A 144,179-nucleotide genomic window follows, 5' to 3' on the forward strand; every position below is an offset into this window, starting at 1 on the left:
GGGGCCCGCCACCCGTGTGTGTAGGCTGCCAGCAGATACTAACTTATTCATGCTGCAGCGGCAGCACCGCATACCAGAGAACCATTGTGCTACCGCATCGCTTGTCTTCTACGTGGCCGCGTCACTGTTGTCTTCCGCGGGTGGCGCCGCCTCTGTGTGCCAAGCCAACTCAGCACTGCCCCCTTCAGTTGGTACTGCACTGATCTCCTGGACCTGGCTCCTCCCCTCTTCCTCGAGTGAGCTGCAGAGTGCAGCCCGGAGACAGCGCATGCCAATGCCGCCCATGTACATGTGATGTGCCTGCTGACTGGCCTGCTACGTGGTGGAGTGGATTTGCCTAATTGCCTGGCTTGCTGTGTTGTCACCTGGGCTTGCCTGTGCCCTCCAGTTCCTTGGTCTATCTGGCATAGAGAGATACAAGACAGCCATTGCGTGAGTATCTGCCTTTCCCCTTTTACTTGTTGCACTGCCACCCCACCCCGCACACACACACACACTTTCTCTCACTCTAAATAGTGGTACTACTCCCTGACCCTTGAAGTGTATCTCCAGACACACACACGCACGCACGCACACACACACTGAATAATGGTTCTACTCTCTGACCATTAAAGTGTATCTCCAGCCTAAATTTAAAAGCCAACAGCCTTCCTGTAAAAGAAAGTTATAGCTACTTGCGCTGCCTTGTCACTCAAAGCTGTCCCAAAGACCCCACATCACTCGACTACTGGCACGTGGCCCCGCCTCCCAGAATAAAAATGCCAAGAGGTCGGTGCCCAGAGGTCTGTAGCTACACCACTGTGTACAACAATCCCCGTTCGCTTGTGATGCGCTGGCAGATGTTCTGCCATAGCAGTTCAACTAGGCAGAGGGTATTTTTTTTCTTTTCCATCATACACCTCTCTGTCATCCCTCCTCCCCCCTCCATAGCAACAGAACGTGGTTCTAGCCTGCAGGCTAGTGACTTGTCTGTACAGAACTCGCCGTGAACCGCCACCCAAAAATCAAGATCCGATCCCTGCCGGGCAACATTCATCATATGTGTACCCAGATTAAGTCTGCTAATTGTAATAAAAGTCCAAAAATTCAGAATGAAGCTGCACTTACCTATAACTAGCCTACACAAACTTCTGACAGAGCAGAAAATTCATACAATATCATATTTATTTTCCTCAGTTAAAATAGTTATCAATGAGCCAATCATGCAGTCTGCCTCACAGTGAGTTGCTGGTAGTAAGAAAAATCCTAAATCACTGTTCCTGCAACATTTTTAAGGGAACCTGAGAAGGGGCATTAAAAAAAAATATACATAGCTGTGACTTCCTCCAGCTCCCTCTGGCCTGATTGCTCCCTTGTCGCCCTCCTCCGCCTACTCATTCTTCAGCATTTGGCCTTGGAAAGTCTTCTGGTCTGGGGAAAACTGTGCATGCATGGCGCACGGTCGTGCGTGTGCTCCCGTCACGCTCCCATTGCCTGGTGCATTCTGCGCCTGCGCAGTACTACTTGCACCTGTGCCGACTGGATGACTTATCAGGGACAGTTGCGCACAAACCAGGCAGCGACTGAGAATGAAGAGGGAGCTATCAGGCCGAGGGGGCTGGAGGAAGCCCCAGGTATGTATATTTTCTTTTTAAAGAGACTCTGTAACAAAATTGAGCCTTATTTCTTCTATCCTATATGTTCCTATAGCTGTTCTAATGTGCTCTGTCTTACTGCAGCCTTTCCTATTTGCACAGTGGCTGTATTATCTCTGTTATATGATCTAATCTTCTTTCCTCTGTCTGCTCTGTCGGGCTGAGGCAGTCAGGCTGGAATGTGCTGTGCTGCTTGTGATTGGATAGCAGCTATACACACCCTCTCCAGGCCCCCTGCACACTCTGTATGACTCACACACTGAGCTACTCTCAGCGTATCACTTGCTATGTCTTTTGTTTGTAAACACTGCATAAAAATGGCAATTACAAGCCAGGATTGCAGCAGGGGGAGGCAGAAACAGCACAGAGGGGCGCAGGAGAACATAATGAATAGAATGGTATGCTTTTTATTGTAAGAATTTTACAGTACAGATTCTCTTTAAGGCCCCATCTCAGGTACACTTTAAAGCTGAATAATAAACATTACCCCGTTCATACTTTTCATTGACTGTATGCTATACTGTACCCGACACAACACTAATATAACTTGCGGCACCACTAACCCGATCTGTTGATCTGCTGTTACAGGGAGCGCAACAGGCACTGTGAACATGGCCTAAAATAAATGTGTTCAATTATGTTTAATAAAATGTTTAAAGCAGATTCCAGGACAACTAATCAAACCCAAACAGTGGTTGAATGATTTGTTTGTAAAAAAAACTACTGACTGAAAGGCCTGAAGATTGAAAAGTAAACAAAAGTTTCAATGTGCCAAGAAGAAAAACAACAACAACCATTCCTGTAATGTTCTTTATAGAGAACTAGTCTACCTAAGCCCGTTTAAAAACGGGCTCTATGTAGTGATATTACCGAGTCACCCCCGCCGCCAGTCAGTGTGCACGCCTGTTCCCGCCATAGGTCTTGTACCTTAGTAAATACGTATTGGTTGCAAATCATCAAATTCCTGATCACATGGGATGCCCATAAGTATGTGATGCTAAAACATGTCTTGTTAACCTATTTGCTAACACTGTTATGGATAAATAGAACAGACTATTTGTGATTGAAGTATTACATATACTGTAGCGAGAAAGTTACTTACTAAACATTGGATCACTGCAATAATTCCTTCTTGTACGGAATAGATACGGGCAGTTAATGCTGTTTTACCCCTTAGAAAGGCCATCTATCAAAATAGAGGTACTTTACCTAAATTCAATAGGGTATGGTCATCATGGCTAGAATCTGTTCATACACAAATGAGGTAAATTATTGGTTTTGGTGGTACTGGGATACAATGGGTGGGGGTTTGTACGGGTTCCTCTACAGATCTAGAGGATGATTTGTTCTCTAAGGATCTATAATACGTTACAGCACTGTCTTGTTCTGTTACTGTTAGGAGCTGTTTGTTATTCAGCAAGTCAAGTTCTGTGAATGTTGTATATAACTGAGAGATTCCAACGTTGTCAAACAGATCCTGTAAACGTGCCTATGGCTATCATTTTTGTATTATTTCGTAACCTTGGCTGTTTCTTCACTGTGATGCAGCTTAATGTAACATAACTGAGGATGAACACTGTAAATTCTCTATTTATCCTCTTTGATATTCTGACTGTACCTGCAATTTTTGTATTATATCTATATATCTGTATTGAAATTCACAATAATCTTGACTTGTTAAGTTAAAAAACACATACATAATGTAGATGCAGTGAGTGCTGATTGTAAGTTCTCACTGAAAATGAAAACATAGTATGCCTGGAGTCATGAGTGGGAATAACTATGGTATTACCAAAGGGTCAAAAGTATTGATTAACCTTGGTGATGCTAGCTTGCAAATAGTAGCTGCCACTGGAAAGCTGCTTGGGGGGGGGGGGGGGGGGGGGCAACAGTGTAACTTGAAACCACTGCCTTGAATGACACTCCCATACAAAGAAATTACTAAGAAAACTGTCCTGTCATCATGCTTTAATCAGAAGCTGGCTAGGAATGTCATCGTTTTCTGGCGCTCAGTCCAGGTGCTGAAAATGAATAACAAAGACTCCAGCTCTAGGTAGCTAATTATTCCTGTATCGAAGAGAAAGTTTCTAGACTTTTTCATGGAATCAGGAATCCTATAGCATGTATGGCTACTGTGATCCCCTCTTCTCCAAAAGAGTGCAGCTCCAATGACTCTCTCCACCTACAACAAGTGTGGCCACAACTGCTCTAAAGAGATAGCCCCCATATGGGAAGAGAATGAACTCTACCACCACCACAAGCCCCCATATGGGAAGAGAATGAACTCCACCACCACCACAAGCCCCCATATGGGAAGAGAATGAACTCCACCACCACCACAAGCCCCCATATGGGAAGAGAAAGAACTCTACCACCACCACAAGCCCCCATATGGGAAGAGAATGAACTCCACCACCACCACAAGCCCCCATATGGGAAGAGAATGAACTCCACCACCACCACAAGCCCCCATATGGGAAGAGAATGAACTCTACCACCACCACAAGCCCCCATATGGGAAGAGAATGAACTCCACCACCACCACAAGCCCCCATATGGGAAGAGAATGAACTCCACCACCACCACAAGCCCCCATTTGGGAAGAGAATGAACTCTACCACCACCACCACAACCCTGGGTTCCCTGTGACTGTAGGGTCTGCTCCACCTATTGTTATGCCTCAGTTTGGAAGCAAGAGTAACCTTTCAGAAGAATCATCAGTCATTCTTACATACACTGAGGAAGTCAAGTTGAGACAGCAGACTTACTGTACCCATCAGAGATGGATACCAGAGTATTTACAGTAATACCATGTTAACCATTGAACAAGGAAGTTTAGGTTTAGGTTGATGTAGGCAGGAATCCAAGATAATCCTTCAAACAGTCGTTGCTTACAATAACTAAGAGATCATGGAGTGACCTGCATACATCTACTGCTCAACAAGCCAATGGGATGACCATCACCAGATGGTTATAATAAAAGGGAATACATGGCAGTGACTGCAAGCCAGCTAACTAGAGATTAAGTGTATAAGCAGATAGAGGCGCCAAAAGGATAAAATATTTAAAATGAGAGAAGGCAGAGGTGGACTTACCTCCTCCAAGTAGACACACACGAGTGCTGTGTATATTCAAAACAACAAAAATGTCTTTATATACTCCAGAAAGTGCAATGCGTTTTGCGGACATCTCTCTCTCATCAGGCAATAGAGATGAGCATAAAACTCAAATAGGTCTGGTGCAAAGCTGGTGAAGACCCCTGCTCACTTAGACTCCAAGCACTAATAACTGGTGCCAAGATCAACAGGACCTTGACAAAAGTGCTTTTTGGGATCATCGGCGATGCTGAAAATGCTCAAGTGGGTCCCAGGCCTTAGAACTGTATTTTCCTGTTTACAAACACTTTTTTGCAGCTCTTCTTGCCTGAAGCTGTGCACCTATCCATACAGGCTTAATACCTCTCCACGCTCTACCTTCCTATTGCTAAACTGAGGTCTTTCAATTGCTGAACATCTACTTTCTGTGGCAACAGAACCCACCCCTCCTGCATACAAAGGATTTTTCCTGTAATGTAGGGAGTCTGGGAAATGTAGCCTAGCATCTTTTGCTCTTCCTACTTTGAGTGTTACATGATCAAATTTGACTGACCCACACACCCAACCACCAGTGAATCTAAACAGTTAAGAAAGCAAAGTGTTGTGCAGCGGGAAATCACATTTGGCGGGGAAAAGGTATTCTGTTCATCACTTGGCTTCTACACATTGTTTACATTCCTTATTAACCTAATAAAATACTGTATGCCTTGTTCCGTTGTGAGTTTAGCTGGGCTTTAAGCCAGGGTAAAAGGGAGTAGTGTGGTTCATATTTGCTTCCAGTGTGAGATGCAGGTGTGGGAGCTGGAGAAGGGATGAAGGAGTGCTCATAAAGTCATTCGGTAGCATGTAAGTGTCAGTCACACCAGTTTACTTCCCTGAACCTTGGCTAGCTGTGCCAAACAATATCCAAGCATTTCACGTACACTGACTCACATGACTCCTCTCAAGTAAACAGTGACTCGTAATGTGCTCTCTAAACCTGCAGCTTCTACTAAGGTCTGCTATTTGTATGTGTTCTGAGTCTAATATAGGCAAACACTAAATGGTTTGTAGTAGATAATAAATCATTAAAGAGAGTCTGAAGCGAGAATAAATCTCGCTTCAGAGCTCATAGTTAGCAGGGGCATGCGTGCCCCTGCTAAACCGCCGCTATCGCGCCGCTAAACGGGGGTCCCTTCACCCCCAAATCCCCTCGGTGCAGCGGGGGAGCGCTTCCTGGTTGGGGCAGGGCTAACCGCCGCAGCCCTGCCCCACGCGCGTCTGTCAGCGCGTATCTCCGCCTCTCCCCCGCCCCTCTCAGTCTTCCTTCACTGAGAGGGGCGGGGGAGAGGCGGCGATGCGCCGCTGATAGACGCGACTGGAGGCAGGGCTGCAGCCGTTAGCCCTGCCTCCAGGAACGACCAAGTCTTGCGGGGGTGGGTTTGGGGGTGAAGGGACCCCCGTTTAGCGGCGCGATAGCGGCGGTTTAGCAGGGGCACACATGCCCCTGCTAACTATGAGCTCTGAAGCGAGATTTATTCTCGCTTCAAAGTCTCTTTAAATTTAATGAATACATTGGGTCCGATCCAATTCACTTTTTCTCCTAAATTTTCTCCTGGGAGATAATTTCTAATCTTTAGTTTAAAAAAGAGTCTGAAGCCATTCAAAATTATTTTTTTTTAGTGTTCATTTATCTTCAGCAATATGAGCATAGGTGAAACGCTGCATTCCCGCAGCAGAACAATGTATTTAAACTCATCAAACAACCGGAGCAAAATTCAGGGATCGCTTCCTGTTAAAGGCAGAGCTTTGTGCTGTAGCTCTGCCTCTGCTGGAGTCAATTGCCGCCTCTCCCTGCCCCTCTCAGTCTTCTTTTCACAGAGAGGGGTGGGGAGAGGCGGAGATCAGCGCAGATTGACTCCAGCAGAGGCAGAGCTATAGCACACAGCTGTGCCTCCAAATAAGGCCCATTAACTCTAATGCAAATGTATTACAAACAAATGACTATGTTTATATGTTTAACTGTTTTATAATGGTTGGAAATTGATAGGACAAATCCATTTTTAATCACATTTAGGCCCGCATGCAATTAACGTTTTCTCCTAGGAGCTATGTTCACACCTCATCAATAAAATGCCTTTCAAACCACCTGCAAGCATTAACCTCCTGGGCGATACAATAATATCGCCAGGGGGCGGCGCAGCACATTTTTTTTTTAAATTATTATTTTTTTTAATCATGTAGCTAGCCTAGCGCAGCGGCATCCCCCCTCCCCCTCCGATCGCCTCCGCCAATCAAAGCAAACAGGAAATCCCGTTCAGAACGGGATTTCCTGTTTGGCTTCCCCCGTCGCCATGGCGACGATCAGGATGACGTCATCGACGTCAACGACGTCGTGACGTCAGAGGGAGTCCCGATCCACCCCTCAGCGCTGCCTGGCACTGATTGGCCAGGCTGCGCACGGGGTCTTGGGGGGGGGGGAGCGGCGCGGCGGGTAGCGGCGAATCAGCGCAGAGCGGCAGCGATCGGTATATACACGCAGCTAGTAAAGTGCTAGCTGCGTGCAACAAACAAAAAATTATGCAAATCGGCCCACCAGGGCCTGAGAAATCCTCTGTGGCGGCGTACCCCGAGCTCAGCTCGGTATTATCCCCCAGAGGGTTTTATATATTTAAAATAATTTTGAGTACAATAGTAGAACTTTTTTACTTTTGAGTACTTTTTAATAGAAAGTGCTTAAAAGTTATTTTAAACAGAAGATGAAGAAAAATTATCTCCTAGGAGCAGATGAATAAACAAGAAGAAAAATTTACTTTATAAACAGTTTTACTTCTACCTAAATATTTTATACAATGGACTTTGTGCTGCAGATGGACTGATATAGTGTCTTTCCTCTGACTGAAAAGTAAATAAACTTTTAATTTAATACTTAATAGTCCTTACTGGGTGGTGCTGGCCATAAATACATCCTGTTCCCTGTATACTGGTGTCTCTATTCTTTTCACACATGTCACCTGTCAGTACTTATCTCTTCATATGTTAACAAGGGTGTGTGCATCATCATCCCTGCATCTTAAGCTGTATTTGCCTAGTCCTATGGTTAAATACACCTCACTCTCCATTTATGTACACACAGACGACTCTATCTATACATCTACATATTGACGGAGCTCCGTCTATCATTCACTGTACAGGTTAGGTGTTATAGAAAGTCTGCCAAGTGAAGACCTCACTGAGGAACACTTTCACATAGCAGGTTGCTGTGAATGACCTCAGTAAACTGCCAGCCTCCTGTGGGTGTGAGACCTCCCTCCCTCCTTCTGGATATAAGCCTCTCTGGAGAGATATAACAGTGCTGTGCTTTGAACACCTCCAGGACCTGTCTTCAGAAAGGTACAGTAGGTTCCCATTCCTGGATGTGCTCTTCTGTCTGGTTTGCTTATGGCACTGTGCCCAAATCAACTAACTGACAGGTTCTCCTGGGACTTCACACATTTCTTGTGGTATTTTATGATATGGTATTTACCTTGCATTACAGCATTGCATTGTATTGGTGTTTCTCACTGATGTAGCTAGCGAGGAGCTGTTGCAGCAAACGTTTTGAGCTTTTTTAACAGAAAAGAAAAAAACTTTGATAGTTTAAAAACATGTTTAAGGATGTATTTTATCATTGACATTTTTATGATGTTACAGCTTCAAATGATTTTGTTTGTTGAGCAAGTAGTTGTTTTTTTTACTTTAGACACCAGGGTCCATATGTAATTATATTTTTTCACCTGAGTTATCTCCTAGAAGATCATTTTCTTATTCACTTTAAACTAAATTTTCAGCATTTTACAATTTAAAAAGTACCCAAATGTTGGTGGAAAAGTACTATCAAGTTGTGAAAATATCACCTAGGAGAAAACTGAGGAGAAAAAGGGAATTGCGTATAGCCCAGGGCCCATATGCAATTCACTTTTTCACCTGACTTTTCTCCCAGGAGATAATTTTTCATCTTCGATTTAAAATAACTTTCAGCACTTTTCAACTAAAAAGTACCAAAAAGGCACTATCAAAATTATTGTCAGTATTTTCTTGCTTTCTGGCGGCCTAAAAGGCATTTTATTGACAAGTTTAAAAATATCATCTTGGAGAAAACTCAGGTGAAAAAGCCCAGGGCCCATATGCAATTATTTTTTTCTCTTAAATTTTCTCCTAAAATATATTTTTTTTTATCTTCGGTTTAAAATCACTTTTCAGCATTTTGCAATTGAATAAGTACAAAACGTAGGTGTACTATAAAAATTATTTTGAGTATGTTTTTATTTGTAAGTTGTAAGTGGTTTAAAAGGCATATTATTGACAAGGTGTAAATATATCACCTAGGAGAAAACACAGGGAAAAAAAAGTTAAATTCATACGGGCCAAGGAACGATGTGCAATTATCTTTTTCTCCCAAGTTTTTTTCGGGGTGAGAAAACTTGTCAATAAAATGCATTTTACACTAACAGCAAGCAAAAAATTTGTCAGAATAATATTTATAGTACTTTTTTACTTACTTTTTGGCACTTTTTCCATTGCAAAGTGCTGAAAAAATATTTTAAATCTAAGATAAACACATATCTCCTAGGAGAAAACTCAGGAGAAAAAGTTAATTGCATACGGGCTGGATCTCAACAGTAGTACTTGTTTCCCAAGTGGTACTTCTGATGGGTTTAGGTGGATACTTGGGCTTGATAAATTTAATAAGTAGAACAAGGTTTGAATTTCAGAAACATAAACAAAGCTGAATTACCTAAATTAATGTTCAGCGCTGCGTAATATGTTGGCGCTTTATAAATTCAATAAATAATAATAAGTATTTTTTGAGGAATAGCACTGCTTTTAAATCACTTATGCACAATAAGTGTATACAGTACTAGTAATAAATGAATGTGTTAAGGGATACTTTAATGGTGCGATTTTTAGTGATCATCTTTATTTTTTGATAAGATTATTCAGATTAAAATAAAAGATCCGCAACATTAAAGAATCCAATTTGTGATCATATCTAAACCAGTTGCGATTGTATCTAAGATAATTCAGCCACACCGTAAACAATCAATAATGTGACAATTCAGGATCGATTGGACCCACTTAGCGTCTCTGTTTTTCATACAACACAATCTGATTAATCTGATCGAAAATATGACTGTGCACTAAAAATATTACCATCAATAGGCACCTTAAGGTAATGTTACCTACACCAGGTGTTAGTTGTCAAGAGGAGGTTTTCATAAGGGGGCACATACTAAATTGTATTCCCTAGTGGCCTTGCGCTCCTCCCTACAGTCAGAATCCAAAAATGATCTCTGAGATAAACAATAAGATGAATAATAAAGGCTTAGGTGCACAATACAATCAGGGGGTACACCCTTAATTGAATATTAAATGCACTATAGTCTGCGCTCATCTAAGGTAGGTAATGTACTTATTCAAGGTCACAGTATCCACAACACTTCATATATGTCAGTTGACACAATAAACTTTTCACTGAAAATTCTTCCAAATATGTGGTCCCCAGTTTACACAATAAACTTTGACTCAGTGTTCTTTAAATGTATAGTCTCTTCGGATAATCCATCATTTTATGCAAAAAAGCCACGTCTTCACAACATCAGCATCATATAAAACAGTCTGCGCACACCAGAAAACTTGGCTTACCATATTCACAGATCAGCAAAAACGCTTGTTTGGGGTCCTTCCTGGTTCCCCCTGCACACAGATACTCTGCAGCCTTCACCAGAGCTGGGACAAGGTCCTCCAGCACCCAAGGCTGAGACAGCAAAGTGCGCCCCTCCATCCCTCCCACCTCAGCTGTCACACACGGATTGCTATTAGACTAAGAGGGCCACAGGGCCCACAACCTCCCCAACACCTTAATATCTAGTTATCAGGCTTGCAGTCACTGCTATGTATCCCCTTTTCTTATTTATTTCTGCTTCATACACAATTGTGAATGACAGCTGAATGAATTGTGCGCCCCCTCCTACACTGCGCCCTGAGGCTGGAGCCTCTCCAGCCTATGCCTCGGGCCGGCCCTGGCCTTCACTCCTCATATAGGAAGAAAGCATAAGAATCTCCACATAGCGTAATACTGTTTATAAATCACCTCTTGTGCGCACACATGCAAATCGGTGATAGTGATCCTCCACCATATACTGTAGAATATGAGCCGCTCACCAGATCCAATGGCTGACCCTCTTGGAACCAGCAAACAGCGCTTGACCCTTCCGGGTAATTTGTACAGTCTCCAGTACCTTAAACTCAAACAAATGCTTCCATAGCGTAATAACGGTTTTATTTAAAAATGTAGTTAAAATAACACTCACAAGACAGCTGTAAAAATACGCATTGATTAAAATCCACGTGGTGACAGCGTCTCACACTGCATTCCAGGCTCCGCCCAACCGGTTTCGTCACTGCTGACTCGTCAGAGGCTTGGCTAGTGACAGTGTGAGAACGCCTCGTATAGACCATTACATCCAATCGCTAGTTGCCAGTTTCCCCAGCGTGTAACCCCTTCGCACTTAATATTATATAGTATCCTGCAAAGTGAAAATTCCACAGGGCATACTTTTATGCCATACCTTAAATCACTCTTAGATTATTTATTGTTTAAACTGGGGACCACATATTTGGAAGAATATTCAGTGAAAAGTTTATTGTGTCAACTGACATATATGTAGTGTTGTGGATACTGTGACCTTGAATAAGTACATTACCTACCTTAGATGAGCGCAGACTATAGTGCATTTAATACACATGCTAAATTAATGCTAAGAAACACTGCTTTAGACTTCACTAATTGTTGATCATCAATAATGCAGTCTGGCACATTTATCCCACAGCTGAAAGAGGATCTGTCCACTTGCCTACAGCATCCAAATTCTCCTTATTGACTTATGCTGGTTGTACTGTTCCTTTCAGCACAAGAAGAGTGCACAGGGTGTATTTACGTTTCAGCTACATACAGTCCTTAGACTTTCATTGCCCAAAACAACCATTTATGATCATTTTGGTTGGAAATCTAGCGTGTGTACAGGGGTCAGCCATGTAAGTGGCCTCCCCTTCAGCAACTGGCCAAAGTGGACTTTTTTTGATTCAGCACTCACCTGCAAGATCGTGAACAGTCTTTTTGAATGACAGGGGCGTTGCTAGAATCCTAAGAGTTCCGGGCACTTTTGGGCACTCCAGCTGGAAAATGGGTGTGGCCACACACCAGAATGTGGGTGTGGCCATGGGTGGAGTGAAATTTACATGAATCTAACAGAAGTCTAAGTAGGTCTGCCCAGCAAACTGTTGGATGAAGCCCCCTTTCCAAAAAAATGCAGCATATCACATAAATAGTGTCACTTAAACATAACTAGGCAGAGTTACTTGGCTTTTGTGCTGGCTAGTATGGATTTCTGCTGGGTGGGCTGGCCTGCTGCCAGGTTACCTGGCAGTTCCCCCATAGCATTCCCTGACCTTCTAGTGGACCCCCTCCCATGCTCCCATGGGCCTCCCATTGAGGCACCACAACTCCTAGCACGCCCCATAGAACTACAGCTCCCTGCATGCCCCCATAAAGGCGTCACAGCATCCAGCATGCCCACACAAAGGCACCACAGCATCCAGCATAACCCTGATTGATGCACCACAGCTCCCAGCATGGCCGCCATTGAGCACGTGCCACTGATCTTTGGGGGTAGCAACGCCCCTGTTGGGTGACAAAAATGTAAAATGTGTGCATAGCTTTAGGATAAATCTTTGTTCAAACATTGGAGGATAATCCTACATACAAAGTGTCATCCAAGTAGCATTTTTCTTCCAGGCTAATGAAACACATTAGTATGTTTTCCTTGGCCAAGCATAAAAGTTCCTTCCTACAGGGAGGGAGCTCAGGAATGGCAGCCTCCTGATGTGGGGGCATTGCACTTGCGTATATTAACGACGTGATCATAACATAAATGTGCTGTTCTGTCAATGATTGTCTTCTGTCTGTACACAGTTTAAGGCCTGATATGTGTGTTGGTGTTATTGTCACGTGGCTGAGAATCTAGCGGGTGTACTGCCCCTTTCCTAATGACATTTAGCGATCTGGCTTATGCTCCGCCCTGTCGTGCTTCCTCCCCCCTCTCTCTTAAGTAGTATGTGCTGCAATGCTTCTGAATTGGCATCGTTCCCTGCAGCCTCATCCTAATGATCAGGGGCATAACTAGAAATCAATGAGCCCCCCTACAAGACTTTGGATGCCCCCCACCACCACCACTTTCTGCACAGTTAAACTGAAAACCAACTTTAATCAATTGGCTAGTGCACAATTAAATGTATTTTCTCCATGCAGATAAAAACTAATAGCAGTGAAGCAGTTTTCTCTATTAATTACATTAGCTTCTGTGATGAATGTGCATGTTTTAACACATGCAGAGACACATGGGGCTTGATTCACTAAACCGTGATAGCTCATATCACGGCCACGCTAGTGTTTTCGCATGCGTTTTCGCATTTTTTGTACATTTTCGCACGCAATCGCACACTTTTGTGCACACAGAAAACGCATACAGAAAACGGACAGAGGCTTGTGCTCCCAGCCTTAGCTTATTACACTCAATCTGTCCATCTCTGACGGTGCATAACTGATTCCTTATCGGTGGGTGAGCAGATGCAGTCATTAAAACAATTGTGCAGAAAGAGGAAAGTTTTTTTCTCTCTGTGCCCTTAGTTGTCAGTCTCTCAGGACAGGGAAAATAATCTTCTCCCCCTACTTGTTCCCCTTGTAGCTTCTGGGTCCCCCTGTGGCTGCATCCCTTGCAGGGTCTTTTATTCGCCCCTGCTAATGATCAGTCGATAATCATTAAAGCGGGATTATCAGCCATAAAATCTAATTCTATTTACCCACTGCTCTGTGTTTATTATGCAGTCTGCATTTCAAGCATTCAAATATAATCATAAATGTGTCTGCTGTAACAAATCTTATCTCAGTCAGCCTGGCTCTATTCTGGTACATTGCCGGGGAGAGGGAAGCATGTTATCTCCCCACCCACATTCCTGTTCTTGACTGATTGGCTGAGGGTAGTTCAACGTGACACAAGGCTGAGGAGGAAAATACACCTAACCCCTCTGCAGAAGCTGCTGAAATACGATCTAGGCTGTGTTCACATGTGTTTACAATGCAACACATTGTAAACACAGAGCTCAGTGGGGAGGAGGGTTGGCAATGTATACACTATTTATGGCAGGAGAAAAAAAAAGAGTAAGGGTCGAAATGACATCAGTATTGGCTTCAGTCAGAGGCAGTAGAGATGGAAAATGCAGGGAACAGTTTTCTCTTTGTTTACTATATAAAATTATCTGAAATTAAAACATGGACAGTACAATATATACTGTATGTTGTGTGAGTAGAAGAAGCATTTGTCTACTTATATATGTGTGTTTTTTTTTTGTTTCCTGGGATAATATGGCTGTCCCTGCTGCTTTAAGGGTGACACAATTCTATCACCTGCATGCACCTTTACTTCATTTAATTTGTATATATTTTGGGTATTTTTTGTTTGGATTCAGACTGCATTCCCCTGTTGTGTACAGATTGTCTTATCTGTGTGTCAAGAAGTAATGTCCTGGCTTCTTTATCCTGAGATTTCCCAGCTGTTAGAAATGAACTAATATGAGAACTTTTATCCAAACATGATCATATTATTTCCACACAACCACTAGCTAACGGGTGCAATAGAACTTAGTCCTGGGCAGGGTCTTAAGCTGCTCAGAGAAGGTCACACTTCCCTTGTATACTGTTGGAGCATGAGGCAGGATTTTCTCCAATCACACTTATTGAGAAGAAAATACAGTAACCTGTAGCTTGTTATAAGACAGGTCTGTTAATGTGTGACCTAGCAATTGTGTGAGGATTGGTTATTTCACTGAGTACAGGAGGATTCACCGCCGGGAGACTTGGGGGCAGCATACAGCCGGTATGGCTTATCCTGCTGCTGCACAAGTTCCCGGTGACGTTAATTACTATTCCCCCTCTAGGTCCACGTGAATGGTGGGGAATGATATAATTCGGCTTCTAGGTATTGCTGGAGGCCGAATTACAGTGTTTTAAAAGTAACTTCAGCTCTTTCTTCTGACGGCGCTGAAGTTACTCTGTGCACCGCTATAGTCGTAATTCCTATTATGGTCTATGGTGGCGCCGTCTGCACCCAAGTCTCCTGCGCTGGATTGCGAGTGTTCGTTTTGACTGAAGTCTGTTTATTTACTTTATTTTTCTGTGAAAGCACAGTTAATGACTTACACAAAAAGCAGTAATATTTACAGGTAAAAATGTATTTTTACCAAAAAACAAAACGTACAACCTTAGCCACTGCCCATTTTCCTCAGCAGCTGTTTCATAATATTAAAGTGAACCAAGCACCATTTTTAGCACCCATGGCATCTCAATAGCACATGTAATATGCATGCCAACAATGTGGCTCATTAATTAAAAGATTAGAAGATGGTTTTATTACCCTACTTCTGAGGCCTGCCTGACACCAGAACTTTCAGGCAGATAAGCACGGATGTAATTATTTTATTGCACACATTAGCAGAAAGCAAACAAAAGCTTTCATCAGCGTGGGGGTGGGGTATATTGGACACTGTTCTTCAAAAAGTCATCATCACATCTTCCCTTGGATAAATGATGGGCAGCTACAAGGGGAGGGGGGTGACATGGCAGCTCCTAAATCTAGAAACTAGGGGAAAAAAGTGGTACTTGGTTCCCTCTGACTACAGACCCAACTGAGGAATATAAATAAACAGTGAAATGTTTGAGTGTTCAGCGCCACAATAAGATGAGCTGGAAAAAAAAAATCTGCTAACACAGTTGTAACTTAAGAATGATTTTATTACTATTGTTGGTCCAAATTTTACTAAAATGTTGGTTCAAAAACACTTTTATTTCTTTTAGCCTGTCTTTAATGCTTAAAAGGTACCTCAACTCAGGTACAAAAAATTTAAAAATCAAAGAAATAAAAAATACAGTAAGGCTGTCTTAGCCAACTAATGATCTTCATGCTAGATACTTAAAGTGTATCAGAGATGTCAGCTATGAAGACTTTTTACTTACCCGGGGCTTCCTCCAGCCCCATAACCATGGATGCTTCCCTTGTCGTGCTCCCGCGGGCCTCCGCTACGCCGCGATCAGCTCTGGTATTCAGCTCAGTGTCAGCAGGGGGCCTTCTGCACATGCGCGGATCTTCTGTGCAAGCGCTGAAGACGCTGGCTGACTTCACTGAGTCAGACTGGGCCCGACTGAGCAGAATACCGGAGCTGATTGCCGCTTAACAGAGGACTGCAGGAGCGGTGGAGGATGCATCCGTCATTTTTGGGCTGGAGGAAGCCCCGGGTAAGTAAAAAATCGTTAATAGCTGACATCTCTGGGTCTCTTTAAAAAGATATGTCAGATGTGACTGCAGCGGGTCAACATTAATGAAGTGATTTGGAAAAGGTCATGACGATCTGGCTCTAGCCATGACCTGCAAATGAGTGCTCTTCAGTCTTCGCAGTAGGGAGTGGTGGCTTGCAGCCTGCTGATTTTAAAAGTCAGCTTGTAAGTTGGGCAGGGATCATTAAAAATAGTCCAAGCCGATGCTCTGGTCTAAAAGGAAATACTTATCAAAGAAGAAGGAATCCTATAGAGGCTTCCTGGGTCCTCCTTGCTTTTGCTGCTGATTGCTGGGACCCTCCTTAACATCAGGACCAACCATGCTCCTCTCCTGCCACAAGCATGGCCGTGCTACTATCACGCAAGCTCGGCTTGCATACTTGTACAGGCATGGTCGTGTCTGAAGAGGAGCACAGCCCTAATGTTCCTAGCAATAAGCAATTGTCCATTATCTTCGGGGGTCTGTGCTCAGCAACGGGGGACTCAAGGACAGCTAGGGAAGCCTCTGTAGGATCCAAGAGGATTCCCTCTTTTTAAGTATGCACTTTTATACCTGAGGTTTGCCTAACGCACACTTTATGACTGCACTAATGCAGCATTACTGTTGGTTAGGTTTTTTTTTTCTTCACAGACTTCAAGTATGCTTAATCCTGACTACAGACACCCAATCTAATTGTTTTAAACCAGTCTGGGCTGTAATATCATATTTGTGAATCAAACGAAATCTTGCCAATTGCACTCCTTAACCTCTTGAGGACCAGAAGTTTATAACCTCCTAGTGACCTGGCCATTTTTTTACAATTCGACACTTCACAACTTTAACGGTTTATTGCTCGGTCATACAACTTAGTACCTAAATTAATTTTACCCCCCTTTTCTTCTCACAAATAGAGCTTTCTTTTGGTGCTATTTGATTGCTGCTGCGATTTTTAGTCTTTTTTATTAAAAAAAGAAGAGCAAAATGTTTGTATTTTTTTTTTATCCCCACCTCCCTCCCCTCCATAAATTGGCCCTACACTATATTACATACACTACACTATTCATATATTGGCATATGGTTATGGTAGGGGTTAGATTGTGAGCCCCTCTGAGGGACAGTTACAAGTGACAGTTGCAGTGACAAGACAATTATCTGTGCATCGCTGCGTTAGATTTCAGCACTGCATAAATTATACTTTGTTGATAAATAAACAGCCTGCCAGCGCAGTTCCAGTTGCCAGGCAGGCTGATCGCTGTGCTCCGCTGTGTTTATTGACATGAGAGCATGCTCGTGCGAGTATGAGCTCCCGTCAAATCTTGCTCCTCACAGGATGATGCCATATGGCGGCGCGGGGTAACAACAGAGCCTGTCTACCACCGCCATATGGCATTAGACGGCCGGTAAGAGGTTAAAGCAAACCTGAAGTGAAAAAATACTTATAAGATAATGAATTGTATGTGTAGCACAGATTACATAGTTACATAGTTATTTTGGTTGAAAAAAAACATACGTCCATCGAGTTCAACCAGTATAAAGTACAACACCAGCCTGCTCCCTCACATATCCCTGTTGATCCAGAGGAAGGCGAAAAAACCCTTACAAGGCCTGGTCCAATTAGCCCCTAAAGGGAAAAATTCCTTCCCGACTCCAGATGGCAATCAGATAAAATCCGATAAGATAACGAATAGAACACGAGCAGCAATGAAAAGAGCCTCATATTTTTATTTCCAGCAATATAGATTTATTTATAAGACCAGACAAGACAAATAACATTTATATCCTGGTGGACTCAAAGCGCCAGAGCTGCAGACACTAGGACGCGCTCTATAGGCAGTAGTAGTGTTAGGGAAACTTGCCTAAGGTCTCCTACTGAATAGGTGCTGGCTTACTGAACAGACAGAGCCGACATTTGAACCCTGGTCTCCTGTGTCAGAGGCAGAGCCCTTAACCATTACACCATCCAGACATTGCATCATTGTCTTATTTGCGGTTTAGACACCATATTCAGTCATTTAAGAAATAAAACAAAACAGAAATAATGACCCTTTGACTTTCCTGAAGTAAAACCTTATATTAAGCTGTCTCTCAATGTTTCTTGGCTGTTTAAGTACTTCAGAAAATAGGACTGTATTCTACCCAGTGGATTGAAGAGCTCAGAGAAGTTCTTTTGCATAGATAACAACTTGAGTTTTTGTTTTAGTTAACTCTTCCTCAACTGGAAAACAACATGAGACTTTTTTCTTTGATGCTAATGTTCTCTTTCTTAGCTGTACTAAACATACAACTAATTATCTCACAAGTTTATTTTTTTTTTCAGGATTACTTTATGTAAGAACTTCAGTGCCTTCACCACACCCAATTGCACAACACACCCACCAGCTACTTGGATCATACAAAATGATCATACGTGCTTGTGTTCCCTGCCCGTCTGGTCTGTATAGACTCCCACGGCATTACTCCATCGGGCAATGATACCCTCATGCATAAAAGTACAATAGACTCCAATAGTGTGATAACATCTAAAAAAGTTTAATATCACCATTAAAATAGACAGATAAGTGCAGGTATAGAGCGCAGGCAGAGTTGTTCCCAAGCGCAACCGGAAACAGTAAATTCGGGCGCATGAGGCAAGTGGACAAAAAGGGCGCCTCCATAGACTGCCATATTAATTATCGTTTGACGGGCGCCCACCGGGAAAAAAGGGCGCCCGCGTAAAATAAGGTTTTATCATTACATTTTTGCTAATTTATGTTTTCCACATTTCGCCACGATCATTGTCGTTAACATATTACAATTGTATCCCTTACTGTTTGTAAAACATTATTATTCACAACATAAAGTGATCAGTATGTAACGTAAATTGTAATATATTTTATCCTTTACTGTTTTTAAAACATTATTCTCCACACAATAAAGCGATCACAAAGGGGGGTCTTAGTAAAATTTTAGTAATACTTACTAATTCTTTACAAAACATTATTATACGTTTAACTTTTGAAACAGGGAAGATTAACGTTTTCACAATTGCCGAATTCTTACACATTATTTAATGATTGAAAACTTTATAAAACATTATTTTTTAATGAAATAAAGCACAATATTTTTTGTAAACGTTATTCATGCTTATCGTATAAACCCCGCGCCCTTTTTTCACGACGCCCTTTTTTGACATACGCAGCGCAACCACTCCATGGGATATCAGCTGACAGGCCTGCTCCTCCATTCCCTGCCCGTCGCAATAGTGATATCCCCGACCGGTTTCGTCCACGTTACTTTCTAATGGGGTTAGATGTCACGTGACTCATTATCAGACTAAGATAAAAACCCGGAACTAGCACCACTCCCAATCTCATCTGTTTACAAATATTACTTTGAAAAACAATGTGCCTCTCATCATAACATTAAAAACATTTTCTCTCCAATATGAATATCAAACTCCACATCACTATGCCATCATTGTGACCTTTAGCGCCAGTGGTAAGGAGCTGTGGGCCCTGATGTGTTACATTGGGGCCCCCCAAGCACGCTATACATAACAATACACATACGGTGCGCCAAAACCTGCCAATGGCAGCTACAGTGTCAGAGTTGCAAGAAGGCAATTGGGAGCACTTTGTTAATGATTACCACCATGCAAAGTATCTACAGAAGAGATTATTATGAGCATAGGACCAATAGAGAGCTAATATTGAAGTTGAGGGAGGGCCCCTCTGGCCCAAGGGCCCAGATGCGGTCGCAACCTCTGCACCCCCTATTGCTACGCACCTGTTTAGCGCTGTGAGAGATATCCCGGAACACTCCCAGTCTTTCCTCATCCTCCATATACACTCCCCTGTGAGGGAAGTGAATGAGGGAAGATTGAAAAGATCTTTATTCAAAGTATCAAACTGCACTACTCCTGTTAAAATTTTTAGGGTGACTGCTTTTGTTATTTTCTGTGAAAGAAAACATATCCCCAATCCACATTCAATTCAAATGTTAAAAAAAAAGAAATAGGCAGGAGTTCCACCCAAACCAGCCACACTGTCACTGACACCGACTATCTATGGAGACAAGCTTTCTAACCATACCATGTAGTCAGCCTGAAGCAAAAGAGCATGGGAACAGTATAGTAAGACACACGCATGCACATTCAGTCATAGAAGAATAAAAGATACAGTTACAGTTGATACTATGAACAGGTGGTTGCCCTAGGGAAAAAAGCAAAACACTCTAAAAGTATACAGAGTATATGCCTTATTACAATGGCTATTGTAAGTAATACAACCATAGCCAAACACCTTGAGAAAACTCATACCTTGGACCTGGTTTAAAAATAAATGTTTCCTTATAGATCATATTTTTGTATTCTGATACATGAATTTCAGAATAACCATATATATTTCTGGAGCGAAGTGGGTGGTTGCAGTGCAGTTTCTAGGCTAAAATGCACCCAGGGCGAGGGTGTAAAAATTGCGCCCCCCCCCCCTAGGTTAGATAGGTAGGTGCCTCTCAGTATAGGTTAGATTAGGTAGGTGCCCCCTAGTATAGGCTAGATTAGACAGGTGCCCCCCAGAATAGGTTAGATTAGGTAGCTGCCCCCCAGTATAGGTTAGATAAGGTAGCTGCCCCCCCAGTATAGGTTAGGTAGGTGCCCCCCAGTATAGGTTAGGTAGGTGCCCCCCAGTATAGGTTAGATAGGTAGCTGCCCCCCAGCGTAGGTTAGATTAGGTAGCTGCCCCCAGTATAGGTTAGATAGGTAGCTGCCCCCCAGTGTAGGTTAGATTAGGTAGGTGCCCCCCAGTGTAGGTTAGATAGGTAGGTGCCCCCCAGCGTAGGTTAGATTAGCAGCTGCCCCCCAGCGTAGGTTAGATTAGGTAGATGCCCCCAGAATAGGTTAGATAGGTAGATGCCCCCAATAATGGAGGGGGGAGCCGCAGGGAGGGCAGCCCGACCTCTCCCTCCCTCTCCTCTCCCGGGCGCCCTCCGTGCTCCCCCCTCAGATGCAGAGTCCGTGAGCAGCAGGGAAGCGCTGTTTACAACTCACCGGCTGCCTGGCTCCAAGCGCTGCTCTCTCGCCGCTGGTCTCCTCTCTCTCTCTGTATACGTACTGATACACGCTGCTTCCTGTAGCCGGAAGCAGCGTGTATCAGTATGTATACAGAGAGAGGAGACAGACCAGCGGCGAGAGAGCAGCGCTTGGAGCCAGGCAGCCGGTGAGTTGTAAACAGCGCTTCCCTGCTGCTCACGAACTCTGCATCTGAGGGGGAGCACGGAGGGCGCCCGGGAGAGGAGAGGGAGGGAGAGGTCGGGCTGCCCTCCCCGCGGCTCCGGCTCCCCCCTCCATTATAGCGCCCCCCTCCCAACAGCGCCCCGGGCGGCGGCACGCTCCGCACGGGGCAAGAAACGGGGCTGGGTGGTTGCACCGCACAATACCGTAACATGGAGGTGCACCTGGTGCAAAGTGGTATTGGCAGGCCCGGATTTACCTCACAGGAGCCTATAGGCACAGATGTCCTGGCACTTTAGACCCTGCCCTCCAAGAACCTACAAACACCTGCCAAACCGCACCGCATTTGTACTGGCTATCCCAGCTGTCACTCCTCCCTTATTTCCCTTGCCTGCCATAGGTAGCTACAAGTGCCCCTTAGGTAAGGTATTAGGTAGCTAGAGGAACCTCAATATTAAGTAGCTAGTGGTGCTCCCAAGTATTAGGTAGCTAGAGGAACCTCAGTTGCTAGAGGTACCCCTGACTAAAGGGAGTGGAATGCCGAGAGCAGGATGAGTAACCTCTCATTTACACTCTCATTGGGATACTGCATAGGAAAGAAGGGAGGGGGCACTCGGGGAGGGGAGTGAGCAGCCTTTCCATCATCAGGCGCCTGTAGGCATGGGCCCACAGTGCCTTATGGTAAATCCGGCCCTGGTTATTGGTAGGTATTGGCAAGGCTTGGGCACCACATTATCTGAATGCCACCACGTCATCGCCAGGCATCTGTGTAAAAAGGGCGCTACAATAGACTTTATTTGCTGCATAGCTCAGCTATAGGGTGGTAATAAGGGTGTCCAAGTTGTTGGTTTTTTTTCCGGCAATAAAAGGAGGGGGGGAGGGGCTATAAAAGGGCACTGGATATATCCAAGCTTTTTTCGGCTATAAGTGCTGGATATAGCTGAAATATTTGTTTCAGCTATGAAACAGTGCTGGATATAGCCAAGATTTTTTGCAGCTACAAGATCGGTTATATCAGTAGGTGACTAAATTCCGTTATATCAGTTAATTTGGATATATCAGTTCAAAATAACATATATGTTTGATATGAAATGCAGCAATGAAAGGGCACCACTATGACTATCTCCTCTGTAACACAACCCAGCCTGAAACCCTGTATTAATCTGAGACACAGCTATGCGCTTTGAGTCCTATGGGAGAAAAGCGCTTTACAAATGTTATTGTATTGTATTATTGTATTGTATTATGTGGGATTAAGGTTTGGCATCACCAGGGAGGGTTAGGATTAGGCATTACAAGGAAGGGGGGGTCTTAGGGTTAGGCACCACCGAGTGGGGTCTTAAAGGGAGCCTAAACCTAGAGGGAACCTAAATTGAGAAGGATATGGATTTTTCCTTTTAAAATAATACCAGCTGCCTGACTCTCCTACTGATCCTGTGTCTCTAATACTTTTAGCCACAGCCCCTCAACAAGCATGCAGATCAGGTGCTCTAACTGAAGTCAGACTGGTTTAGCTGCATGCTTGTTTCAGGTGTGTGGCTGCAATAGTGGGTGAATCAAAGAGATCAGCAGGACTGACAAGCAACTGGTATTGTTTAAAAGGAAACATCCATATCCCTCTCAGTTAAGGTTCCCTTTAAGGTTAGGCGCCATCAAGGGAAGGGGGTCTTAGGGTTAGGGTCCACCAGGGGGATCTTAAAAAGAACCTGAACTGAAAATAAAAAGTCAAAATAATCATACACAGGTCATGCTTTCCTCCTGTGTAGTCTACTCCTCAATCCCTTTCTGCTCTCCTGCGTCCCATTTGTCCACTGTGATCAATGGAATACTCAAAAAAATGGCCATTACCCCATAATAGCTACCTGGTCAGCACACTGTTAAACTGTAATATTGTATTGTATGTATACACTTGAGCCATAGGGAAACATGGACATTACCTTACACATTCCATTGTAAATGACAGCTGCTGATATATAACTGACACTGGTATATTTCAGTTCTGACAAAATATTGTCAGAACTGAAAGGGATCACTGCAAGAAGAAAATTGTGAGCTTCTGAGAGGAACTGACAGTGAGGTTAGTATGTAATATTCATTTGCAGCTACGTCATGTGTTTATTTTAAATAATTGCTTGCTTCAGGTTCCCTTTAAAGAGACACTGAAGCGAGACTAAATCTCGCTTCAGGTCCTATATATAGCAGGGGCACGTGTGCCCCTGCTAAAACGCCGCTATCCCGCGGCTTAACGGGGGTCCCTTCACCCCCAACCCACCCCCCGCAAAAGTTGGTCGTAAAATGGTCGTAGGGAAAACTCTTCCTGGAGGCAGGGCTAAGGGCTGCAGCCCTGCCTCCCAGCGCGTCTATCAGACGCGCATCGCCGCCTCTCCCCCGCCCCTCTCAGTGAAGGAAGACTGAGAGGGGCGGGGGAGAGGCGGAGATACGCGTCTGACAGACGCGCATGGGGCAGGGCTGCGGCGGTTAGCCCTGCCCCAACCAGGAAGCGCTCCCCCGCTGCACGGAGGGGGTTTGGGGGGACAGGGACCCCCGTTAAGCCGCGCTATAGCGGCGTTTTAGCAGGGGCACGCATGCCCCTGCTAGCTATGAGGTCTGAAGCGAGATCTATTCTCGCTTCAGACTCTCTTTAAGGTAAGACACAAGGTGGGATCTTAGGGTTAGGCATCACCAGGGAGGGTTCTTCCGCTCGATCGATTCCCTGCTCGATTCTGCAGGCGTTTCTCTTATCTTCCGCTTGTTTTTCTTATCTTTTTCCGTTGTCCTCCATGCAGAATCGAGCGGCGAAACGATCGAGCAGGAGATCGGACATGTCGGAAATGATCTATCGAGCCATCTAAATGACTCAGAATCGAGCCGTGTATTCCCAGCATAAGAGTTAGGTAGAACCAGGGGGGTCTTAGGATTAGGCACCATCAGGGGAGGGTTCTGTGTGAGAATAGGGAGAAGTTAAAGCGGACCCAAACCAAACATTTTTTTAATTAAAAATATTTTGTTGCACCACTCTGACACATGCAAAGATAAATGAACACTCCTTCAAACCTATGATAATTTCAGTGCATGCTTTTCACCCTTCTCTTTTCATAGCTAGGGTTATACTGGGGGCAGCCATTAGCAATTCCTCCATTGCCGGACACCATCTACTCCACCAGTTTGCCGGAAAAATGCCGCCAATTTGAAAGGAAGGGGAGGGGTTCCTCCAATAAATGTAAAATTTTATATTTGTCATCATGCAGCTGAAAAAAGGCTGCTATTTATTATTATAATTTAGAAAATAGATTTTATTTCTGAAATCTTGTATTTTTAATTTGGGTCCATTTTAAGTCATAGTAATCATTTTTCTTGGCTATATCACTTTTCTCAGCTATATTCTGTGCCGTTTTATAACCCAAAAAATAAAAAATCTTGGCCATATCAGGTGCCCTTTTATAGCCGAAAAAGAAATCTTGGCTATATCCAGCACCCTTTTATAGCCGGAAAAAAATCTCGCCTATATCCAGCACCCTTTTACAGGTGCACTTTTCAAATGAATGCGTTAAGGTTTGGCGCCCACCACAGGGGTTCTGTATGAGAACAGAGAGAGGTTAGGTCATAGTAAAATATTGGTAAGTATTACTGATATTTTACTATATAAATGACAATAGTAGAATATCTGTAAATTTACCGATATTCTACTACCGAGCCCGGCTATCTCCTGCGCCCTTTTCAATGGGTGTCTTTATCAAATGTATGCATATACCCTCTTCCCTGTGACTCCTCCAGTCCTGAGAACCATCAAGAGTTTATAAGCAAAATGAAATGTTTTTTACATCCACAGATCACAAAAGAAAAACACACTGCAGTGCAAAATAAGAGATGCAAGAAGTTAAAAGTCTCTTGTAAAGTAAAACCATTTTTATGTACAGACCATATGTGTAAATCCTTTAAAATGAGAAATTGAGAAGCAGATTGAGATTTGATTTAGAAATAAAGGCAGTACTTCCAAAAAAGAGAGAAAGGGCTCACTCACACTAGGCATCGCAAAACGCTATCAAAATCGCTTGCGTTTTGCGGCAGCGGGTTTGTTTTTTTTTGCAATTTGCACATGTTTCATTGTACATTTTTGTGACTTTTGAGCAATCAGGAATCGTGTTTTTTAACATTGCAATGACTTTAAAATTGCGGGAAAAAATCGCTGCTAGCACCATGTTGGCGTGTACTGCAAATCACGAATCACCAGCGATCTCTGGCCATTCGACGATCAGCGGTAAACAGCCACTAATCGCCCCATTGTGAATGGGCCCAGAAGGTTGCATTGCTTGGCAGACTACCATTTACAGATGAAAGTTGCAGATGTATGGTTACACTATCAGTGATTTGTACCAGCTACATACAGTATTTCTGCTATAAAGCACTGTTGTGACAAATCTAGCAGTTGAGGACTAGACATGTTGGGGACATTGGTTTCAGTGGCCTGCTTTTCACTGGATCAGCTGGCAACCTGCAAAGTGCAGGTACAGGGATTTCAGAGGTGGCAGAGTGGACATCAGTCTAAATAACAAAAGTATTCTTATGATTATTAATAGCATAAGGCTGGCATGTGCTCTATAGCGTTTAAGTAACTTTGCCTGGAGTACACTTCACAGCGCTTTACAAAGCTGCATTTAGGGTTTGGACCATATAGTTACCTAATTTGTTGGTGACTTTGAGACTCCTTATAAATGCCCTTGGAATGTAAACCGTTCTCTGTGAAGGGACACCTGATCTCCCCTCCTCCCTTTCAAATTTTTTTTATTGTTTTTTCCCACCCGCTGACCAGGCTACTCATTACTGAAAAGCTGTCAGGTCACAGAATGCTTAATTCTTTGCCTTTCTTTCTTCCTTGTGCACGAGTTTCTGTTATGACAAAGGCTGGGGTTTTATTACAGGAAGAGGGGTCATAAACAGATGGGCCTGGCTGCTGTGAGCTGGTTCAAGTCGCGAAGAAAGCAGCCATAGTAACGTTATGCCTTTAATACTAGAACTGCATGTATGAAATGAAAGCAAACTCTGGTCTCCTTTTATGGCTCTTTTCCATGGATGTCTGCTTGTTTGTCGAGCAGTTCAGCATCCCGCCTGATGCCCACTATTGCCAATAAATGCAATTAAAATGCAGCCGAATGGCAACGGTTGTAACACCACATGTTTCAAGCACTGTCACGCGGTGGTGTTACCCGTCAGCGAAAAAATATCTCACGTCACGTCTGAGCATGGCAAGATTCAACTCCATGGGGGACGCGCCTATCCACGCCCATGCAAAACACTAACAGTTGCCCAACCAGTGGACGGGAGCAGCTAACAGGTGGGGAATTCACTGCCTGTCAGCTGCTTGTGGAAAAGAGGCCTAAGGGCTGGTTCATACTGTGAGCGATTGCGCTTCTTCGCCAAAAGAGATAGAGCAGTGTCACCCTATGAGGCTATTCTTACGGCAGCATTTTGATTTTGAGAAAATTGAAAATGTGCTGCTTGTACCATTTTTAAAGCGATTTTTCTTGAAGGACTATGCAAAAATGCACATTCCTTTACAAATTGCTCTGAAAATCGCTTTGCAAAAATCACAATTGCTAAGCGATTGTGTTTTGTAGTGTGAACTAAGCCTGAGAGAAAATTTGAGCAGATTTGGTTGAAGCCTAAGTTCAGACACAGTTTTTATTTACATGTAATAGAACCTTGTCCCATATGAATAATGTGTACTGTAATATAAAATACGTTTGGTTAAATCCTAAGAAAAGTAAGAAAGAAAAACCATGCTGTATTTAATACACAGTTTCTGACTTCATCCTCAGCCACTTCTAGCTGCCTGCTTACTTCCCTCTACCATTCAGTCTGATGGTAAGAAATCTTGTCAGTCAGCAGGCAGGCGGGGCCTAAGCTGTCAGAGCAATCACTTGCTCACCTTCGTATTCATGTAACAATGGCTATTTTTACACTATGCACATTGCGTTGCCCACCGTTGTGGAAAATAAATGTGGTATTGTGTTAACTGCCTCATGCATTCGCGTTCCGTCGTTTTCACTTGAGCAATGTTCACCTCCCATTCATTAGCCTATAACTTTATCACTACTTATCACAATGAACTGATCTATATCTTGTTTTTTCCGCCACCAATTAGGCTTTCTTTGAGGGGTACATTTTGCTAAGAGCCACTTTACCGTAAATGCATTTTAACAGGAAGAATAAGAAAAAAATGGAAAAAAATCATTATTTCTCAGTTTTCAGCCATTATAGTTTTACAATAATACATGCCTCCATAATTAAAACTCACGTATTGTATTTGCCCATATGTCCCGGTTATTACACCGTTAAAATTATGCCCCTATCACAATGTATGGCGACAATAGTTTATTTGGAAACAAAGGTGCATTTTTGCATCTATCATTATTTACAAGTTTAAAATAAAAAAAATATAGAAATATTTCAGCTTTACATTGATATTTAAAAAGTTTAGACCCTTAGGTAAATATTTACATGTTTTTTTTTTTCATTGTAATGTTTTTTGTTTTTTTTTATATTAAACATTTTATTTTGGTAGTTTTGGGAGGGTGGGATGTAAACAATAGTTTTATAATGTAAATGTGTGTTAAGTGTTATTTTTTTTTACTTTTAGTTGTAGCTTTACTTTTTGGCCACAAAATGGCGGCCATGAGTTTGTTTACATGACGTCACTCTAAGCGTAACATACGCTTAGAAAGGCGCATGGGGGACGCTACAGCCAGAAAAAGCGAAGCTTCCGAGAGAAGCTGTCGCTTTTTCAGCGGGGGAGAGTAATCAGTGATCGGGCACCATAGCCAGCATAGGTGGCTAACGAACCGCGAGCCGGGAGTGCACGTGATCGGTCGCGGGAGCGCGCATGGTTCCTGGACGTAGTTTCTACGTCCAGGAACTAAAATAGGTTAAAGTATACAGTCCATTATGTATGCTTTCACTGCAGTGGTTAGCATGCACATCATCCAGTAAGGCTTTGTTCACGTCATAAATCGCCAGAGCTATCACAAGTGCTGAGTGATTTATTGGGTTTTATTCTGCGCTTTTTGCGCTTCAAAAAGTGCTTTTCTAAGTGCTTTTGCAGAGCTGTTTGTTTTTTCACTTCCTCAGTCAGGAAGTGAACTCTTTCACCCGGAAATGAATAAATAGAATATATTTATTCAAGAAAGTGCTGGGGAAATCGCTATACAAATCGCTTTTTCAAGCGCATTGCAATTATACCTTCTATTGAGCCAAAACGCTCAGAAAATGGTACAGGCAGTGCCGTGCTGAGTGGATCGGAACACTCCGCTCAGCATGTGAACACTCTCATAGGGAATCATTACACAAGTGCTTTTAGGGCGAATTTTTGAAATCGCCAGCGCTTAAAAAATCCCCAAACACCCTAGGTGTGAACAAGCCCTAATACTCAGCTTGCGCGCTGTTCTGGCCTATCGCACCACTAACATGCAAATGTGAATGTACCATAATGGTTTAATTGCATCGTGCAGTAGTATGCTCACCTCAGCATGTCAGTGGTGCAGTGCAGAGTATTCTGATGTAATAACACGCAGCATACTGAGTGCTACCACACGACATACGCTTACAGTTGTGATGTAAGCGTATATAATGGACTGTATGCTTTACTGCATGTGACGTTTCCACACCGCTGTGTTGTGACCATTTTTCAGGCTGTGTGCTAAGCAATTTTCTTTCCATGTTTCAGGGTCCATTTGTAGTAGTGCGATGTGATAGTGGTACCTTTCGGAAAATTCAGACCGCAGCCGAAAGGTAACGAAGAAAAAACTAAAAAAATGAACAGGCGACTTGCAGTGCACCTCTGGGAGCTGCAGGGTAACGCACTGCAGCTTGTGTGTAAGGGCTGGTTCACACTTGGGTGCTTTTCAGTGCTTTGCTTATTACCAGCTATCAGCAAAGTGCTGCTAATGTATCCCTATGGGATCATTCTCACTGCAGTGTTTGCGATTTTCATAAATCGTAACGGCACTGCCTGCGGAGCTTTAGGGGCTATTGCGTTGCAGTTCTTGTTCTGTTGAATGAGAATCAAAACGCAAATCGCAGCAAATTTGCAATGCAAAATCGTGATTTGCGTTCCGAGTATAAACCGGCCCTTACGTCTGCAGCACCTGGAGCACTTCCATCACATCGCATACCGCAAACAGTGCGGCATGTCTCACAAGACTTTAATGGCCTCTGTGATATGGTGCGGCAAGTGTACAAGGGGCCTCAATGCAACTTCCCTAGCCAATCCCATTGCAAAAAAAAAAAAAAAAATATATATATATATACATGAAACAAGTTGCACAATAAAACACAAGTTTAAAATAAGTCGTAATTGCATTGCAGTGTGTTTTCATTTGTGATTGTAATTGAGTAGAAACAGGCCCTTACAGGATAAAATCCCTAACTGCAGAGACAAGTGGGAGGAGGAGGAGGAGAGTAAGTACATTTCTGCCTAACCCCTAATAAAGAATTCATTAACTGAGAGAGAGAATGAGGTAATTATGGGTCTTTTGTGGTTAATTGTGAAGGAACTTCTTCCCAACCTCACCCACATTCTTCCACAAAGCAGCAAGTGGCACAGTTTTATTCATACCAATTATTGGCCAGTGTGATCACCTCTAAGTAATATGAGAGCCAGCAGACAATACTATAAACAGATTGTGTAGGTAAGCTCTCATACTACATGGAAGTGGTACAATAGGCCAATCATTGGGCAATCAAAACTGGATGTGCGTAAGCACCCTTAAAAAGAACCTGAAGTGAGAGGTATATGGAGGCTGCCATATTTATTTCCTTTTAAACAAAACCAGTTGCCTTCCTGTCTTTCTGATCTCTTTGGCTGCAGTAGTGTTTGAATCATCCACCTGAAACAAGCATGCAGCTAATCTTGTAAGATTGTTGTCAGAAACATCTAATTTGGATGCTTGTTCGGGGTCTATGGCTAAAAGTATTAAAGGCAGAGGATCAGCAGGAATACAAAGTAGCTGGTATTGTTTAAAAGGAAATAACTACATTAGCCTCCATATCCCTCTCAAGTCAGGTTGTCTTTAAAGAGACTCAGAGATGAGACAAAGAGCAGCTCTGATACTTACCTGGGGCTCCCTCCTGCCCCATAAACACATCTAAGTCCCACGCCGTCCTCCCGTGGTCTGCCATTCAGCCGCGGTGATCTCCGTTACCAGCCTCAGTCGATGCCAGTCAAGGTCTACTTCGCATGCGCAGACCTCTCGCGCATGTGCAGTAGACCCGGACAGGTAAGTATCGGAGCTGCTCTTTACCTCGTCTCTGAGCCTAGTACACTCTTTAAAGTAGAGTGACCACGGCGAAAAGTAGGGAGGACTGAGGAGCGCGCAGCGACGAAGACTGGGGGGGGGGGGCTGCGGTGCGCGCGGGGGCATGGCCATGACATTGTATGGGCGGAGCTAACGTAATGATGTAACAGCGAGGCATAAGAAAGCAGTGTTTATGCCATGATGTGGACAAACAAGACTTTGCATCATGGGTGTGCAGAAACTGTGTGATGCTAATAGTATACCGTAACCACAAAGCAGCAAACATAGCCATCTATGACCATTAAATAATAAATGCAGTAACAGTTACCCCGGACACCAGAAAATAAACGCAATGGGCAACATGTCAGCACAAAATAAACGCAATGCGGGTAACATGTCAGTATAAAATAAATGCAATGTGGGCAGCATGTCAGTACAAAATAAACGCAATGCAGGCAAACATGTCAGTACAAAATAAACGCAATGCAGGCAAACATGTCAGTACAAAATAAACGCAATGCGGGCAACATGTCAGTACAAAATTAACGCAATGCGGGCAAACATTTCACCAGAAAATAAACGCAATGCGGGCAGACATGTCAGTACAAGATAAACGCAATGCGGGCAAACATGTCAGTACAAAATAAACGCAATGCGGGCAACATGTCAGTACAAAATAAACGCAATGCGGGCAAACATTTCACCAGAAAATAAACGCAATGCGGGCAGACATGTCAGTACAAGATAAACGCAATGCGGGCAAACATGTCAGTACAAAATAAACGCAATGCGGGCAACATGTCAGTACAAAATAAACGCAATGCGGGCAAACATTTCACCAGAAAATAAACGCAATGCGGGCAAACATTTTACCAGAAAATTAACGCAATGCGGGCAAACATTTCACCAGAAAATAAACGCAATGCGGGCAAACATTTCACCAGAAAATAAATGCAATGCGGGCAAACATTTCACCAGAAAAGAAACACAATGTGGGCAAACATTTCACCAGAAAAGAAACGCAATGCGGGCAAACATTTCACCTGGAAAAGAGAGCATTTACTCACCTGGCAGAACTCTCCGGCCTCTGGCGCGCTGCTCCCGGGACCACCTTCCTCCTGCTCGTCTCCCGCGCTGACAGGGCTACGGCAAGATGGCGCCCGAAGCCCTGTACTGGAGACACAAATAGTCTCCAGTACAGGGCTTTCGGCAGCCATCTTGCCGTAGCCCTGCTCGCCTGCCGGTGTCAGAACACCGGAAGACGGAGGAGGCTGGAGCGGGGCTGCAGGCAATGAACTGGCATGGCATCTATAAACGCCGCTGCCAGTTCATGAGGATAGAGTGGCCAGAGTCCCGAGGCCGGGACGTCCCACTGCTGAAGCGGGACGTTTCCCAGGACCTCGTGCTGCCTGGGACAGCGGACCCCGAATCCGGGACGCGTCCCGGATTGTCTGGTCACTCTATTTAAAGCCTGGTACTCACCTTCAATTCAATGAAGGTGTTAAAATTGATCAGTAATTGGGCAATAAAAAATGAAGCTATATACAAGTCTTAAAGAGGAGCTGTTAGGTATAAGGTCTCAGAGAAAATAAACACATATATCAGTAGCTAAAGATTGGCTGTACTTACATTACATATGCATTTCACTGTCCACGTTTGGCTTTCACAGAATTTGTATATAGTATATGCAGAGATAGATGCTCCTGACAGCTCATGGCAGGCTCCATGTTTTTCTGTCAAATGTGTCGTCATGTCCTGCCTGCTTCCTGATCACAGAAAAGCTGGTACTAAATAACACAGTGTGCAGTGAATATTAATGAGCCATGTGGCTAGGAACAATAGCTGACTCCTGCAGTGTACTCTGCCCGAGATTTATCAGTGCTACGCGCTGGACTGATTACACAAGCTGCTGTAACGTCTCATTAGCAGCCGAGGGGAGGGCCCCAGAATGCTTTGCAGTTTAGTATGCGGCTTGCGTCCTTATGGGTCTATAACAGCCTTTAAGATAAGCACACATCAAAGGTAACTGAGATTTTTATCTTCACTAATTGCTTTTGGGCTTCCTTCTAAACTGTTTAACACAGGAGAATAGAGGTTTAAATTAGCTTCTGCAGCCTGACAGTTACTCTTTAAGCCACTATGGAGAATATAGTTGCATCGTAACACTATGCAATTATATTCTTTTGGTGCTTTTACACTGATGTATGCATGTTGTGATGAGTTAAGACTGAGTAACAAACAACATGCAGTGAGTTTTGGGCCTAAGCACATGGTACAAGCATAAAGCCATAGACTTAGGTCGCATCGATGAGACTTATCAAGAACGTTGCAGTACAATCCTTGTTGTTTTAGGATGCAAACTGCAATTTTTAAAGTGTGAAGGGGGCCTTACATATTGTGCCACAATCCTATCCATCATAGCTCCCAACTGTACCTCTTTTGGAGGGACCAGGCCTGGATGTACCTAACAGGAGCGTACAGGGACAGATGTCCAGGCACCCTAGATTTTGCCCTCCATGAACCTACAAAGCCCCACTGAACCGCCCTGCAAGGGTGCTGGCTGGCCCAACTGTCACTTCTCCCTTACCCGTCATAGGTAGTTACAGGTGCCCCTTAGCATTAGGTAGCCAGAGGTGTCCTCAGTATTAAGTAACTAGAGGTGCCCCCAACTGAAGGGAGATCTGGTCAGTAGAATGCCTAGAGCCGGGTGAGTAACCTCTCATTTACACTCTGCTCAGCACTCTGAATAGGGAAGGAGGGTGGGAGGCACTTGGGGAGGGTAGTGAGCCGCCTTTCCATCATCAGGTGCCTGTAGGCAAGTGCCTACAGTGCGTTATGGTAAATCCGGCCTTGGGAGGGACTATCCCTCTTTGGAAACCCTGTCCCTCTGTGCCTCTTTCTTCCACATGTGTCCCTCTTTCAGGACTCATGTACAGATCTTTGTAAATATATCTATTTTTCTATTGAAAGATGTGTTTAACCCTTTGCCTTCCAAGCAGGTACCTAATACATTATGGCAGGCAAAGGTTTCAACTGCCAGAAACATAGCTAGTAAGTTTTTAGCATTTTTTCCTCTGGGAGACGTAGGGAGGGGGGCCAACATCATTCCTACCTCCTTCACCATGGGCCCCCCTCCTGTTCCCCCCTGCAGAGCTGGAGCAGTGGTTGGTGTGTAATTAACTCACCCAATCGCTTGCTCCATGCGGTTTCCCCTCTGGCAGCCATCTCCTCTCTACCTTTTTCCCTGGATGACGAGTGACTACTACGCATCATACAGAGATCAGGCGGCCAGAGAGGAGCCTGCTGCCAGAGGAGACACTGCATGGAGCAAACAATCGGGTGAGTTAATTGCACACCACACCGCTTCTCCAGCTCTACAGGGGGGAACAGGAGGCGGGCCCAGGGAGAGGGAGAGAGGATGATGTTGGACCCTCTCCCACAGTGTCTCCTATTTCTGGCTACCTATACTGGCTGCACTTATACCTGGCTACCTATATTGGGAGGACCTATGCCTGGCTACCTATACTGGCTGCACCTCTAACTGGCTACCTGTACTGGCGGCACCTATACCTGGCTACCTATACATATCTTATATTGTTGAATTCAGCAGAATCAGGGCTCTTACAAACTAACATTTTTGTCAGTAAATGTAACTTTTCTTTGAAAAAAAAAAAACACAACAGATAAATATTGTATTTTTTTATTTCACTTTTTTTAACATATATCACAAAATGTTTTTGGAATATCTCAGAAAAGTACAAAATGTAACATCAGTGTTCAAGCCCAATTAATTACGGAAAAAACAATATATAATATGTCCTATTTCATGTAGGTTTTCTTGTTGAAAATCCTAAGTAAACCTAATGAGTGCAAAAGCTCTAAAACTGCCAGGCAGTAGATGACATTACTGTTATTTTTGCAAATAAGGGCTTGTAATTAGAGACAAACGCAAAACTGAAAAAATACACCTCTATTCTCAAATAAAATATTGTCACCATACATTGTTATAGGGACATAATTTAAATGGTGTAATAACTGGGACAAATGGTAAAATATGTGAGTTTTGACAGTAGCATTGTGAGGAAACGCGGAAGAGCCGCCGCCATGAGCCAGCGGCGGGCGGCTCTTTCCGCAGCACACGGAGAGGCAGCCACCTCTTCACATCATGAGGCGGCTACCTCCATGCAGCAGGTGGGGCAACGCGGCGAAACCGCCGCGTTGGACGCGGCGGTTCGCGCACATGTCCCCGCAGCGGAGACACCGCTGAGCGGAGCTGCGGTGGCTGGGACTCGTAGTCCCACAGGGTTTAGAGTGACGCGCGCGCGCGCACTCAAACAGGCCTTATGACACCCGGGAGAGAGTCAGCTGATCAGGCAGGTCAGCTGACTCTTACGCCGCTCCTCATTGGTCCAGCAATCTGGGAGGTGCTGGGGGATGCATAGGGGCATATATACTGCCGGCTGTTCACTCTTGCTTTGTCTGGCGTTGCGATCACATATTTGGGAGCACCCAGATCCGTAGTCAGATCCTTAAGTGTGCCGGGACCGGCTGGAGCCGTAATCCTACACTTAGCTAGATATTGATAGCTAAAGTACTAGTTTGATTGTGATTATCTGTTATGACAATTTGCCTGCTCGACTACTCTCTTGAACTCTGACCTTGTACCTCGATATTTCTGATACTCTGTTGCCGAACCTCGGCTCGTTCCTAGACTCTGTTTCTGCCTCCTGATTTTGTACCCCGATATATCTGATACCCCGTTGCCGAACCCTGCCTGTACTTTGACTCCGCCTTTGCCTACTGTATTGTACTTTATCTGTCCGTGTGTGTACGACCTGGCTAGTCCGACCTCGAGAACCGACCTCACTCTTGGAGGCGGTTCCTTGTTCTGTTAGTGACCCTTCCGCCTGAGGGTTACTTCCAGAAGATCCTTCCTGCTGGCAGCCTGACTCCTCCCGTCTTGGAGAGCTCACGGTTGCGGAGGGAATCTGTACAGTACGTCTTGCTGTACTGAGGCCTAGTCCTCTAAGTGTTACTGTTACACCTAACACTACACTCTACTCAGGTGAACGGAGGTTAGCTAGTATATTGGATTATCGGTGATACTGCAGATCACATATAATCTGGTATACGTCTGTATTCCCCGTGACGCTGCAGGTCACCGGTAATCAGACCTCTCTGTGCTTCACCGATCGTTACAGAACGCCAGACCAAAACAACTGATGGAACGCACTGATCCTCTGACTGTGCTTGCCACTTCGGTGGATAGCATTCACCAAGCACTAGGCCAGCACAAAGCCTTAATTGATGCCTTATCCGGCTCCGTGAGAACCCTCCAGACATCAGTTGATTCAGTGCGATCCCCTCCTAGTGATGACATACGTATGCCTGTCCCTGAGAAGTTTTCCGGCCACAAGTCTGACTTCCGGAATTTCAGGAGTAGAGTGTTATCATATTTTGAATTAAGACCCCGATCCTCGGGGACTGAGACCCAACGGGTCATCTTTATTAAAAAGTTGTTGACTGGGGACTCCCAATCCTGGGCATATAACCTGTCTCCCACCGATACCGCCCTGACCTCGGTAGAGGAATTCTTTAAGGCCATGGCCATAATCTATGACGACCCTGACCTTGCTGCATCCTCAGAGCGGAAGCTCAAACTTTTGCGGCAAGGCAGGGGTTCGGTCGAGGATTATGCGGCGGAGTTCCGCAGGTGGTCAGTCACCTCCAGATTTGATAACTTCGCACTAATGGATTATTTTTTGTCTGGGTTGACGGAGGAGGTCTCCGATTTAATGTTAACGGTACCCGAGCCCAAGACTCTTGATGAGGCCATATCATCGGCCATTCGAGTAGATCGCAGACTACGCCATCAGAGGCAGGCTAGGGGTAGTCACCGTGTCAGGGCGACTTCGTATGCGGCACCGGTTGCTGCATCCTCTGTAACAGCATCTCCGCCTGTCTCGCCCGCTCCGGCCTTGCCTCCACCAGAGCCGATGCAGATTGGTCGATCAAAACTGACCCAGGTGGAGCGAAGGCGGAGGATGACGGAACAACTGTGCTTATACTGTGCAGAGGCAGGGCACAGGGTGCGAAATTGCCCCAACAGGGCGGGAAACGGGTCTGCCTAGGAGTAGTGGGGGGTGACACCCTAGGCACACAACCTTCACCCCTTAAAGAGAAAAAATTACTTCTCCCTTGTACTATCACATGGGATGATAAGTCTGTTGCCACTGAGGCTTTCATTGACTCCGGCTCAGCGGCTAACTTTATGAATTTTGAGTTTGCTCAGGAGTTGGGTCTACTACTCACTCCCGTGAGACCCCCCATTCAGGTTACGGCTGTTGACGATTCCCCTTTGCAGCGGAATTGTCCCCTGTCACAGACTCCGGTTGTGAAGCTCACCATAGGGGTATTGCACGAGGAGCAGTTACAATTTTTTGTTTTACACATGTCCACCTCCACTATAATCCTAGGCATGCCTTGGTTGCAGGTTCACTCCCCACAAATAGACTGGGCCACAGGACAGTTGACAGCTTGGTCACCTCATTGTTTCCAGCAGTGTTTGGGGAGACTAACATTAGGTCTAACTAAGGTACAGGTGGAAGGTATACCGGAACAGTATTCAGATTATGCCGATGTGTTTTGTCCCAAGGCCGCGGATAAATTACCCCCGCATCGCCCATTTGACTGTCCCATTGACCTTCGTTCTGGTTGTATGCCTCCTCGAGGCCATTTATATAATTTATCTGGTCCCGAGAAACTCGCCATGCAGGAGTACATCCGTGAGAATTTGTCAAAGGGGTTTATTAGGCCATCCCGGTCACCCGCTGGGGCAGGCTTCTTTTTTGTTAAAAAGAAAGACGGGGGTTTACGGCCTTGCATTGATTATCGTGGCCTCAATAAAATCACGGTGAAGAATCGTTACCCGTTACCACTTATAGACGATTTGTTCACACAGGTCACTGAGGCTAGGATATTTTCAAAACTGGATTTACGGGGGGCATACAACCTGGTGCGTATAAGAAAGGGCGATGAATGGAAGACGGCCTTCAATACCCCTGATGGGCACTACGAATATAGGGTGATGCCTTTTGGCTTGTGTAATGCCCCGGCCGTCTTCCAGGAACTCATCAATGAGGTTTTTCGGGAGGTCTTGGGGAAGTTCGTCCTAGTCTATCTTGACGACATTCTCATTTTTTCTAACAACCTCCCGGAACACAGAACCCATGTCAGGATGGTTTTAGACAAACTGAGGCAGAATCGGTTATACGCCAAACTCGAGAAATGTATTTTTGAGGTCACGTCGGTGGCTTTTCTGGGGTATATAATCTCCACCTCAGGTCTGTCTATGGACCCTGCCAAGGTTTCCGCAGTCCTGGAATGGCCACAGCCGGTAGGGTTAAAATCATTGCAACGGTTCTTGGGGTTTGCGAATTATTATAGAAGGTTTATAAAGGGGTACTCCACAGTTGTCGCCCCTCTCACTAGCCTTACTAAAAAAGGGGCAGACACCACTCATTGGTCTCCCGCGGCCTTACAGGCTTTTTCTAAGTTAAAGGGGTTGTTCTGCTCAGCCCCCATACTCAGACATGTGGACACTTCGTTTCCGTTTATTGTTGAGGTAGACGCCTCGGAGATCGGGGTGGGGGCTGTGCTGTCCCAGCGTTCTGGTCTTCAGGGTAGACTACACCCGTGTGCCTATTTTTCTCGAAGGTTCTCTCCGGCAGAGAGAAACTACGACATAGGCAACAGGGAGCTCCTAGCCATCAAATTGGCCTTTGAAGAGTGGCGTCATTGGCTAGAGGGAGCTGAGCACACGATCACGGTTTATACCGACCACAAAAACCTAGAATACATCGAGGGGGCTAAAAGGTTAAGCCCGAGACAGGCTCGGTGGTCGCTATTTTTCTCGAGATTTACATTTTTGATCACGTATACGCCAGGTAGTAAGAATACCAAGGCGGACGCACTTTCTAGGTGTTTTGAGCCAGAGACAGCACAGCCCTCTGTTCCCGAGACCATTGTCCCACGAAGTATGGTGTTAGCCGCCACCGAGACTTGGGAGGACTGGAAAGAGACTTTGAGTCCTTTTCAGCAGGATATCCCAGAAGGGAAACCGGACGGGGTATTATTTGTTCCGTTACCACTCCGTTTCCAGATCTTGGAGATGGTTCATTCCCATAAGAACGCGGGGCATCCGGGAGCGTCTAGAACGCAAGATCTCGTGGCCAGATGTGTATGGTGGCCTTCGCTGGCCGCCGACTGTAAGGAGTTTGTCAGGGAATGTGCGGTGTGCGCAAAAAGCAAGCCCTCCCGCCTGGCACCTGTAGGTACTTTACAGCCTTTGCCCACCCCGAGTGAACCATGGACCCATTTGTCCATGGATTTTGTGGGAGAGCTTCCGAGATCTGAGGGCATGTCAGTTATTTGGGTGGTGGTCGACCGTTTTAGTAAGATGGCCCACTTCGTGCCTCTGAAAGGACTTCCCTCGGCCCAGGAACTGGCCGATTTATTTATCATCCATGTCTTCAGACTGCATGGCATTCCAGAAAACATAGTATCCGATCGGGGAGTCCAGTTCGTTTCGAAATTTTGGAAGGCATTTTGTCACCAAATGGGCATGAAATTGTCATTTTCCTCGGGGTACCACCCGCAGACAAACGGCCAGACGGAGAGGGTTAACCAATCCTTAGAGCAATTTTTGAGGTGCTATGTTGCCGAGACACAGAGCGATTGGGTTAAATATATACCTTATGCAGAATTTGCCCACAATAACTTGAAGAGCTCTTCCTCAGGTTTCTGTCCATTTCAGATTGTGACAGGTAAACTTCCTAAATTCTCTCCTTTGCCAGTTGCATCCACTCCGTTCCCAGCTTTGGAGGCCTGGCAAAGATCATTTAAAGACATGTGGCGGACCATCAAGAATAATCTCGTTAAAGCTTTTCAGAGTCAGAAAGGTCAGGCTGATAAGAGACGCTCGGTAGAGTGGAAATTTCAACCAGGAGATTTGGTTTGGGTTTCAACCCGTCACCTGACCCTGAAACAACCCTCTGACAAACTTGGTCCCAGGTTCGTGGGTCCATTCCCAGTTACTAGGAAGATCAACGATGTCACGTATACCGTTGATCTTCCCGCCAGCATGCGTGGAGTGAGGTCTTTCCACGTATCACTTCTCAAACCCGCAGCCCAGGTGGGTCCCACTCCTCCTCCTCCTGTCTTAATCGATGCCCAACCCGAGTATGAGGTGGAGAAGATCATAGACTCACGTACTGTACAGAACTCGGTACAGAACTCGGGCGGCTCTTTCCGCAGCACACGGAGAGGCAGCCGCCTCTTCACATCATGAGGCGGCTACCTCCATGCAGCAGGTGGGGCAACGCGGCGAAACCGCCGCGTTGGACGCGGCGGTTCGCGCACATGTCCCCGCAGCGGAGACACCGCTGAGCGGAGCTGCGGTGGCTGGGACTCGTAGTCCCACAGGGTTTAGAGTGACGCGCGCGCGCACACTCAAACAGGCCTTATGACACCCGGGAGAGAGTCAGCTGATCAGGCAGGTCAGCTGACTCTTACGCCGCTCCTCATTGGTCCAGCAATCTGGGAGGTGCTGGGGGATGCATAGGGGCATATATACTGCCGGCTGTTCACTCTTGCTTTGTCTGGCGTTGCGATCACATATGTGGGAGCACCCAGATCCGTAGTCAGATCCTTAAGTGTGCCGGGACCGGCTGGAGCCGTAATCCTACACTTAGCTAGATATTGATAGCTAAAGTACTAGTTTGATTGTGATTATCTGTTATGACAATTTGCCTGCTCGACTACTCTCTTGAACTCTGACCTTGTACCTCGATATTTCTGATACTCTGTTGCCGAACCTCGGCTCGTTCCTAGACTCTGTTTCTGCCTCCTGATTTTGTACCCCGATATATCTGATACCCCGTTGCCGAACCCTGCCTGTACTTTGACTCCGCCTTTGCCTACTGTATTGTACTTTATCTGTCCGTGTGTGTACGACCTGGCTAGTCCGACCTCGAGAACCGACCTCACTCTTGGAGGCGGTTCCTTGTTCTGTTAGTGACCCTTCCGCCTGAGGGTTACTTCCAGAAGATCCTTCCTGCTGGCAGCCTGACTCCTCCCGTCTTGGAGAGCTCACGATTGCGGAGGGAATCTGTACAGTACGTCTTGCTGTACTGAGGCCTAGTCCTCTAAGTGTTACTGTTACACCTAACACTACACTCTACTCAGGTGAACGGAGGTTAGCTAGTATATTGGATTATCGGTGATACTGCAGATCACATATAATCTGGTATACGTCTGTATTCCCCGTGACGCTGCAGGTCACCGGTAATCAGACCTCTCTGTGCTTCACCGATCGTTACAAGCATGTATTATTTTAAAACTATAATGGCTGAAATCTGAGAAATAATGAATTTTTACCATTTTTTTTCTTACTATTCCCAAAGAAAGCCTAATTGGTGGCAAAAAAAACAAGATATAGATCATGTCACTGTGATAAATAGTGATAAAGTTACAGGCGAATGGAAGGGAGAAGCACCAAAATGTGAAAATTGCTCTGGTCAATAAGGGTAAAAAATCCCTTAGTGGTGAAGTGGTTAAATACGTATTTGTGATCATTTGTTGTAGAAGTGTTTGTCAGTTCCTGTAGTCAATTGTGGTTCTCAAGTGCTACATGAAGCATCTATCAGCCAGTTCAGCTGCTAAACTGCCATGATAGACTTGGACAGGAAAAGTGAGGGAACATAGGCCATGAGTCACCATGCACCACTAAGATTGCCATGCGCAGGCAAGGCAGCATACAGCAATTTCACTGGGAGAGCACTCCGTTAACCTATTAGCTGTACATGCATGACCATGTAAATGTGCAACTTAATGTCTGTTACCAAAGCAACATGCACGTTACACGGGTAGTGCATGTGGCACTTATGGTTTAATTGGCAGTGCTCTTCCAGCATTGGTACCGATAAAATGCCATGTGCTCCTTGTGCAAAGCAATGCTGCCGGTACATGGTGAATCAGGGCCATAGTATGAATGCCTGTGAACGTGGCTGTATATGGTTGCAACGTGGTTAATGGGTACTTGTGTGCAGGAAAATATACCCTACCGCCTCATCTCCAACACACACACATATTTATATAGCTCTTCACAAATTATTACAGTGAACCTGAAGCAAGAAGCTCTGGATACTATAGAGCTTTCCCATTCCTCCATACTTGCGCTTGCGCAGTACGGCTCTGGGCATTATAGAGCCTTTCCAGGCTTGCACATGCGCAGTACGAATGCACTTCTCTCTGAAAGTATTTGGAAACACAAGTACTGCCAAAGGTTTCCTGAAGACTAACGAATCGCTAGCAGATCAAATAAATGTTATCGGGCATGGCACATGGAACGATGGCCAGCATAGAGGAACGAGAAGGCTTTATAGTATGCAGATCCTCCCTCTTCTTAGGTAAGTATCAAAGGCAGTTTCTTCACTTCAGGTTTGTTTTAACCACCTGTTATAAAACATGCACAATTGTGTACAGTATGTGGAAGTTGGCGGTCGCTGTCCAGGTGGTGTTGGTAGTGGAAAGTGACTAGTGAGCAAAAGCAGCCCTGGTCAAAATAAATGATTGTTTGCGCAGGGAGATACTCATCTTGAATGTCTTCAGCGCACCACCAATAAATGTGATGTAAATCCGGGCCTGGTGGTAGAGCAGTGTGCAGCTTTGTAGCTGTTGTTACTGACTTATTATTGTGACTTAAAGTGTACCTGAGGTGACGTGATAATGAGATAAACATGTGTATGTACAGTGCAAAATATATTAATCTGTTTTACTTGTTTTAATTTGCTGCCTGAAAGAGTTAATTTTTAGGCATGGAAGTGACAGCTTCTGTCTTGTCTGTACCTTGTCAGGCAATATAGACAGGGCCGGTTTAAGCAACAATTGGGCCCCAGGGCAAAATAAACCTGGGGGGCCCCCCAACATATACCCCGGAACAAAAATCGGCATTTTTTGCAGCTGGTATAGTCAGGGTGTGAAGTCCCAATCGGTCAGAGCTCCACATTCTGGCTATCCCAGCCTGCATGGGAGACAAGGGGTAAAAAAGTTTCAGGAGGGGGGACCCCACATAATTTATTTATTTTTTTTTAATTCCCACACTCTAAACAGAAAAAAAAATTGGGAAAATAGGAAAAAATGCCAGGGATCTTCATACAGCCATATTGCGTCTGTATAGCGATCCCTGGTCAAAGCGCTGCGGCTGCGTATAGACCCCCTGGAAACCCCGTCAGGAAATTTATTGCGCTTTCGTTTGATGCATGTAAAATTACACTACCGTTAGGTTTGCTACTAAAAGTTACATTTACCGCATTTAAAACTATACTTTTTTCCTTCTAAACTTTAAAATCGATTTTCTCAAAAACTATAAAGTCTTTTTTAAAAATTGTTTTTTCCTCTTATTCCTAATGATCTCCTTGCCATATCCTGCAAATTTAGGATTTCTAGCATTTAAGGTGGATTTGCTATTAACCATTAAAGTCGGCAGGTTTTTAAATGTGTTTTTTTTTCCTTTGAAACTTTAAAATCGATTTTCTCAAAAACTATAAGGCCGATTTGAAAAATTTTTTTTTCCTCTTGTAGCCACTGGGGGCCCCTACAAGCTCTGGGGCCCTGGGGCAGCTGCCTCCTTTGCCTTAATGGTAGCACCGGCCCTGAATATAGAACACATCACTGATAAGCAAATCATGTCATGTCATTTAGGGACAGCTAATAGACTGCCACTGAGCTGAGACAACAAAACATTCATTCTACTTTGTAAATGTTTAAATATAAAATAAAATCATGGGATATCTACAAAAAAGTTATTTTTAGGAGTAGGAGGATAAATACAATTGATTATCTCATCACTTTATTTTCACCTCAGGTTCACTTTAATGAGGTGCAGGCTGTTGAAACTGAATCTTTATTTTCTCTGCTGACATATATGAAATGTATTGTGTACTGCAGACTGTAGATTGTGTTTATTGTCAAAATAATTTGACTGTCACTGCTCTAGACTGGTATATGCACTGTGCCCTTTAGATAATTGTAACTAAGCTAATCCACCTTTGCAGCAACTGTCTTTGATTAGCCCAATTCCAAGCTTCATGCAGTTTGCACTAAATGTGTATCCAAGTCAGAAAAAGTTACATCTAATTGATCATGATCATCTACAGTATGATTGAATATAGATTAGGAGGGCAGTGAACTGAGCAACTAAATAGAAAAATGTGCAACCTATTTGCATGCTCCACTCTTATCACTGTAATGCTGAGAAACAGTGGTGTAGCAATAGGGGTAGCAGAGGTTGCGACCGCACCACCAGGGCCCTTTGGCCAGAGGGGCCTCTTAGGGCCCTCCCTCAACTGCAGTTTTAGCACTTTATTGGTCCTGTGCTTGTAATATAATCACTTACGGTATATAGATGCTTTATATTGTAGTAATCATTAACAAACTGTTCCCCATTCCCTTCTCGTACTTCTGACATTGTGATTGTCCTTGGCAGGTTTTGGTGCGTCGTATCATTTGTTATGTATAGAGTGCTTGGGTGGTCCCAGTGTAAAGCTTGCACTGGGGCCCATAGCTCCTTAGCTACGCCACTGCTGGGAAATGTAGTCTGACCTCTGTTGTGCTTTCTACTTTGGGTGTCATGTGGTCACTGATTGATTCACCCAAGGATAAATCTACAGAGTGCAGAAAGATTTTTCATGTTCTGCTTAAATAACTTTTCAGCACCCTGCAACTGAAAAAGTACCAAAAAGTAAATGAAAAGTACTGTCAAAATATTCTGAGAATTTGCATCATCCCAAATCTGTCCAGCACTTTGCTTCCATACAGTGAAATACTAAAGATGCTCTATTCACGTACACATTTAATGTTATTTAAATATTATTAATTTGTGCTGAAGGAACAGTCCTGTAAGCCACTACAGTATCTTATGGGGTACTGTATCAGTGACCTGCCGTTCAGTGCTCCTCCTACAGTGCAGGGGGGAGGAACCAGGAAAACCCCAGTGGTGGTCACATGACTGCAGGCTAATTTTTCTTTAAGGGAACCTGAAGTAAGAAATATATGGAGGCTGCCATATGTATTTCCTTTTAAACAATACCAGTTGCCTGGCAGCCCTGCTGATCTATTTGACTGCAGTAGTGTCTGAACCACACACCTGAAACAAGCATGCAGCCCGTGGCGTAGCAATAGGGGTTGCAGAGGTAGCAACCGCATTGGGGCCCTTGGGTCAGAGGGGCCCTCCCTCAAACACTATATTAGCTCTCTATTGGCCCTGTGCTGGTAATAATCATTTCTATAGATGCTTTAAATAGTGGTGATCATTAACCAGCTGTTCCCCATCCCTTTCTTGCACCTCTGACACTGTGAAAATCCTTGACAGGTTTTGGTGCGCCGTATCAATTGTTATGTATAGAGTGCTTGGGGGGCCCCATGTAAAACGTGCTCCGGGGCCCATAGCTCCTTAGCTACGCTAAGCTAATCTTGTAAGATATGACAGAAATGTTACAAACACCTAATCTGCTGCATGCTTATTCAGGGAGTCTATGGCTAAAAGTATTAGAGGCAGAGGATCAGAGAGGATGGCCAGGCAACTGGTATTGCTTAACCCCCTTGTCGTTATGATTCTTTTCAGATTTTAGGGTCCAAAAGTGTTGCAATTTTTTTGCATGCTTTTAGATCCTAAAACCTGGACAAAATCATGCTGCTAGGGAGTTCTGCAGCAGCCCAGACCTCTCACCTTTCTGGGATTAGAGATGTGGCGAACATCTCTGAATCCCTGGGGGGTTTACTACTTCCGGGTCGCTCTGACCCGGAGTAGTACGCCTGCGCTGCCCGGCGGAGCGCGTCCTAAACCGCGCTCCTGTTGGCGGACACTTTCTGCGCACGTGCGTGTCGTCATTAACCTCCTTGCCGGTTATCCCGAGCTCAGCTCGGGGGAACCTGCGCAGGAGGATTTCTTAGGCCCCGCTGGGCCGATTTGCATAATTTTTGTTGTTGTTACAAGCAGCTAGCACTTTGCTAGCTGCTTGTAACTTCCAATCACCGCCGATCCACCGCAATCCGCTGCGCCGAGCCACCTCCCCCCCCCCCCAGACCCCTGCGCAGCCTGGCCAATCAGGGCCAGGCAGCGCTGAGGGGTGGATCAGGATTCCCTATGACGTCATGACGTCGGTGACGTCATCCCGCCCCGTCGCCATGGCGACCGGGGAAGCCCAGCAGGAAATTCCGCTCTGAACGGGATTTCCTGCTTACTCCGATCGCCGGAAGCGATTGGAGTGGCTGCAGAGCTGGCGCTGCTCAGCGGCTATGATTTTAAAAAAATAAATAAATAAAAAGTGCTGCGCTGCCTCCTTGCCGGGGTAATTAGACCGGCAAGGAGGTTAACGGCGTCACGCTCATGCGCAGAGAGTGCACGGCAACAGGAGCGCAATCTAGGACGCGCTCCGCCGGGCAGCGCAGGCGTACTACTCCGGGTCAGAGCGACCCGGAAATAGTAAACCCCCCAGAGATGTTCGCCGGGCGAACCGTTCACCACATCTCTACCTGGGATCCAGGACTGCAGTTTTCCCTCCGTCCTCCAGGTGGCGCCTGTGTAACCCTGTAGTAAGATTGCCGGCTATCGTCACGACAAAAGACGGGATCTCACCAAATGGAAGCAGAGCCTTGGAGGAGAAAAAGAATGTCAGCCAATGTCAAGATTGGGGTGAGTTAAAACGCCCATTGGGCGCATTGCTCTGCATAGACCTCCCAGCCGCTACCACGAGTTCAGCTCGGGGTTACCGCTCCTGGCTTGTTTTTTCTACCCCGAGCTGAACTCGTGATTACTGCTAAGGAGGTTAAAAGAAAATAAATATGGCAGCCTCTATATACGTACCTCTCACTTCAGGTTCCTTTTAACTAAGGTATTTATAGATTATATTTTTAACAGCTGCTTTTCTTTGGATATTTGGATGATGGTGGCTGGGTTGTTCAAAAGTCCTGGAGATGTTCCTTAATTAACCCATAATCAAACCACTGAATTTAAATATTTTGCTATAACTCAGATGTAGTATAGGCAGTATGTCACGATCGGCGCAGCAGAGAGGGTCTGATTCTCGGCGATCTGCAGCATCACTGGGAATACAGATATACATCCGACCATTGATGATCTGCAGCATCAACGATAATCCGACATAACGCCAACCTCTGAACACCTGAGCAGTGTGAGTGCTTGGTGCAACAGAAACAACGTGAGGACTAAGCCTCAGAAACAAGTGCCGTACAGTATGAAGTACTGCAGCAATACAGATTCCTTCCGAAGGCCTGGACTCTCCCGGGGGAGGAGTCAGGCGGAGCGCAGGAAGGACAGAACGTGAGTGACACCTAGGAGAGAGTGTCACCAACAGATCTGGGAACCGCCTCCAATAGTAAGGTCAGTTCTCGAAGTCGGGCAAGCCAGGTCGTAACACACGGACAGATATAGTACAGATACAAAAAGCAGAGGCGGGGCCTAATAAACAAGCAGGGTTCGGCAACAGGGTATCAGAAATATCGGGGTACAGAATCAGGAATCAGACGCAGAGTCTAAGAGCGAGCCGAGGCTCGGCAACAGGGTATCAGAATGACAAGGTACAAGATCAGAATACAGAAGAACAGTAACAAGCTTGGGGAACCTGAGGAGCGAGTTCCCAATGAATACAGGATGGGCCCTGAGGCAGCAAATACAGAGCTGGCCCTGTGGAGCAGGTGCCCAACAAATACAGAGCTGGCCCTATGGGGCAGGTGCCCAGCAAATATAGAGCTGGCCCTGGGGAGCAGGTGCCCAGCAAATACAGAGCTGGCCCTGTGGAGCAGGTGCCCAGCACATACAGAGCTGGCCCTGTGGAGCAGGTGCCCAGAACATACAAGGCATGAACTATCTGCTAGCGATAGAGACAGTTCTCAGGGTCGGGAAGGCCCTGGGGAGCAGGTGCCCAGCGAATACAGAGCTGGCCCTGTGGAGCAGGTGCCCAGCGAATACAAAGCTGGCCCTGTGGAGCAGGTGCCCAGCACATACAGAGCTGGCCCTGTGAAGCAGGTGCCCAGCACATACAAGGCATGAACTATCTCCTAGTGATAGAGATAGTTCTCAGGGTCGGGAAGGCCAGGTCGGCAACTCACAGACAAACAAAGTACAGGATCAGAAGACAGAGGCAGAGTCAGGGGCCAGCGGAGGCTGGCAACGGAGAATCAGAAAGGCAAGGCACAGAGTCAGATACCAGGAGAGCAGCCAGACAAGCAGGAAGCCACAACAGACAATCACAATCAAACCAGCACTCCAAGCCACCAACAGAATCCAGCCAAGTGCAGGATCACAGCTCCAGCTGGTCCCGGCACACTTAAGGATCTGACTACAGGTCTGAGTGCTCCCACGTATGTGTTCGCAACGACAGGCAACCAGCAACCGACCAAGCAGCAGAACACATAGTTGCTGGACACTGCCGCCCCGCCCGAACCATTCAGCCAATCATGAGTCCTGCAGGAATCAGCTGACCTTCCTGATCAGCTGACACTTCCCCTGCTGGTATAAAGGTCCTGAATTCAGGCCCGCGCACGCATAGCTCTCCATCTGCCTAGGTGCACAAACAGACCCAGCCACACCAAGCACATGCTGCTGCATGCAAACAGCCGCTTTGCTGTCAGGACATGCGGTGGCTTTTCCGCGATCCACCACACAACCAGACGCGTGCAAACCGCCGCGTAGGACGAGGAGTCAGCCGCCTAGCTCTTGGCACACGCGGCGGCTTTCCGCGTTTCCTCACAGTACCCCCCTCTGAGGCGTGGACTCCGGACACGCCCCAGACAGATCCCCAGGAGACAATGATAGCGACGTCCTCATCTCATACCCACACTCTTCACCTGATCAGATACCAAAGTCGATGGACCGTCCTGTGTCAGATTCAGGATTTTGGAACAAGGTATAAATGTGATAGTCACTAATTTTCTCGCATTCAGAACATAAATACAACCTCTCACAGGTGCGAGATTTCTCATGAGTGACAACCGGTGGATCAGGCGAAAAACATTTCCCACACTCAGAACATTAATGTGATTTCTCATCAGTGTGAGACTTCCCATGACTGAGAAGTTCTTCCTCGCATACAGAACACCAGTACAGCTTCTCACCGGTGTGAGATCTCCCATGGGCTACAGGCGGTAGTTCGGGTACAAAAGGGACCCCACACTCAAAACATGAATACGTTTTCTCATTGGTGTGAGACTTCCCATGACTGAGAAGTTTCTCCTCACATACAGGACACACGTATAATTTCTCACCTGTGTGAGATTTCCCATTAGTCACAGGTCGTCCCTCAGGTACAAAAGAGTCCCCACACTTAGAACATGAATATGTGTATCCCTTAAAGTGGGGCCTACTATGATTAACAAGATCTAAATTATGCTCAGAACATGAATGTGGTTTCTTGTTACTTAGAATCTGGTCAGATGATGGAGCTGAAGACTGTACGGTTTCAGACTCCTGAACTCGATTTGCTGCAATAAGCAAGCTTGACTCTTGCGCAGCAGATTCATGACTATAGATAGAGCCATCACTCTCATAAAGTTCGGAAATGTTATCCGCATAGTAGCTCTCTATCTGTTGTTCTTCAAAACTATTTTCCGCTCCCAGTATGGTAATACTTCCCCTATATGAGTTCTCACCAGAACGCGATTTCTCAGGAATAATAGGTTGTGCAGGATGTACGTGGGACTTTCTATGATTGAGGAGATCCGCATAATATACAAAATCCTCTTTACACTGTGAACATGGAAAAGATTTATCAGACGGACGGGAGGTATCTAAATTGGGGCAATATTTGAGCGACAGATTTCCCACCATAAGTTCAGTTACACCAGCCCATGGTTTCTGGAGGCCGGGATCTGAACTAGCACCAGATCCCGTATTTCCCGGGGATGGCGCAGCAGACTCCTTAGAACTCGGGCCTCTCACCATCCCCCCAAAAAATTTTCTTGACTTTTTCCTGCAATTTCGTACCCAATGGTCATGTTGTCCGCAATGGAAGCAAAGACCCTCTAGGCGTCTTCGCGTCCTCTCTGATTCAGATAACCTAGAGTGGTGCCCTACGAATTTCCCAGGTGAGGGTACTTTAGATTGTATTACAGAGGGGGGTGACAATGGTGCAACAGAGTTTAAAATACACTTAATTGACTCAGTCAGTTGGTTAACCTGAGTCTGCAATGTATCAACCGTTTTCTTAACCTCCTTAAGAGTAGCGGTTAACACATCGATCCGTTCATCAAGTGTCACCATGTTTTTTTAGGCCTGTCGTTCTGTCACGATCGGCGCAGCAGAGAGGGTCTGATTCTCGGCGATCTGCAGCATCACTGGGAATACAGATATACATCCGACCATTGACTATCTGCAGCATCACCGAAAATCCGACATAACGCCAACCTCTGAACACCTGAGCAGTGTGAGTGCTTGGTGCAACAGCAACACCGTGAGGACTAAGCCTCAGAAACAAGTGCCGTACAGTATGAAGTACTGCAGCAATACAGATTCCTTCCGAAGGCCTGGACTCTCCCTGGGGAGGAGTCAGGCGGAGCGCAGGAAGGACAGAACGTGAGTGACACCTAGGAGAGAGTGTCACCAACAGATCTAGGAACCGCCTCCAATAGTAAGGTCAGTTCTCGAAGTCGGGCAAGCCAGGTCGTAACACACGGACAGATACAGTACAGATACAGAAAGCAGAGGCGGGGCCTAATAAACAAGCAGGGTTCGGCAACAGGGTATCAGAAATATCGGGGTACAGAATCAGGAATCAGACGCAGAGTCTAAGAGCGAGCCGAGGCTCGGAAACAGGGTATCAGAATGACAAGGTACAAGATCAGAATACAGAAGAACAGTAACAAGCTTGGGGAACCTGAGGAGCGAGTTCCCAATGAACACAGGATGGGCCCTGAGGCAGCAAATACAGAGCTGGCCCTGTGGAGCAGGTGCCCAACAAATACAGAGCTGGCTCTATGGGGCAGGTGCCCAGCAAATATAGAGCTGGCCCTGGGGAGCAGGTGCCCAGCACATACAGAGCTGGCCCTGTGGAGCAGGTGCCCAGCACATACAGAGCTGGCCCTGTGGAGCAGGTGCCCAGAACATACAAGGCATGAACTATCTCCTAGCGATAGAGACAGTTCTCAGGGTCGGGAAGGCCCTGGGGAGCAGGTGCCCATCACATACAGAGCTGGCCCTGTGGAGCAGGTGCCCAGCACATACAGAGCTGGCCCTGTGGAGCAGGTGCCCAGAACATACAAGGCATGAACTATCTCCTAGCGATAGAGATAGTTCTCAGGGTCGAGAAGGCCCTGGGGAGCAGGTGCCCAGCGAATACAGAGCTGGCCCTGTGGAGCAGGTTCCCAGCGAATACAGAGCTGGCCCTGTGGAGCAGGTGCCCAGCACATACAGAGCTGGCCCTGTGAAGCAGGTGCCCAGCACATACAAGGCATGAACTATCTCCTAGTGATAGAGATAGTTCTCAGGGTCGGGAAGGCCAGGTCGGCAACTCACAGACAAACAAAGTACAGGATCAGAAGACAGAGGCAGAGTCAGGGGCCAGCGGAGGCTGGCAACGGAGAATCAGAAAGGCAAGGCACAGAGTCAGATACCAGGAGAGCAGCCAGACAAGCAGGAAGCCACAACAGACAATCACAATCAAACCAGCACTCCAAGCCACCAACAGTATCCAGCCAAGTGCAGGATCACAGCTCCAGCTGGTCCCGGCACACTTAAGGATCTGACTACAGGTCTGAGTGCTCCCACGTATGTGTTCGCAACGACAGGCAACCAGCAACCGACCAAGCAGCAGAACACATAGTTGCTGGACACTGCCACCCCGCCCGAACCATTCAGCCAATCATGAGTCCTGCAGGAATCAGCTGACCTTCCTGATCAGCTGACACTTCCCCTGCTGGTATAAAGGTCCTGAATTCAGGCCCGCGCGCGCATAGCTCTCCATCTGCCTAGGTGCACAAACAGACCCAGCCACACCAAGCACATGCTGCTGCATGCAAACAGCCGCTTTGATGTCAGGACATGCGGTGGCTTTTCCGCGATCCACCACACAACCAGACGCGTGCAAACCGCCGCGTAGGGCGCGGAGTCAGCCGCCTAGCTCTTGGCACACGTGGCAGCTTTCCGCGTTTCCTCACACAGTAGAAGTGACTGAACAACAATTTGTATTCCAAACAGCTGGTAAATTTGCCATGATAACATTTCATGTCAGATCTGCTTTTCCAAATAAATGTTTGATGAAACAATAGATATATTAATAGTTTGTTATTACTATCACTCTTATTTTAGTAAGTTAATCTTATTTTAGGGCTGGTTCACATTGGTGGCGCTTGTGATGTGTTTGCCAATCCGCAAAGCGCTAGTGCAGTGCTAACCTGCGAGGGTGTTCCCACTGCAGAGTTGCGATTTAAACTACAGTTGTGCTACCTGCAGCATTTTTTAAAACAATTGTTAGATTTTTCTTTTGCTATAAAAAAAGTTGTAAAAGACTCAGAAATATGGGGCTTGTTTCACAGGGCTTGTCTATCCAGATAAATCTGGCTCTGAATGGCCATCAGAAAATAGATGGAAAGGTGACCACAGAGTGACCAACAGCTCTCAATGATAAATGTACATGTCATCACCACTGTAGTTGTTGTCCTATTAATCCCCTGTCAACATTTTCATCTACCTCAGGCAGTATTTTTTGTGTAAGCACTCACTGAGGTAATTACCTCTTTTTCTAAGGAAAAACGGGATTACCCACTATAATCTGAAGTGATTTATTGTTGCCAACACGTTGGAAAAACTCAGCTAATTTGCACAAACAGGTCTGCTGTCTCTGCAAGCTTGTTAATGTGTTTAGGTCAACTATTTAACTGCTCCATTGTCCCAAACAATGTTTTATGATTTCCAAAGATCTCTGACTCTCTATGCATCTGTTTTTTTATTGTGTTTGACCTTAACCCATTCCCTACCATTAGTAAAATACCAACCCTGACCTTTCACCTAAGCCTAACCTGAACCCTTTAAATCATTTATAATACTAGCCTATATGCTAAACTTGTTAAACTATTGCTTACTTTACATTTAATAACTAAACTCAGATAGATTGTGAGCCCCTCTGAGGAAGTTAGTGACAAGACAATATAGCGCTGCGTAATATGTCGGCACTATGTAAATACTTAAAGAAAACCTGAACTGAAAATTAAAAGTCAAAATAAACATACACAAGTCATACTTACCCCTGTGTAGTCTACTCCTCAACCTCTTCATCCTTTCCCGCGTCCTGTTTGTCCACTGTGATCCAGGGAATTCTCCGTCCTCCATTTTGAAAATGACCATTACCCCATAACAGCTTCCTGGTCAGCACACTGTTAAACTGTAACATCGCCCACATGAGCCATAGGGAAACATAGACATTACTTGGCACATCAGTTGTCCTCTCAGCTATAACTGACAGCAACTGATAAATAACTGACAGCAACTGATATATTTCAGTTCTGACAGAATGTTTTCAGAACTGGAAGAGATCATTTTCAGAAGAAAATGGTGCTCTTCTGAAAGGAACTGATGGCAAGGTAACTATGTAATGTTCATTTGAAGTTACCTCATGTGTTTTTTTTTTAAATAATTTTACTCAGTACAGGTTTCCTTTAAATAAATAAAAACACATTAGCCCTAGTATAACTGTAATAACACCAATTTCAGCTAACCTTCCCTGAATTTCCTAACTTCCATAGCGTTAAGTCTTAACAGTTCTGGGCGTTGCAGCAATGCAGCAGGCAAAGAATCTCATTGTCTCAGAAAATGCGGTACCAGTTCATGAAACTGGATATAAATGTAAAGGACTGCCTAAAGCTCTGTACTGTACCCACCCGACGGGTCCAGCAACTTCCCCTTGACAACGGTTGTTCGGTGACGCCTCTTCCTGCTGGCGGGTATGCACGACGTCGCGCAATGTTACACATCGGGCACGAACGAGACTTCAAGCAATTGCGGTACTTTGCGTGGGACTCGTTGGAGCTCTTATAGATCCAATCCATCGCGACGGGGGTTATTGGGGAGGGACGCTAAGAGACGTTCGCATGGTCGTGTGCCTGTACCCAGGCCGCTATATCGTGGAAACGAACACTCGGCACTCAAAAAGTCGTTGGGAAAATTGCGACTTGGGTACATAGCTTTATGCTGGGAACACACTATGAGTTTTTTGGGGCAAATTTACTGACTGATCGATTTTCCATTCATTTTCCTAATCGATTTCCATTCACTTCCATGAGAAAATTCATCAGAAAAACAATCAAAATCAGATCAGACCTGTTGGAAATTATCTATCCAGCCATTTATCTGCCCAGAAAACTCATTGTGTATTCCCAGCATTATAGGCACCAGATTACATGAATGGGGAGGACTGCGAGGAGCAGCTAGTTCACATTCCTCACATAATTGGTTATTTTAAAGAGAACCAGAGGTGGGGTTCTAAGAATGAAATCTGCGCTCAGAGGCTGGGTCTGATTAAATTGCCCAGCCTCTGTTGCTATTTCAATCCTCCCAAAGTTTCCCCTGCGCTACGCTCTCCCCATAAATCATCAGCCACGCTGCCGACACGCAGCGTGTCACAGCGGGCTGTGTTTACTTTTGTCCTGTCACTCTCGCCGCTCCCCCCGCCTCCTGCATAGCGCCGGTCCCTGCCCGCGTCCCTTCCCTCCAATCAGCGGGGAGGGAAGGGACGCAGGCGGGGACCGGAGCTATGGAGGAGGCAGGGGAGCAGCAGAGAGGGACAGTACAGATGTAAACACAACCCACACAGCGCGGCTGTGATTTATGGGTGATTGCAGAGCGCAGGGGGAACTTAGGGGGGATTGAAATAGCAACAGAGGCTGGGCTGTATAAGCAGACCCAGCCACTGAGCGCAGATTTCGTTCTTAGTACCCCACCCCGGGGTCTCTTTAATGCTAAAAGTAGGTACTTTAATTTTATCAGGGTATCATAGTATTGCCTTGGGGTAATTGTGTTTGTTGTTGTGCCTATTATGTGCAGAGCTGGGTTTTAATTAATAAGAGCTTTACTATCCCAAAGCATATTGTAAATACAAGAGCTCTCCTAGTATGAGGACAGCATTTGCATTTAGCTTACAACAGGGCCATTCATAGTGAATGCCTCCAGCTGCTTTGCACCGAACACCGAACACATGCAAAAATAACTCAAATGAACTTTCCTCCTCCTTTAAAGAAAAAAAAAAACCGCTGTAATCAAGTTTGTCTATACTAGAAGACTAAAGGATCTGTTATTTAAGGGTATGACAGACCAGTCATGCAAATATGAGAAGAGGGAGATTTGTCAAGCATTTGTGGAGCTGTGGTGATTTTCCTCAACCATTGTGACCGTGGGAACAGAAATGTACACATCTGAAATAGGTTTTCAACAAATACGAGACAATATATAATCATGCTTAATAAGCGGCAGACCAGGTTTGCAGGAGTCATGTTCTCCAATGTACTACAGCTCAGCAGAAGCTTAGTAAGGTTTTGTACTGCGTTAGCCATCAGTAAAAAGCAGGAAGTAAATGAGGCGCATGGCCAATAAATGGTATCATCCTGATTCCAAACTTCCTGCTTGTTTTTTACGAATCACCAGGCATCATTAATGTCCTACAGAATTTAACGTGTGCACAAGGAACAGCTATTTGTTAATATTTAAATCATGTAAGTTTGCCTGTTAATTGTGTCAAAAATCAAGAAGTGTAATTAGTAGCTTTTTCTTTGTTTCTTAGTCTGCCATGGCTTCCTTGTGCTCTCCCCGAGGAAATCCCTCCAAGCTGAGGTTCTCCTCTTCCAGTGTCTCTTATGATGGCAAACCCTGGGCTTTGTCTTCAGGACCAGTGCTCAGTGCAGCACTATCTACAGCACCAAACGACAAGGAGGTGATGCAGAACCTTAACAATCGGCTTGCCAGTTACCTGGAGAAGGTGGTTACCCTGGAGAAGTCAAACAAGCAACTGGAGATCCAGATTCGAGAGAAATTAGCAGCAAGCAATGTTGAACGGAAAGACTATTCCGACCAGTACAACCTGATCAATTCCCTAAGAAAGCAGGTGAGAAAGAAGGGTTCTCCTATATCCTTAAATATTGTTAAGTGGCACTAAAGCAAAAAAACAAAACAAAACAAAACTTATGATATAATTAATTGTAAGTGTAGTACAAATAATTAATAGAACATTAGTAGCAAAGAAAAGTCTCATATTTTTATTTTCAATTATATAGCTTTATTTTTATAACATTGCATCATTCTCTAATCATGAACTAATTAGCAGTTTACAAACTACACTCTGTATTTTAAACTATGAAACAGAGCAACGCTAATGACACTTTAAACTTTTCTGCAGTAAAACAGACAAGAAACAGTGAGAGACAGGTTGAGATAAGTGCTTCAGAAAACAGTACTGTAGCTGACCAAACTGCGTACGTTAAAAAGGGGCGCTGGGAAAAAAGGGCGCCGGGTTTTTAACGATAAGCATGGATAACGTTTAAAAATGTATTGTACTGTATTTCGTTTCAAATTAATGTTTTTTAAAGTTATAAATCATTAAATAATGTGCATTAAATCGGCAATTGTAAAAACGTTAATCTTTCGTTTAAATACTGAAACGTATAATAACGTTAAAAAAAAAAAATTAGTAAGTAACCCTCCCTGTACCTACCCCTAACCCCTAGACCCCCCTGTTGATGCCTAAACCTAAGACCCCCTCTGTTGGTGCCTAAGTAACCCTCCCTGTACCTACCCCTAACCCCCCCTGTTAGTGCCTAAACCTAAGACCCCCCTGTTGGTGCCTAAACCTAAGACCCCCCTGTTGGTGCCTAAACCTAAGACCCCCCTGTTGGTGCCTAAACCTAAGACCCCCCTGTTGGTGCCTAAACCTAAGACCCCCCTGTTGGTGCCTAAACCTAAGACCCCCCTGTTGGTGCCTAAACCTAAGACCCCCCCTGTTGGCGCCTAAACCTAAGACCCCCCTGTTGGTGCCTAAACCTAAGACCCCCCTGTTGGTGCCTAAACCTAAGACCCCCCTGTTGGTTTTTTCGTTTAAAAATAATGTTAAAAAAAATGTACTGTTTTTCGTTTAAAAATAATGTTTGAAAAAAAATATTGTACTGTTTTTCGTTTAAAAATAATATTTAAAAATGTATAAATCATTAAATAATGTGTAATCATGAGAAGCAGTAATAAAACATTAAGTCTCCGGGCGCCGCTTTTAAAACGTTATTTTTCACCGGCGCCCTTTTTTCCTATCGGGCGCCCATTAAACGATATTTATTATAGGAGTGAATGGCGGCGCCCGATTTGTCCACTAGCCTCAGGCGCCCGAATTTACTGTTTCCGACCAAACTTGGTCAGAGAGCTCAGAGAAGCTCGTCTGCATAGATAACAACTGAAGTTTCTTAATCATTTATGTACTGGAAAGAATATGAGACATATCTATGCTACTAATGTGCTATTTCTTAGCTGTACTACACATACAATTCATAATCTCATAAGTTAATTTTCACTTCAGATTCCCTTTTTATAGTGTATAATGGGCCAGTGAGGGGTTCTCATCAAAGGGTATTATATGCAGTAGTAGGAGATAAAGCTACACGTGCTAGATGTATGTGATTAGAGGTAATTGTCTGGGATGAAAACCTAGGCCCCTATTCAATTACTGTTTCTCAAGAATGTTCTCCGAGGAGATAATTACCAACAAAATAACTTATCAGCACCTAACAAATGATAAAATACAAAAAGAAAGTTTAAGAAAATCTGTATGAAAAAAAAACCCTGGGTGAGACTTACCTAGGGAGGGGGAAGACTCTGGATCCTAATGTGGCTTTCCCTGTCCTCTTCACCCTCCGAGATCCAGTGCCGGCAGCCCCCGAACAGCGGCGATATAAATATTTACCTTCCCGGCTCCAACACAGGTGCAGTAGCAGCCTTCCAATGGGCGAACGTAGCCAAGCCTGATCGGGTCCGCTCTTTTGTGCAGGAAGGTAAATATTGCAGGCGTCAGTGCCACAGCGACAGGCTTGTCAGCTGTATTTTCAGCGCTGGATCCCGGAGGGTGAAAAGGACAGGGAGAGCCTCATTAGGATACAGAGGCTTCCCCCTCCCCAGGTAAGTATCCCCAGGGGATGTTTTTATCGCTACAGATACTCTTTAAAAAAAAAAAGTTGTAGCCTCACACCATACCATTTTTTAAATATATTTTTAATTCAAGAATTGCAATAAATTTTTCTGGCTGACTGTAACATTTAAAAAATCTGACCTATGTACCACACACACGTTACATTTTTTTCCTCAATTATGATTAAAATGATTGAAAACTCATGGGTTTTCAAATGCTTGGGTTTGTACATCAAGAAATTGTCAACCTACCAAACACTATTCAATTTTCATATAAATTGATCAGAAAAATCCAATACTCCTGATCTTCTTTTATCGAATAAAAACAATTCAATCACATTTCTTGAATGAATGAAAGAAACCTTTGGAGTTTTCGGAAAAACTGATCATATTTATCAAATTGGTTTAAAATTGGATCTTTGAATTGTTTGGTGTATAGCCACCTTTAGAGATCAGTACTGATCATTCTGAACAACTGTAATGGGGCATCCGTATGGGCCTTAACTTGAAGGGGTTGATTTAGAAAGGCAAGTGCTGAAAATATTGGAGCATAAGTTAAAGGACACATCCGAGCTCATTGAAAATAAAAAAAGATCTACTTACCTGGGGCTTCCTCCAGCCCCTTCCAGCTGTCATGTGCCCTCGCCGCAGCTCCGCTTACTGCTGGTGGACAGTAGGTGCAGTGGACAGTAGTTCTGCGCCTGCGCAGTACAGTCTGGATGATGTCGGCGCGACCTGTGAGCCGCAAGCTGGAGCGCCGGAGAAGTTGACCCGGAAGCCGACCTGGCGAGGTCGGCATTTCCACCGGAGGGGACCAGGAACCACCGGAGCTGCACAGGACGGATGCAGGGGGCTGGAGGAAGCCCCAGGTAAGTGGATTTTTTTTAAGTGCTCGGACCTTCCCTTTAAGCAGTTATACAGATCAACCTGTCAGAATCCTTGTTTAGTTCAAAGTGTGAAACTTGATTGGTTGTTCTGGCCAACTGCTTTTTTCCTGTGAATGTAATTTATGAATCGGTAAAGTGGACACTGGACACCCAATTTTAGTGAACGGCCAACAAACTGATTTGGAAAGTCTAAGTACATTCCATATTGATTTACATTCTAATGAGGAGTTCCACAATTTTAATTCATCCCATACATATAAAGATCCACTCAAATAATTGTAGTTGTAGAAATGTGATCTGTGATTGCTATGGGTTACCACCTTAGTTACCACCTTCGTTCGGCACCATATTACAGGAAGTGCGATAACTTGACATTCGCCACAACAGCAGCAGGCACCGAGGGAAATCACAGACATCTTCAAACTTTTAAGTTTCTCTCTGCCAGAGAGAGACAGAGAGATCGCACTGCGCTTGCGCAGACTGGCAGCGGCTGGCCGAAGTTACGAGACCCGGTACAGAAGACCAAGAAGACTGAGGACGGCGGCATGGGAGCAATCTGTGCGGATAGGGCTGGAGGAAGCCCCAGGTATGTATAAATCTTTTAATACCGTTTATCTCTGGTTTCCTTTAAGAAGTTTATTTGACAAGATAGTATACAGCAGAAATGCAGTCATATCTCTTTAAGGATGACTCAGCAAAGCAGGAATATGAACTTCATCTTAAGCGTTTCATGGCATCTTGAAAAATCCTAGCGAATGGCTCAAGTTCACCTTAAGAACAGTCTCTATTACCTCACCCTTAGGCCGTAGCATATATACAAAGATACAATTGAAGTGAAGCAGACAGAGGAAGTAGCAGGAAGTTAAGGTAGTTACAAGTGATTAGAAGTGAGCCCTGCAGCTCAGGTAAGGTTTGGCTTTATATACCAGCCTCTAAAGAGTTAGCTTTGACATCACCCGGCAGGGGTGGACCAGTCACACATCGCATGCTGGGCCTGCAATTGACTGATAAGAGCATGTTATGTATGACGTACAGATAGCTATTCGCATCTGCGCACTATGGTCAGAGCCAAATATGGATTTTCCTCCCTTGCTACCATGAAAATGAGGTAATATGTCCCCCGGTGAATATGTTAACGGGCAGGGGCGTCGCTAGCCCTATTTTGGGGGGGCCCGTGCCCCCAATCTGTCCTGGGGTGCCACGGATCTCCCGGCCGCCGCTGCCCCGCTCTGCCCTGCTGTCCCCGCTGCGCTGCCATTCAGACCTCGATCAGCGCCGGGCGACCAGATAGAGCGGGCTCTAGGACCTAGCGGACACCGCTGATATGCGGAAGTGACATCACTTCCGCATATTTGTGCCCGGCGCCCGCTGTATCTGGTCGGGTCGCCCGCTGATACTGAGGTCTGAAGCGGCAAGGTAGGTGGGGTGGGGAGCGCGCCTGCCACTCACTACCTAACGGGGGTCCCTGTTACTCACTCACTACCTAACGGGGGTCCCTGCTGTCACTCACTACCTAACGGGGGTCCCTGCTGTCACTCACTATCTAAACGGGGGTCCCTGCTGTCACTCACTATCTAAACGGGGGTCCCTGCTGTCACTCACTATCTAAATGGGGTCCCTGCTATCACTCACTACCTAACGGGGATCCCTGCTGTCACTCACTAACTAACGGGGGTCCCTGCTGTCACTCACTACCTAACGGGGTCTCTGCTGTCACTCACTACCTAACGGGGGTCCCTGCTGTCACTCACTATCTAAACGGGGGTCCCTGCTGTCACTCACTATCTAAACAGGGGTCCCTGCTGTCACTCACTACCTAACGGGGGTCCCTGCTGTCACTCACTATCTAAACAGGGGTCCCTGTTACTCACTCACTACCTAACGGGGGTCCCTGCTGTCACTCACTACCTAACGGGGGTCCCTGCTGTCACTCACTATCTAAACGGGGGTCCCTGCTGTCACTCACTATCTAAACGGGGGTCCCTGCTGTCACTCACTATCTAAATGGGGTCCCTGCTATCACTCACTACCTAACGGGGGTCCCTGCTGTCACTCACTAACTAACGGGGGTCCCTGCTGTCACTCACTACCTAACGGGGTCTCTGCTGTCACTCACTACCTAACGGGGGTCCCTGCTGTCACTCACTATCTAAACGGGGGTCCCTGCTGTCACTCACTATCTAAACAGGGGTCCCTGCTGTCACTCACTACCTAACGGGGTCCCTGCTGTCACTCACTATTTAACTGGGGGTCCCTGCTGTCACTCACTATTTAACTGGGGGTCCCTGCTGTCACTCACTATTTAACTGGGGTCCCTGCTGTCACTCACTACCTAACGGGGGTCCCTGCTGTCACTCACTACCCAACTGGGGGTCCCTGTCACTCACTGCCTAATTGGGGGGTCCCTGACACTGCCTAACTGGGGGGTGCCTGTCACTGCCTACACTGGGGGGCTCCTGTCACTAACTGAACTGGGGGGCTCCTGTCACTACCTAAACTGGGGTACTCTTGGCGCTACCTTAACTAGGGGGCACCTGTCGCTACCTAAACTATCCAAGCCAGCCAGCCCAGCATCACCACCAGCCAACCAGCCCAGAATCACTATCAAAAAGGCCACAGCATCACCACCAGTCAAGCCAGCATTTTCTTCAACCAGCCAAGCACAGACCAGCATCACTGCCAGCCAACCCAGCCACAACATCGGCCACAGCATCACCGCCAGCCAGGCCACAGCATCACTTCCAGGCCTTTCAGCTCACACATCATCCCCAATCCAGCCAAAAACAGTATTGTCAGGTACAGCAGCCAGTAGAGGAGAATTCAGAAGCCAGGTGAGAGGTGTCTACCATATTAAGGGGGCATTCTGCCTATTTATGTGAAATGCTGTCTATTTATGTGCCTCATGACTGCTGAATTTGTCTTGTTGGGGGCCTCATGATTGCTGAATTTGTCTTGTTGAGGGCCTCAAGGTTGCTGAATTTGTCTTGTTGGGTGCCTCATGATTTGTTGGGGGCCTCATGATTGCTAAATTTGTCTTGTTGGGGGCCTCACGCTTGCTGACTTTGTCTTGTTGGGGGCCTCATGATTGCTGAATTTGTCTTGTTGGGGGCCTCATGATTTCTGAATTTGTCTTGATAGGGGCCTCATGATTGCTGAATTTGTCTTGTTGAGGGTCACATGATTGCTAACTGCGAGACTATTGGAAAAAAATGAATCATCATCATATGAGACAATAGCATTAAAGCTACTTTTTTAGCTTTTTAAAACAGAAAATAAAACTGGGAGGTTCTAAAAAAATGAATATATTTTTTCAGGAGAAGGATGGATGAAATTGTTTATCTTTTCAGTTTTTCAACTTGGATTTTCCATAATGTTCATGTATGTGTTAAAACGTTTGTATAGTATTTAGTTTAAATTGCTGTTGCCACTTTGCGATAGATAAGTGACTTGTGGGTTGCAGTTTGGGCCTCCAAAAAGTTCGCCACCACTGTCCTAATCTAATGTACGATTGGCCCCACCCATGGCCATGCCCACTCACTGCATGACCACGCCCATTTTTTTGCCGCACATAGCCCCCACCTAGTGCCCCCAGGTGCCACTGATCTCCAAGGACCCTAGGAACGCCCCTGTTAACGGGTCTTGCTGACCATGTTTCTGTTGTCTTAGGAACTGTTTATACCTCCCTAGACTGAATGTCTATACCTAGACCTGATAAATTGTTCTGTACCCTTTGTGAAATATGATCAACTGTTACCAAAACCCTTCAATGTTGTTACTAGAAATGTAATTTAAAGAGATACTCTGCATAGCCAGTCTCCATACTAAAACAGTGGCTCTTTAATGCAAATCAGGGTTATATACTGCAAGAATCTAGCACCTAAGTTCTTACAGTAGTGACTACTGCTTATGACTGGACCTGAATAAGGCATCTTTGAGAAGCTGAACTGAACACTTGTTGGGCCGTACAGCATCCCATCTGCCGGTCAATGAGTGCCTGCTAGCTGCAGTTTAATACAGCTGAATAGCAGCATTTGTAGCTCCGCACGTGTCAGCATCTGACACGCAGTGCGGTTAACCGGCAGCAAAAAAATGCACCACGTCGCATCTAAATGTGGCCACAATCAAATGTAACTAAATGCGACGGATACCTCTGCACTGCTCGTGCTGAGTAATAACAAATTCCCTGATTGGTGCACAAAAGAAGCTGATGCCTTCAGCCTCCCATGTTTACTATGTCTTCTTTAATAACACTGCATCCTACCTAATAAAAGCCCTGGAATCTGCGTCCATGGGCTGCGTCCGTGTCAGGCGCTGAGTGCGCAGAGTTGCTTCCAGCAAGAGGCCTAATTTCTTAGTTTATTATAGGACTTAGGCTAGGTTAACAGTGGTCAGTTACATAATTGAATCAGAAACACAGAGGCATCAACAATGTTCGAAATAAAAATTGAGGGAGAGGTGCTCACCTCCTCATATAAGATTCCACAAAATAAACCTTTCAAAAATATTCTTTAATAATGTACTACAATAATTGCGTTTTGTGGGACACAGCCTCCGGCCACACACACGCTTAGAAAATGAATCAGCTGCTCCTGTTCCACTGCCTGAGGAAGTGGGCTGTGTTCCACAAAACCCCCTGCAATTATTGGAGTACGTTATTAAAGAATATTTTTGAAATGTTTATGTTGTGGAATCTTCTATGGGGAGGTGAGTACCTCTTCCCCTATTTTTAATTTGAACATTGTTTTATCCTTTTGGCGCCAACAAGTATCACTAGTCCACCTTTGATGAAAGGGTCTACTCCCATTCTTCCTGCCTACAGAGAGCGACATTTTAATCTACCTTGAGGGGACGGGTCAAGTTCACCTAACGACGTGACAGTGGTTGCTTGCCAGCAACCTACCTTTGTGAATATATCTTATATTGTTTTCTTTCTACCATATTGGACGAAAATACTACACTATAATGGGCACTCTATTTCTCTGTTGTTATTGCAAGTTACCTAATGCACGCGTTCAGGGACGGATCAAGATCAAGTTGCGCCTGGGGCAAGGTCAGGTTTTGGCGCCTAAAGGTAAGGTTTTGGCGCCTAAACTGCCATTCATTTTGCCGCCTTTTTAAGAATTCAACAAACTGCGCCTGGGGCAAGATACCCGCTTGCCCCCCCCCTAGATCCGTCCCTGCACGAGTTATAATGTGTTATGAGTGTGAACTGCAATGGAGACTGGCCATAGACTTTACTACTAAGTCTGCATGCAATGACTTAGAATAACACGATCAGTTACAATGCAGTGATGTGAACAGGTCCATAAAACTATATTAGCGGTGAGTTGACATGCAGAATTATTCTGCAATGCAACTGAGCACTGTAAACTAGGCATTAAAGTATGATGACTTCAGGTTATTAATTAGTAGCATTTGCATAAACTGAAGTACACTGCAAAGTTAGGACTCTTTTCCACAGGCAGTTGATAGGCAGTGAAATGCCTCTAAAACTCTCATAACTGCTCACGACTACCTGATAACTGTTTACTGAGCACACAGTTCAACTGCTCGTGGAAAAGAGGCCTTAAAGTGGATCTAAGATGAAAAACTAACTATAACAAGTAACTTGTCTATATATCTTATCTAAAGTTTAGATAGTTTACACAGCATATCTAGCTGCAAAAGTTTGATTATTTATTCTTGTGATACAATGAGGGCAGCCATGTTCTGTTTGTGACATTTTCAGAGGCTAAGGGCTGGAGATGATATCAGCTTGCCTGTGTGTAAATTCAGTTTCCTCTCCTTCTCCCCTCTGCCTCTGAAATCAATGGCTAGTAACCCCTCCCCCTCCTCCTGCCCAGACTGAGCTCCTGAAAGCCCTTGCTACTGTCTGAAAATGCCAAGGCACTCTGAAAAGCTGTGGACGAGGCTTGTTTAGTTTATAGGGAATTAGAGTATTGAAACAAAAACAAAAAAGTATTTGGCTTGAGGAATGCCCCATAAACTATATGAAAGGAACACAATTATGCAATGAGTAAAAGTTTATCTTAGATCCACTTTAATCAGTTTATCAACTGCAGTAGGCTAACAATTCTCTGTGCTCCATTTGTTCTTTGGTATTCCCTTACCACAAAGGTAACCACTGTTTATTCTTCCGGTCTTGGCTTAACTAGGTCTGTTTTAGCTGTAGTGATGTCATTAAACACCTGAAGTAAAAAACTAACAATACAGCAGAGCAATACTCGGGTCTGGAGGCAAATATTTAACAGAAACCTTTCTTTTCTTTATCTTTTAAATACAAATGGAAAGTCATCATTCTTTAGTTGCTAAGGTGAGAAAGCAAACAGTCAGCTCCTCTAAAAGGAGATTTTATCTAAGTTTACAGAGGATTATGAACACTGCTAGAAATTAAGCCACAGTAGACTAAAATATTGCATAGTCATTAGAAATCCAACTGCAAAGAGTAAAGGTCAGATAGGTAGGTAAGGTTAAAGCGGATCCGAGATGAAAAACTAACTATAACAAGTAACTTGTCTATATATCTTATGTACAGTTTAGATCAGGGGTCTCAAACTCAATTTACCCGGGGGCCGCAGGAGGCAAAGTCAGGATGAGGCTGGGCCGCATAAGGGATTTCACGTGTCCCCGCCGCAAAACGAGGGCTGCAGAGCCCCCAAATCGCCCCGGGGGGCAATCCGCCGGCATTTCCTGGAAGGGGCAGAGCTTTCAGCTTCAGCTGACCCCACATAATTCAAAAAAAAAATTCCCACACTCTAAACATAAAATTTTTTGGGGGGAAAATAGGAAAAAATGCCAGGAATCTTCATACAGCCATATTGCGGCTGTATAGCGATCCCTGGCCAAAGCGCTGCGGCTGCGTATGGACCCCCTGGAAACCCTGTCAGGAAATGTATTGCTCTTTCTTTTGATACATGTAAAATGACACTACTGTTAGGCTTGCTACTAAAAGTGACATTTACCGCATTTAAAAGTATACTATTTTCCTTTGAAACTTTAAAATCGATTTTCTCAAAAACTATAAGGTCTTTTTGAAAAATTGTTTTTTCCTCTTATTCCTAATGATCTCCTTAACATATCCTGCAAATGTAGGGTTTCTAGCATTTAAGGTGGATTTGCTATAAACCATTAAAGTCGGCGGGTTTTTAAATGTGTATTTTTTTCCTTTGCAACTTTAAAATCGATTTTCTCAAAAACTATAAGGCCGATTTGAAAAAAAATGTTTTCCTCTTGTAGCCACTGGGGGCCCCTACAAGCTCTGGGGCCCTGGGGCCACAAAATATTGTATCGAGGGCCGCAAATGGCCCGCGGGCCGCGAGTTTGAGACCCCTGGTTTAGATGGTTTAAACAGCAAATCTGTCTGCATACTGCTTTATTAGAATATGTTTATTTCTCCCTGTGATACAATGACAGCAGCCATGTTGTTTGTAAACATTACACAGAGGCAGGCTTATCTCCACAATCAGCACTCAGACTGAAAAAAACCTAATCCCCCCTCCTCCTCCCTCCGCCCCTCTGCCTCTGAAATCTCTGGCTAGTAACACCTCCCCCTCCTCCTGCCCAGACTGAGCTCCCATGAGACATTGCTACTGCCAAGGCTCTCTGAAAACTGTGGGTGGGGCTTATTTCGTTTATAGGGAATTAGAGTATTAAAACAAAAACAAAGTATTTGGCTTGAGGAATGCCCTATAAACCATAGGAAAGGAACACAATTATGCAATGAGTAAAAGTTCATCTCAGATCCACTTTAAGATACATGTAGCGATTCTGATTCTATTGACAAAGCGAACGACTTTATTGGGGAATTGACTTCAGTATAATTATTATTATTATTATTATTGATTTATAAAGCGCCAACATATTCGGTGGTGCTGTACAAAGTAAGAAACAAACATGGGGTGCATAATAATGCAGACAATGGTGTACACTAATATACAAGATACATAATTAGTGACAAAATACAAAAAATAACACAGAATACAAAAATAGAATTGGTAATGACAGTGATAAAAGTAACATGATGAATAAAATGTATAATGATTTCCAAGACACAAAAGGGGGAGAGAGCCCTGCCCTTGCGAGCTTACAATCTAAAGGGAATGGAAGGAAACAAGAGGAGGGGTAGTATACGATAAAATATATAAAGGCAGTGTGTTTTAAGATACCTAGTAGGAGTGCAATTTGGTCTTAGGACAAAGGGAAGTGGCCTAAGGTTTTTAGAGAGTGTTTAAAGGTTACAAAGGTTGGCGAGTGACGGATGTGTTGTGGGTTGATCAAAAGTCGATCAGCTAGTGACCCACACACTATAAACGATATCTCATGCAATTCACCCTCACTAATCCATCTGAACGATGTTGTGTCTCCATAATCTGAATGCAAAAAGTCGATCGAATGATACGTAAACAGTAGCCAATTCCTCTGCAATTGACCAATATCTTGCATCCTACTCGATCGACTAAGCTAGTCAATTCAACATGATATCAGCCACTTTTCATCGATTGGGCATACTGGAACACACTTGATTCTCTCTCGATTCGATAAAATTATTGAATCAAATAGTCGATAATACAGCAAAATCGCTAGATGTATGGGCACCTTTTAGGTAGCCATACATCTAGCAAGGATGGGCAGATTTGACCAAGAGACAAATCTCTCTCCGATTAAATCTGATTAGAGAGAGATCTGTCGGCTGCCCAATCAATACAGGCTGATTCCCGATCGATTTCAGCATGAAATCTCTTGGGAATCGTCCAAGTCCCCTGCATCCACTGTAACACCACTGTTCTCCTAGTGTATAAATGTATATGTGTACATTTATACATTACCTGTCCTGTGTCGCGGTGCCAACCCGTCTTCCAAATCTGCCACTCTTCCATTAGCCCTATACATCCCCACAACACACACGACATGTGCTCTGCATCAGTGCTGTGTATAGGGCTAATGGAAGAGTGGCGGATTCGAAAAATGGATGGGCACCATGACACAGGACAGGTAATGTATAATTGCACACATGTACATTTATACATGGGGGAACAGTGCCAGGGGTTGCCCCGCGTTTATTACTCGTCCCGATATCTCTTGCCATTACTGCCGCACACCCAATTGACTACGACGGCCCCAACATGCAGCATGTCCGATCGGCATGCTCGCCCTGAGATTGGTTGCATCGTCAATCCGGCATGCACTTGTTGGCACCGATTTTCATTAATAATTATTGAATCGGATGGTCGATCGGCAGGTAAGTCGCTAGATGGGTATCTTTGGGCATCAGAAACAGTATTTAACCACTTAAAGACAACTGGATGAATATATTTGTCCAGTGTAGTTGTGGAGAGTGCACCACCATTTTGTTATTAAATGAGGCACGTGGTATCAATTCAACTGTGACAAGTTGTAGAATACATTTTGGTATGTTTTAAAGCTTGGACCCACATCACATAAAAAATAGGTAGGGACAAACTCAATAAAACATAAAAAAGTCATTTTCAAAATTATGATCAAACTTGGGAAAGTTTTAGCAAAACAACAAGAGACATATATGGTATCATTTTAACCATGATAGCGTTTAAAGAGTTTTGGGGTTGAGGCCTATGTATTGTATACTCTTTTTTTTAGTCACAAACTGAATCAAAAGAAATTAAATGTTTGCATATTCTGTAACAAAATAAAAGACTTGTAAAATGAAAACAAAGCAACAGAATGTAAAAAAAAAAAACATATATTGTTTTAGGAACCTGGCTTTTTAAATATGTATGTCATGGGGGTATATTACTATCATTTTGCAAATAAGGTCTTGTAATCATTGATAGTGTACAATGAGAAAGCAAGAAACAAAAAACAGAAAAAAGACACCTTTATTTTCCAAATACAATATTGTCACCACACATTGTACTAGGAACATAATGTAAATGTTGTGATAACCAGGATGGATAAACAAATAAAATTTGTGGGTTTAACTTATAGTTGGCACTGTTAATTGTAAAGCTATAATTGCTGTAAATGGAGAAATAGTGTGTTTTTTCAATTTTTTCACTCATTTTCCCTTTAAAATGCATAGAATATAAGGTAATTACTAAACAAAATTATCACACATTTGAAGCCTATTTTGTCCTGAAAAAAACAATATATCGATCATTTAGGTGTTATAAGACGTAATAAAGTTATTGGGGAATGAATGGGAGAAGCGCTGATAAGTGAAAATTGCTCTCGTCCTTAAAGAGACTCTGAAGTCTCTTAAAAATCCTGTTTTTATTACAAAATCCTGATTATCATGTCAGCCCTACCTAAACCCAAGCTGCCATGATAAACAGGATTTTGTAATTAAAACAGGATTTTTAAGAGACTTCAGTGTCTCTTTAAGTGATTAACCTTAAGGTGATTTGTTAGGGTTAAGCGAATGAAGGGACTGGCACTGAAACTCCATTGAAAACCAAGTTATGCAGCCAATGCAGGAGAGAGTATTAGGTGTGCTGTTCCAGATAGTCTAAGCCAGTGTTTAAACCGACCAATGCCGGCTGTATACCTATCAGCATCCCACAAACTAAAGGCTGTTACACTGGAGCAGCAGACAGGCAGTGAACCCACCACTGTCAACTGTTCAGGCGACTGTATTTATATTAACAGTAGCACTTCTGGTTGAAGATCTGAAACAAAACAACACAAAAAAACAAACCTGTTCCTGTGCAGTTTTCACAGGGAGTCATTGTTAGACCCTGTACTTGGGTGCATCTATTGCCATTGCTATAATGGTAAGATTATACTCTAATAGTTTATTGTCATCCTCTGATATGTCTCGGTAGTTGGGATGTTATTTTGGTCCGTAATTAATATGTCTACTGTGTATTGATTTTCTAGATTGCAGATACAGTAACTGAGAACACAAGGCTACTGTTGGCTATTGATAACACCAAACTGGCTTCTGATGACTTCCAGGAAAAGTGAGTATCCGAGGTAAAAAATGGATCCATAAAATATCCATAAAATGCACTTAAACCTCATCTGCAGAATGCTGAACTCTTGGTGCAGGTGATAAGGACAGAACAATCTTCTCCGGAAACAGTAAATTCGGGCGCCTGAGGCTAGTGGACAAATCGGGCGCCGCCATTCACTCCTATAATAAATATCGTTTAATGGGCGCCCGATAGGAAAAAAGGGCGCCGGTGAAAAATAACGTTTTAAAAGCGGCGCCCGGAGACTTAATGTTTTATTACTGCTTCTCATGATTACACATTATTTAATGATTTATACATTTTTAAATATTATTTTTAAACGAAAAACAGTACAATATTTTTTTCAAACATTATTTTTAAACGAAAAACAGTACTTTTTTTTTTTTACATTATTTTTAAACGAAAAAACCAACAGGGGGGTCTTAGGTTTAGGCACCAACAGGGGGGTCTTAGGTTTAGGCATCAACAGGGGGGGTCTTAGGTTTAGGCACCAACAGGGGGGTCTTAGGTTTAGGCACCAACAGGGGGGTCTTAGGTTTAGGCACCAACAGGGGGGTCTTAGGTTTAGGCACCAACAGGGGGGTCTTAGGTTTAGGCACCAACAGGGGGGTCTTAGGTTTAGGCACTAACAGGGGGGTCTAGGGGTTAGGGGTAGGTACAGGGAGGGTTACTTAGGCACCAACAGGGGGGGTCTTAGGTTTAGGCATCAACAGGGGGGTCTAGGGGTTAGGGGTAGGTACAGGGAGGGTTACTTAGTAATTTTTTTTTTTTTTTACGTTATTATACGTTTCAGTATTTAAACGAAAGATTAACGTTTTTACAATTGCCGATTTAATGCACATTATTTAATGATTTATAACTTTAAAAAACATTAATTTTAAACAAAATATAGTACAATACATTTTTAAACGTTATCCATGCTTATCGTTAAAAACCCGGCGCCCTTTTTTCCCAGCGCCCCTTTTTAACGTACGCATCTTCTCCCTTCCTTCCTCTGCAGACACATAAACCACTGCTGACCAAAAAAGTAATCTAGTTAAATTGAACGAAAATGTCACTCGGTTAAAAGAAAAAAAGCCTGAAAATACAATGTTATTGCTCCAGGGTTGTCTTGCAGGTCTGTGACCCCCCTCATCTTCACCACCAATCCATTGGCCATGTCCCAATCGGCTCGATTCACAAAGTCAGCACGCCTAAAATACTTTAGGTGGGATAACCATTGCACCACGCTGGTCAAAAGCCAGTTTAGGCGTGATAAGTTTAGATAAGTTTAGATCGCGCGAAAAGCAGTGCCATTAAACTCTATGCGAAGTGCACCAGACTTTGCTAGTGCAAAACTTTTGATCAGCTGTGCACTGCGGTGCTATCCTAGTTGGTTCTTAAACTTATCACGCCTAAACTTATCATGCCTAAACTTATCATGCCTAAACTTATCACGCCTAAACTGAGTTTAGGCGTGATAAGGGGCTTTTCACCAGGGTGCTAACTGTTAGCGCCGCTTTGTGAATCAAGCCTATTGTGTCTGCTCAGATGTGAAAGAGAAGGCCCCCTTTCTATTTTTTGGTATTGCGAGTGTTAAAGCGACCACACATCTAGCGATGCATGGGCAGATCAACCAAGAGACAGATCTCTCCCTGGTGCCAATGTGATGTAAGATCTCACCTGTCTTGCTGCTGCTACCACCAGCCTCCTTCGCTATTACCCTCATGTCTGCCATTGCACCGAACATGTACCACAGGGGCCATGTGTGACGTCACACAAGTGTCTGGTGCCACACAGGGAGGAGGCAGGGGGTCCCGGAAGCGGACCTAGTGAGATTTTACACTGCACAGGCACAGACTAATCTTAAAGGCACCAGTACCCTCAGAAGACCATGCTAATTCCATTTTTACAGGTTACATTTAGAATTACATTAGCCCTAACCTCTCTAAAATTAGATTTAAAAAATATATATGATTAAATATGAGGACAATATCCCTAATCCTCACTCATATTGTTTGCATTATATGCTATATAGTGATAGCACTAATAATGAAGCTAAGCCTCTCTTAAGAGAATTAATATGTGAAAAGCAACATTGAGTTATGCAGGCAATCATGTAAGCAGAGTTGCTTTCATAAAATAAATTCCTCAGATAATCCCCAATGAGTATGCCTTGAACTAATGATAATCTGCACTGCTATGCAGTCTACCTGCACACTGGATGAAAACATGTTGTTTTTTTTCCTTTAGGTGGAGCACAGAATCTGTGCTGCGTCAATCTGTGGAAAGGGACATGAATTCTCTGAGAAAATCAAAGGAAAGCAATGAAGCCATTAATGATAGTCTGAGAGCCGATTTAGACGACCTACAGAATGAGCTGTTGACTTTAAAGGCTGACCATAAGAAGGTACCATTAATGAGTAACTTTCAATAGGCCGCACAATAATTAACCAGCTGTGGAACCTTTTGACATATTTTTTGACTAATGAAGTGGTGCAGACTTGAAAGCTGAAATGTTTCTTGATAAACAGCTTATTGTTGTGGCTTTGAGCCTCATCTAAGTAATGATTCTCTGTATTCATGATGCTAAAGACCTGCGTCTTTCCAATGTTATTTTGAAGGTTGTTACCTAGCAATCTAGTCTCTGGGTTTATAAGAAGCCAGTAAACCAGCAAACTCTGAGGCAGGGGTCACACTTGCAGGGCCGTTTTCCCCTGCGTTTCCCAGGATTCCGTCGGGTTTTGCGGTCGCGTCTAACGCGTGCGCTTTTCCGTGTGTGTTTCCGCGTTTATGCGTTTGCATGGCATGTACTGCCATGCAACGTGCGGGAAAAAGCAGAAAACTGTGCGTTTAGAAAACGCGGAAAAAACGCGGAAAAAAACGCGCACAAACGCATGCGGTACAGCGTTTCCTGCCCTAGGCTATTAATTTCAATAGCCTCTAAAATCGTGCGCGTTTTGCCGTTCGCGGCAAAACGCGCAAAAATGCATGTAGTGTGTTCCCTGCCACTCTTCTGTCCAATGAAATTCATTAGTGTTTGCTAGGAAACTGGGGTTCACAGGTTATCAGGTGACCGGCTATTTATAATGCTACAGGACTGCATTGGTTAAACTGCTAAATTCACCCAGTGTTCTCGGTTGAGTGGTTTCATCTTTGCTGCCTGGGGAATTATATCTTAACATATACCTGTCAATAATGATGTAGACCAATGCATTTCTTGTTCATTACAGCATCCACCAACACTGATGAGGAAACTAACAGCAACGTTTTAAGGGAGGGATCACCCTTGCAGAGCCATTTTCCCATGCAATTCCCAGGTTTTCATCAGCTTTTGTGATCACGTTTTCCATGAACGTTTTGCCGTGATCGTTCCGTGATTTTTTGTTTGTGGCAGCATAACCTGCAATTTAAAAATCAGGGGGGGAAGGCAGAACACTTTGCAATTTAGAAACGCATAGAAAATCACAAATGCACAACACAAAAGACCGGTCACGTCAAGAATTTCCTGAGCGAGGCTATTGACTTCAATAGAATGTGGAATCATGCGCGTTTTGGCGTCCGTGGCAAAACACGCACAAATGCAGCTAGCTAGTGTGTTTCCTGCTTAAGAAGCCTACCCTAAAGAAAAAAAATAATAAAATTAATAAATGATTAAAATGTCTAAAAGCTGGAGAAGTAATCCCCCCCCACTCCCCACGGAATAAATATACACTTATATTAATACCATGATTATTTAAGACTCTGATGAGGGTAAATTGTTTCCAGTAGGGATCTCTATCTATTTCATGTTTTGTTTTTAAATATACAGTTATTATTTTTTTCTTTATGATACGCCCTCTAATAAAACTTGATTATGGTATGTTATTTTCATATGTCTTGGTGCACTTTATGTCCTTGGATTAAACTGGATTTTTATGTTTTTTATGTCACGCTGGGTTTAAATGAAGACAAAAAAAAATTGGCACATTTATGAAGAGCAAAAATGGAACACATATACAGAGCAACCAATCAGCCTTCAACTACTGAGTTAAAGAAAGATTCCGATTGGTTGCTCTGTGCAACTGCTCCACATTTTCTCGTTACCTGTATTGATTATCCACTTGAGGACCAACATCTAAACCCCCCCTAAAGGACCAGAGCAGTTTGAAAAATGTATAGGTCCCCCATTTAGATAGCCAGCCATAGGTATCCCCAGTATGGATAGCTAGACATGAGTGTCCACAGTATAGATAGGTGTCCCCAATATAGGCAGCGGGCATTATTCAGCTCCAGCGACGAGCAACTCTCCCCGCCTCCACTCTGCCTGGCAACCAGCCGTGCACTGCTGCTAAGTTCTGGGTCCCAGTTTGATGATGTCATCAAGCCAGTGCAAAGCTGGATGCCCGGGCAGAGTAGAGGGGAAGCGACAATCGCTGGAGGAACTTCAGGAAAGGGAGTCCCGGTCCTCTTCCTTCCTTCTGCTGCCACCGCTGCTTCAGTGATCACTATGATCATCGGGGAACATAGTGATCACGTGATCAGGAGCCGATCACCATGGCTCCTGATCAGTGAGGGGAGATGTCAGCTGTCACATGACAGCCTAATCTTCCCTCTTGGGTGTATGCGATCGCAGCGGGACTTCAAGGACGTTACAGTTATGTCCTGTCAGCAGCAGGCAGCTACACAGAGGACGTAACTGTAACGTCCTTGGTCCCAAAGAGGTTAATCTGCCACAAAGTCTCATGATGAATACTGTTAATATAGAGTATTGGTTTACTGCTCACTTGTTCACTTTACTGCTCACAATTGTTCACTTACTCAAGCCAAGGAAGGTACATACACAGAGGCATTTTAATGTTCAGGGTGGCGTAAGATTTAAGTATGCTAATGTAAAAAAATGTACTTATACAGGATCTTGCAGCTGTGGAAAAATCATTGGCTCGTGGAAAGGTGGAAGTTGCTGTGGATGCTGTCCAGGGGCCCGATCTGCAGTCTATTTTATCTGAAATTCGTTCACAGTACGAAGACATCATAAAGAAAAACAAGGAGGATGCAGATGCTCTATTTCAGGCACAGGTACATTTACAGAACAACATTTTTACATTCATTAGACTAGTGAACTATAAGGTAAGTTACTTTAAATGGATGATGATATCTGAAAAGATTTGTTGTCTTTAATTCATAAAGGCTATTATGCTAGATCAGACTGGTATGATTCTTGGTAGTCAAAATCACCTCCAAGTATCTATGTGAGAAAGACCAGGAGCCCAATGGTGCAGTATCGTATATATCGTATAGAGTTGGTATATGATAGAAAAATGTAAGAGCTCACAAAGGTGGGTGGCAACAATCTGCAACCACCATTCAAGCCTACAAGAAAATAACCGTCCTCGCACATATTTCAGGTCCTCTCGGAAGGCTCTGATCGGTCGCACTTTATTGCTTACATTAATGCTTACAATGTAAGACCCCTAACAGAGTACTTACGATCGATCACACACTTAGCTTGGTCCATTTTATAGTGTATTTAAAAAAAATTCCAACAAAAAACACTGAACGTAGTCAATGAACAATACACCAATAAGCAACAACATAAAAAACACTGACAGGTGGTGTGAATAACATGGACTAACTTGTTATAATAGCACTTGCCACAAGGTGGAATATATTAGGCAAGAAGTGTATGGATAAGAAGGAGGCACGCAGTAGGCTTTTATAGTTGCATTTATCAAATCTCAGCAGTGACACAACATGTTTCTGAGTGACGCAAAACATGTTGTGTAACTGATGAGATTTCATAAACGCAAGGCTGAGTCATAAACGCTAGGCTGAGTCATAGACCCTTGTTGCTGTATGTTCCATCCCATATTGCCTGATGAAGCCGGGCCACACCAGTGAAACGCGTTGCTTTGCCCCTTTGGAGTGTATATATAAATACAATTGCTTGTTGATATAATATCAACCTGTTTTTGTGTCTGCTTGGAGGAGGTTAGTCCACCACTGCCAGCCCTTTTTTCTGCTTAAGTTTTAGCTACTTTTATCCTTTTGGCGCCTCTGTTCATTTACACATTGTTCAAGTCCACCCCTGGTGGAAGGGTGTCAACCCCTTGTTTCCAGATCTACAGATAGCGAATTCTTAATCCTGAGCGGGGACAGGTCTAATATCCCCACCTACATCTACAGTGGTTGCCTTAGTGGTAACCTATGTATGTGAGTATAACTTTACATACTTGCCTCTCATTACCCACATCAGTCCAGTACATACTGCACTATATTGGGCTCTCGGTGTTCTCTCTTGTTTTCTTGTTGATATGTAGTTGTGTCACTAGTAGGAATGGTCAATGTGATGCAAATAATTCTGCGTTGATGCAGGTTTATGCAAATGTCGTATGCAAATATATGTTGATATGTTGTTAAATTTGGGGTTGGTGATTGCAAATTAAGTTACATGGTAGTACTATACTCTACATATATACTCCCTGCAGAGCTGTTGTGAATCCACTAAAAAATATTTTGCACATTGAATTCAGAGGTGTTGTCTATCACCTGTGAACCTGCATCAGATCATGCATGAAGAATATGTAATAGAGGAAGAATCCCCTCATTCTCCTGCAGAGTACCTACGCTACACCTAACAGCAATATTCTAAGTTTAGTTATAGTGCATAAAAACACAGAGGTACACAAATGCTTAAAACTTAGAATGCCCCAACACACTGTCTGTTTAATAAAATTCACTGGAACCCTGATCAGCTGGGTTCCAGTGTATAGCTCCACTCTCTATATCATACATATCAGATACAGAAAAAGTAGAGGCCTTTTTCTGCAAGGTGGCAGAACTACGCACTGGAACCCGGATGTGGGGCTCTGGTGAATCTTATTATGCAGAGACATACTGGGGCATTCACGTTGGCCGGGATGGCTGACAAGGTAGAATGTTAGCTTCCTGATCAGGATCTTTTTGTTCCCAAAAGCAGAAGCCAGCTCATTATAGCTTTAAAATTCCTAAGCTTTGGCAGTGATGAATTGTTACATACTCTCAATCAACAAAATTGTAATAGGCAAATTAGAGGAGTCGGAGTCGAGGAGTCAGTGGAATCATAAACTGAGGAGTCGGCATCAAGTGATTTTTGTAGTGACTCCACAGCCCTGGAAAATATGCCTTAGAGGAGATCTAATTAAAATGTATAAATACATCAGAGGGCAATATAAAAGCTTGGCAGATAAGCTTTCAGTGCCTAGGCTTGTGCAAAGACCTGTGCATGGAGGAAAAAAGTTTTAGCCATTTATTTAGAAAAGGGTTCTTTACAGTTAAGGTGACCATACATCAAGCGACTTGGCGTCCAATTGACCATCCAATTCACTTATTATAATCGGATCAGATGAAAATCGGTGCCTCCAACTGCATGCCCAAGCAATGATTTGACCAATTTTGTGCCAAAATTAGTCACATGAATCCAGGGCCGGCCCTAGACTTTTTGTCGCCTGAGGCAAAAAAAAAATTTTCATGAGCGGGCCGGCCCTGCATGAATCAGTCGGACATGCTGCAAGATGTAGGGAAGACATGATAGATAGGATGCACGGCGGTAAAAGCAAGCGATATTGGGAGGAACAATGAACTTGACGAAACCCACAGCGCTGTTCTGGCAGTGTATAAATGTGCATGTATATGTGCATTTATACATTACCTGTCCTGTGTTGCGATGCCCTTCCGTCTTCCAAATCCACAGCACTTTATTAGCCCCATATACGCTGGAAGCGCACAGCACACGCACGCCACGCCGGCAGCATGTACGAGGCTAATAAAAAGTGGCGGATTCAGAAGACAGACAGCACCGCGACACAGGACAGGTAATGTATAAATGCACACATGTACATTTATACACTACTAGTATAGGAGACTCGGTGGCACATTTACTGCAGCCAACGGGCTTGTCAATCTGCCGTGTCGGGCGAGTGTTTCCTGATGCCGCTGCCGCCTTCTTCCTGGACCTTCATGCGGAAAGAGCAGATCTGTGGACTGTGGTGAAGTACTTTGCTTTTCCCTGTAGTTGTTGGGGAGGGGAGGGTGTTTTAGAGTGTGTGCATGTGTATTACTTTGTACTGGATCGCGTGTGTGTGATCTTGCACTGAATCTTGTGTGTCTGCTGTGTGTCTTAACTTTGCACTGGATTGAGTGGTGTGTGTGTGTGTGTGTGTGTACAGTGTGTATGGCCCAGTGCACACCAAAACCGCTAGCACATCCGCAATACGCTAGCGGTTTTGGGAGCTGATTTCAGAGCGATTCTAGGTATGTTTAGAGAGGTTTTCTAAACATACCTAGTGGTTTTGGGTGCGTTTTTGTGTAGCAGATTACACATATTGTTACAGTAAAAGCTGTTACTGAACAGCTTCTGTAACAAAAATGCCTGGCAAACCGCTCTGAAGTAGCGTTTTTCAGAGCGGTTTGCGTTTTTCCTATACTTTACATTGAGGACGAAACGCTTCCGAAAACCGCAAACGCGCAGCAGGAGGCGCGTTTGCGGCTTTGCAAAAACCTCAAACCGCTGGTGTGCACCATCCCATTGCAATACATTAGCCAAGCGTTTTTCCAGGCGGATGCGGCCGGCGGATCGCTCCAAAAACCGCTCGGTGTGCACTAGGCCTATGTGTGTGTTACTTTGTACTGAGTCCTGTGTGTGGTGTGTGTGTGTTACTTTGTACTGAATCCTCTGTGTGTGTGGTGTGTGTGTGTTAACTTTGCACTGGATCCTGTGTGTTTGTGTTACTTTGTACTGGAGCATGTGTGTTAACTTGCGCTGTATCCTGTGTGTGTGCGCGCGTTTGTGTGCTACTTTGTACTGGAGTGTGTGTGTGTGTGTGTGTGAACTTGCACTGAATCCTGTGTGTTTGTGTGTGTGTGTGTGTGTGTGTGTGTGTGTTTGTGTGTGTGTGTGTGTGTGTGTGTGTGTTAAAGTGTACTGGACTCTGGACTTTTTTTTGTTTAATTCTCCCCATGAGGGAGGTTTGTAACGCAGTGTGCCGTTGAGGGAAGCACCATTGCTTATGGGGGGCTGTCCTCTAGCCCTTCCATCCATGTGGAGTGTGACATGAGAGTCCAGAGCGATTATTTGGAGTTCAAAGATTCCACGCATGGAGCATGCTTCCAGCTGTCCCTATGCATGTCGGGAGATGTACTCGCATCTACAAACTACAGCTCCCAGCATGCATTGCAACAGCCAAAAGCACATTCTACAGGTGGAATCTTTAAACTCCTGGTCACAGCGGACTCCCATTACGCAGTCCACATAGATGGGAGGCAAGAGAAGCAGCCTCCCATAGTTAACCTCCGATCGCTGCCGCTACCCGCCGATTCGCCGCTATACCCGTCGCCGCAGCCGCCCCCCCCCCCCCCAGACCCCGTGCGCTGCCTGGCTAATCAGTGCCCCTTTGACGTCACAACGTAGATGACGTCGGTGACGTCATCCCGCCCCGTCGCCAAAGGCGATCGGAGGGGCTGGGGGGATGCCGCTCAGCAGCGGCTATCATGACATTGTCTCGCTACATGAAAAAAAAAAAATTTAAAAAAGGTATTTGCTGCCCCCTGGCAAGTTTTAACAAACCGCCAGGGAGGTTAAATGTGGAATGTATTGCCACAGAAAGTAGTTATGGCATATTTTATATCTGCCTTTGAGGAGGGCTTAGATGCTTTTCTTGTGTTGAAAGACATTCAAGGCTAAAATTAGTAGGTCATTCCCAGTGGTGTTGATCCAAAGATTTTATTTGATTGCCATCTGGAGTGGGGAAGGAATTATTTCCCCTGTTGGGGCTAATTAGACCATACCTTGTAAGGAATTTTCATCCTTCTCTGGATCAACAGGGATATGTGAGGGTGTAGGTTAGTGTTGTACTTTATTTTCTGGTTTAACGTCTTTTTTTTTCAACCTAAATAACTACAGTGTTTCCCCTAATTTAAGACATCCCCTGAGATTAAGCCCTAGCAGGAATTCCTAGCATGCTTGAAATATAAGACATCCACGAATGTAAGCCCTCCCCGAATATAAGCCATAGCAGCAGCCCACATGACACCAGCAAGTCACGCTCAATACAAAGCCTGGATACAGGATAGCAGCAGGATAATGGGAGTTGTACAGTCCTGTATATGTGTCAATTTGTGTGTTTGTTGGAGCCAGCCTTCCTGATGTGTCGTGATAAGCATCATCAGCACTTCACCTCTTCACCTTTTCCCAGGACACACAGCTTATCCTATCATAGCTCTGGGGAGCCTGACAGAGTTCTCTGTCTGCAAGAAATAGACTTAAGGTGCGTACACACGCACTACCACCAGCAACGACAGGTCCGCAGCGCGTACACACGTGCTACTGTCGGCTGAACGTTCGCCAAATGGGAGGGGCCGGCAGACCCGTCGTTGCCGGCAGTAGTGCGTGTGTATGCACCTTTACCCACATGATCAGCAGAATCAATTTCTTGTAAGAAATCATAATTTTATGACTGATCTGCAACTGTTGTTTCTGAATGTTAACAGTATTAACTAAATTCAACAATATCATTTGTTTTTTAGTATGAGGATGTGTCATTACAACTGGCAAAGGAAGATGAAGATGTCCGAAGGACACAAGATGAACTCAGGGAGAAAAAATCTGTGTTACACAGTCTACAGCTGGAATTGGACACCGCAGGAAACCAGGTAAGAATACATGAGTGCTTCATAGACTATACTGCTATCAATGGACAACCTGAAGCTAATAAAGCCAGCATTTACATGTTAGCATATTCTGCAAATATTCTCATGAGTTCCACCCAAGAGGGAAAAGCTAAGATTTGCAAACACATTTTGTAGAAGCTGATTCAGTTAAACAGCAGTTATCTGTGAACTGTTTAGTGGTTTGTCAATGTCCTGAGACACAAGGCGGCTGAGATGAGTAAACTGCTCGGGTGAGCCGTTACAGGAGTTGGAGGAATCCTCTCTTGAAACATCAAAGGAGGGATTAACAGCAGCTCAAACAGCTGATAAGCTGCCTCCTACTGCACAATGGTATGTGCTGATTTGGCGTCAGATAATTTCCTCTGCTGACGCCACTCATCTCTAACTAAGGGTAATGTAATATTGAAATAGACTTTTTTTCTGCTACAATATATGTGTTAAACATTGCCACACTTGCACATATTTTATATTAAATGACATTATAACCAGTTATTTAACCATAGTGCCCCTTTAACTGTACTTCCTAGAAAAAAGTAATGTATTAGAATATATTTAGCTCATCATATACAGTACAAAGGTTCAATGTGGTGCCCACTCACCGCACTGTAGAACTGTCAGCTATTTGGGAAATTCTGCAGATGGCAGTATGCACTGTTGCGTACAGGGCATGCATGAATGGACTGTGAAGTGAGCACAATGGTGCTAAAGGCAGCTAACACAATTGAAAGGAGGTGCAAATTTGGATGACAGTAAGTAATAACTAATTCCTGGTCGCTAGGAAACTGCTTTGCTACATATCTTGTTCACTTGAATACCTCAGTACTACCAGAAGGCTTGGATCTCACAAGTTACTGTATTTTTTGGATTATAAGACTCACTTCCCAAAACTGGGGAAAAAGTCACTGCGTCTTATAGTCCAAATGCAGGGAGTTCTGGACTTGTGAATGCCTGCCAATACAAACCTTTAACCCACTGAAATGTCAGGGGCTTCCTGTACTGTGCCCATGCAGAGTAGGACACAGGTGGACAAACGGAGGACACAACGGGGCATAGAGGTGGACACAAGGGGGACATGAAAGGGCATAGAGTAGGACACAAGAAAGACAGGGACACATGGTGGGCACAGAAGGGCACAAGGGGGACAAAGAAGGACACAGGGAGACACAAGTGGTACAAGGGGGCATGAGGAACAAAGGGGGCATAATCCACAAGATGCCCCTTCACCATGGATCCACCAGGTTTAGTATATATTTTTTTCCTCTGGCTTTTGTCCTCTAAACCTAGGTGCATCTTATAGTCCAAAAAATACAGTAATTAAGTCAAAAAAAATACAGTAATTAGGGTTATTGACTGTGCAATTATACATAACTGTGACCTCCTCCAGGGTTGAGGAGGTGGACTTAAAGAATAAGCTTACATATAAATATATTTAATCAGATGCTGGATGATGTGGAAACAACCTGGCAGCCTTTTATTTAGAAACCTTTCTTCTGTATGTGACCCCCGCCCCCAACCACCCCCTCAGCCCCTCCTCCCCCCCCCCCCCCGATGCGCCTGGGGGGAGCTCCGCCCTGCCCACTCCTAAAAGTGGCATGGGTCAGAAATACTTCTAAGGGCTGGAGGAAGCCCCAGGTAAGTGAAGCTTAACTTTTTGTAGTTATTACAGCGAAAGGGAGTGCAAGCCTGTTTCAAGCACAGAAAACACATAGCATAATAATGAGAAAAGGTCAATTATAAACAAAGAGTAGAAAAAAGTCACTAAATAAAAATAAACTGTAATAAAAAGTTTAACTTTTTGTGTTTTACAGATTAATGCCCTGAGGAGAGACCTTGAAGAAACAGAACTCCGGTACAAGAAAGAACTGGAAAAAATACAGGGCAATATAGGCTTAGTAGAGCAGGAACTGTCTGAGGTGCTGCGCGCTGTACAGAACAACAAGCTGGAATATGAAGCACTGTGGAAGATTAAAGAGACTCTGGAGGCTGAAATTGCAGAGTATAGACGTCTACTGGAGGGAGAGCCACAGTAAGTTTGTCCTCTACACAAGCGCCAATGGAATGCAGTTATTTCACAACTGAGTGATTAACTGCTGTGCCTTGAGAATGTCACAGGCCAGTGTGATATGTAGCCCCCTCTTTATAAACACAGGCCTTGAATTCCTGAGCTGTCCTTGGTGTGTGGGAGATTTAGGTTAATATTCATGCGTGTACGTGACATGTTCAACACAAACTTCTCATACTCATCTCACATTGTCAACACATTTCACAGCTAAAGTGCTAGCAGAACAGCTTAATTAACAGGAAATAATGTTGGCAAGTCACATATTATTACTGTACTTAAAAGAGATAGCAGGAAACCGCCCCCATCAGTCCCTGCCCATAATGGAGCTTTAATATTATTATTTTTGATTTATAAAGCGCCAACATATTCTGTGACGCTGTACAAAGTAAGAAATAAACATGGGGTACATCATAATACAGACAATGGTATACACTAACATACAAAATACACACTTGGTAAAATACAGAATGGATACAAAATACAGAAATAACATGATGAATAAAATGTATAATGAATTCCAAGGCACAAAAGGCTGAGAGCGTGAGAGAGCCCTGCCCTTACAAGCTTACAATCTAAAGATATCAGCATGCACTCACATACATATAAAAATGTTGTGGTTTTTTTTTTTTTATTCAAAATTACATTTTTTGCCTAATTACTGGGGTCTCTCTTTAGGCCAAGGGCCATATCGCCGCTCTTGAGTGTGCTAGGGTGCCAAACTAACAAAATTAAACACAATATTTGCTGATTGCATTTAGGTACACTATGCCTGTGATATTCTGCCAAAATATTTTAAATAACACATATACCGTGTGCAGCTAGCACAGTAGCAGCTGCTAGTCAGTGGCTGTTACTGCTGCTGGCATAGTAGCAGCTGCAAATCAGTGGCTGTTACTGATGCTGGCATAGTGGTAGCTGCTAATCAGTGGCTGTTACTGCTGCTGGCATAGTAGCAGCTGCAAATCAGTGGCTGTTACTGCTGCTGGCATAGTGGCAGCTGCTAATCAGTGGCTGTTACTGCTGCTGGCACAGTGGCAGCTGCTAGTCAGTGGCTGTTACTGCTGCTGGCATAGTGGCAGCTGCTAGTCAGTGGCTGTTCCTGCTGCTGGCATAGTGGTAGCTGCTAATCAGTGGCTGTTACTGCTGCTGGCATAGTAGCAGCTGCTAATCAGTGGCTGTTACTGCTGCTGGCATAGTGGCAGCTGCTAATCAGTGGCTGTTACTGCTGCTGGCACAGTGGCAGCTGCTAGTCAGTGGCTGTTCCTGCTGCTGGCATAGTGGCAGCTGCTAGTCAGTGGCTGTTCCTGCTGCTGGCACAGTGGCAGCTGCTAGTCAGTGGCTGTTCCTGCTGCTGGCACAGTGGCAGCTGCTAGTCAGTGGCTGTTCCTGCTTCTGGCATAGTGACAGCTGCTTGTCAGTGGCTGTTACTGCTGCTGGCATAGTGGCATCTGCTAGTCAGTGGCTGTTCCTGCTGCTGGCACAGTGGCAGCTGCTAGTCAGTGGCTGTTCCTGCTGCTGGCACAGTGGCAGCTGCTAGTCAGTGGCTGTTCCTGCTGCTGGCACAGTGGCAGCTGCTAGTCAGTGGCTGTTCCTGCTGCTGGCATAGTGACAGCTGCTAGTCAGTGGCTGTTCCTGCTGCTGGCATAGTGACAGCTGCTAGTCAGTGGTTGTTACTGCTGCTGGCATAGTGGCAACTGCTAGTCAGTGGCTGTTAATGCTGCTGACATAGTGGCAGCTGCTAGTCAGAGGCTGTTACTGCTGCTGGCATAGTGGCATCTGCTAGTCAGTGGCTGTTAATGCTGCTGACATAGTGGCAGCTGCTAGTCAGAGGCTGTTACTGCTGCTGGCATAGTGACAGCTGCTAGTCAGTGGCTGTTCCTGCTGCTGACATAGTGGCAGCTGCTAGTCAGAGGCTTTTACTGCTGCTGGCATAGTGACAGCTGCTAGTCATAGTCAGTGGCTGTTCCTGCTGCTGGCATAGTGGCATCTGCTAGTCAGTGGTTGTTACTGCTATTGTGGTGGCTGATAACCTACAGGTGAACAAAGGGGGAGGCAGAGCAGCAACATAAGGTGCCCCGGCATGTGGCACCACAGCTATGGCCTGCAGGCCCCATGGAATAAATAACTGCCCCCCCCCCTCCCCCGGGGGGTTAGGCCACAGCGATGCAGGCAGAGGTTTCCAAAGATTTTTTTCAGTCTTCGGAAACATGGCCACAGCTGCACAGCGGAGGGGGCAGAGCATCACCTATGGCCTGAAGATGTTAGGACAGGTGAATATGTACTTGTATCACTAGTTGCCCTGATTGTAAAGTATGTTGAACCGCCACTGTATCTATGCTTTCCATTATGTTATTGTACATTGCTACAGAAGATGTTGGTGCTGTAAACAGTGAATAAAAAAACCCCCCATCCTCTTTATTACAGAGCCCGTCAATTTAAGCTTAGGTAGTCTTTAAATATATTTTAGAACCCACTCTTCATTGCCCTCCTGCATGAAAAAAGAGTGCTTATAGGCTCTTTAATTTCAGTCACCAGAGACAAGGTTAGGTACCTACTGTCACCTACTTTATAGGTGAGGTGGAAATTATGAAAATGTTCCTCCAGTGGCTGAATTCTGGTGGGGGGAAGGAAAGGTGAGAAATGATTAGCCTGGGAGGTCATTTAGGAAGGCTAGTTTTAGGATCCAGGAAGGGGAGGTTAGCCTGAGATGTTAGAAGGTCAAGGTTAGACATCAGGAAGAAGGTAATGTGTAGGTTAGACATTAGAAAGGGGGGTACAGTTAGGCATCAGTAAACGGGTAACTTTCATGGGGTTAGATTTAGGTTGCAGGAAGTGGTTAACAATGGGGGGGCAGAGGGAGCTTTGGGGACATAAGGTCAGGCTTCAGGAACTGTTTGAAGAGAACCCGAGGCGGCATTTTTTCAGTCTTAATAGGACACAGAGGCATGTTCTGTGCATAATCACATTTCTCTGTGCCCTTGTGCTGGCGCAGTCAGCCTCCCCGCCCCCCCCCCCCCCCCCCTTCCCCTGCTCTGCTGTCTTCCCAGTAAAATACCGTCAGGCTAGCAACAATCTGCTTGTCGCCCAGCCTTTTCATTTACCTGCAGATTGTCACTCCATTACAGGCTCCCCCACCACTTCCTGCCTCCGCTAGCTTCCTCCAATTGTAAACTAAGCCGTGACCCAACAAGTAATTCCTGGGTCGTGGCTTAAATTTAAGAATGCTGCCTTGGGTTCTCTTTAAGGCCAGGCCCAGGAAATGGAAAACATTAGTGGGGAAGTTAAGGTCCAGCCTCAGGAAAGAGTTAATATTATGAAGTAAAGTTAGTGTTAGGCTTTAGAAAGGGGTTAATGTTGGGGGTAAGCTTGGTTTAGGAAGGGATTTTTTCTTAATGTCAATAAAAACTGAGCATTCCCTGGCAGCAATGCTCTCATAGCCCAATGACTCTCTAGAAGACACAAGAAACAGCCAGCTTCACAAACGCCAGATAAAGAAAATACTAGTTTTCACCTTCATATGCATTAACATAAGTGTATGGGCCACAATCTGAGGCCAAACTGCTATTCTCTGTGTCAGTACATTCACACTAATGCAGAGAAAAAGGGCGGGAGATAAATATCACAACAGATTAAGGTAAGTATAGATTACTCGTTCACTTTGAAAAAATGTTCTGCTTCAATACATCCATTGATGACGAAGAAATTGACCTGTTTTTATAATGTGTACTGAGTAATCAGTCCCCTAGACTTAATTTATCAAAACAAAAAACTCATTAGTTATAGAGTCATAAATGATATCAGACTGTCTTCCTTGGGTTGATGTACTAAGTATAATATTAATGCAATTTGAAATGCCTCATCATATAAGCCTACACTTAAATCAAAGCCACAATGAGTGATTATGAAAGATACCGTTACTGTCTTTGTTCTAAATAATGCAAGTTGTTTTCTGGTTGTCGTGGTGATTCATTGAATTGTAGGTGTGACTGTATGGCAGCCAGACAACGAATCTCATAAGTGTTATGTTAGTGGTATGGGTTCAGCTCTGAAACAAAGGTAGAGAACTCAGTGGCCAATTTATAAAAATCAGAAACTCAAGAAGACCTCATCATTTTTTATTTATTTTTTTGGTTCTCAGCATTCTAAAATCATATTGCCACTTTTATACATGTCAGATTAATAAAAGGGTGATCAGATTTTACTGTATGATGGATCCCCGGGCACAAGTGTTACTTCTGCGTACGTTAAAAAGGGGCGCTGGGAAAAAAGGGCGCCGGGTTTTTAACGATAAGCATGGATAACGTTTAAAAATGTATTGTACTGTATTTCGTTTAAAATTAATGTTTTTTAAAGTTATAAATCATTAAATAATGTGCATTAAATCGGCAATTGTAAAAACGTTAATCTTTCGTTTAAATACTGAAACGTATAATAACGTTAAAAAAAAAAAATTACTAAGTAACCCTCCCTGTACCTACCCCTAACCCCTAGACCCCCCTGTTGATGCCTAAACCTAAGACCCCCCCTGTTGGTGCCTAAGTAACCCTCCCTGTACCTACCCCTAACCCCTAGACCCCCCTGTTAGTGCCTAAACCTAAGACCCCCCTGTTGGTGCCTAAACCTAAGACCCCTCTGTTGGTGCCTAAACCTAAGACCCCCCTGTTGGTGCCTAAACCTAAGACCCCCCTGTTGGTGCCTAAACCTAAGACGCCCCTGTTGGTGCCTAAACCTAAGACCCCCCTTTTGGTGCCTAAACCTAAGACCCCCTGTTGGTGCCTAAACCTAAGACCCCCCCTGTTGGTGCCTAAACCTAAGACCCCCCTGTTGGTGCCTAAACCTAAGACCCCCCTGTTGGTTTTTTCGTTTAAAAATAATGTAAAAAAAAAAAATGTACTGTTTTTCGTTTAAAAATAATGTTTGAAAAAAAATATTGTACTGTTTTTCGTTTAAAAATAATATTTAAAAATGTATAAATCATTAAATAATGTGTAATCATGAGAAGCAGTAATAAAACATTAAGTCTCCGGGCGCCGCTTTTAAAACGTTATTTTTCACCGGCGCCCTTTTTTCCTATCGGGCGCCCATTAAACGATATTTATTATAGGAGTAAATGGCGGCGCCCGATTTGTCCACTAGCCTCAGGCGCCCGAATTTACTGTTTCCGTTACTTCTTGCTAGAAAACACAGCAGTGTGTGGCCAAGCAGTAAGGAAAGTTCACAAACGCTCTAAACCCCCAGGCATCATACCAGTCGGTGCAAGATCAGGCCAGCCACGCCATAACAAATTACTTTTGTTACTGGCTATAGCCTGGAGTTTAATAAGATTACTAGTATTGTTAGGAAGTATATTCCAGTGCTACATCCGGACACAAAACTTAAGACAATTTTGGACAGAGGATGTCGTTTTTTCTGCCAGAAGGGCCCGAACTTTAGGGTCCATTCTTTCACCCAGTCTTTTTTGGTCTCCTTATGCCTCTCGCACTCACGCAAATTTACCATGAGTACGGACCCGGTTAAAATAGATTACTTGGATCTCACGGGGGATCCATTATCACAGTCAGTTTCCACACGCACCTTTTGAAAATCCACAGCAGGCAATGCCATTCTGCTTGCTAGTTCGTGTCACCCCAGACATACAATAAATGCTATTCCCACAGGAGAATTCACTAGGGCTGTTCGCAACTGCTCGAACCCAAGGGATCTTGAGCAGGAGTGCGATTTGGTAGAGTCTAGACTCAAACAAAGGGGTTACACCCATAAACAGTTGTCTGTAGGACGCCAGAAAGGCACCAGAAGACCACGTTCGGATTTGTTGAAAGGTAGAGCTTATAGTGAAACCGAACATGACCAGGTTACTTTTGTTACTGGCTATAGCTTGGAGTTCAATAAGATTACTAGTATTGTTAGGAAGTATATTCCAGTGCTACATCCGGACACAAAACTTAAGACAATTTTGGACAGAGGATGTTGTTTTTCTGCCAGAAGGGCCCGAACTTTAGGGTTCATTCTTTCACCCAGTCTTTTTCGGTCTCCTTCTGCCTCTCGCACTCCGACATGGTTGTCCACAGTGGGTTCATACCCCTGTGGTTTTTCTACATGTAATTACTGTCAGTGTCACAGGAGGAGTAACTCCATTTTCATAATAAGAATTTCCCTATCAAACAATATGTAAACTGTGATACTAAAAACACAATTTATGTCATATCCTGCATCTCATGTTGTATCCAATATGTGGGGTGCATTACTCGCCATTTAAGAGCACGCATAGCGGAACACTTATGTGAAACCAATTGGAACACTTTTCGTAAGTCCGCTGTTTCAAAACATTTTGAAACTGTACATAGGGGGGATTTATCTTCTTTCAGGTTTCAGGGGGTGGAGCGGGTGGTTCGTCCAATTAGAGGGTGCGACATTCAAAGACTGTTGTTGAAACGTGAAGCCTTTTGGATTCACAGATTGGCTACCCGCATACCGCAGGGTCTAAACAAAAAGTGGGACCTAAGCTTGGTTTACACATATTGAGAGTAGGGGTGTATTTATTCCAGCACCAATCAAGTTATGTCTATTATTCTCATTGTATCTTTCCTTCTTGCTTGTACATTGATAGTGTTAAACTCAGTGGTAACTTTTTATACATCTTTTTTTGTTATTTCCATGTTATTATAGCTATATTCTTGTATGGCGTTATTAGAGGATGTATGTCCCCTTAAGGAGTAATCTGTGTGCTTCCGGGGGTGGAGTTTCACCTCCCTGGTCTCACATAAATTCCTCCCTGTTCAGGTTCATTTTTAACTACGATTAAGGGCAGATTGCAAGCCCGATACGCGTCAGTTGATCCTGTGATTTTATTGCACTGTTTGTGGATTTTTTCAAATAAAATATTTCAAGCCTTTTATACCTCACTCCGGTCTGGTCTGCGGATCCATCTTTTATTCATCTGGTGTGTGGCCAACCCGCTGACTAGCTTTGGGAATGTGTGCAAGCGGTGATCTGAAGAAAAGTGGTGGCTTATTTGTCACTAAAATGCCATTAACTATTTATGCCACCTGGACTTGATTGTCACCTCCAGGCGGCTGCTGTAGCGCTGCCCGCACGCCCACGTGTTGTCCCCCATTAGCCCGGAGATAAATGAATAAGTTCCCATTCATTGATCTAAGTCCCCGGTAGAAAGACCGACGGCTTCTTATCAAAAAACGCCGTCTTTCTGATAAAAAAAAAGTTTCCATCCGCCTTATGCTTAATGGCAACGAAAGTGTTTGCTTCCAGGACTGAAAAAAATGTTTTTGACTGTGGCCATCTTGTGGCCAATAGTAAAACTACATCTACATACATTTTGTAATGAAATAAACACACATTATTACATTTAAAATTAACTGTTTACCTACTACACCAAAAATTACCCAAATAAAATTTTTAATGAAAAAAAAGATTACAATACAAAACAAAAACAAAACATAGATAGTTACCTAACGGGCTGAACTTTTTTAATATGCATGTGAAGATGGTATATTACGAACATTTTTTAAATTATGAGCTTGTAAATAGTGATAGACGCAATAATGAAAAAATGCACCTTTATTTCCAAATAAAAAATTGGCGCCATACATTGTGATAGGGACATAATTTAATGATGTAGTAACCGGGACAAATGGGCAAATAAAATACATAGGTTTTAATTATGGTAGTATGTATTATTTTAAAGCTATAATGCCGAAAACTGTTTTATTCAATTAATTTCAATTTTTTTTATTCCTGTGAAAATGCATTTAGAAAAAAATAATTCTTAGCAAAATGTACCACCCAAAGAAAGCCTAATTGGTGGCAGAAAAAACACAACATAGATCAATTCATTGTGGTAATTAGTGATAAAGTTATTTGGCAAATGAATGGGAGGTGAAAAATGCTCGGATTCATAAGGTGAAAAATACCCGTGGGCTGAAATGGTTAAGTAACAACAAAAGGTGATCTGTATAAGACCTCTTTCACACCAAGACGTTGCGTTTTAGGGGATGTTAAGGTCGCATAACGTGCCCCTAACGCAACGCATGGTGGTGTTGAAGTTGGACGTCAGATTGAGCCGCGTTATGCGGCTCTTGGTGCGCCGTTTTCTTTCTATACTGGGAAGTCCGGATCTTTTCAATGATTCGGATGATTCGAATCGGATCATTGAAAAGGTCCGGATCTTTGACCCGAATCTTTGAATCATTTTACTAGGGAAGCAGGAAGCAGGGGTGCTGCAGAGTGAGAGGTGCAGGAGAATGAGGGCACATTGAGGGTGCTAATGGGGAAGGGAGAGATGCATCAGGAAGATTGTGCTTGTGCACAGAAGCTGCAGTTTCTGTTTCTTCCAGACATCCACTGTTAACCAAATAATTAATTGTGATGATCCGGATGATTCGACTCACAAAAAAGATCCGGATCAAAGATCGGAATCGTTCATGATCTGGACAATACTACAGTGCAGTGAATATTAATTAGCCATGTGGCTAGACACAATAGCGGACTCTCCCCTCCCCTACAGGCTGCTGTAACCTGGGACTTTAACGTCCCACTGTGAAAGCAGCTTAAAAGTGACGCTGTTTATGCTTATCATCACTTTCAGAAACCTGGCCATCTTCAACATTCTGTAATTATGGCGCTTTTCTGTTAAAGGGACTCCGAGCAGTGCAGAAACTATGGAAAGATGCATATCATTTTAAAGCTCTCTTTCTCCTCTTTCCAATGATATATAAACCACCACCCTACGTCTTTTAGTTTTCGCTATTTTCGCGATTGAAATTGCCGCAGCCGCGATTTCGATCGCGAAAATAAAGAAAACTAAAAGGCGTAGGGCAACGATTTAGGTGTCGTCAGAAAGAGGATAAAGAGAGCTTTAAAATGATATCCATCAAGCCATAGTTATATTGTATTACACAGGACGACACTTTCCCCAGTGTCAGCAGCTCCATTCTGCTGAATGCAGCTGCTGACTTTGACAAAAAGTCGCCCTGTGTAATACAATATAACTATGGCTTGATGGATATCATTTTAAAGCTCTCTTTCTCCTCTTTCTGACGACACCTAAATCGTTGCCCTACGCCTTTTAGTTTTCTCTATTTTCGCGATCGAAATTGCGGCCGCGGCAATTTCAATCGCGAAAATAGCGAAAACTAAAAGGCGTAGGGTGGTGGTTTATATATCATTGGAAAGAGGAGAAAGAGAGCTTTAAAATGATGTGCATCGTTCCATAGTTTCTGCACTGCTCGGAGTCCCTTTAAACAGTCTGGAAGAAGATTAAGGCATGGGAGAAAGCTCAAAGCCACTCTCTGCAGTCTGCTCGGGACCAGATTTCTGTAAAGGCCACAAAGCCTTGGGTGGCTGCAGACCAATGGGGCACCTGAACATGAAAGAGGGGTATAAAGGTGAACAGAAGCGCCAAAAGGATAAAAGATAATAAAACGTTTAAAACATGGAAGTGGCGGAGGTGGACTCTTGCCCACTCTAAAGGACACGACAAAAGGAACGTGTTAACGTGTATCAAAAGTTGTATTCATACACTCCACAATTTTTGCAACAGGTTTCATGGGCGTGACCCCGTGAATAAAACTTTTGTTAACCCATTCCTTTTGTCGTGTCCTTTGGAATGGGTAAGATTCCACCTCCGCCACTTCCATGTTTTAAACGTTTTATTATCTTTTATCCTTTTGGCGCCTCTGTTCACCTTTATACGTTACCAGTCCACCCTTAGTTTAAGGGCAGAAATCCTTACGTTTCTTCCTTTCTACAGAGAGAGACTTCTTAACCTCCCTGGCGGTAAGCCCGACCTCAGGTCGGGCTATGCCGCGCAGGAGGATTTCTCAGACCCTGCTGGGCCGATTTGTATAATTTTTTTTTTTTGGTACACGCAGCTAGCACTTTGCTAGCTGTGTGTACTTCCCGATCACCTCCGCGCCGATTCGCCGCTACCTGTCGCGCCCCCCCCCAGATCCCTTGCGCAGCCTGGCCTATCAGCACCAGGTAGCGCTGAGGGGTGGATCGGGACTCCTGATGACGTCACGACGTCGATGACGATCATCGCCATGGCGACGGGGAAGCCAAACAGGAAATCCCGTTCTGAACAGGATTTCCTGTTTGCGCTGATCGCCTGGAGGTGATCGGAGGGGGTGGGCTAGGCTAGCTACATGATTAAAAAAAAATTATTAAAGTGCTGTCCTGCCCCCTGGCGGTTTTAATAGACCGCCAGGGAGGTTAATCCTGAGTGGGGACAGGCTTGTTCTCCCCACTTGCCATTACAATGGTTGCCTATGTGGTAACCCTGGTGTGTGAGTATTACTATACTTACCTTTATACTTCCTCTCCATTCCAATACATACTACACCATATTGGGATCCCAGTGTCCCTGTGTTTTCTCATGAAAGAGGCGTAGCTACATATAAAAAGAAAAAGGTAGGCTGAAAATGGGGGGAAAACACACGAAAAAGGGACCCCATTTTGGGTCACGTGATCGCGAGTCGGCGAATGGCAGCAGAGAGTTTTCTGCTGTGAATCAGTGCTTGGCAGGGCCGGCCCGTCACTTTTTGCCGCCTGAGGCAAATTTGGCAGAGCTGCTGCTGCCGCCCCCCCCCCCCCCCGTCCGGGGGGGGGGGGGGGGCGGCCGCCGAGCCGGAGGGGTAGCGGGCAGGTCGGGGGTATTGTGCCTAGCGGTGGGGAGGGGGGTCGGACTCCCCCCTCCCTCGCCTGGGTCCCCCGATCTGCGCTCCCCTCCAGCCTGTAATTAGTAAGCTGCTGCCAGATCGTAAGAGGCACGGGCGGGGAGGACTCACCTTTTCCGCGTTCCATCGTGCGCTCCATTGACGTCACCTCCTGCATCGCCGTCCACTTACAATACAGTGGGCGGCGATGCAGGAAGTGACGTCAGTGGAGCGCTCGCTGGAACGCGGAAAAGGTGAGTCCTCCCCGCCCGTGCCTCTTCTGGCAGCAGCTTACTAATTACAGGCTGGAGGGGAGCGCAGATCGGGGGACCCAGGCGAGGGAGGGGGGGGTCCGACCCCCCTCCCCACCGCTAGGCACAATACCCCCGACCTGCCCGCTACCCCTCCGGCTCGGCGGGTGCCGCCCTTTGAAGTTTGCCGCCTGAGGCAAATGTTTCACCCCGCCTCATGAGCGGGCCGGCCCTGGTGCTTGGAAGCAGGAAAACAATTCACACATTTTCCTGCACACGGTTTTTGTGGGCAAACAGGGAGTTTTTTTGCTAATTGGCTTCACTTGCGGTCGGGGAGAAGGAAGAGGAGGGGCCCCAAAGCCTCTGGGCCCCCCTGCAATGGCAGAGGTCACAGGGGTGATTGCTACACCCATGCAAACTAATGTCCAAATGTGCTGTTCATGAAAGAGAGGGGCTACAGTACAAGGAAGATACACATGATAGAATGGTGTTGTGTTCAAGGAGATCCAAAGACCTTCCAAGTAGGACAGAATAAAACACAGCGGTACCTAAACAGCATTGTGACTGTGCCTGCCAGCTGATCTCTGCTACCTCCAGTATGAACAGTATAAGATGTTACCCTGTGCCTGTACTGATAGTAAACTAGCTGCAGCATGCGCGGATCTCTGCTGCCTCCAGTATGTACAGTATAAGCTGTTACTCTGTGCCTGTTCTGATAGTAAACCAGCTGCAGCGTGTACTGATCTCTGCTACCCCCAGTATGTACATTATAAGCTGTTACTCTGTGCCTGTACTGATAGCAAATTAGCTGCAGTGGATCTCTTAGGATCCTAGCAACGCCCCTGGTGTGTGAATAGGGAGATCTACATTACAGCAGCGCAATAGTAATATGGCAGACACATTTTCCAATTAATGAGAATTATAATCAAGATGTGTTTATGCAGATTATAAAAGTCTGGTTACACAATGCCAGACAATACCAGTATTTATACATCTACAGAATTAGATCAAAATCTATATCTGGGTATAAGTTTAGTTGCTACACTGCTGTACATACTCATAAAGAATGCCTTCTTGAGGAGATAAGGGACAACCTCAAACCTGAAGCGAAAAAAAATGAATGATATCATGAATTGTATGTGTAGTGCAGATAAGGAATAGAATGTTAGTAGCAAAGAAAAGTCTCATATTTTATCTATTTTATTTATTTAAGTATTTATATAGCTCCAACATTTTACGCAGCGCTGTACAGAGTATATTGTCTTGTCACTAACTGTCCCTCAGAGGGGCTCACAATCTAGTCCCTACCATACTCATATGTATGTATCGTGTAGTGCATGTATGGTCTAGGGCCAATTTTTTGGGGGGAAGCCAATTAACTTATCTGTATGTTTTGGGGATGTTGGAGGAAACCGGAGTGCCCGGAGGAAACCCACACAGACACGTGGAGAACATACAAACTCCTTGCAGATGTTGACCTGGCTGGGATTCGAACCGGGGACCCAGCGCTTGCAAGGCGAGAGCACTAACCACCATGCCACCATGCTGCCCGTAGCTTTTTTAATAACATTGCATCATTTTGTCACAGTTGCAGTTTTAAAAGCACACGCTGTCTTTTAACCACTTGCCGACCGCGCGCTTATACCGTGCGTCGGCAAAGTGGCAGCTGCAGGACCAGCGACGCAGTACTGCGTCGCCAGCTGCAGGCTGATTAATTAGGAAGCAGCCGCTCGCGCGAGCGGCTGCTTCCTGTCAAATCACGGCGGGGGGCTCCGTGAATAGCCTGCGGGCCGCCGATGGCGGCTCGCAGGCTAAATGTAAACACAAGCGGAAATAATCAGCTTTGTTTACATTGTACGGCGCTGCTGCGCAGCAGCGCCGTAAGGCAGATCGGCGATCCCCGGCCAATCAGCGGCCGGGGATCGCCTCCATGTGACAGGGGACGTCCTGTCACTGGCTGCACAGGACGGATAGCGTCCTGTGCAGCCCGGATCACCGGGAGGGAGAGGTAGGAGAGGGAGGGGGGTGAATGTCGCCGCGGAGGGGGGCTTTGAGGTGCCCCCCCCCGCAACTAGCCTGCACGCAGGAGCGATCAGACCCCCCCTGCACATCATCCCCATAGGGGGGAAAAAAGGGGGGCGATCTGATCGCTCTGCCTGCACCCTGATCTGTGCTGGGGGCTGTAGAGCCCACCCAGCACAGATCCCTTCAAACAGCGCTGGTCCTTAAGGGGGGGTAAAGGGTGGGTCCTCAAGTGGTTAAACTATAAAACAAAGCTGAAATAATGACCCGTTGAACTTTCCTCCTCAAACCTTATCTCAAGATGTCTCTCGCTGTTTCTTGGCTGTTTGAGTGATTCAGAAAACAAAACTGTATTTTACCCCAGTGGATCGAGAGCTCAGAGAAACCCTTTTGCATAGATAACAACTGAAGTTTTTAAGCTCTTTTTGTACTGGAAAACAACATGAGACTCTCTTCTTTGCTACTAATGTTCTATTTCTTAGCTGTACTTCACATACAATTCATGATATCATATGTTTAGTTTCACTTCAGGTTTGCTTTAAAGGGACTCCGAGCAGTGCAGAAACTATGGAAAGATGCATATCATTTTAAAGGTCTCTTTCTCCTCTTTCCAATGATATATAAACCGCCACCCTATGCCTTTTAGTTTTCGATATGTTCGCGATTGAAATTGCCGCGGCCGCGATTTCAATCGCGAAAATAGAGAAAACTAAAAGGCGTAGGGCGACGATTTAGATGTCACCAGAAAGAGGAGAAAGAGAGCTTTAAAATGATATCCATCTTTCCATAGTTACATTGTATTACACAGGGCGACTTTTTCCTAAAGCCAGCAGCTCTATTCTGCTGAATGGAGCTGCTGACACTGGGGAAAGTGTCGTCCTGTGTAATACAAGTAACTATGGAAAGATGGATATCATTTTAAAGCTCTCTTTCTCCTCTTTCTGGCAACACCTAAATCATCGCCCTACGCCTTTTCGTTTTCTCTATTTTCGCTATTGAAATCGTGGCCGCGGCAATTTCAATCGTGAAAATAGCGAAAACTAAAAGGCGCAGGGCGGCGGTTTATATATCATTGGAAAGAGGAGAAAGAGAGCTTTAAAATGCTATGCATCTTTCCATAGTTTCTGCACTGCTCGGAGTCCCTTTAAAAGATAATATGGAGTTTCTTCCTCTGTGTCCCACTAGAATCTTTGATGAATGGTTTGATTTGAACCTGAACCTGTTGCCGACCGCGACATGGGCGTGACCGCGGCAGCAGCCCCAGGACCGCCTAACGTCGATTGGCGTAAGGTCCTTGGGGCCTGTTTTGCAGGAGATTGCCGTATCTCCGCTTGGTAGGCAGAGCTCCGTGCCGCCTTCAGCGATTGCCGCTAGGAGACTGTTAGACGGTGAAACGGCCGTTTAATAACACCGTACAGCGCTGCAATCTAAGGCAGCGCTGAACTATGGACAGCCATGTGACACGGCTGCCCCCTCCAGTGGCTCAGGCGTGATCGGCTGTCATAAACTGACGGGGGGAGGGAGGGACTAGAAGGAAAAAAAATAGGAAAATAGGAAATGTATTAGTAAAAAAATAGATATAAATATTCACAAAAAAATAAATAAACATTGGGGAAAAAAGGGGGAGGGGGGATCACTTGTGTGCTGACATATGCGGCCCTGCAGCGAGCCCTTAAAGCTGCAGTGGCCAATTTATTGAAAAATGGCCTGGTCTTTAGGGGGGTTTAACACTGTAGTCCTCAAGTGGTTAAATACCTTAGAAATTGTGTAGATATATCATTACACACTATTTTATCCCAGGAGCAGTTACTATCAAAATACCCATTTGTGACATCACATGTCTTGGCAAATAATCAAATGAGGGCGTATATCAATAGAGTACTTTGGGAAGACTGGTGATAATGTTACTAAGTAGAAGTCACACTTTCCACATCTTGATGAACAAGCATTACTGAACTTACACATGGAAGCTTTTACCTTTGTCTCTAGCTATAGAGAGATGGTTTTTAAACAATTTCATTATTCATATATATCCCCTAAACAAGCTTATAAGATGAAGATATCTGAGACTCATATGTGTCCCAAATGTGGTAGTGAACAGGCAGACTTAGCACATGTTTTTGACGGTGCCAAGCAATAAAATCTCTTTGGCGTAGAGTGGCACACTTCACCATTGAACATTTATTAAACTATATACCCTATACCCCAGATTGGGCGAATAATAGAGAGTAAAACACAAAATCACAAGCCAGAAGAGCACAGGATTAAACAAAATTCTGAAATGGGTCCTTCTGCTTATATACAGGTGAAACTCGAAAAATCTGAATATCCAGCAAAGATCCATTTATTTCAGTAATTCAACTTAAAAGGTGACACTAATACATGAAGTAGACTCATCACATGCAAAGCAAGATATTTCTGGCCTTTTAGTGTTATACATTTTGATGATTATGACTTACAGCTTATGAAAACCCCAAAATAAAAATCTCAGACCATTAGACTATTGTGAAAATGTTCAATATTCTAGGCTCAAAGTGTCAGACTCTAATCAGCCAATTAATCCAAAACACCTGAAAAGGGTTCCTATTTCCCATATTAATTTCACCTTTTTAAGTTTATTTTTCGAGTTTCACCTGTATGGCAGTGTTTTTGGATTGCTGTCAATCACTGGTGATTACAAAAAGTGTATGAAAGTTTATGGCGTGAGACCTACAGGGGCGATTGCGATTAGGGCATAATCACAATCGTGGGTCCTGCAGCATTTTGGAAGGAATTGCACTCCACTACAAAGTATACAGGCACAGAGGCAATGCAAAATTGCATTTGAAGCACTTTTCAATTGTGTTTAAATAAAGTGCAGTAGGACAGGTGACTCCTCCGTATACAGGAGAGTGATTTGGGTTGCTATGTGGCTACAAAAGGTTCTGTAGGGTGGGCAGCAGGTAGAGTTGGTGCAGCTCTATGGGTTCCACTGTGTAGTGGTCTAGCTAATCTGTAGGGATAGGAGAGGGGGAGAGCACACTCAGCCGGACGTGGAATAATCTCTCCTTAGATCATACATGTCAAATTCCGGCCCATGGGCCAAATATGGCCCTCAGAGCCATTCAATTTGGCCCTCAAGTGGTTACCCCACTTTGCATTATGTTTGTCCCACTCTAAATCACCAGGGAACCTATATTTTAGGTGAAGCCCTAGAATAGCAGTGGAGTCATATGGGGAGGTGGGGGGAATGCACTAAACACTAAGGAACTGTATAGGGGAGGGTGGGGGCCTCTAGACACCAGGGAACTGTATAGGGGCCTGGAGGGGGGCCATTAGACACCTGGGAACTTTATAATGGAGGATGGTGGCCAGTAGACATTGAGGTTGGCCCTCGACTTGGTCCCAGTGTGCAATTTTGGCCCACTTTGTATTTGAGTTTGACACCCCTGCCTTAGATGCTGATCATCCCGTACGGGTCTATCAGCTATCAGGCAGGTGTCCCTCTACAGCCGGCGACAGGGCTCAGTGGCAGGGATGTCCTCTTCCTGGTGTAACTGGCTGTCATTACTTCCGCGGAGGCAAGAAAACTATCTTGCAAGATTGGGTTGCATCGGCTTCACCTAGATTGTCTCAATTCCGTAAAAAACTGCACAATGTGTTCTTGATGGACTGGATAGAAACATCATTACAGGTAGAGAAAAGAACTAAAAAGTTATTTGAAATATGTGAGTTTCATAGGTATTTTGGAACCACGGACTAAACAAAAGATTCCTAATACTTTTCAGCTAAGACAATGGTATCTGTAATGAGTGTTAGGGGGTGACCCTCTTGTCACAATACGAACATAGACATTAATGTTTTAAGCCTTCAGCCCGCATGTGTTTTCACCTTAAGGACGGAAGCAATTTTCCTCTGTCAGTGCTCCACCCATTCATTCACCAATAACTTTATCACTACTTATCACACCTAAATAGAAAAGGTGGTCATTGTGGGGATACCATGGTTACCTGTATGACAAGGAGAGACCAGGAGCCAAATGGTGCAGTAATGTTGGAGTATTAGATGTTTGATTGTAGTATAAGAGTATTTATACTCACAAAGGTGGGTTACAGTTTACTGTATTTGCCCATTTGTCTTGGTCATTGCAACGTATAAAATATTTCCCTTATACAATGTATGGTGCCAATATTTTATTTAGAAATAAAGCAGAATTTTTTCAGTTTTGAGTCCATCACTTATTACAAGCCAAATAGGCAAAAAAATAACAGTAATATACCCTCACAAAATACATATTAAAGTTCTGTCCCTAAGGTAACTACTTATGTATTTTTTTAACTGTTACCAGACCGTCACAGTTGAAATCTACGTCCTGCATGTGGCAGCGCGGATCTGACAGGATATAGATTTCAACAATCATCGACGTGCAGTCCCGCCACTCCTGCCGATCGCGCCGTTCTCTCCCCACCGCAATACACTCTCCCTGCCGTCTCTATGATGGCAGAGCTCTGTGAGCCGGTCAGGAGCTGTTTTAATTGACTCCTGACTGTGTCATCACTGTAAGCCAATCCCATTGGCTTACATTGATTGACAGGGTCAGGAACCTATAAAAGAGGCTCCTGATCGGTGCACAGCGCTCTGGTGTCATAGAGACTGCAGAGAGAGAAACCTGCGGCAATAGGCAAGCAGTGTGACCGGTGAGAGCGGCGGGACTGTGCGTAGATTTGTCGGTAAGCGCCGCTTTGCTGTACCCAGCAGTCTCTGGTGCTTAAGGGGGCCAGAGACAGCTGGTACAGAACAGGTTAAACTGTCATTTTTATTTATTTATTTTTTTGCTTGTGTTTGTTTTGCTGCTACGAGGTAGGGGGGATTTAATAGTGTTTTAATACATTTTAACTGTAATAAAAGTATTTATTTTTATTTTTCAAACTTTAATATTACTTTTTGGCCACTGGATGGCGCAGTACACTCTCCTGGAAGTTACCAGGAAGTGTACAATCTTCTATTTTTTTTGTACATTTTTTTACTTTTGGTTTTATGAATCAACATGCCATGTGATTCGAGGCATGTTGATTCATTCACAGGGAATCGGTTGGCTTTGGGGGAACTCTCGTTCCCCTTCCCCAAACCATTACCTGTAATAGCAGCCGGGACCGAGCATATCCCCTTTGGGAATGAGCGCGCACACGCCGCAACATTGCTGGACAGATATATCCATCCAGATTGCCGCTACGCGGCTTCTGCTGGACGGATATATCCATCCAGATAGGCATCACTGGTTAAGCTGATGCAAGGCAATCAACCTCAGGGAAGAGGAGGGGGAGGATGCTGAATTGTTATAGTTGTTATGTCAGTTATTTATATATGCACAAGATAACTTTTATTAAGATATTTGTGTTGTGATATAATAATTTACAGACTTTTGGAAATTTATACAAACTTTAACCCCCTCCCGACCACCTTACGGCGATCGGCGTTGGGAGGGTGGCAGCCCCAAGACCGCATAATGCCAACTGGCGTTAAGTCCTGGGGCGGGGTTTGACATGAAGGAGCTCCACTCCATCATCATTAGTCTCCCAGCGGCGATTGCACAGCGCTGCGATTTACTGCAGCGCTGTACTGGGGAGAGCCATGTCACTCGGCTGTCCCCTAGAGAGGCTCAGGAGTGATCGGCTCCCATAGGCTGATGCTTATGGCATCCGATCGCTGACATTGGCTGGCTGGGGGGGAGGGGGGGGGTAGGAGGGAGAACAAGGGAAAAAAATAAATAAGCAATAGGGAATTTTATTTACAAAAATAAATAAATAAACAAATAAACATTGCAGGAGAGATCAGAGCCCACCAACAGAAAGCTCTGTTGGTTGGCAGAAAAGGGGGCGGGGAGGGAATCACTTGTATGCTGAGTTGTATGGCCCTGCAGCAAGCCCTTAAAGCTGCATTGGCCTGAATTGTAAAAAAACAGCCTGGTCACTACGGGGGGTGTAAGCCTATGGTCCTGAAGTGGTTAAATGAAGGTAAAATTTTATTGAGTACATCTGACAATTACCCTGTTTGTTATATGCCTTTCTTTCAATAAAAATTGTTTGACACTAAAATTGTTTGACACTCCATCTGTTTTCTTTCTAGTGAGATCATCATCCCACAACCAAAACGTAAGTGAGATACGTACCTGATAAATTCTACATTTACATGCACACACCACCAGGGGTATATGAGTAAAACACAAAATCACAAGCCAGAAGAGCACAGGATTAAACAAAATTCTGAAATGGGTCCTTCTGCTTATATACAGGTGAAACTCGAAAAATCTGAATATCCAGCAAAGATCCATTTATTTCAGTAATTCAACTTAAAAGGTGACACTAATACATGAAGTAGACTCATCACATGCAAAGCAAGATATTTCTGGCCTTTTAGTGTTATACATTTTGATGATTATGACTTACAGCTTATGAAAACCCCAAAATAAAAATCTCAGACCATTAGACTATTGTGAAAATGTTCAATATTCTAGGCTCAAAGTGTCAGACTCTAATCAGCCAATTAATCCAAAACACCTGAAAAGGGTTCCTATTTCCCATATTAATTTCACCTTTTTAAGTTTATTTTTCGAGTTTCACCTGTATGGCAGTGTTTTTGGATTGCTGTCAATCACTGGTGATTACAAAAAGTGTATGAAAGTTTATGGCGTGAGACCTACAGGGGCGATTGCGATTAGGGCATAATCACAATCGTGGGTCCTGCAGCATTTTGGAAGGAATTGCACTCCACTACAAAGTATACAGGCACAGAGGCAATGCAAAATTGCATTTGAAGCACTTTTCAATTGTGTTTAAATAAAGTGCAGTAGGACAGGTGACTCCTCCGTATACAGGAGGAGTGATTTGGGTTGCTATGTGGCTACAAAAGGTTCTGTAGGGTGGGCAGCAGGTAGAGTTGGTGCAGCTCTATGGGTTCCACTGTGTAGTGGTCTAGCTAATCTGTAGGGATAGGAGAGGGGGAGAGCACACTCAGCCGGACGTGGAATAATCTCTCCTTAGATCATACATGTCAAATTCCGGCCCATGGGCCAAATATGGCCCTCAGAGCCATTCAATTTGGCCCTCAAGTGGTTACCCCACTTTGCATTATGTTTGTCCCACTCTAAATCACCAGGGAACCTATATTTTAGGTGAAGCCCTAGAATAGCAGTGGAGTCATATGGGGAGGTGGGGGGAATGCACTAAACACTAAGGAACTGTATAGGGGAGGGTGGGGGCCTCTAGACACCAGGGAACTGTATAGGGGCCTGGAGGGGGGCCATTAGACACCTGGGAACTTTATAATGGAGGATGGTGGCCAGTAGACATTGAGGTTGGCCCTCGACTTGGTCCCAGTGTGCAATTTTGGCCCACTTTGTATTTGAGTTTGACACCCCTGCCTTAGATGCTGATCATCCCGTACGGGTCTATCAGCTATCAGGCAGGTGTCCCTCTACAGCCGGCGACAGGGCTCAGTGGCAGGGATGTCCTCTTCCTGGTGTAACAATCAGGTCTGTGCAGAACCATAGGCAGGATACCGTATTTGCCACGTGTGCCCATGTCAGGCGTGTCCCGATGTCTGCCTTACGCCTGCAGCCCAGCCCATTGGCAAAGGAGGTCTCAGGTGCTTCTCTGATTAGGGCTAGAGAAGCACCTATGACATCTTGTGCTAGGGGGCAAAGCTACGTGCTCAAGCCAGACACTGAGACACCTGGTAAGATCAAATCTGATCAGAGAGGAATCTATTGCTGCCAATCTAGTGCAAAAAGACTTCCAACAGATTTCAGCATGAAATCTGTGCAGCCACCTCTGCCCCTCAGCCTCCATCCATCAGCAAGATCACAATAGCCATTTTTAACTGACTACTTCTGAAGCTTTGGCTACCCCATCTGCATTGCCATGGCCCATCCCCGGCTCGACAGTCACCTATTGGGCCACAGCTGCCAAGCTGGGGGTGAGCTAGGATGACACTAGTGTGGCTGGCTACAGCTTCGGGAGAGTTTAGAAAAAAAGCACCATGGCTTTTTGCCAATGGAGGTAGTGGAGTTTCAGACCTCTAATCATTTATGGGTGAGTTACTGCCGCTGACACCTGCTGATCCTGTAACATTCAACACATTGTACCCTATTAGTAAAGCTGTTAAATATAAAAAATAAACATCACTTTTATTGAATATTTTAAAACAACCCATATTTGTCTAAAGATTGATTGGGACCATATCAAGGGCAGGGTAAGGTAGGTGCCCTCTTTCATATGCAGCAAATTATTAGGGACCTGCAGCTCTGTATCCTTGAATAAAAATGCTATTATTTACATATAAATCCCCACCAACCTAACATGTTTTACCCCCTAATTGGAGGCTTCATCAGAGGAAAAATTGTGCAGTGTTAAAGAGACTCTGTATTGTTAAAATCGCACAAAAGTAAACATACCAGTGCGTTAGGGGACATCTCCTATTACCCTCTGTCACAATTTCGCCGCTCCCCGCCGCATTAAAAGTGGTTAAAAACTGTTTTAAAAAGTTTGTTTATAAACAAACAAAATGGCCACCAAAACAGGAAGTAGGTTGATGTACAGTATGTCCACACATAGAAAATACATTCATACACAAGCAGGCTGTATACACCCTTCCTTTTGAATCTCAAGAGATCATTTGTGTGTTTCTTTCCCCCTGCAGCTATCTTCCACTGAAGTGTCAGGCTGTTTCTTCCTGCAGAGTGCAGACAGCTTTGCCCTTGTCTGTAATTCCTCAGTATGTGAAAGCCCAGCCAGCTCAGAGGAGGATTTATCCAGCTTGTAAAAGATAAGAGAGAAGAGAGAAGCTGTCCTAATCTAAATAATACACAGGCAGTGTGCAGAGAGGGGCCTGGAGGGGGGAGATGCATCACAGAAGCACAACACTGAAGAACTTGGCAGCCTTCCAGACACAGGCTGACAAGTCTGACAAGAGAGAGATAAGTTGATTTATTACAGAGATGGTGATAGTAGAACGTGCTGCAGTAAGCCAGAACACATTAGAATAGCTTTTGGAACTTGTAGGATGATAAAAAACAGGATGCAATTTTTGTTACCAAGTCTCTTTAAGGGTGCAAATACATAGTGCAAACACAGCATTCAAAGTTACATTTTAAATACAATCAATCAGAGCGACATGCTCTCATGCTCTAATAGCAGTCAAATGAAACCGTTCCACTGACTTCCTTATATACTCTGTGGGAAAGGGTGGGGCACATTAGCCATAAACCCACCCATATGCTCATTTCCCATTGGTAAGTTTTCCATATTGTCAATAATTTTATCATCACCTCATTGGTTTTTCTATATTAATCCATGCCTTGTCAAATAGGACTAAAAATGCCCAATAGGGTTTCAGAAACCTCACCGCCTCGTTCTCCTATTATTAAACAAAGGATGCTGAAGAAATCTTTCCTCTAAGTCCAGAGCGGTAAATCGTGTTCATGCTCCATAGGAAATCATTAGCATGCCGTGATTGGTCCGCCTGTACACTCTTCTCACACCCACCAATGCCAATCGTACGCAAGCCACGGGTAGAGGCGGACACCAGTACACGACATCCAATCACCGGCCACCCAAAAGATGCCGCGGCCAATATACACAGCCGCTCATACTCTGCCGTCAGCTAGATGTAAACAACTCTGGAGTGCACAGGGAGGGGCGGAGCCGCGCGCCAACCATCCAACCACAGTGCATGCCCTCCCTACTAAGGCATCAATCAAAGGTACAGGGCTGTAGGTCCCTAATCATTTACTACATATGAAAGAGGGCACCTACCTTACAAAATTGACCCTGCTCTTGATATGGTCACAATCAATCTTTAGACAAATATACGGTAGGTTGTTTTAAAATATTCAATAAAAGTGATGTTTTATATTTAGCAGCTTTCCTAATAGGGTAAATTTTGTGTTGAATTTAATAATCCGGATTTGTGATTTTGATCATATAGCATTAACAGAAAGCCTTACATTACAGCCTCTCTTTTTTTGTTTTTGGAACCCTTTAACAAATACACTGTCCATCTTGTGAGTGCTACAGACCATCATAGGATTGGTATTTAAGTTTTTGACTCTTCGAGATGGAAACATAACATCACACTCTTGCCCAAACGAAGAAACATATCTTTTGCACATTCTTCTAACTTCAGAATTCTGTGTAAATAATAATTAATATTGATAATATATATATATAAAGGACAAACCTATTGTGCAGCGCTACATAATCAGCCGTTGACAAATCGTTTCTTTCACAGAACCCGACATTCGAACCAAAAAGATTGTAAAAATTGTCACGCAGACACTGGTGGATGGGAAAATCGTTGGTGAATCAAGTGAAGTGGAAGAATTTGAGCATGCGGAGAAAAGAAAGTAGCCAAGCCAGTCTCCTCCTGCCTGATAACTGTACCTGAGTGGTCTACATCTTCTGTGCCATGTCAGCAAACCAGAGAATGTAGAATTTAGGATACAAAGGCTGCCCAAATCTGTTCACTGAATATCATGTCAAATCATAAGCTGGGGTACCAAATGACCATGCATTGCTATAAGTGATGACACTGCTTATTCCGTTATATGTATGTGAGCTTACCGTATCAAAGTGTCAAGACTAAGAACTTGTTATTTCACTATGACAAAAACATTCTATCCGAACTCTAAAATGGATCTCTAGCAAAACAACTAAATGAACAGAACAGTTTACCTGCCAAAGGATTTGCCTTCAGTTCACCCATTCTTTCATTTACATTTGCCTGCTACAGTGCATTCCTAGAGTGGTGCTACTGCTATGCCCTCAATCAGCCTTGTAGATGTGTCACCTTCTGCTCATTTGGACATGGGGTCAGATTTATCAAAACTGGTGTGATCAAAATTAGAATATTACAGGTACTAAAATGGAGGCGTTGTGTAAAGTGATTAGAATTGGTGGGGCAGATTTATGTAATCCGGTGCAAGAAGTACTGGAGCAGTTCTGGTGCAAAACAGCTGCAGAAGTGTAACATGTTTCTCTGAACGACCAATCAGAATCCTTGGTCTGGACATATGCTCCATTTCTGCATCAGTTGAAAGGAAAATTAGAGCAACACTAAACCAAAAATGGTCTAAATTAAGACTTTTTGATTGAGTACTCTGACTGATTGCTCTACTTTTGTGTCTGTTTTGCACCAGTTTTATTTGCAATGAAAAATATTTATTAAAATCTGTACAAAATAAACCCCAAAACCAAAGCAAATCTGTTGCTATAACAGGTACAAATATGGTGCTGTTGCTCAGCATGACCAATTGATGCAAATTTATCAGAGGCAGTTTTTGTTGATTTATCAAAAAATCAGTGCAAGCAGAATTCCAGCAAGTTTGCTACAAAACAAGTGCAGCAGGGGAGCAGCTCAGCAGAGTGATCATTCAGAAGCCTTGATTAGGGTTGCTCTTATATAACTACTCGGATTCAAAATTTAAATTAGCCAGCTTTGCCCGCTGGTGGGGAGGGGGGCGGGGGGGAGGTTAACTGAACCATGCTGCTGCTGTTAGATGATGCGCTACATTCGTGTCCCAGGTCGCGTTCCACGTCACTCCAATGCTTCCTCCATCAACCCGGAAGAAGGAAGCATAGGAGCGACATGGAATGTTACGTGGAACGCGTTGTGGAGTCCATTGTCTAACAGCAATGGCATTGGTCAGTTAACTTGTCTCTCACACGGGCAGCGCTGGCTAATTTAAATTTTAATTCCAAGTAACTACGAGTATATAGCTACTCGACAAGAGCAACACCATCCTTGATCTGGACATCTGCTCCACTCACCAGTTCTGCTCCAGTTTTCCTTGTATTATTTTCTACCTCACAATTCAATGAGCAGGCGAGTGACACAGGAAATAGTGTTGTCACCTGCATAGATGTGCACTGCAATTGTACTGTATTGGCTGTGGCAGGGCTTTTGTAGATAAAATAGCTTACAGAGGTATCAGAGGTACTTAAATAATCACAGTGAAGCAGTTGTAGGTTGGAACAGCATACAACTAAGATTTAATTTACTTTTGCTAAAGGGACAGGACATGATTCTATGGTCTACAACAATGGCAGCTTGGAAAATACCTAATTTGCTTTATTCTTATTTTTAAGCCTTCCTATTAGTTAGTTAGTTTTAGAGGACAAATCTGTAGCTGAACTGAACTTTACTGTCAAATAGACAGAGGTGTGTGGGCTTCATCATTGCTTGGGTTATGGTTTAAAACAAAATAACTAAAACAAGAAAAATTGATTTGTTAAAAAAAAATACTTTAAAACTAAAATATTTGAATACTTATGCAAAGGTTTTCTTTACATTTTCAAAGCAAAGTATATTATACGAAATAACATTTTTGTACATCTAATTAAAAGCTTTGTTTTGTCTTTAAAAAAAAAAATCTAATCAATGTCTTACTATGCTGCATGGTATACTGAATCAATAAAATATATTTTATAATATCTCTAGTCATATCCTTTTATGTGTTCCTATTCTATATGCAGTCAAATTACAGGGTATCAGACGTGACATGTGACATGATGAGATGTACATATACTACAGGCCTACTAAGAAATTGTCTGAATAGTTCCTTTCTGTTTACTAGCTCAGCAAGTGTTGAAAAACTAGAGTTGTTAACTAAAATGCAGAAATCAAACAAACAAGTGTTGATCCGGTAATACCTTCAATGACTAACTTACATGGTTAATTGCAAGCTTTCCAAACGTTAAGTTTCTTCTTCGGCATTATACAGAACTGGATCAGAACCGTACAAAAGTGAATGTAACATACAGAGACATATCAGTTGTTACCTAAAAGCCTCATACACACTATATTGTGATATTGAAGGTAAAGTGATATCTTTTCAGAATGCGGTTCTCCATAAAAAAAATTCCCTCAGAACACTCCTTTTATTATGCTCAACTAAAAAGCTACTGCCATAGGACATTAGGTCAAAGAGGCAAAATGCAAACAAATCCCCAATTTGATAATCTCCTCTCTAACCTTAAAGAAAAAAAATCCCTTTCTTGGCTCTACTCAGCGGTAAGAGAAACCCAGAAAAAAAAGAAAAATTTCTACCAACATCTTCAAAAGTGGGCGGATCTGTCAGGCAAGACAAGGGAGGATATTGATATAGCCGTCAAACAGGAATGGCAGGCAGTTCGGAAGGCAATTTTAGGAGAGGATTGGCGGGAACTGTTCTTAAAAACAGTCTATAGGGCATATATACCTATTACTGGCCCTCTTATACATCAAGGAGAAAAACAATTTGTGAATTGCCCAAAATGTTCTCACTCCACCCCATATTTAGATCATATGCTGTGGTCTTGTTCATCTATCCAGAAGTTCTGGAATGAAGTCCTGGCTCTCATTGAAAAGATAACAAATAACAAACGAACACTGAATTTAATTTACTGTCTATTTCATAGCCTAGAAGTAGGTACAGATAAAGACAACCTAATATTTCTAAATTTGAACATCTTGTACTAATTGCGGTCAAAAAAGCGGTTTTAAAAAAGTGGCTGGATAATGCTCCTCCGGGAATCCCGGACCTCATTATATTATTAAAGCATCTTTTACAACTGGAGTGTTTAAATCTTGAACGACAAAAATCCAAAACTATCACCAAATTCTTTAAAACATGGCAAAAGTTCATTGAAGAGACCTTTGACAGAGCTCAGATTGTGGAGTTGATGAAATTATTTAAGGATACTACTTGGTATTTAAAGGGACTCCGAGCAGTGCAGAAACTATGGAAAGATGCATATCATTTTAAAGCTCTCTTTCTCCTCTTTCCAGTGATATATAAACCACCACCCTACGCCTTTTAGTTTTCGCTATTTTCGCGATTGAAATTGCCGCGGCCGCGATTTCAATCGCGAAAATAAAGAAAACTAAAAGGCGTAGAGCGACAATTTAGGTGTCGCCAGAAAGAGGAGAAAGAGAGCTTTAAAATGATATCCATCTTTCTATAGTTACTTGTATTACACAGGACGACACTTTCCCCAGTGTCAGCAGCTCCATTCAGCAGAAAAAGTCGGCCTGTGTAATACAAGTAACTATGGAAAGTTGGATATCATTTTAAAGCTCTCTTTCTCCTCTTTCTGGCGACACCTAAATCGTCGCCCTACGCCTTTTAGTTTTCTTTATTTTCGTGATTGAAATCGCGGCCTCGGCAATTTCAATCGCGAAAATAGCGAAAACTAAAAGGTGTAGGGCAGCGGTTTATATATCATTGGAAAGAGGAGAAAGAGAGCTTTAAAATGGTATGCATCTTTACATAGTTTCTGCACTGCTCGGAGTCCCTTTAAAGGGCAAGATTGGGGGCTATGTAGGTAAACTAGAAATATGAGTAAGGGGATAGAAAATTTTAAAACCATTGATGTAGGGGGAGATGGGGCGAGGAATTCTATTTATACAAATCTAGAAGTGAGTGCCTGACTCAGGGCTAATATCATTAGAATCTTATTTTTAGGATTTCAGGCCTACAGCCAACGGAGGACGATGATACGCGGACTATGCCACAGGAACAGACAAAGACGTATTTTTACTATGAACATTTTTTCTTTTATCATATTTCCGTAAATATGTCATAACCTCCACTGTATGGCCATTTTCTGACTGATGTTTAAATCTTAAAAGGTGATTTGGCAGGAAACCTTCTGTATTAGATATTTTACACAATTGTTATTGTATTTCTGATGCTATATCACTAATAAAAATATATTTAAAAAAAAAAAAAAAAAAAAAAAAAACAGTTTTACAAGTACATGGCACTATTGAGGAAATACTTATTTTAAAAGACCACTATCGTGAAAAATGTGAAATACCCATGGACACTTATAAGAAGTACATTTGTTCCAAATTAAAATGCACCACAAATCGCTTTCCTCCTTTATCACTCTTGCTTACAGTAGGTAGTAACAATCTGACAGGTTTTGGACTAGCCCATCTCCTCATGGGAAGGCACTACCTGGAAAGTATTTATACAAAGATGCCCTACTTGTTGCACACTTTTCTTGCAGTTGGACTGAACAACTGCTGTTCAATAAGTGTTTTTGAAAATAAATAAAACCCTGAAAAACTCCCATGAGGAGATGAGACTAGTCCAAAACCTGTCAGATTTTTACTACCTACTGTAAGTGACAGCAATATAGGGGAACATACATTTATAGTGCATTTTACTAAGAGACAAATGTACATTTTATATGTATGCATGCATCTATATTTTACACATTTTTTTTTTTTTGCAATAATGGTCCTTTAACCATTTAAGGACCGCAGTGATCGAAATCTACGCCCTGTTGTGGTGGGCTTTTGGCTGGCAGGGCATAGATTTCAATCACTGTCCGCAGCGCGCATCCGCCGTCTCCGCCGCTACCCGCCGATCGCGCCGCTCAAACTCGACGATTCTCGCCGCATCTCACAGGCTCTGCCTGTCTCTATGACGGCAGAGTCATGTGAGCCGGTCAGGAGCCGATTTCATTGGCTCCTGGCCCTGTCTTTCAATGTAAGCTGTTCCCATTGGCTTACATTGAAAAACAGGGTCAGGAGCCAATGAAAGCGGCTCCTGACCGGCTCACATGACTCTGCCGTCATAGAGACGCCAGAGTCTATGTCCTGGGGGTCCCGGCGAGCGGCGATGACGGCGGTTGCGACAGGTATGTGCTGCGATTCGTCGGGATTCTGTCGGAATTGGACCAGCGGTCTCTGGTCCTTAAGTGCCCAGAGACCGCTGGTCCTTAAGTGGTTAAAGTGTACCTGAAGGGAACAAAAAGTGCCCCTAGTGGGTACTTACCTTGGGAGGGGAAATCCTCTGGATCCTAAAGAGGCTTCCCTCGTCCTTCTCACCAGAGGGGATCACAGTGCTGGTACCCCAGAAGATTGGCATTGCACCTCTTGTCGGGGGGCCTTGTGCAGGCACAGCTTCCCCTCGGGCAAAGGTAAATATTATTGACTCTGATGTCGGGGCTACTAGAGTTGAATCAGGCTAGTGGAGGAGGATGAGAAAAGCCTCATTAGGATCCAAAGGCTTCCCCCTCCCTATGGGCATGTCTTCCCTACAGGTTTACTTTAACTTGTTACTGCACCAAGTGCAGTATACCTACACCCTGCAGGACTTTATATAAAGTCCCAGGGATGTAGATACTCTTCTAACGCTGCGCGCTCCCACTGGCTCCCACGCGCATTCTCGCAGGCTATTGTTAGTGGGGAGATCAATAAATGGGAACAAAGTTCCTATTCATTGATCTAAGTCCACGTGTCAATGAGATGCCTGAGGTCATTGTAATAACGAAAGTAACACATCTATGCATTACTTCCTGTAAGCATTCTAATAGTATGCACAGTAAGCTAACGCGCAAGGAAATCTTGTGGCCAAATGATAAAATTATACCTGCATATACTCTTTGTAATAAAAAGACATACACATACATTTAAACTTAACCCTTGCCTCCCACACTCTCCCATGGTTACCCAAATAAAACTTTTGCATTTCAAAAAAAAAATGACTATTAAAAAAAAATAATACATAAATAGTTACCTTAGTGACTGAGCTTTTTAAAGAAAACCTGTAACTAAAAAAAGTTCCTCTGGGGGGTACTCACCTCGGGTGGGGGAAGCCTCCGGATCTGATCAAGGCTTCCCCCGTCCTCCTGTGTCCCACGGCAGTCTCGCTGTGCCCCTCCGAATAGCAGGGATGTAAACATTTACCTTCCCGGCTCCAGCGCAAGCGTAGTATCGGCTCTCCGCTTGGAGATAGGCAGAAATAGCCGATCGCTGTCGGTCCGCTCTACTGCGCAGGCGGAAGTCTCCTGCGCCTGCGTAGTAGAGCGGACCCGACTGAGATCGGCTATTTCCGCCTATCTCGGCGCTGAGAGCCGCAACAGCGCCCCCGCTGGAGCCAGGGAAGGTAAATAAATCAGCGCTTATCAGAGCTTGTCAGGCTTGTCGGGGGAGGATTCCGGGACGCTTCGGGGGAGCCTGCGCTGGACTGCCTGCAGCTACAGGGATGGGGGAAGCCTCATTGGGACCCTAAGGCTTCCCCCTCCTGAGGTGAGTACCCCCCCAGGGGATTTTTTTTGGTTAAAGGGATACTGTAGGGGGGTCGGGGGAAAATGAGCTGAACTTACCCGGGGCTTCTAATGGTCCACCGCAGACATCCTGTGCCCGCGCAGCCACTCACCGATGCTCCGGCCCCGCCTCCGGTTCACTTCTGGAATTTCTGACTTTAAAGTCAGAAAACCACTGCGCCTGCGTTGCCGTGTCCTCGATCCCGCTGATGTCATCAAGAGCGCACAGCGCAGGCCCAGTATGGTCTGTGTCTGCGCAGTACACTCCTGGTGACATCAGCGGGAGCGAGGACACGGCAACGCAGGCGCAGTGGTTTTCTGACTTTAAAGTCAGAAATTCCAGAAGTGAACCGGAGGCGGGGCCAGAGCATTGGGGAGTTGCTGCGCCAACACAGGATGTCTGCGGGGGACCATTAGAAGCCCCGGGGAAGTTCAGCTCATTTTCCCCCGACCCCCTACAGTATCCCTTTAAGAGTCTCTTTAATATGTATGTCAAGAGAGTATATTAAAGTTATTTTTTAAATTATGGGGCTTGTAATTAGTGATGAATGCTAAACTGAAACTGAAATGCTAAATTTCCAAATAAAATATTGTCACCATACATTGTACTAGGGAAATATTTTAAACATTGTAATAACCGGTACAAATGGGCAAACAAAATGTGTGGGTTTTTTTATCCACAGTAGAACGTTTTATTTTAAAACTATAATGGCCGAAAACGGAGAAATAATGAATGTTTTCTATTTCTTTCGTATTATTCCCATTAAAATACGTTTAGATTAAAATAATTCTTAGCATGATATACCACCCAAAGAAAGCCTTACTGGTGGCGAAAAAACAAGATATACATCATTTTGTTGTGATAAGTATTGATAAAGTTGTTGGCGAATGAAAGGGAAGAGCGCTGAATGGTGAAAATTTCTCTGGTCCTAAAGGGGAAAAACCCCTTCAGTGGTTATCTAGTTAAGTTATTATAAGCAGTACACTTAAAGCGGCATTATGTCTAATATTGCTGGTTATAGTTAATAAAATAAATAATGTGCACAAGAGGTCCAAGTAATAAAAAAAGGAAATGGCTGGTGAAAAGTTAAATGGTGTGTGATAGCTGCAACTAAAGGGGGGGATACACAATTAAGCGACGGAGATCAGAAGAGCTCATTAGCCATGTGTCACACACCACTTAACTTTTCACTAGACATTTACTTTTTTTATAACTTGTACCTCTTGTGCACATTATTTATTTTATTAACTATAACTAAAATCATCAAAAGCAATATTATCCATAATGCCCCTTTAATAAGTGACTAGTACATACCAACTGAGATCCAACAGAAAACACATGGTAGATATATAATGGTAGACTTCCAGTAAACAGAAATACTGTATATTCCTGCGTATAAGACTAATTTTTAACCCTTGAAAATCTTCTGAAAAGTTGGGGGTCGTCTTATACGCCGGGTGTCATTAATGCCGGGTGATACACCCTATCCTGTTACCGCCTCTCAGATCTCCCTGCTGAGGGAGCGCAATCTTTTCTTACATACCACTCTGATTAACAGGTAGACAAGGAGAGCTGACCAGTCTACTTGAGGAGAGCTGACCAATGCAACAAGTCAATTGACTATATACTGTTACTGTATATACTGGGCAACACACAGTACAGCACCAGTATCTGTTCACACATAGCGCCAGTACATGATTTTTTTATTTTAATTTGCTGTGTGTTGGAAGAGGGGTAGTCTTATACGGCGAGTATATCCCAAACGCTATATTTTAACTGGAAAAGTTGGGGGGTTGTCTTATATGCCCAGTCGTCTTATTCGCCGGAATATACGGTACCCTTTTGATGAAACTGCAAATCAATTTTACATACTTACCTCACCTCCAGTTCTAGCAGAAAAGGTGGTCACTGTGGGGATACCAAGGTCACCTGTATGACAAGGAGAGACCAGGAGCCAAATGGTGCAGTATTGTGGGGTATTAGATGGTAGATTATAGTACAAGAGTATTTATACTCACAAAGGTGGGTTGCAGTCCCTGCAAACACCGTATATCGCCAACGGGGAAATAACCATCCCTGCTCGGTATTCCAGGTCTTACTGGACCTGGACGGTCGCGCTCCTGCTTGGTCCTTCTTGGTTGTAGATAACACCACACCCGGAAGGTGAACACCCCCAATAGAGATGTAATGTATAGTACTGGAGGGGGGGGGGGAGGCTCACAAAGATAGGTAATGTGATGAGACAAAAAATAATAATAAGGTGGAGGGAGGTGTCATTACCACTCCAGATGGAAGAACCCAAACCACAGGGTTAATGCAAAAAGATAAAATTATTTATTCAGCACGATTAAAAAGGACAACGCGTTTCACGGGTATCAGCCCGCTTCTGCAGGTCAATACAAGTGCCTTTAAAATATGGTCACAGCATGGACGTCAGGCGTCCAGTTGCTGTCATTATATATCAGCTGCTCCCAGTTACAACTGAATGTGCAAGGTAATGTCCATGTTTCCCTATGGCTGAAGTGGGCGATATTACAGTTTAACAGTGTGCTGACCAGGAAGCTGTTATGGGGTAATGGCCATTTTCAAAATAGAGGATGGAGAATTTCATTGATCCCAGTGGACAAACAGAACACAGGAGAGGAGAAAGAGACTGATGAGTAAACTACACAGGAGGTAAGTATGACATGTGTATGTTTATTTTGACTTTTCATTTTCAGTTTAGGTTCTCTATAAATTTGCCACGTGCTTGTTTGAGGTGTTTGATTCAGACACTACTGATGCATGAAAGGTCAGCAGGATGCCAGGCAACTGGTATTGTTGAAAAGGAAATAAATATGGTGGCCTGCTTATCTCTCTCACTTCAGGTGTCCTTTAAATATCAGAAGCAAATGCCCAGAAATGTGTATACCAGTAATATATTCATAATTTAATTTCTAAAATGATTTGCCAATTACCCTCTGATATCTGAGGTTCCCATTTCCAAATGTGTCCAGTGGCTACTTATGCTGGTCATGTGACTGTCCATAGAGATAGAGGAGTCTGTACGTTTTCCTAACCTCTTTAACTACCTAAAGGGGTGAATAGAATAGGTAAGCTTTCTGCATAGTACAGGGAGTTCTCCGCATAGGTTAGGGGTATTGTACAGAAACATTCAAGTGAATGACATCAGAGTTATTGGTACCGTCTATGATGTTTCCCATGCAAGTGAAGAAAGAGATCTGCTTACACTGATGGTCCATTTGCACTTACTGCGGCGAGTCACATCCTGGCACTCTCCCCCACTGAAGCTTGTTGCAGTGGCCATTAAAGGATACCCGAGGTGACATGTGACATGATGAGATAGACATGTGTATGTACAGAAATTCCAACTATAAAACACTTTCCTATCAGAAAATGGCTTTTGAGAGCAGGAAAGATAAAAAGGGTCAGTAGTTCATAGATGTTAGCTCTGGCATACTTCAAAGAATGTGTCATTGAGCAAAAACAATAAAACAGTTAAAATTTAAAAAGCAGATTTATACATAAAATAAAACCGTGGGATCTCTTAAAAAGTCATTTTTAGAAGAAGGAAATAGATACAATCGTTTATTTCATTCGTTTATTTTCACCTCGGGTATCATTTAAAGTCAATGAGACATGTCATACTGCCTGGGGTGTGACACACTACCACCAAAGTAACAGCAGTAAACTGCAGTGCCTTACTGTGCTAATCTCTGAAACACAACTAAAGTTTCTTTTTTCTTTGGTCGCACCATGGCTATAACTTGCGGTTGACTTTCTGGCTGCAGTGAGGTGCGATTATTCTAAATTGCACTACTACCGCAGCACATTAGTGTAAAAGTACCTTTAATGACCTATATTTACCAAGGAAGGCCAAACTGCATGTTATTGTGCTTACAAGACCTACAATACGTTGCCAGCACTTTGACGCCCATTTGTGGCCAGCCCAGGACCCAACTTTATGGTGTCTAAATGGGATCTATCAAATGCAACCAAAGTAGCCCCCTTTCCCCCTTGAAAGGTGTTCCCACCACCATGTTTGACAGTGGGAATGGTGTTCATTGGTTTGAAGGCTTTTCCTTTTTTACGCCAAATGAAGGAAATATCATTGTTACCAAACAATTCAATTTTGTTTCATCTGACCATAACACAAAAGACCAGAAGTCTTCTTCTTTGTCCAGATGAGCATTTGCAAAGGCCAAGCGAGCTTTTTTGCGCCTTGACTGAAGAAGTGGCGTCCTGCTTGGTCTGCATTTGTGGAACCCAGCAGTGTGCAGTGTCCATTGGATTGTCCGCCTTGATATATTAACACCAGCAGAGCCCAAATTCACCAGGATGGCCTTGGTGGTGATCCTTGGATTCTTTTTGACCTTTCTCACTATCCTCCTGGCCAGCACAGGTGTCACTTTTGGCTTCCAACCACGTCCTCTGAGATTTTCCACAGTGTGGAATATCTTGTACTTTTTAATAATACTTTGCACTGTAGCCACTGGAACTTGAAAACATTTAGAAATGGCCTTGTAGTCCTTTCCTGACGTGTGAGCAGCCACAATGTGCAGCCACAGCTCCTCACTGAGCTCCTTTGTCTTAGCCATGACTGTCCACAAACCAGTAAGAAGGGGTGAAAAGACTGCTGCAACCCACAATGGACAGACAGTGCTGGACCGAGGCAAGCCAGGCCCAGTGGTAGACAATCTTCAAGGAAGGAGGTCCATACAATGCCACGATTAAACACTTTATTGACGGATATATCCAAAACTCAGCATCACATGCACAATATTGACATGTTTCGCACCTACTGGTACTTAATCATCGTAAAGATTTTACGACAGATTAGCTTGCTTTTAAAGGGAAGGGGACAGCAGGTGGGAGGATCAATCCATCTCCGCCCTCCTAGGACAGCCACCTTAACCCTTTATCACAGACTGGTCCTTACATTAGTGCATATATGCATATAATTAAAAACATAGCTCCCAACTGTCCCTCTTTTGGAGGGACAGTCCCTCTTTGGCAGCCCTGTCCCTCTGTCCTTATTTCCTCCTCATTTGTCCCTCTTTCAGGACTTTGTCCCTTTTCTATGTAAATATATACATTATTCTACTAAAAAAATGTGTTTAATTGCCTCTAAACTTTATTCCCATCCTTTAAATTGATATCTTACTCATTGTAAAATGTTACTATGAAGGAAAATGAACGAGGATAGAGGACCAGTGTGGTTTGTATTATAAAATAACATATTTTTCTTATGTAATCTTTATGACATGAGTGACTAGGGGTGTGATGGGGGAGTGGTCAGGTGTGTGACAGAGGCGTGGCTTAAGTGTCCCTCTTTCTCATCTCAAAAAGTTGGGAGATATGATTAAAAATATAATACAGAAAAACATGCATAAAAGAAAAATCAAAGAAGTAAAAAGGGAATGAAAAACAGATTCTTAAATAGTAACACACTTGTGGGAGAACACATCATCCTATACAAACATAGGGACCAAGATGGAGTTAAGTAACTAGGGCTAGATCCCATCTTTCATTTAAACCATTCTAGTGCCCAGATGGAAAATCCAAAAAGCTTCTATTTTTCGAATAATACCCAGAGGCAGGTCTGGATTTACCTCACAGGGGCCTCTAGGCACAGATGTCCTGGCAGCCTTCTCCCCCCATGAACCTACAAACCCCCACCGAACTGCACCGCACATGTGCTGACTTTCCCAGCTGTTACTCTCTTACTTCCTTTGTCCGTCATAGGTAGCTATAGATGCCCCTTAGTATTAGGTAGCCTTAACATTAAGTAGCGAGAGGTGCCCAGAAGTATTATGTAGCTAAAGGAACCTCAGTATTCAGGAGCTAGAGATGCCCCTAGCTGAAGAGAGATTTCGCCAGTGGAATGCTGAGAGTCGGGTAAATAAATTCATTTACACTCAGGACTCTGCATATGGAAGGAGGACTGAGGGAGGAGACTGAGACGACTTTCCATCATCAAGTGCCTGTAGGCACGTGCCTACAGTACCTTATGGTAAATCCGGCCCTGCCCAGAAGGTCAACTCCTCTTTTAGGCAGAACCACTTTTTCAATGTGCTAGAAAAGAAAGCCGACATGTCATCCCCATAGGCTGTACGAAAATATTTTGCCACATTTGAAATATTAGATGTCAACTATCCTGCTCCTAGATAGTGTTCCAATAGTGCATACCTTCCAACATTTTGAAATCAGAAAGCGGGACACTTAGGCCACACCCCTAACCATACCCCCGACACTCAAATCACGCATACCATAAAGATTTTATACTAAATTATTTTTTAAAATTATAACCGCACTGTCCCTTTCTATCCTGGTTAATATTCCTTCATATGAAATAACAATATACTGTGCCCGTGGGTGGGGAGGAAGGTGAGGGTGCCCGTGGGTGGGGAGGAAGGTGCTCGTGGGTGGGAAGGAGAGTGCCACTGGAGAGGTGAAAAAAAATGATCGATGCGCCAGCCGCGCCATTGCGGGGTGCGAAATGCCAGCATCAAATTCCTCCCTCCCTCCAATTTTGCCCCCTTATCTCCCCTGCTTGCAGAGTAAGTGTGAGCAGGGTCGCGAGCTCTCATCTTACCATTTACCCATGCGTACCGGCAGCCGGCTCTTCTCTGCTTCCTGTTTCCTATGACGTCACAAAAAGTAGAGTGAAGCCGGCTGCTAGTACGCGTGAATGAATGGTAAAATGATAGCTCGCTCCGCTGCGCACACTTACTCTGCAAGCAGGGGAGACACAGGGGGGCACATTCGGGGGGAGAGAGGAATGTGATGCCGGCATCCCGCATCCCTCATTGGCGTGGCTGGCGCCTCGATCATTTTTCCCCCTCTCTGCCCAGCCGGCCGGAACACAAGGGGGGCATGGGATAGCGGGAACGCCCCCCCAAATCGGGACAGTCCCGCAGGATCTGGGACACTTAGGAGGCTTCATAGTGTTCTTCTGATATGTGGGACCTCAAAGGTCGTGTGGTTCAGCCAACAGACAGTTCGGAACATTTTGTACATGTTACTAGATATATAACATTGTTGGTATTACAATTTATGAATTGTTTAATAGGATGTACCAAAGAAACTATGTTAGATGTCTGATCATTTGAATCTAACATAGTTTCTTTGGCTAACCCATACTGGAGCACATATGCCTGGCTACCTATACAGGAGGCACCTATGCTTGGCTACCTATACTGGGGGCACCGATGCCTGGCTATCTATACTGGAGGCACTTATACTTGGCAACCTATACTGGGGGCACCTATACCTGGCCACCTATACTAGGGGCACCTATGCCTGGCTTTCTATACTGGGGGCACCTATGTCTGGTATCTATACTGGGGACACGTATGTCTGGATATCCAAATCCAAAAAAAAGCTTTATTGGCAGGACCAAATACATTTAGTATTGCCAAAGCAAAACAAAGCATTATTATGGGGGAAGGGGGGGGGGGGTTGTGGGAATAAGGGAAGGGTATAGGGGTTCAGGGTATACAGTCCATAGGAGTGTGGAGAATGTAAGGGACAGTATGGGGCTCTTGGATATACAGTCCATAGGGGAGGGGGGTATACAGTCCATGTGGTATCATGTTCCTCTCAGTTGGTGGCAGGCAGTGACATATCGGGCAGCTATTTGCACAGTTGTTTCCTCTTCCCTCAGTAGGATGTAGAGTTTCCTCTCCTCATCTGTTGAGGTAAAATGCTGGATGTGGGCGGAGAGGCTCTGGAAGGGGGCGGTCCTCACAGTTGCATATTTGCTGCAGTGTAGCAGGAAGTGAGCCTCATCCTCCAGGGCCCCTGGTCACATTGTCTGCACAGCCTTTGCTCCCGGGGCTTCCATGTCTGTCTGTGCCGCCCTGTCTCTATCGCCAGGCTGTGCATGATCAGATGGTACAGGCTCAGGGTCTGTCTGTCTTTGGGGTGGTGTAGCCTCTCCAGATATGGGGCCATAGTGTACTCTGGAGGCACCTATGCCTGGCTATCTATAATGGGGGCACCTATGTCTGGCTACCTATACTGAGGATACCTATGCCTGGCTATTTATACAGGGGCACCTATGCCTGGCTACCCACGGAGTCCGGATCCCCTCTGCCTCACTAGCACTGCACTGTCCGTCGTGGTGGGCACTACTTCAGTCTTCAGACCAGCGGTGGCCCACATTGAAGACAGAGGAGAGCGGTGTCCCACTCCCTAGCAGGGACATCACTCTCATGGGTCTTCAGTGCGGGTATCCACTGGTCTGAGGACTGAACCTACCTATATTAGGGCACCTACACCTGGTTAGCTATACTGGGGGGGCTCGCTCACACACACACACGCGCGCGCGTGTGTGTGTGTGCGTGTGTGTGTGTGTGTGTGTGTGGTGCTGTGCGATCATTCCAAATTGGGGGGTTGCAACCTCACAGTTTTGCATCAGGCAGCAAAAAGTCTAGAGCTGTCCCTGGTGCGGAATATACTTAAAGTCGTATTTTGCCTGTAGATATGGGTCAGGGATGGATGAGAATTGTTCGAGGTGCAGATTGTCCCACAGTGGAGTACAAATCATTGCATTTTTAAGGGATATTTTGGGGAACTAAGTATGTTCTGTGATGCAATCAGATCGCATATCGCTAGGTATACGTTGAATAATTGGAAAATATGCTTGTGATGTGCTAGAAATCCTGTATGTATCAGTCATATTGGTTGCATTCCTCTGTGTTATTGCTTTTATTAATAACCCATATTGTTATGCAAGATCCTTGATTAGGGTTAGTTTATGCATTTACAGTCCTGGGACTAGAGTTATGCACTTGTAGGCACTGTGTTAAAATTTCTGATATGTAAAGTTTTTTTGTCAGAAATAAAGAATTTAATATTTTGCACATTTCAGTCTTTATTTTCATATTTAATATATTAATAACTCTTCATGTAGAGCTGATTACTCTAATTTATATCCTTTATCACATATGTGTACTGTGATTATTCTTTAAATAGCTTGCCTACCATTGCTCCATGCGCTATCTCTGCATAGGATGGAGGGGAAACTGTATAGGCGTGGTTTTGAACAATTGGGGGCAGGGCCGGTCCTGGACTTTCTGCTGCCTGAGGCAAAGATCGTAAAGGCGCCCCCCCCCCCCCAATATTTCTACATAACATGAGCGGCGGCCGGCGGCAGCCAGCCAGCCTTATCATCATCATCGTCACGTCGGCGGCGCTCGCTGCTCAGTGACTGACCGTGACAATCAGCTGCAGCCAGGGCAGCAGAGCGGGCGGCAGCCGCCGCCATCAAATCAGCAGGCTTAGGCACTAGGCAGCGTCACCAGCATGCAGCCTTGGAGGAGACAGGAGAGGCCGCAGAGCTCAGAGTCATCGGACTCGGAGGCCGGCGGCAACAGTGCAGTTTCTAGGCTAAAATGCTCCCAGGGCGAGGGTGTAAAAATTGCGCCCCCCCCCCCCCGGTATAGGTAACCAGCTATAGGTCCGTCCCCCCCCCCCGAGTATAGGTGGCCAGGCATGGGTGAGCCAGTAAAGTTGCCCCCAGTATAGGTTAGCCAGGTAGTTGCCTCCAGTATAGGTAGCCAGTATAGTTGCCCCCAGTATGTTAGATAGGCAGGCACCCCCCCCCCCCCGGTATAAGTTAGATAAGTAGGTGCCCCCAGTACAGGTTAGCTAGGTAGGTGCCTCCAATATAGGTAGCCAGTATAGTTGCCCCCAGCATAGGTTAGATAGGTAGGTACCCCCATTATAGGTTAGTTAGGTAGGTGCCCCCAGTATAGGTAGCCAGTATAGTTGCCACCTGTATAGGCTAGCTAGGTAGGTAGGTGCCCCCAATACAGGTTAGATAAGTGCCCCCAGTATAGGTTAGATAGGTAGCTTCCCCCCAGTATAGGTTAGATTAGGTTGCTGCCCTTCAGTATAGGTTAGATTAGGTAGGTGCCCCCAGTACAGGTTAGATTAGGTAGGTGCCCCCAGTATAGATTAGATAGGTAGCTGCCCCCAGCATAGGTTAGACAGGTAGCTGCCCCCCAGCATAGGTTAGATAGGTAGCTGCCCCCCAGTATAGGTTAGATAGGTAGCTGCCCCCCAGTACAGGTTAGATTAGGTAGGTGCCCCCCAGTATAGGATAGATAGGTAGCTGCCCCAAGTATAGGTTAGATAGGTAGCTGCCCCCCAGTATAGGTTAGATAGGTAGCTGCCCCCCAGTACAGGTTAGATTAGGTAGGTGCCCCCCAGTATAGGATAGATAGGTAGCTGCCCCCAGTACAGGTTAGATTAGGTAGGTGCCCCCAGTATAGATTAGATAGGTAGCTGCCCCCAGCATAGGTTAGACAGGTAGCTGCCCCCCAGCATAGGTTAGATAGGTAGCTGCCCCCCAGTATAGGTTAGATAGGTAGCTGCCCCCCAGTACAGGTTAGATTAGGTAGGTGCCCCCCAGTATAGGATAGATAGGTAGCTGCCCCCAGTACAGGTTAGATTAGGTAGGTGCCCCCCAGGATAGGATAGACAGGTAGCTGCCCCCAGTATAGGTTAGATAGGTAGCTACCCCCCAGTATAGGATAGACAGGTAGCTGCCCCCAGTATAGGTTAGATAGGTAGCTGCCCCCCAGTATAGGTTAGATAGGTAGCTGCCCCCCAGTGTAGGTTAGATAGGTAGCTGCCCCCCAGTATAGGATAGATAGGTAGCTGCCCCCCAGTACAGGTTAGATTAGGTAGGTGCCCCCCAGTATAGGATAGATAGGTAGCTGCCCCCAGTACAGGTTAGATTAGGTAGGTGCCCCCCAGTATAGGATAGACAGGTAGCTGCCCCCAGTATAGGTTAGATAGGTAGCTCCCCCCCAGTATAGGTTAGATAGGTAGCTGCCCCCCAGTATAGGTTAGATAGGTAGCTGCCCCCAGTATAGGATAGATAGGTAGCTGGCCCCCAGTATAAGTTAGATTAGGTAGGTGCCCCCCAGTATAGGATAGATAGGTAGCTGCCCCTAGTACAGGTTAGATTAGGTAGGTGCCCCCCAGTATAGGATAGATAGGTAGCTGCCCCCAAAACAGGTTAGATTAGGTAGGTGCCCCCCAGTATAGGATAGATAGGTAGCTTCCCCCAAAACAGGTTAGATTAGGTAGGTGCCCCCCAGTATAGGATAGATAGGTAGATGCCCCCAAAACAGGTTAGATTAGGTAGGTGCCCCCCAGTATAGGATAGATAGGTAGCTTGCCCAGGTAGGTGCCCCCTCATAATGGCGGAGGGGGGAGCCGGAGCCGCGGGGAGGGCAGCCCGACCTCTCCCTCCCTCTCCCCGGGCCGCCCTCCATGCTCCCCCCTCGGACTTTAGGCAGCAGAGTTAGCGCGCAGGGAAGTGCTGCTGTACACAGCTGTTACTCACCTCCCTGGATCCGATCGCCGCTCCCGCCCTGCTGGTCTCCTCTCTGCCTAGCCGGCTGATACACACGCGGCTGCTTCCTGTGTAAACAGGAAGCAGCGTGTGTAATGTATCAGCGGCTAAGTTGCAGAGAGGAGACCAGCAGGGCGGGAGCAGCGATCGGATCCAGGGAGGTGAGTAACAGGCTGTGTACAGCAGCGCTTCCCTGCGCGCTAACTCTGCTCCCTAAAGTCCGAGGGGGGAGCATGGAGGGCGGCCCGGGGAGAGGGAGGGAGAGGTCGGGCTGCCCTCACCGCGGCTCTGGCTCCCCCCGCTCAGTCACAGCCACTTCATCTGGTGCCGCCCCTTCACTTCCTGCCGCCTGAGGAACCCGCCTCACCCCGCCTCATGGGCGGGCCGGCCCTGATTGGGGGGTGGTTAAATGAGTGGCAGGGGCGTGTCTTAGTGTTCCTTTTCCCTGGCTTCAAAAATTGGGAGGTATGCCCTGTAGAAGTATTTGACCAATTGATCAAATACTACTCTATGCTGCCGTATGCACAGCATGGAGCCGCCCGTTTTTGGTTGCACTCGGGTTCCCGAAGACTTCCTTGGCAGGGGCTTCAAACGGGTGAGCCAGCGCTTAAATGGAACCTGAAATGAGGTCAAAACAATAAAATATACATACCTGGGGCTTGCTCCAGCCTGATCGCCTTCACCCGTCCTCTTCTGACTCCCTGTTCACCTGCAATTGGCCCAGGAAAGTCCTCCAGTCCAGGGCCAACTGCATTCACATCGCCGGGAGCATTCTGCGCCTACGCAGTACTACTGCACAGATGCAGAATGCTCCCGGCGACGGGAGTGCGCCTGGCTGGTCTGCGCCAACTGGGGGATTTTCCGGGTCAAGTTGCAGACGAACGGACAGGCAGAAGAGGACAGCATGGGAGCGATCAGACCCGAGGGGAGCCCCAGGCATGTATATTTTATTGCTGTGGCCCCCATCTCAGGTACACTTTAAACAAGGGGACTGGGAGAGGTGCAGGAAGGCTCTATAGGTCTTTTTAAAAGAGGTTCTTTGGTGGTTGTTAAAAAACAAAAAAAACGACACTTACCTGTGGCTTCTATCAGCCCCCTGCAGCTGTCATGTCCCACACCGTCCTCCTACGATCCTCGGTTCCCCACCTCCAGTCCCGGTCTAATATTTGTCTAACTAGACGAATAGTGCTTGCTCCAGTTGACGCGTGCGGGAGCAAGCACGCGCTCAGCCATGGCCGCACAGCTGCAGTCTAATTATACGTGTAATTTAGGCTGACAAGGCATCCTCTTTTGCCCGGACAGGTCCACTTTTTCCGACCGGTCTGGGCTGTCCTCGCGTTTTTTTTTTTCACCGGGTAGGTGAAGAGAGCCGAACACGAGCCGACTCTTTGGGAGCCGAGAGGCCAAGCACAAGCCAGAAGAGCCGATGCTTTAAAGAGCCGGAATTCCCATCTCTAGACTGAGTCTCAGTCTAGTGATGGGAATTCCTGGCTCTTTAAGCATCGGCTCTTCTGGCTCGGCCGCTCCCGCTCGGCTCCCAAAGAGTCGGCTCGTTCGGCTCCCGACCCAAACCAAACGGCTCTTCTTCGGGCTTCGGCAATCAATCCCTCCCTGCTGCCTTGCTCCGCCTCCGGCCCCATCCACCGAGACTGAGAGCAAATTGCAGAGCAGAGGGGCGGCGTTGAGGGGCGGAGATTAGGGGAAATGTGCTGCCAATAAGATTGCATTTGTGAGGAAATCTGCTGCCAATAAGATTGCATTTGTGGGGAAATCTGCTGCCAATAAGGTTGCATTTGTGGGGAAATGTGCTGCCAATATGATTGCATTTGTGGGGAAATGTGCTGCCAATAAGATTGCATTTGTGGGGAAATGTGCTGCCAAGCTCATTGCATTTGTGGGGAAATGTGCTGCCAATAAGATTGCATTTGTGGGGAAATGTGTTGCCAAGCTCATTGCATTTGTGGGGAAATGTGCTGCCAATAAGATTGCATTTGTGGGGAAATGTGCTGCCATTAAGATTGCATTTGTGGGGAAATGTGCTGCCAATAAGATTGGTTTTGTGGGGAAATGTGCTGCCAATAAGATTGCATTTGTGGGGAAATCTGCTGCCAATAAGATTGCATTTGTGGGGAAATGTGCTGCCAATCTCATAGCATTTGTGGGTAAATGTGCTGCCAATAAGATTGCATTTGTGGGGAAATGTGCTGCCAATCTCATAGCATTTGTGGGGAAATCTGCTGCCAATCTCATTGCATTTGTGGGGAAATCTGCTGCCAATCTCATTGCATTTGTGGGGAAATCTGCTGCCAATCTGATTGCATTTGTGGGGAAATATGCTGCCAATCTGATTCCATTTGTGGGGAAATCTGTTGCCAATCTGATTGCATTTTGTGGGGAAATCTTCTGCGAATCTGATTGCATTTTGTGGTCGGCCGGCCCTCCACCATGTGGTCTGGAAAAAAAAACGGCCCTCCATGCCCGCGAAGTTGGACAGCACACTGCTAAGGTCTTGTATATTTTGCCCCACCCATGACCACGCTCACATGCTGTTGTGATCGTCCTCTTTTTTGGAAATCAAAATATGGTCACCCTAGTGTAATTAGATCGGGACCGGTGGCGGGGAATGGAGGATCGTAGGAGGATGGCATGGGACATGACAGCTGCAGGGGGCTGATAGATTCCCAGGTGTTTTTTTTTTTTACAACCACCAAAGAACTCCTTTAAAAGTTTCCATTAGCTTTAATATTAATTTGTTTTTAACAACTTCAAATGCATTCAATGCAGAATACATGTTTGGGTATGGCATAATGTATAATACAGTACAATATTAGTATACATGCATGTATTTTTTAATATATAGAGCTAGTAGTGTTTTCTGTATAGCATAAACTGGACTGGCAAGGTTTGTCAGCAGAAGAGCTCATCCTGGCAGCTGCAGGTCACATGATCACTTCCTCATCCTCACTTCCTTGTAAACAAATCATTGTAACATGAAGGAGAGGAAGGACTCACGATAATGTCACTTCCGGTGCGACGTACAAGCAGCCAGTCAGACAGTAGCTGGGGGATGTTGTGTGGACAGCAGTGGAGTAAATGGTTGGATGGATGGAGCTCTGTGAGGCAATTCAATATGGATACGAGCTGAAGAAGAATCAGTAGCAAGTAAAAAGTTCATTTAGTTTACACAATATATACACGCAGCTGTGAGCAGCTTCTGTAGTATTTCCAAGTTTCTTTTCTTCCTGTTCTAAAACCTGAGCAGCCATATTCTGCTCCTCATTATTCCAGTGCCGAGCTGCTTAGCATAGCTCTCTTCCCCTCTGCCTGGGGAATGTCCTGTATGCTCGGTGTGAGCTGCATGCAAACTAGGTCATATTACAGCGACACAACACACTGGAAGAAGCTGCATAGCAGAGAAAACAGATTCTGGCCTTACAGATTTATTTAAGGTAAGAGACAAATCCTTGTTTGCAAACTGTATATCATTTACAAAGCTTTAGATTGTAAGCCTTTGGCAGCCCCCCCCCCCCCCCCCCTTCCTCTTTAGTGTGTCGTCCTTAATCTTGCAACCCCAGCTGTATGACACCCTTCTCATGGACTAACTCAGAGTTGAATTGCTAGGTCTCTGTGAAATCACATAATTATGCATCTTTATACCCTGTTTGCATGTATAACCTTGTGCTATGTTGTATAACCATTTGCTACCTTTCTGTCTGTCGCTAGTGATGGGCTCATGGGTAGAAAAGTATCTGAATCCAATTGCCTCAAGTGTGTGCATGGGGGACAGGGGGTTGATTACCCAGATGTCCAGGCGCTTCTATGCGTATCAAACAGTCACACGTGTCCAATGGGAAGCGTTCCACGACTCAGTACCGTGCATTTCCTCCTTCCGTCCTATCCGTGAGCCCATCACTATCTGTCACCCCTTTTTTACATTGTATGTAACCGTATTTATTGTCCAGCGCTGCGTAATATGTTGGCGCTTTTTAAATACAATAAATAATAATACATTTTTTTTTTTTAATAACCAGATAAAGCTATTATTCTGCTTTGACGTTTGTTTTTGCTGCTTGTTTGCTTAGATGTTATTCATGGTAGGCTGGTGACAAATTGTTACAGAACCAGTCCATCATATGTATTGTGGCAGTCTTAGCAGAGCTAGTAGGTTCTCATACGCATATCAATTTTCTCTGGTAGATTTTATAACTGTGATCAACATTGCCATCTGATCATCATTTTGATCACTTTCTGGCCTAAATCAAAATGACTGATCACTCCGGACAAAAAGATTTAACTCAAAAGGGGGTGAAGCAGGTGCCTGGCAGTAGATTAGTGGCCCAGCGCCAGACTATCCCTCAAAGTCTCCCCCCCCCCCCCACCTAAAACAGTGATTCTATAGGCCCCTGCAGAGTGTTGGCAGTAAAGCCCGCTCACCTGTCCTCCTGTGCACTCTTCCTGTGTCCTTATTCCATCCCTGCTGGAATGCTTTCTTTCTGTGACCTGGCAGGGTGTACATAACCTGGCTTATGTTCATGCTGCTGAGTCACAGGAGAACAGGTGGCCATCAGGGCGCCACCGGCGCGTTTCCTCCTGTGTTCTGTCTCCATCCACGCCGGGGGCCTGTTCCCATTGACATGATGGCATGTACATTATGTGACTACATACATGCTGCCAGGTCCAAGGCGAACAGGAGGCCAGCGGGGTTGGAGGCAACACAGGAAGTACAAATGGGACAGGTGAGCGCCAAATACATTCCACAGGGGCCCTGTGGGAGCAGTAGATTAGGGTATTGCACAGCTGTCAGTAAATTGGGGATGACCTGGGAGGATGGGCAGTTGTCCCTGTGGGAGAAATGTATTACTGCTAGTGTGTGGCAATACTAGTTCCCTTTCTTATCAGAATTTGAACAGAGAGGGATCTATAGTAGCACTAAAAAGTATGTGAACCCTCTGGAATTATATGGATTTTTGCACAAATCGGTTATAAAATGTGATCTAATCTTCATCTAAGTCACAACATTAGACAATCGCAATCTGCTTAAACTAATACCACACAAATAATTCAATGTTTCCATATTTTTATTGAACACACCATGTAAACATTCACAGTGCAGGTGGAAACAGTATGTGAACCCCTAGACTAATGACCTCTCCAAGAGCTAATTGGAGTGAGGTGTCAGCCAGCTAGAGTTCAATCAATGAGATACGATTAGTATATAGAGTATTAACAGGGGCTCTACAGAAATGGTAAAACAATGGTACAACAATGTCTCTTATTCCTAAAATTAGTCCCCAAAGTCCACATGAACTTCCTTCCAGAATCCTTGGGTATAAATAAAACTTCCACAGTCCTCCTGTAATAAATAGTGGAGGAGCGCACATTTGAAGTTTTTTTTTTGTTTTTAATGAGATAAGATTGGAGGTATTGGTTACAGCTGCCCTGCCCTATATAACATACACCAGCTTTGGGTTTGCTTTTCCCAAGAAGCATTGCCTGCTGTGAATGATGCCTCGCACAAAAGAGCTCTCAGGGCTGGTGCACACCAGAGCGGTTCTGGAGCGTTTTTAAAACCGCTTGCAGGGGGAAAACCGCTTGGCTAATGAAAGTAAATGGGATGGTGCACACCAGAGCGGTTCGTTTTTTCCCACAAACACAAACTTGGGGGCTGCAGCATTTTTTAGATTTCTGAGGCGTTTCTGCCTCAATGTTAAAGTATAGGAAAGTGGAAAACAGCTCTGAAAAACGCTAGATCAGATCGGTTTTCCAGGTGTTATTGTTACAGAAGCTGTTTAGTAATAGCTTTACTGTAACAATATTTGTAATCTGCTACACAAAAACGCTCCAAAAAACACTAGGCATGTTTAGAAAAACTCTCTCCACATGCCTAGAATCGCTCTGAAATCTGCTTTAATTAAGAATTTTTGACTTGCATAAAGCTGGAAAAGGTTATAAAAGTATCTCCAAAAGCCTTGCTGTTCACCAGTCCACGGTAAGACAAATTGTCTATAAATGGAGAAAGTTCAGCACTGCTGCTACTCTCCCTAGGAGTGGCTGTCCTGTAAAGATGACTGCAAGAGCACAGTGCAGAATGCTCATTGAGGTGAAGAAGAATCCTAGAGTGCCGGCTAAAGACTTACAAAAGTCTCTGGCATATGCTAACATCCATGTTAGCGAATTGATGATACATAAAATACTAAACAAGAATGGAGTGCATGGGAGGATACCACAGAGGAAGCCACTGCTGTCCCCCCCAAAAAAAAAAACATTGCTGCACGTTTAAAGTTTGCAAAAGAGCACCTGGATGTTCCACAGCAGTACTGGCAAAATATTCTGTGGACAGATGAAACAACAGTTGAGTTGTTTGAAAGAAACACACAACACTATGTGAGGAGAAAACAAGGCCCAGCTCACCAACATCAAAAACTCATCCCAACTGTGTATGGTAGTGGGGACATCATGGTTTGGGGCCTCTTTGCTGCGTCAGTGCCTGGACGGATTGCTATCATTGAAGTAAAAATGAATTCCCAAGTTTATGAAGACATTTTGCAGGAGACCTAAAAGGGGCACTATGGCGAAAAATTGTAAAATTGAAAATACGTGCAAACTTAGACAAATAAGAAGTACGTTTTTTCCAGAGTAAAATGAGCCATAAATTACTTTTCTCCTATGTTGCTGTCACTTACAGTAGGTAGTAGAAATCTGACAGAAATGACAGGTTTTGGACTAGTCCATCTCTTCATAGGGGATTCTCAGCAAGGCTTTTATTCTTTATAAAGTTATTCCCTAAAAAGGATTTAAACAATGATGCTGGCCAGCTTCCCTGCTTGCTAAACAGTTATTTGGCAGTTGGACAGAGCAACTGCCATTCGCTAAGTGCTTTTGAAAATAAATAAATCCCTGAGAATCCCCTATGAAGAGATGGACTAGTCCAAAACCTGACGCTTCTGTCAGATTTCTACTACCTACTGTAAGTGACAGCAACATAGGAGAAAAGTAATTTATGGCTCATTTTACTCTGGAAAAAAGGAACTTCTTATTTGTATATGTTTGCACATATTTTTAATTTTACCATTTTTCGCCATAGTGCCCCTTTAAGGTCATCTGTCCACCAGCTGAAGCTCAGCAGAAGATGGGTGTTGCAACTGGACAACGACCCAAAGAATTGAAGTAAATCAACAACAGAATGACTTAAACAGAAGAAAATATGCCTTCTGGAGTGGCCCAGTCAGAGTCCTGACCTCAACCCAATTGAGATTCTATGTCATGACCTCAAGAAAGCGATTTACACAAGACATCCCAAGAATAATGCTGAATTTGAAACAGTTCTGTAAAGAAGAATGGTCAAAAATGACTACTGACCGTTGTGCACGTCTGATCTAATTATTTGTGTGGTATTAGTATAAAGAGACACTGAAGTCTCTTTTTTTTTTTTTTTTTTTTCCTTTCAGTTCACTCTTCTTTATCTGCTTGATCCAAGCAGAATCTCCACATTCCTGCAAAAAAAAAAAAACAACCTATTTATGCCCCTGAAATTTACAGGCAAAATCCTACGACTTTCCAGGTGCCATGAAGGGGCAGCAGGAGGCAGAGCTGTGTGCAGTAGCTCTGCCTCTTGCTTTGTCAATCACCGCCTCTCCCAGTCCCTCTGCTCATTCAGCACTCAATTATTCCTCCCCCTGATGTGCGCCCCGTGCCTAAGATACTTCTCTAGTGTGACTCTAGAGACTAGCTTGCAGTGTGCGTGGCTATGCGTCCAGGCAGGCGCATAACATTTACAAAAATTAGCCAGGCTGAAGCCGCAAACCCGGAAACAGGAACAAGGGTCACGGACATTTTATCCAGGAAGTCCTGGATTTTTTAAACTGAAATAAAATGAAAACTAAGGGGCTGTGAGCGGTGGTAATGGGGCGAACTGCATCCTAACAGTAAATGCTTTGCAGAAATGTACTTTTTTTTTACATCTAATTTTAATTCGGACTCTCTTTAAGCAGACTGTGAGTGTCTATTGTTGTGACTTAGATGAACATCAGATCACATTTTATGACCAACTTGTGCAGGAATCCATATAATTTCAAAGGGTTCACATACTTTTTACTGCTACTGTATCTGTCCTTTGAATCTGGTGGCCATCTGTCAGTGTATGCTTCCTTGCTCCCAACCCCCTTCCCCCCCCCCCCCCCCCTTCGCTCTTGGTACACCAAATCAACTCATCAGTTTTGAGTAATTTTCAGGTGGATGCTTTACGCTCAGCCCTGCACGGCTCTAGAACAAAATGTAAAAGCACCCATAGTCCTGTACACAGCAGTGATGAACAATGAGATGGTAATAATTCCAGCTTGCATGGAAATTTAAAGCAAATTCAGGACAATCAAATATGTTTCTGTCCAATTAGATTGGCCCAATTATTAGCCACTTTAAATCTGCTTGCATGCCAAAAATATTTGCATCTCATCAACTGTCGACTGAGGGCAGTAACTGCTCAGAAAATATTGCATGCGGAGGTTTCCTTTCCTTCCTCTGTGCCGCTCTGGTACTGCTGACATGCATACTGGCAAGGCGCTTTTCACTAAAGCAGTACAGATAGTGTTTTTAGGGTTGTTAACACGGCCAAGCCTTTAAAAACCAACCACTAGGCTTAAAGGGAACCTTAACAAAGTTTCACTTACCTGGGGCTTCCCGAAGCCCGCTGCAGCCGTCCTGTGCCCTCGCTGGTTCACGAGGGTCCTCCGATCCCTGACGCAGATTAGTTTCGTTTTCGCCCCGGCAACGCAAATTGCAGGCGCAGTACATCTTTATTTTACAGGGTTAAGGTTCTCTTTAATGTGTCTTTTGGGTTTTGTACAAGGCCTCTTTCCCACGGGCGGCTGAGCTGCTTGTTTGTTTGGCAGTTCATGCACGTGTCACGTTTGACGTGGTGGCATTACCAGGGGGTAAAAAGTCTCATGTTGCATCTGAGTTCAGCAACCACTGTGCTCAGATGCAACTCCATGGGGACCAGCTGTGTACCGTCCCATGCCATGTGCTAGCAAGTAGCGGCTGGGCAACAGGAGAAGTTGACGGGTGGTGAATTATTTGCCTTTAGCCGCCTGTGGAATAGAGGGTAGTGATAGCTTGTAGTTTTTTGTTTGTGTTTATATTATGCAAGAGTATAATCCAGGGCTGTGGAGTCGGTCCAAAAATCCCCCGACTCCGACTCCTCAGTTTAGGATTCCACCGACTCCGACTCCTCGACTCCGACTCCTCTAATTTGCATATTACAATTTTGTTGATTAAAAGTATGTAACATGAAATTCATCTCTTAACTGCCAACGCTTAGGAATTTTACAAGACTAATGAAGTGAGAAGGATATGTAGACTACTATATTTATTCCCTTTAGACTAAAACTAGTCCTTGGTAAGAGTACTTGTAAAAGGTACAAACCGGAACAAAGAACATCTATCAGGCCCTAGGCAATGTAAGTGTGGGTACATGTAAGAATGATGTACAGGTACTCTGCAGGGGAATGAGGAGATTGTAAACAGACAACACCTGTGTTCCATGTGCACAGCATTCTTAGTGGATTCCCTGCAGCTCTGTGGGGAGTGCATATGTAGAGTATAGTACTACTGTGTAACAAAGTAAACCTGAGACAGATGAAATTAAAGTTTTATACATATCTGGGGCTTCCTCCAGCCGCCTTCAGGATAATCAGTCCCTTGTTGTCCTCCTCCACCACCTGGATCTTCTGCTATGAGTCCAGGTACTTGAGCCAGTCAGGCGTAGTGCACATGCACACACTCCGCCGCCAGGAGCATACTACACCTGTGCAGCACTATTGCGCAGGTGCAGAATGTTCCTGGCTGTGGGAGCGGCATGCGGCCGGACAGCGCTGACTGGCTGAATTACCAGGACTCATAGCAGAAGATCCAGGTGGTGGAGGTGGACAGCGAGGGACTGATTAGCCTGAAGGGGGCTGGAGGAAGCCCCAGGTATGTATAAAACTTTACTTTTCATCCGTCTCAGGTACCCTTTAATTTGTAGTCACCAAACCAAATTTTAACAACATATCAAATTATTTGATTTCATCATCAAAGGGGGTGCATACATTTGCATAAATCAGCATCAATGCAGAATTATTTGCATCTCATTGACCATCTCTATTAGAGACATAGCTACACATCAGGCTTTATTCTTACAGCATAGATGTTATTTAGTATATATAACAGATTCCTGTGTACACATCATATATACAGTCACAATCAGATGTGTATATCTGACCTTAAAAATACGGGGACTGCTTTATTGAAGCAGCACAAGTAACTCATTTTGATTGGTTTATTTCATTTTTGTGGACTAAGCACAGCTATTACTGTATATATACTGTATATATACATTATTTTTAATGACTATTTTCTGAGAAATAGAACATTTTATCATATTTTCTATTTTAATTACAGTTACAAATTCATTAGGAGTCGGAGTCGGTGCATTTTTTCCCGACTCCGACTCCAGGCACCCAAAATTGCCCGACTCCGACTCCACAGCCCTGGTATAATCAGAAGTCTTTCATAATTAGGCGGTTTGAATTTATTCCTGAAAACATCAGTTGGGGTCAGTTCACAGTAAGTAACAGTCAACAGGGTACGTTGTTCCATCTGATACAGACGCTTTCTACTCATTTGTGAGCACCTTCAGTAGACCACCAAATTGGGTGTTCTGCATCCAGTAAGCTACCTGCGCCGACTGGTCTACCGTAGTGTGGACCGATGCTTACAGTTTACTAACTGCATAAATTAAGCAAATGAATTGCCTCTCATTACCTTGCTTTCCTGCTATTTGGATAAATTGTCATCACCTAATTTCTCTCTTGATTTTCAGGTGACATTGACATGAGCCATGCTGCATATGCTGTGACAGGTCATACATGGTAGATCGCCTGTGCTACTGAACCAAAAATGTGTGAAGAAACAGGAGTGCTTCACTTTAAGCTCGATAATCATGGAGACTCTATGCTTGGAAGAATGAATGCCCTGCGAGAGCAGAACAAGTTTTGTGATGTTACTGTATATATTGATGATGTTGAAGTCCCAGGACACAAAGTGGTGTTTGCAGCTGGCTCTCCTTACTTGAGGGACCAATTTTTGCTGAGTGACTCGCAAGAAGTCCACATCTCAATACTGCAGAACTCCCAGGCTGGAAAACAGCTGCTCTTGTCCTGTTACACTGGTGTCCTCGAGTTCCCAGAAATGGAGCTTGTGAACTATCTGACGGCAGCCAGCTTTTTGCAGATGAGTCATGTGGTAGAAAGGTGCACACAGGCTTTATGGAAGTTCATTAAACCCCAGCAAGCTGCAGTAAAGGAAAGTGATGAGGAGGAGGCCAAACCTGCACCAGAGGTTGTGGAGCCAGATGAGGAAACTGAAGATTCCATTCAACCAGATTCTCCAGTGGACTCCAACTCAGAAGATAGCATGGACAATGATGACATCCAGATTGTCAAAATTGAGTCCATTGGGGACGTTTCCAGCAATAAGGGTAAGGTGAGCCAAAGTCCCTTTCTGTCCTCTGATCAGACGGCTGTACACTCACTGGAGCCCCAGCACTCTCTTATCAACTCCACAGTAGAGAACAGAAGTGGGGACACAGATGGCAACACTATACACAGCTATGCTGTCTCTGATAACAGCAGTGACAACATGGCGCCATCTGTCAAAGAACTGTACGGGCCTAGTAATAGGATCTTGGACAAGACTCTGCAGTGGCATCACCAGTGTCCAAAGTGCACTCGAGTATTTCGCCATCTGGAGAATTATGCCAACCATTTAAAAATGCACAAGCTCTTCATGTGTTTACTGTGTGGAAAGACATTTACCCAGAAGGGCAACCTGCACAGGCACATGCGTGTTCACGCTGGCATCAAACCTTTCCAGTGCAAAATATGTGGCAAAACATTCTCTCAGAAGTGCTCTCTACAGGACCATCTGAACCTGCACAGCGGAGATAAACCTCATAAATGTAACTACTGCGATATGGTGTTCGCTCACAAACCAGTACTGAGAAAACATCTTAAACAGCTTCATGGCAAAAACAGTTTTGACAATGCCCATGAGCGGAGCACGCAGGATGTTGGCCTGGACTATGAATCCTTTGCCAGTACCCACGATGGCAATTAAATGATTACGCAAAGTCTTCACAAATGAGATTGTGATAGAGAAACCTAAAAGAGGTATAGTTTAATCTCCATTTACGCAGATCAGCACAGTTTGTATATGCATTTAACCTCCATGGCAGTATGATTATTTCCAGATTTCAGGGTCTGAACGCGGCGCAATTTTTACATGCTTTCAGACCCTAAAACCGGGAAACAATCATGCCGCTAGAAAGCCTGCAGCAGCCCCGACACTTACTCACCTCCCTGGGATCCAGCGCTGCTGTTCTCCCTCTGACCTCCGGGCGCTGTACCCCTATAGTGAGATTGCCGGCTGTTGTCATGACGACAGGTGGCGATCTCACCAGGGGGATGCAGAGGCTCCCAGGACAGGAAGAAGAATGGCTGCCGGCGTTTGGATCCCTGGGGAGGTGAGTTGCTGCGTGCTATGCCCTGCATTAACCTCACAATGGTCACCACGAGTCTGGCTCGGGGTTACCGCTCTGAGCGGGACAGTATATCTGCTGTAACCCCAGTGTAAGACAAATTGACTTTTTTTTTCTCATTCCGTAAAGATGGATATGCTGATTTCCTCATATTCATTGCATTAGATTCATATAAAAGTTCTCTGTCCTTTCATCTTCATATTCAGATACTGTCAGGTGACCATCTGGCAAAAGAATGTTTAAAACCTCCCTTTCTGTACCCAAATGCCACACATCAAGACAAGAAATAGAGCGCACTGAGAGAGAACCAGTTGCCAGCAACTTTCTAAGGGGAGATTACTCCAGGCATCCCTGCATTTCCTATAACTGGTTCTCTGACTGCGCTCTATATCTTGTCTTTATCCTAGATTTCATGGCCACTGAGGTGGATTTTTAAAGAGCAGTTCCATTACACAAGCTCACTGCTCGCTCCTTCTAGCTATAGAAGTATCTCCCTATACTATTGCACATCAGTGTGTGATGCTGAAGGTACTTTCTATCGCAGTGTACGATTAAAGATTGCCAATGAGATGCTAATAATTATGACACACAGGGTGGAATGAGGCCCCCAAGATATGATAAAATTGAGTAAAAAAACAATAAAAGGAAAAAAACTACCTTACCTCAATGAAGACAAGTTGTTTATAAATAACAATGTTATTGAATACACTGGCAAAGCATTTCGTGGGTACTAGTCTACTTCCTCAGGCCGACTAATGTGCCAAAGGAAAATCTTAGCCAAAAAAAAGCCTCTCACAGAGACCTATGATGTTAGTGTCTGCATCCTTGATTGTGAATCATTGCCTCCTAATATTCAGTAAAATTTCCATTATTCGACCAACATCAACAGGGATTGGCTGATGCTGGATAAGTGTAGTTTTTGGTTGCTTGAGAGTCAATGTTATAAATAGGCCTAGCAAAAAAAAACAGTACAATACCCACACTGTATATTTACCATAAACTCTGTATTCATGTTGAAATACAGGAATTAAAAACAAATTATGACGAAGGACAGACTTTGTGTATCGCTGTATAAAGAAGTGTACAATTAGCTTAGTGCCAGTGCCGTAGCTGAAAATTATGATGCCCTATAGCAAAACTTTCATGGAGTCATAAGATGGAGGCATTCTTGAGCAATACCACATGCCCATACCCCATGGATATGAGTTAATTGGGCAATTTTACATTCTCATGCCCTCTACACTACACATAGTTCATGGGCAAAATAATCGGGTGGAGGAACACAAGAAAGTTAAAGTGAACCTGAACTCTTGCACAGGACAGAAGGAAAACAGAGAAATGCACCCTGTACGTATTTAGAGAGTTTATCCTGTCTAATTCCCCTTCATTTATGTCTAATCACAAGGTGTAATTTGATTGCTCCCCGTGTCACCTGACTGCCATGGCCGATAAGCTCATTTGAAAGCACAGGCTGTTAACAATATGCCTGCTTCCATGAATCAGGAAGTAGAAAGAGTGCAGATTTATTTTAGGATTTGTATCAGCTGTAACAAAGAAATGTTTTTGTTTAAATGTTATTATGCTGTTGCTTATGTCTTAGAGCAGAGAGGACTTCTGGGTTCAGGTCCGCTTTAATGGTGAATACATAAAGTGTCACCTGGTCCCCCTCTGCTCCAGGGCTGCTGCTTATTGCTGTATGGCTATTGCTACACCCTTGCTTTGTGCATCCTGCAAAGACAGGTTTTTTTTGTGATGGTTGAGACCTCTGGTTGACTGAGTTCTGGATTAAGGGGGTTTTATTGTTCTGAACTCTATGGCTGAGTTTCCACATACATTTTACATTTTGCATGCATTTTTCCATATGCACATTTTTACGTTATTATATGCACATTTACGCATGCATCTAACATAATTGACAATCATCATAATTGACAACTGTTAATGGGCACATTTAGGGCAGTCAGTTCCAGTTTAGGCTTATCTCTCACTCTAGAGAGAGGGCAAGTTCTGACCTGCTCATCACACTAATATCCATTGCGTATCCAGAAAAATAGGATTGCAACAATGATGGAAAGTTGCAACATACAATTTTCATGCAAAGCAACACATACAGGGGGAGATTTATCAACGCATTACCAACAGTTTTTTCTTCTTAATCTTAATCTGTTCTAACCAGCAGGGAGAACAGTTCTGCATGATAATAAGAACCTTCTTAAATCCTAGGTAATAGTGGCAGTTTAGCATACATTTCTAGAGCTGCACTACATTTAAGAGAAGTGCAAATCCATCCCTGAACTGGTGCAGATTAAGAAGTGCTTGATAGCAGTTCTACAGGTGTAGAACTGCAGGCTAGACATGATTTGTGAGGTGCTCCTCCCCCCTGCTGAATTCCTCCTCAGAGCCTGCTGCTCTCAATACAGCAGGTGTGTTGGTTACCTCAGCAACAGCAATTCCCCTCACACACTGCACTGTCTGAGAGACCTTCCTAGCTCCTCCTATTATACAACAGTTTTAGAAGAAATCAGCACTATCTATTGATTTCTTAAGATGCCTGAGACAGTTCTGCATGGATTTCTAAAAACCTACAAATATTTTGTCTCAGACATTCTTGATATATCTGGCCCACAGTGCAACATACAGTCCATAGACTTATGCTTGGCCTGCTCCTAAAATCAGGCATGTTGCCTAGTAACGCTGCAAGCCGTGTGTCATCCCGACAGAATGCATCACTCAGCATCACAAACATGCAATTGGCCAAAGGAATAGAATTGCATTGTATTTCCTTTTAAACAGTATCATTTGCCTAGCAGTCCTGCTGATCTCTCTGGCTGCAGTAGTGTCTGAATCACAAACCTGAAACATGCATGTGGCTAATCTTGTCAGACTTTTGTTAGAGCTCCTGATCTGCATGCTTATTCAAGGTTTATGGCTAAAAGTATTAGAGGCAGAGGATCAGTGGGAAAGCCAGGCAATTGGTATTACTTTAAAAAAATAAAATATGGCAGCCTCCATATCCCTCTCCCTTCGGTTGCAGGAGAACCGAGGCGCCAGTAGAATAAATAGTACATCAAATTCTTAAAAGTAGGAGAGGCAGTGGTGGACTTACCTACTCCCAAGGATGCCAAATACACGTGGTGACGTGTTAAACAAAGGAATTTTTTTCAAATACTCCACATAAAACCAAGGCTGTGGAGTCGGAGTCGGGGCAATTTTGGGCACCCGGAGTCGTAGTCGTGGTTTCATAAACTGAGGAGTCTTGAGTCGGGTGATTTTTGTACAAAGTCCACAACCCAGTTAAGTATTAGACTAAGGAGTCGGAGTCGAGGCCATTTTGGTTATCCGGAGTCCGAGTCGTGGTTTCATAAACTAAGGAGTCGGAGTTGGAAGATTTTTGTACCAACTCCACAGCCCTGCATAAAACTTGCAACCTGTTTCGCAGGCGTGACCCGCTTCATCAGGCAATAAAAAGGGAGCAAACAACTGTTAGCATCCAGGTCCGTGTAAAGCATCTCTCCCTTCAGTTGTCCTTTGAGGCCTCTTGCACAGTGCGTCACATTGTACTCCTCCCCGTTGCAAGGGCCATACACGTCTATGGAGACTTGAACACTTCACGTGATGCGACACAGTGCACAGGAAGTATCCAAACCGCCGCAATGCCGATGCAAAGGCTGCAGCGCGTTACTACATGATCACAGCACAAATTATGCAGTAATGCAAGTCAATATGCATCGCAGGCAGTGTGCACATCGGGAGCGTGGTGCGACACAGCATGCATGCGCAGACTGCTGGGTATCCCAGTGACGTGCTTCCAGCCCAGTATGGAGTAAGTCACTAGCTGGGGGGAAATTTGGGAATGGTCAAAGGAGGAATCTGCACACAGACTTCTTGGAACCTTTTAATTGAAGTTTATTATTCAATCACACACACAAGCAATACATCTGACTGATTGGCCATCCATTGTTTTGGGGCCGTTAAGGTCCCCTTTGTCAAGGAATGGGGCAGACAAAACATGTAGCCTGGGGGCAGGCCTATGCATATGACGGTGGTGCAGGGTCATATGAAGCCCTCATATCTGTGGTGCAATGCAGTGCATATCACACAAATCCAGTGTAAAACTGACAGAGCCTTTCATGACTGGCTCTGTCAAAATGATGGAGGATTGGGGGGGGGGCACAGGGTTAAATACTTTCCTGACGTGATCACTACGCCTCCCCTTGGGTTTGGACATGGGTAATTGTTTTTTCAAACTGGCCGATGAGGCTCTGACCACGCCCACCTGTGTGGTCCCAGCCAGCCCCCAGCTCGGCAGCCGCAACCTGTTTGGCCATGCAGGCAGAGGTTTCCAAAGAGCTTCAGCATACTTTGGAAACATGGGCACCACTGCACTGCCGAGAGGGCGGAGCATCACCAATAGAGTATTTAGCCCTAACAACCCCCAATCCAATTACACTTTAACAAGAATGAAATTACCATAGTCCTTAGCAAATTTTCATATAGTGTGGGTTACTGTTGTGTATTGCATTCGAAAGTAGCTAATGAGCTCATTCCCCCCCCCCCCCCCCCCCCCGAAAACGTTTTATTTAGCGATATCTCAAAAGGATGGCTCTTTATCTTATCTGATTTCTCTTATCTCTTTATCTAATTTCCAAAGCTCCTAGAGTTCCTGACAGCTGTTGGCAGGCATATACCATTCAGTGTATTTTAACCTCCTTGCCGGTTATCCTGAGCTGAGCTCGGGGTAACTCGCGCAGGAGGATTGCTCTGGCCCTGCTGGGCCGATTTTTGCAATAGTTTTTTTCCTACACGCAGCTAGCACTTTGCTAGCTGCGTGTGGTACGCGATCGCCGCCGAGCCGAGCCGCCCCCCCCCTAGACCCCTGCGCAGCCTGGCCAATCAGTGCCAGGCAGCGCTGAGGGGTGGATCGGGATTCCCTCTGACGTCATCCCGCCCCGTCGCCATGGCGACAAAGCCCAGCAGGAAATCCCGTTCTGAACGTTATTTCCTGCTTACTCTGATCGCCGGAGGCAATCGGAGTGGGTGGGGGGATGCCGCTGCTCAGCGGCTATCATGTAGCTAGCGCTAGGCTAGCTACATGATTTTAAAAAAAACCCAGTGCTGCGCTGCCCCCTTGCCGCAAGAATTGGACCGGCAAGGGGGTTAAGGGTTCCATAAATTAATTGATTTCCTCAGGTGGGATCATTCGAAGAATATAAGGCTTTCCCCACAATCCTTCAGGGCAAAGGTGAGACGTAGCTCCTCCCAGGAACAGGAACAGACAGCACTTCCCCTATAAAAAAGTCACATGGTTAGTCCACCCTCAGTGCTGTTTGTTCCTGCGTCCAGGCAGGTCGGCATCTCCCCTCTGGGTGAAGCCTGTGTGCTGGGCTGCAGGTGGATCTCTCTGGGTGGCTGAGACTGTGGTACTGAGGCAGTCTGGCCATGCGCCCCAGGCTGGAGCTTTCCTGGGGTTTGCCTACCTTTCTCTCCCGCTTCCAGGGAAAGCAAGAGTGGAAGGCGTGGGTTCCCCTTGGCGGCCTTGCGGCGGAGTGAGCAGGACGGAGGTAAGCCGGCGGCCATGTGCAGCGTGGAGCGCATTGCGGCCATTAGGACGCTTGGCCGCGTCCGGATGCGTGCTTTCCGGCGGGTATGCGGAAGGTAACAATTTGTAGTGCCGGCTCATTACTCTCTCTGCAGCTTCCGGGCCGCCACTCATCCATTCGCGGCAGGCCAGGTATGTTTCAAGGGGAAGCTGCGCGGGCCTGTAGCACTGTTGCTCAGAGAGAGTTTGTCCTGCACTGGATGTGTCAGCTGGAAGCATGTCAGACGCTGAGAGGATTGAGAGCAACCAGGCCGCCCAAAAGGTGAGATAATGGTTTCTCTTTCTGGGCTGATTGTGCTATAGCTGTGAGCAGAGTTACATGCCTTGTTGTGTTGTTAATTATGCCAATACTAAGGCTTCTGCTAAATCTGCTGCTGCTGCGGCTGCAGATAAGCATAGGCATCCTCCTAATGATAAAACATTCCCTTTGTGCAATTTTATGTTGCCCTATGCAAAAACTGTCAGTTGTGCATACAGAGGGTTGTAAGGGAGGAGCCGGGTCACTCTGTTCAGGATACATTGAATCCTTTAGAGAGGTGATTAATGCTTCATTGGAACCAATTAAGTCCTCATTATTAAATGCTAATCCATCCACTTCTCAGGTTGCTGTATTTGGAGTATCTGTGACTGAAGTTGATATTAGTCAGGCTGAGTTTGCAGCTAGTTCTGAGGATTCAGACGCTAGAGAAATAGAATCTGAATCTGTTTCAAAGTTAAAATTCTGTATTGAGGATGTGGTAGCTGTTTTGTCTATTCATAATCAATTATACAAAGCTGAAGGATCCACTTGATTAAAAGGTGGATGTTTATTTGAAAAGGTCTTGGGAGGCTAGTGCGGCTATGTTTAGGCCGGCTTTTACCTCTACATGTGTGGCCACAACTTTGGAGCTGTGGATTAATCAGCTCAAAGCTAACATACTGGCTGGTGCACCTGTTTAGCAATTGTTGAGTTCTATTGCTATTCTCATTTATACTGCTGCATATTTAGCAGATGCCTTCTGCTGAAGCAATTAGGTTTCAGCCAGGTCCATTGCTCTAATGTTTCTCTTAGAGCCTTGTGGCTTAAAATATGGGATGGTAATATCTCATCTAAAACAGGCTGTGTGGTGTCCCTTTTTCAGGTGAATTGTTGTTTGGTCCAGAGCTGGATTCAGCTTTGGAAAGAACATCGAATAAAAATAAAGTTTTGGTTAAGAAACAGAAGACTGTGGTAACAATATTTTTCGTAAGCCAAGGAGTGATCAAAAAGGATGCCTCTAAGGATCAAAGTAAAGGCAGGAGGCGGACTTTTGACAAGTCCAGGAAAGGGGGCTTTAAGTCTAAAGCTCTAGAGACCCAGTCAGAATCCCAAGGGCTCGTGTCAGGCGGTGGGGGGAAGGCTAAGATACTTTCTCTTAGGTGGGCAAAAGTGGCAAAAGATCCATTTATTCGCCAGACAATAATGTTTGGTTTCCAAATAGTTTGCCCTTCCTCCACCATCAAGATTTGTGATCTCAAAGGCCCTAAGAGATCCCACTCTGGTTCCAAAGATTTTGAGCATATTGCAGAACATGCTAAGACAGAATTATTATTATTATTATTGATTTATAAAGCGCCAACATATTCCGTGGAGCTGTACAAAGTAATGGAATTCATCCTGTGCCTGATTCTGAACCTAACAAACCTGAATCGGTTTATGAAAATTTTTTGGATGGAATCACTAAGGGAGTTATTGTTTCCAGAGGCCTTTATGGCATCTCTGGATCTAAGAGATGCATATTGGCATGTGCCGATTCACCAAAAATCACAAGTTTTGCAGTGAGAATAAATGGGATGGTAGAACACTACCAGTTTGTTTGCCTCCTGTTTGGGATCACTTCTGCCCCAAGAATGTTCACAAAAATTCTGAGAGAAGCATTAATTCCGTTAAGGGAACAATCGATTTTAACCATTCCGTATTTAGACGACTTGCTTATTCTAGGAAGTTCAGCAGAACAGCTGAGAAGCCATTTGAATCTGGTATCGGAACATCTCCGATCCCTAGGTTGGATCATCAACCTGGAGAAGTCCTCTCTAATTCCAAGTCAGAGAACTCAGTTTCTTGGCATACTAGTGGATTCAGTAAAACAGATGATTTTTCCTTCCTCCCAAGAGATTCTGAAGATAAGTTTGGCAGTAAAATCATTACAAGGGGAAGACAAAGTTTACCTAAGAACGATTTTGTCAGTGTTTG

At 44.6% G+C, this 144,179-nt stretch overlaps 2 protein-coding genes across 3 annotated transcripts; both read left to right on the forward strand.

Annotated features, from left to right (window-relative positions):
- The first annotated feature begins 7,936 nt into the window (after window positions 1–7,936).
- On the forward strand, window positions 7,937–106,857 carry LOC137528451 (keratin, type I cytoskeletal 18-B-like). Of its 2 annotated transcripts, none has more exons than XM_068249745.1 (9): window positions 7,937–8,101; window positions 55,461–55,781; window positions 69,583–69,665; window positions 71,910–72,066; window positions 74,550–74,714; window positions 80,199–80,324; window positions 82,151–82,368; window positions 101,453–101,478; window positions 105,614–106,857. In XM_068249745.1, exons 2-9 carry the CDS (start codon window positions 55,467–55,469, stop codon window positions 105,730–105,732), a joined length of 1,209 nt encoding a protein of 402 aa, XP_068105846.1. In that variant the 5' UTR covers window positions 7,937–8,101; window positions 55,461–55,466; the 3' UTR covers window positions 105,733–106,857. The 2 variants fall into 2 exon arrangements, with proteins under 2 accessions (XP_068105846.1, XP_068105847.1); XM_068249746.1 differs by lacking the exon at window positions 7,937–8,101 and adding an exon at window positions 8,174–8,211.
- A 19,977-nt stretch (window positions 106,858–126,834) lies between these two features.
- On the forward strand, window positions 126,835–135,963 carry ZBTB26 (zinc finger and BTB domain containing 26). The gene is made up of 2 exons (XM_068248156.1): window positions 126,835–127,243; window positions 134,653–135,963. Exon 2 carries the CDS (start codon window positions 134,730–134,732, stop codon window positions 135,945–135,947), a length of 1,218 nt encoding a protein of 405 aa, XP_068104257.1. The 5' UTR covers window positions 126,835–127,243; window positions 134,653–134,729; the 3' UTR covers window positions 135,948–135,963.
- Window positions 135,964–144,179: the final 8,216 nt, after the last annotated feature.

The sequence above is a fragment of the Hyperolius riggenbachi genome, chromosome 8 (genome assembly GCF_040937935.1).
Source record: "Hyperolius riggenbachi isolate aHypRig1 chromosome 8, aHypRig1.pri, whole genome shotgun sequence".
Classification (NCBI taxonomy): Eukaryota; Metazoa; Chordata; class Amphibia; order Anura; family Hyperoliidae; genus Hyperolius; species Hyperolius riggenbachi.

Excerpts from the sequence above, each read along its gene's own strand:
- ZBTB26 (XM_068248156.1), top strand. The coding sequence starts at position 134,730 with ATGTGTGAAGAAACAGGAGTGCTTCACTTTAAGCTCGATAATCATGGA.
- LOC137528451 (XM_068249745.1), top strand. The coding sequence starts at position 55,467 with ATGGCTTCCTTGTGCTCTCCCCGAGGAAATCCCTCCAAGCTGAGGTTC. Across the intron at positions 69,666-71,909 it reads TCTGATGACTTCCAGGAAAA|GTGGAGCACAGAATCTGTGC; the intron begins GTGAGTATCCGA and ends TTTTTCCTTTAG. Across the intron at positions 74,715-80,198 it reads ATGCTCTATTTCAGGCACAG|TATGAGGATGTGTCATTACA; the intron begins GTACATTTACAG and ends TTTGTTTTTTAG.